Source organism: Miniopterus schreibersii (genome assembly GCF_964146895.1).
Source record: "Miniopterus schreibersii genome assembly, chromosome: 1".
In the NCBI taxonomy this organism is placed as follows: Eukaryota; Metazoa; Chordata; class Mammalia; order Chiroptera; family Miniopteridae; genus Miniopterus; species Miniopterus schreibersii.
In genome coordinates this window covers 169,929,671-170,073,849 of record NC_138101.1, presented here as the reverse complement: position 1 = coordinate 170,073,849, position 144,179 = coordinate 169,929,671, and the positions used below count along the sequence as shown (strand labels likewise).

Here is a 144,179-nt window from a genome sequence, read left to right as displayed (position 1 = left end):
AGGGAAACAGGGGATGTTGCAGAAATGCAGAAAGGAGAACCAGAACATTAGCTACCATTTAGCCGAGGAAGTCCTACAGGATGGAGGTGAAATTCTGTAACCATCCTTTTTTTCATTTAGTCATTCATCACATTGAGTTTCTGACCCTTTCAACCAACCTAGCATATATTCAGCATGTAATAAGGAGTTGTTGCTTTGTTTGCTCTTTTATATCACCCTTCTATTTTTCTCTTTTTCCAGGAATAAAATTTTAGGAGAGAAAGTATTCATACTAAGGGCCTTCTCCACTCTGCAATCTATGGGCCCCTCTACTTCCCTACAGTCACTCAAGTGGATGCTATATCCTGAGCTAGCTGCTGAAGTCCTGGTTTTCTTTACAAAAGCCTTTTGAGATTGCATAGAAAGCCCAAAAAGAATTCCTGATTTCTATAAAGAGGGAAGTACTTAAATTCTGCTGATGTTAGGAACATGGGAACTTCCCCATTATGATAGTAATTTATAGTCAACATAAAAACTGGAAAATGCATATTCAAGTGAAAAATAGAGAAAAAAGCGCTACCCCGAGATGACATCCACTATAATATTTTGAGACATTTTAATTTAGTCCTGATTTTTTAACACTTAACATCATAGCCCTGACCTGTGCGGCCCTGTTGGTTGAGCATTGTCCTATGCACCCACCGAAAGGTCGCTGGTTCGATTCCTGCTCTGGGCACATATCCAGGTTTCGGGTTTGATCCCTGGTTGGGGTGCGTATGGGAGGCAACTGGTCGATGTTTCTCTCTCTCTCTTTCTCTCTCCCTTCCTCTCTCTAAAAAAATCAATGAAAACACAAAAATTTTATGCTATTTAAATATTTCATTAAAATTTTAATAGTTGTGAATGATTTCACTGTATGATTGTATTCCAATCTAATTCAACACATGGCCATGTTTAGGTTGTTGCTGATGTTTTTGCTATAAATATACTATGATGAGAAGTTTTGGCACAAAATTCTTTGGGGACTTTGGATTACACTCTTGAGATAAATTCCTAGAAGTAAGCCTAATAATCCTTTTTTTAAGGCTTTTAATATATACTTCCAATTTGATTTACAAAAAGGTGTACCAAATTTACATTTTTACCAGCAACATTTGAGAGTACCTGTTTTAATTAGGCAACATTAAAACGAAAACTCTGCTAATTAAATAAACAAGAAATTTTTTCAAAATAATTAAAAATGTTAGTGTATTTATATACCCATAACAACTAAATAAACTAAAGGGAGAAACTGACTGCAAGGATATTAAGCCACATCTATACTAACAGACTAATTGGCTGCATCTTCCGTAACTTGGTGATATGGGTACCAGGGTTTTAGTAATCCTTGACATTATTCTAAATTTTTCTTTATGTATTTACTTCTGTTTGAGTCTGCTTTTTCTTAACTTTAGGTCATAGTATTTTATAAATTAATTCTGAAATTTAAAAGAATAGTGTGTACTGCAAACCCAAACACTAACATTAACTTGTGATCTGTATGGTTTTGAATATACAACTTTGAAGTTCATTTAGCAGTGAGTTAATTTTAAATAGAAAAGTTAAAAACTGAATATTAAACTGATAAAAATAATAATGACTTAACTAGAGAAAACACAAGAGGGCAATCTTGCACAATAATAAAATATGTTTGCATAAGATAAAAATAATTCCGTATTTTTAATCAATTATGATTTTGTTCAATAAACATTTCAAGTCTTGTCTTATTATCTTTTTATTAACAATGATAGAAAAGTAACTTTGCAAAAAATATGTAGCATCAACATCCACGCAAAAAATTTTGCATGTATTTGAGTTGTATTTTTCAATCCTGGAAAGAAATGAATCTATTCTCCATTGACCACTACATATTGTTTCATTTTAGTCTATAGAAAAGCAAGGAAGCAGATCTGCTATAAAAGACAACATTGAAAAATACATATATTTTTTGTCTCCTGGATTCACTATATATATTTTTCAAAATGGAAATAGGTGTTTTATTCTGTCATCCACAGTATGCTCTGCACGTAAGTAATACAATATTATTATTATTTCATCATTATTATTTATTCTTGGATTGCTTCCATTGTCCTGATGTCCCATTTATATTGAGGGCTTGATAGGCACCGTATCAGCCTGCAAAAATGTAGAGTAAAGGGAGAGTATGATAGAATAGTGCTGTTAAAAGTAGAGTAGTTTTATCTGGCTCTGTTAAGATTTTGTTCTTTCCTTCTTGACCTCAAGAGGATGCCTGAAATATGACAAGGTCCATGAAGAAGCTGCAGGACTGAAGATGAAGATGGTACATTCAGTACAAGAAAATACTTTTTATTGGAAACATATGCTGAACTCTTCTTCTAACACCTCCTTGGCCTTGTAGAAATATTTTAGTCACCACAAAATATGCTTACTATGCAACATGTTTATTGACACGTTTCTAAAATATTTTTATCTATTTCAAACAATGGCCTTAAATACAGCTGTTCATATATCTTTGAGCACTTGTATAATGATTCCTACAGGATAAATTCCTAGAGGCAGAATTTTTAGGTCAAAGATGTACATTTAAAATTTTGGTAGATGTTTTTCAAATTACTGTCCAAAGAAGTTGTACTACTTTAATCCTCAGTGATCATGTATGAGAATGATACTTTTATCAGATCTATGTCAACACGGTATATCATCAAACTTGAAGCTTATATGTGTATAACAGGTGAAAAATGATAGTTTGTTTTTATTGGTATTGCTTTAATTATGAGTAATGTTATATCTTTCCAATTTTTTTATACCTTATTCTGAGAATTGCCTGTTACTGTCCACTTCTCATTTTTCTATTGTATTTTTAAGAGCTGTTCCTGAAGTGGTTAATATTTAACAGGTGACAATAAAACGTTCTCTAAAACTAGTTTCTTATAAGTTGCTTATCACTGGTATCTTTAAAAACATAGATTCCATTTTACTTAGGTCAATAAACACCTAGGGGAAGCTTTCCAAATGCAGAATTGTATACTCGAGGGGGACAAAATGATTAAATGGATAAAGGGTTATCTCAAGGAGCTCACACTTTAATACAGAAAATATAGGCAAAAAGACATGCTCTTAAAATAATATTATGAGGCTGTAGGAGATCGCAAGAGATTACTTTAGACAGACTAAAGTCAGGGAAGTTTTAATGGAGTAGGTGCCATATGAACTGGGCCTTGGAGGACAAATGTATAAAATTCCCAAGGCGGCTGTAATAAAATGTCACCAAATGGGTGTCTTAAAATAGCAGAATCATCTCACAGTTCAGGAGGCTAAACATCAAAATTAAGGTAATGGCAGGGCCATTCTCTCTGCCATTCCGGGTAGAATCTTTCTTTGCCTCTTCCTAACTTCTGGTGGTGGCGAGCAATCCTCAGCACCCTTGGCTCGTGGTTGCATCAGTCCAGTCTGTGCCTCTGTCATCACATGGCTGTCTTCACCTGTCTTCCCTCTGTACATGACTGTGTCTATGTCCAAGTTTTCCCTTTTTATGACGGCACTAATCATAATGGATTAGGACCCACCCTGATGACCTCATCTTAAATTAATCATCTGCAAAGACCTTATTTCCAAGTAAGGTCACATTCACGGGTACGGGCGTTAAGACTTAACATATTTGGGGGGGGGGGTGAGGAATTCCATTTTAATTCATAACAATGGATACGATTTTAACAGAAGAGAAGGAGGGACAGTGGATGCAGGCTAGGCATCCTAGAAGAGAATGAAATGAGTAAAGACTTGTGAGTAGGAAGCACAGGGCATGTCCAAAAAACATCAAATACTTTGTCCAGCTTTTTGAGAGCATGTTGCAAGTGAGGTAACTGTGGGAGAGGGTCTTATGCCCATTCAGCTCTCCGGGGAATGGACAATCCGGAAGCTTTCAATCAGAGAGTGCCTGGTTCAGTCACTGGTGCCTTAGGGTGAGCATGCTGTAGCTGGGTGGAGCCTGGGTTGGATGAAGAAACTCCTGGAGGCAGGAAGACTACAAACTATTGCAGCTGCCTCAGCGAGATCAGGCAGCAGTGAATGTGTGAAGACAGTGGGTTAGACCCTCTCCAGCTGGGGTCCAAAAGTGCTGCTTGCTTTGATTTGAAAATGTCCATAATCCAGAGGGGTCACCCTGCCCCATGAGAAAAATTGCTTGACGTATACCCACACGTTTCTTCACCTGACTGTGTTCCTTTATGAGTGGCAACACCGCACTTTGACAAAGGTTGCTCACTCGAAAAGAGGCCCCAGGGTTCTTTATGAGTCTTTGGAAGGCTTTTCTTCCTGCTTTTTCCCTTAGCATTTCCAGACTGACTCACCAAAACATCTGGGACCAAAAAATGAAATTTGGAAAGCATCTTCTCCTTTAATTTTTTTTAGAAGCTTTTTCACACCTTTTGCTCAAAAGGGTGTATAAAAGTGGGTTAATGGCCAAATTAAGCAGTGCCAGCCAGGTAGATATTGTCCGCATCTGCGGAGGAAACGCCCACCCGCTGTTTTCCATTGTGCTTGCCTGCGATGTGCTTATAGCTACGTGGGGGATCCAGCAACAAAAGAAACGAAGAGTCACAAGACTCTCAGTATTCAGGAGCAGGGGCACTGCCCATGTCAAGATGTCCTGTTTTCTGCTCCAAGGAGAAGAGAAACTGGGTGCGAATAGAGTTCCAGCCATCCTCTAAGACAAGGTAGTTTTCCTATGTGGGCTGTTTCTATTAAGATCCTCAAATACATTTAGAATCTTCTTGGCTCTCCTTTACAGAGAAAGCTGTCCTTGGCTTCATCTTTCTCAGCAATTGATTTTCAATGTCATGTAGCCAATTGGCTTGATCCCTGGTTACTTCTGCTGCTAGAACATAACACAATGTGCCAACATGCAGGAAGGGAACAAAAAGAGCAAAACGTTCTAAGCCTGACATAGGTTACCCTAAGCATGCAATGTTGCAAGTAGTTGGCTGATATTCAAAGGCCACCATTTTACAAGGAGGAAACCTTAAAAAGGCAACTTAAATTGAGATCCAAATCCCAGAGCTAATTACTTGTTTTAAAGCCATTTGGTGTGCTGGGCCCGACACCATGCATCTTTCTGTATCATTGTAGCCAATGCGTATGTTCAAGGTATGCAGTAGACCAAGAAGCTACTGTCCCTATAGGCGGAATTGAATGCGGTAGGCTGAGTTCTACCTGCTAACATAGCATTTATAATCGCAAGGTGGTCCTGGTGGGAAAGTTGAATTTAAAACATAAAAACTACCTTAAAAATGTTGGTATCAAGATTAGGACTTTTGATTATCAAACGTTTTCTTAACGCGTTACAAATTCTAACTCCAGATGTATTCATTGCCCCCTGGAAGAGTTAGCTATCAGTTTTACCGAGAGTAATTTGACTTAAGATAGAAACGGCCTTTGTAGACACGCATCTACAGTTTATCTATTTATTCATCATTTTTAGCACCTTTCATTGATGGAGCTAAAGTATACCCTAAGCTATTCTATTATCTTTTAAAATAAGCAAATACGTGAAAAACAAATATCAGTGTAGGAAAATATACACAAGCAACGTTTTTTTAACCATAAATAATAACCACATTACATTATCCTTGTATTCAAGAACATTGAGAAATAAAGATGATTTAAAAAAAAAATCTCTTTCCCTTAAAACATAATAACAGGAAAGAAAAGCACTCCCTCCCTCCCTCCCTCCCTCCCTCCCTCCCTCCCTCCCTTCCTTCCTTCCTCCCTTCCTCCCTTCCTTCCTCCCTTCCTTCCAAATATATCTTTATTGATTTCAGAGAGAGGAAAGGAGAGGGAGAGAGAGAGATAGAAACATCAATGATGAGAGAGTCATTGATTGGCTGCCTCCTGCACGCCCCCTGCTGGGGATCGAGCCCGCAACCCGGGCATGTGCCCTGACCGGGAATCGAACCCCGATCTCCTGGGTCCCAGGTTGATGCTCAACCGCTGAGCCACACCGGCAGGGCAGGACCACTTTTTCTTAGCACTGTGTGTACTCAGGACATAAAGACATTTGTTTAAAGGAGTATATGTATATTTTAAAGTAATAGCAGCAGCAAGGGTAAGATCTGTAGAGGATAATCACTTTATGTGTACCCTTTCTCCTTTTTGCCTCCCTGCATCTTATATCTACTCTTTTCTTTCATGTTCTTCCCTGATTTGGGTTCTTTCACCTTTTACTTCCACCTCCCCTTGTTCAATTCTTTCTCCCTTCCTCTCTCTTTTTTCTTGACTTCCCTTCTCTTTCACCATCACTTTATAAATATAACTCCATATGAAATATAATCATCATTTTATTAAGTAACACACATTAAAGAGTCATGAAATATTTCAATGAAATCTCCTCGGAGCCCACGCCTGTAACAAAAAAATAAACTCATCAAGAAATCAAACTATTATTTTCCTGCGTGGTTCTCATTTTACATAATGTTTACAGACAAATGGCTCCGTCTCTCTTGTCCAAATACCAGGGCGTAAAAATAAAAAGAAATAGAAAGTTTCCGTTCAGTCAAAATTAGTTACGACGAGAATTTAACAGAAATCGCATACCTTCAGTGATACTGTGTCTCTTATTTTTATATTACCAAAGATGACACATCCGGCAAAACATTTGCCCGTGTTTTTCACCCCTTGGTTCATAAGAAACAGTGACATTATAGGATAAAAATGCTTGGAGGCAGAAAATACAGCAATCACAAGAAAGTTCCTCAGGAAAAGTGGTGCCCACAGATCAAAGCGGAGCGTGTCACTACCAGCAAAGCATGGGAACTTCAAAGGTGGTTCTCGGCCCCGCTGTGAATCTGCTTTAGGCGTAACGCTTGCAGGAGCTTGAGCATCCTGAAAATATTCCAGATTAACTTCCACTACCTCTCCATTGACAGCAAGCAATGGAGAGGCCTGCAAAGGAGGATAGTTTGAAATCTAAAGCCCAGAAATTAATTTCTGAGATATTCCTTTCTCCAGGAACCTTCTTTTCAGATAAGAGAGTGACTGGACACTCAGCATCTTATTCAGGAGCTGAAGTTTAATAAACTGTGAATACTCCAGCGGAGGAAGAACGGCAGGCATAGATGGATTCTCATTTGTAAATGCATTAAACACCAAAGATGATGCCAGGAATACCTGATGTTCTTTCCCGTGGGTTTTGCTGCACAGATGACTCACCACCTCTTCATCTCTTCCATTACTTTTCTCGAAATGGCATCAAGCTGCTTCATTATCACCATTCCTCTACCTGCTCACTTTCTGAGACTTCTTCAGTGTGATCCAAGGATGACGCTTTTATTATGAGACTGGGGTACACATTAGGTATTGCTCAGAATTGATATTTCAGTACAAACACAATGTACTTTTGTGTTGAAGTGGAAGGTATGTTCACCCCCCTTTGTGCACTCACATCAATTTCCCCCTTCCTTTGCCTCAGTGATGCCATCTTCCCTCCTGCAAACTTCAAGAGTAATTGTCCATGCTGTGCCCAGCATGCACCTACCAAGATTTACAAGGTTCTTTTTCTATGTGGTTCCCTTCCCTGCCAAATGCAATTTTGATTTTACTGTACATTGGTGCTTTCTTCTTCCTTGCTCTCATATTATAATACAACTCATCAATTGTCCAACAATAATTCATCAATGAGGTAACTTGTCCTCATTATATATTTTATGAAGAGTTGAATTTTCAAATTAAGGATAAATTGCTTTTGTTAGCAGGAACACACACACACACACACACACACACGAGAGAGAGAGAGAGAGAGAGAATAAATACATGGAAAAACTCAAAGGAAAGTGCCAGGCAAACCAAAGTGGTTGATTGGGTTAAAGAAGGAACAGTATTTGGTCTCCTGACTTCAAGTCTAGTGTACTTTTTCTTTCCCACCCACCCCCAGTTTTACTGAGATATAATTGACATATGCACTGTCTAAAAGTTCAAGGTGTACAACAAAATTACTTGACTTACATATATTGTGAAATTATTACCACAATAAATATAGTTAACATCCATCATCGCATGCAAATACAAAAAAATTTTTTTTTCCTTGAGAGGAGAACTCTTAGGATTTACTCTTAACTTTTTTTGAAGTTTGACAAAACAAAGAACAAACCCCCAGCAGTTTAAGCCATTGCATTCCGAGTAGTCCCTTGTGATTTGCATCACTGCCCTGTTTGGTCTCTCTGAGTGGCCTTGAAAAGCATAGGATTGTCAACTGCCCAGAATTGTTCTACTCCCTTTGAATGGTTCATTTTCTTTGGGAGGATGCTAAGAATTTTTATAATCTTATTTTCTGTATTTATCACAATGTCTTGGAGTAATAGAATCATAGATCTATTTCATTCTTTCGATGCTGAGTGTAACTATACTCATACTGACTCTGTTTCTATTTTTTTTAAATCTCCATGAGGTTCTACAGCTTTATCATTCAGCATCCTAGCTTTATACGCTTGCTTCTGTCATATACAGGTCTACCAACTTACTCAGTATTACCTTATTTTAAAGCCTATCACACATCCTATTATAAAGTTATGTTCCAAATACAACTCTCGTATATTTTATCTTCTCAGTTGAATAAATATCCAAAAATGTTAACAACGTTGCACTGAACCTAGCTAATGATAAATAATGTCCTTTTAAAGAGTCCTTGAAATATGAATCTTATTTTCCCAAGTCCTTATAATAGATGGAAATGTCTTTGATAATCTTGAATAGAAGCAATAAAAGAAAATTTTTAAAAAAGTATAGGAGGGAAGGGTAATTCTATGTTTAACTTTTTGAGGAACTGCTAACCTGTTTTCCACAGTGACTGCTCCATTTCACATTCATACCAGCAATGTATGGAGGGTTCCAGTTCTTCACATTCTTGTCAATACTTGTAAGGTCTTTTTTATCAGGGCTATCCCAGTGGGTGGGAAATAGTATTTCATTTTGGTTTTGGTTTTCATTCTCCCCATGACTAATGATATCGCACATCTCTTTATGTGGCCATCTGTATATCATCTTTGGAGAAATGTCTCTCCAAATCCTTTGCCCATTTTTTACTTGGGTTATTTGCCTTTTTATTGTTCTGGTTTCTTTTTGTGAGTTTATCAAGAGCCAGACTCACATACTATCGATATTTAAGATGAAAAGAAAACTACCATCATATTTTTAATAGGGAGAAAACAATCCAAATTTTATTTTCTTCCTTCACAGAAAAAGAAATACTAGACTTCCCTTTTAAAGCACAAGGTAAAAGGACTACATTTTTAATACGTTTATACGGGTTAAAAATATTTGGATAGTATAGTTATTTGTAATATGTGAATTAATAATATCTACCTTACAGGATTGTTGTAGGAATTAAGTGAATATGAAGTTTACCACTACTTCCTTAGAGCTTAGTGCAGTGTTTGGTATATAGTAGATACTCAATAAGCATATGCTAAATGAATTCGTAAAGCACCCAGTGGAGTCTCAGGAGCACATCAGTAAGTGTGAGTTCCCTCCCCTCCTCTTCAGGAAACTTGAAGGACGGAGGAGTAATCACACTAGCAGACCCCTCTGAACTACCTGGATTGTGGTACATTATGATGAGTTGTGCCTCTTGCCTCCTAAATACTGTGAGATTTGTGGAGCCCAGTGAGTTAAAGCATGTGAATGCTGAAACTCCGCCTGTTTTCAGGGACAAATGAAAGTCTGAGTAATGTTGGAGAGTGGTCGGGTTAGGAAAGATGAAAAAGGTCCCATAGGCCACAGTATTCCTAACTTTGTGACACTGAGTCTCTTGTCAGTGCATTTTTTTGACTTGATGTTCTGAGTGTCAGTGACTTGCTGAGCCCATCGGCACTACGCCCTAAACAGAGTGGAGAAGCCAGCATGCCGGGCGGTTCAGGACACAGGTGACTTGAAGACGGGGTTGTTGTTTGCCTTTTGGAAATGGTTGCAGGGCTACTGTCATAATGAATATTTTATAATCGATATATTGATTGATAACTGAAATTCCAGGTAACCTCAGTCTCATTACCCATCCATATAACTAATTTTATCATCCAGAAATATTAAAGGAATATTGCATAAATCAGGAAAACTCATTACTCACCCTCTAATATTATTGATGACCATGCATAGTCCAATACAACTTAAAAAAGGTCCTGTTTACATATCTTTATAAACAGTATTCTCTGGACTTGAGAAAGGAAGCTATTTATTGCAAACTGGGAATTTCCTTTTCTGTGATATAAAATTGCTCATTAGGGCCATGACAATACATAATACCTAGAAAGTAGGAATGACCCTCAGAAAGTTTAAAGTGATGCAATATAGGTAGCTGAAGGCACAAATTATAAATCATTAGTTTTATACTTAAAATATAGAAAAAGAGGACATTTAAATTAAAAAAATACTGTAATAATAAACAAACGTTATGTTGCACTTTTTTAAAGGATTGGTGTGTTGTTGTTAATCCTCACCTGAGGATATTTTTTCATTGCCTTTTAGAGAGAGTGGAACGAAGGGTGGGGGAGAGACATTGATGTGAGAGAGACACATCAATTGGTTGCCTCCTGCACGCACCCGGACCTGGGCCAGGGATGAACCTGCAACCCAGGTACATGCCCTCAACCTGGAATCAAACCGCGACCCTCCGGTGGGCAGGCTGGCACTCTAATCACTTAGCAACACTAGCCAAGGGGAAGGACTGATTTTTAAAAAATATGTATTTAACATTGCTGAACACTCAATAATAATCTTTGAAACAAAAAGAAATTTACCCCTTAAAGCTACAGGGAAAGTATTATGAATCCACAAATCTCTTTTAGTTCCAACCTAAACTGTAGTTAATTTCTTTTCTTGGGGATATACCAGGCAGAACTGAAAGACCAAGATATTCTGATAAATCTGATGAACTTCCCAAGGTCAATGATTAGGAATACATCCTTTAGCAATGACCGGAGGCTTAATACCTGTGAATTCTGTGCTATTATAAGACAGTTGTTATCTTACTGGGTCTGAAAAGCAGAATTTCCTTTTAACCTCTACTATTTGTTAGCAGTTGCTGCCTGTGGTATGATTACCTGATGGCGTACTTTCAGCCAGCTGTGTGTCTTCACAGGGTTTTGTCTGTCTTGAACATTCAAAGAAAAGGAGTGCTTAGTTATACATAGATGATCTTGTTAGCTAAGATTTAGAGCAGATTTAGATAAAAGCTGATGGAAATATGACATGCATTGTGGGGGAAGGGGTAGAAGATACAGTAATATGAAAAACCATTAAAAATAATAAAATTGAAAAAATTATTTATGGAAACAGGTAAATGGCTATTTTAGCTAGTGGTCGAATTCTTGGAGAATTGAAGCTATAAAAGATAATTATGTGGTTTTGCAAGCACTCTGTTACTCAGAAACAGCAGAGGGTGTCTGCCTGACGGGCTGCAGGAGCACAGAGGTGGCAGATGATAGCCATGGAAACACCATCCCTGGGACCACTGGGTGCTGCGAGGGCCAGTCCGGTGGCTAGTGCGCAGGCAAGCATTTTAACATGACCAGTCATGTCCATGGCTCGCGGTGTAGCTACTTCTAAATTGAATTTTGCTTCTTGAGTATGTTTTTCACTTGGGAAATTCAAAGCAAGACCAACAAAAGAACTTGTGGAGTTGGCATGTTTTAGATACTATGTGGAATAAATAAAAGAGTCCTGAGGATTCGGGCACTTAAATCAATCCATCTGCTTTATTCCTCAGGGTCTTTATTATTTTTTAAAACCTGCTCTAGATTTTATTTTATGAAGTACTTGTTCCTCTGAAGTTTAATGTGAATGCTACCCTCATAGCCATTAAGGACATGACTTCAAATATATGTGATAAAATTTGTGTCTTGACAGATCGTCCTTTTGTAAATAGTATCTTTTCTCTTTTATGTTAGATACCTAAGAATCTGGAAAGTTTTCCAAAAGCCTGCTCTTCAGTGTCGCAGCTTCCAGCAAGGATGATTATGCTTATTATACTTACAAGAGGCAGAAAGGGAAATTGTTGAAACAATTTGTCCAAATGATCTAACAAATTCACGATGGAGCTATAATTTAATCTGACTTGCTAGGGTTCTATCTTAATGATTTTTGCTGCTGTTTGTTCAAATAAAAGGATATTGATTTTAAGGCGATCACAACTGAGATGTAGTTCATATTTCTAATAATTTTCTCAGTAATACTGTTTCATTTCTCACCTGGAAGTAAAAGCATGTGTAAATGTGTTTAAATTATGTATTTTGGTAGTACAGTCTGTAGGTTTTCATAAATTAAAAAAAAAATTATAAGATGGAGGCTTAGGAGTCAAAACAAGAAATTTAAGATTTTAACATATAAGATCCTTTTTATACTTTTTATTTCTTGGAGAAATAGTAAGGAGAAGAAATCACAGAGTCTCAAATAGATGAAATACAATATTGAGACTGACCTCAAAAGTAAAACAAGTACTTGTGTTTCTATCAAGTAAACCAAAGCAGCATGGATTTATTTATTTATTTATTTATTTATTTTAAATTATTTTTATTTTTTAAAATATATCTTTATTGATTTCAGAGAGAGGAAGGGAAACATCAATGATGAGAGAGTCATTGATCGAGCCCGCAACCCAGGCATGTGCCCTGACCAGGAATCGAACCCCGATCACCTGGATCCTAGGTTGACGCTCAGCCGCTGAGCCATGCCCGGCCAGGCAGCAGCGTGGTTTTTAAACTGAATTTTTAAATTTGAATTTGCTAATGACTGTCTCCATCAACTAGTTCCTTTGCTTCAGCTATAGTACTATTTGTAGGCATAGATTATTTACAGTAACAATGATCACGTATTCATTTTCCTAAGATAAGAGGGGATAAAGTATGCTAGATAACCTCCCTGAAATACTATGAAATTACCGAGATTATGGTCAGAGAGTTTCATTTTTATGGGCAGGTTAAAACAATTTTTTAAAAATTACTAATTGAAATTAATACACATTCTGAGCTAAAACCAAAAACAATTGCATAATTAAGCATATACAAAGAAATAATACCTTTTTCAAAAATTCTAATAGAACAGTTAAATTTATATTGGCCTTAACATTAATGGCAAATATATGTTTAAATATGTGTAGCTTATTATTGTCAAAACCCCCAGTATCACATTATTGACCAATTATAAATAATAGCAAGACAAACATCTTGATAAACACAAAATATCATACAAATACACTTTGCAGCTGTGTGGTTCTTTTTTAACTTTTTATTTACTGATTTTTTTAAATTTTTTTTTTAGTGAGGGAAAGAAAGGGAGAGAGAGGAACATCAATTTGTTTTCCCCCTTGTTTTGCATTCATTTGTCGCTTCTTGTATGTGGCCTGACCGGGGATCGAACCCGAAACCTTGGTGTAGCAGGATGATGCTCTAACCAACTGAGCTACCCAGCCAGGGCTATAGTTCTTTTTCAATCAAAGTGTCTTCACATTTATTATATCATTTTATTCTCAATTTTAAAATAATGACTTATACCTCATATGTACTCACATAATTAAAAATCTCTTTAAAAAAAAATCTCTTTCCACTGAAGAAAAACCAACCAAATATTCACCAGACTCTCCTACCATTTTTTTAAAACCTAAGTTGATTTTCAGATGCTGTTCATGATTAACTCCTGTTTCAGAGTGTCTCCTTTCCCTTGTTTTAATCTCTGGAATACTGCTACTTCAGGAAAATCTTTATTCTTCTGGTCAGAATCCTTTTCTTTGTCTTTCTTCTTCCCATTGAATAGGCCCACTTAACATCTCCCTCGGTAACTACGGCATATTCTAGTTTCTATAATAACACTAATCATAGTGTTTTGTAACAAGATGTATTGTACCACTCAGATCATTTTCCATATTTCCCTAATTTGTACTTTTCATTCCAAACATGAAGCAGAGATAATAAAAATTTAACAAGGAAACCAGTTTAAAATCACTTGTGTCTGTTCTATAATAAAGGCTGTCTCTATTTGCTCTAATTTCCTTTAAGACATCAGAAATAATATATTTCATATTTTCATGTATTTATTACACAGCTTCTTGGTGGAAACAGCTATAAATGTATATGGATATGTATTTAATGACTATTACTGTAAGCAAAAGATATTCTTTTTTTTTCTGAGCAAGTTTTAGTGCACAGAGAGGGGACGGGGCTCAGTCCTTGGCTGCTGCCTTCCTCATGGCTGCAAGGACGTTGCTCAGCTCCTCTGTCTTCCTCTCGGCCCGGATGTGTGTCCCCACCCTTTTCTTGACCAATTTCAGGGCCCTCTTGTCCACAGAGACCTTGAGCAGCTCCACGGTGCACTGCTCATAGCGTCATGTCTCGCAGGAACCTGGAGAGCTTGGTGAAGGCCCTGCAGCAGGCTGTGCCTGGGCGTGCCCGCGTTCTTGCTCACCTTGTGGCCCTCGCGAAGGCCACGGCCATGGGTGAGTGCAGAGCCGTGGCTGCTGCTCCTCAGTGGCTGCCACAGCGGAAGGGAAGCAAGCAAAAATTATTCTTAAGATACCCTCTGCTGAATTGTCATTAAAATGTCTATATGAAACCAGAGACTTACCAAGATGATAACTTGTGCTATTTTTATGCTTCTTTATTTCAATGTTCCTTTGCCAAAACTAACACCTTATTTATTTTAATTTTTAAAGACTTTTTAAAATATGGTGTTTTTTTTCATTGATTTTAGAGAGAGAGGAAGGGAGAGGGAGAGAGAGGGAGAGAAACATCCGTGAGAGAGAAACATCATCATCATTCATCAGCTGCCTCCTGCTGGGGATGGAGCCCCAACCTGGGCATATGCCCTGACGGGGTATTGAACTGGCAACTTCCTGGTGCATGGGTCAGTACTCGACCACTGAGCCACACTTGCCGGGCACATCTTGTTTATTTTTTTAATTTTTATTTTTTTAAATATATCTTTATTGGTTTCAGGGAGAGGAAAGGAGAGGGAGAGAGAGAGATAGAAACATCAATGATGAGAGAGTCACTGATTGAGCCTGCAACCCGGGCATGTGCCCTGACCGGGAATCAAACCCCGATCGCCTGGATCCTAGGTGGACGCTCAACCGCTGAGCCACGCCCAGCCGGGCCATCTTGTTTATTTTTGGGATGTTTTTACAGGGACAGTAATATCAGTTACTTCTCCAAAATTACTGATTTTATAAAATCTTAGAACATGTGTTGAATATTGGCTTATGACTGTACAAATTATATGATCTCATCAGTATTATAATACCTATTGTCTCAGATTTGTGCATTTTTCCATTCTATATGTTCAGTTGTCTAGTCATACTCAGGAACTAGATTACCTACTACTTTATTCCTGAAGTCATCTTGGTTGGGAATTATCCAGTTGTGAATTTTCATAGAAATTATTTGTGACAAATGATTGACTTGTATCTTCCAGATCCTTTTGCTTCTCTCACTGCCATCGGTGTCCATACATGTCTCATGATGACGTCATGGTCCATACTGAGGAGTTGTGTGATTGACCATGAATGAAACAATCACTGTCATTTTCACCTGTTTTGTTTTGTTTTTTTAAATGAGTTACTATACATGTGGATTACTAAATCTACTGTGACATAGTTATGTTGTTGACCCTTTTGCACTATATATTCTTAGCAAGTTGTGGGAATAAGCTATTGGGGTACATTTTAAGAGATAGTAATAATTGCAAAGGTAGTCATCACAGTATTAGAAACCAATGTCTTTATACACCACAGTCACAGACAATATTTGAACTTAATAAAGTGCCATTCTCATCTTGTTCAAAGGAGAAAATGGCTCTCATGGGAATTCTTTTGACTGTTTCCACCTGCCACCGGCTATTAGCAGATTAGAGCAAACACTGGGAGGTGGCCGTGCCATCTAAGTGAATGTTTATTTGCCTTTCTAACGTCGAGAGTATTTGAAGGTTGACTTTTAAAGAGAATGTTCTGTGAACATAAAAATAGACAGATACTTGACAGGAAGAATGATATTCCAACCACATAACTACAAATAAGAAAGAAAACCTAACATGACAGACCCATTCGTTTTGTGTCTGCTTTATCTGTGAGCTGGGGGCCTCCGCCACGCATAGACACTTCCCATTTAGAGAGGCCCTGTCTCAAAGATGCCCAGGATCACAATGGCACTGGGAACAGTGGTCAGCAATCCTATCTTACAGTTGACATGGGAGAAAATCCCAGAAGGGAAGTGATGAAAGAATTTCACATTCCATAAAATATTGAAATGTGCAGATTTCTTGATGCTGTTCCTACATTAATAAATAACAACATGATAGCAGTTAAATCTTTTTATAGGTGGTTTTCCTGGAATTTTTCATGTCCTTGTTACATAATAGGGATCTGCAGAAATCAGGCAACTGGACTTTATTTCCTTTTCTATAAAATGGAAAGAGTTATGGGTGCCCCTTTCTTATATAGCAGATATTCTATAAATGTTTAAGAAATGTTCATTTAAGAAATGAACCCTAGGGGCAGATAGTTCTTAAGATCCATAGATATCTTATTATTCTTGACATCCATAATACTAGATGAAAGAAAATGCCTTTTCATTTACTTCTTATTGAAGAAAACAATGATATTTTTAAAAAGTTGATATATCATGACAACTGGCAGGAGACACTCAAAAGAGTGGTCTGTGAGGGTTAGCATTACCTTCAACAGTAAATGGATAATCGAGAGTTCGGGTTGTCCAAGGGTTATGTGGGAGATGTAAGTGCTAATTTTAGAGGCTGTAGCTAATTCCGTATGCCTCCAGAAAAAGGAAACCGCATTTGGGTTCAGTTATTGAAGAAGGAATGAATTTTAACAGTTGTGTCATCCCTCATTTTATAGTTCATTAAAAAGGGGCTCAAGCTTAAAGTCGGTGAAGCCGGCAGAATAAAATCTCCATGTAAATAAGCATCCGCACTTATGCAGAGACAAGGGCTTTCCGTGGCCAGAGCCCTGTCCTCTTGCTGGGGAGACTTTTCCAGAGGCCCAGGGGAGGAGACGCAGCCAAGGCTGAGCTGGACGCAGGGGTGGCCGCCCTTCCACAGAGAGCAACGGTGTTGGGAGTTAGCTGCCCTTGGTCTGGCGGACCCCACGCTGACTGCCAGGCGTTTGGAGGCTTTTGTCTATTCTTCGTGTACTTGCTCGACTCAGCTTGAGCCAAAAGAATCAGCCGCTAAAGCTGGAGCCTACCTTTCTGTAGAGAGAGGAATGTTTGATGTTTCTGGGCATTTTTGAAACATGTAACCCCTACCCGAGCTCCTGTTGCCTCACCAGCACTTCTCACATGAAAGTACAAGACTCAAAAGACAGTGCCTGCCACACACTATACTCCCATTGAGGAGGCAAGCGGACAGTGTTTTCTGACAGCTGGCTGTCCATCTGTTGTTTGATGCGGGGCAGAAAAGCACGGTAGGGTAATAAGGGAAATGGATGTTTTTCTAGGTGACAACCCCGCGGCCTGAGAGCAGACTCCCCTGGGCTCCCTGCCCTCTGCCTGCAGGCTGCCTCTCCCCGCAGGCTGGCAGACTCGGTTTTACTGTAGTGCAGCTAAGCTCTCTCTGGGTACCTGCCTGGCATTTCATTGATTTGCAATTTCTTGATCACAACAAACATCTGAATCACTTTGTGATGCTGTTGTCAGCATGAATGCATTGGAAAAGGTTTTCTTTTCTTTCTTTCTTTCTTTTTTTTTTTTAACAACTTCCATTCTTTTTCCATTTTTATTTGGGCCTGAAATGCTCCTTGATTTTTATTTATTTGTGAACATTTTCTAGCCTCCCTGTTCCAGAAAACTAGGAGGAATATGTATGCTAGACAAAAAGCAATCACTTGGCAAACTGTTGGATCAAAGATAATTTTTTAAAACTTCGGTACTCTTCAGTTTGCTATGTTTGAAATTTATAAATAGTTCAAGTATCAGCACACGTATTGCTATTTTATACAGATCCAGTTTAAGAGCTGTTCAGACAGATATCTTCTGAAACAACTACATTTTCAAAAATTGTTCTCGGGTCTACAAACATGTCTTGCGCTTTTGACAGAATACTATTGCTTTTCAAGTAAAAAAAAGTGACAAAGTGTGAATTATTCAAATGTCAAAATGGCCTGAACTTCCTTAGTCCCTTAATGACTATTTTTAAAACAACGCGAACACCAAACTTACAAAAAACAATCACGTATACACTTTAAACATAAAAAATATTTAAAATTTTACTTTTAGTCTTAGCATGTGATCTAAAAATAAGCATCATCTAGAATTTATTAAAGAGAAGCACCCAAAGGCTGTGCCTTGAAAAGGAGCAACGCCTCTGAGCTGTGCAGTTATTGGGAAATTTATTCCAGGAGGAAGGAAGGGGCACTGCAAGGAGTAGCCGGCCTTCTCACTGATGTGGAATCACCTTGGGATCCATGAGCGTTTCGCTGCAAAGCTGGTGCCAGCCTTCTTTCTCTGTTTCTTTCTATTCCTCCTCACATTTTCTGCCCATTGGCAGTGAGAGTGAGGCCATCATTATTAGCATGGCCTGGCATCTAGTCTCCAGAATCCTTTAGTTCACGAGATGGGAGGAAAGAGTCCAGAAATGGCCAAACTCAGCCAGGCCCGCTCTGGGCCTTGCTCCCGTCTTCTATGTTGAAAACCCAAGTGTTTTGGTCCTTTCCTAGTAGACGGAAGGAAACAACGGGCTGGACACTCTTGCTGGTTGTGAGGCCAAGCTGGCGGGACGTGCAGGATAGCTAAAGTGGAAATTTTGCTGTGGTTGCTATCAACATGGAAAAATGACTGACAAACTTAACATTTCCAATAACTGAATTGAGGGTACTTGTTGGGTGTTAGGACATTGCTGTCTGTTTCATTTAAAATGGGAAAACAAAAATCTCTTGTTTTAGGAAGCACATATTAAGAGGCCTAATGAGGCATCAAATATGTGCGTGTAAGTAGATTAAAAGGTAAATCAAGGAAAGGCATGCAGTGATTCCTGTTTTCAGTGCTCTGGCCAGAAAGTCTTTGTTGTCTGCATCTGTGGAGCAGCTCACTGGTTTGGCCCACTCTCTCCTTAAACTGCCTTGGTCTTATTTTACTTTTCAGAGTCCTCAGGTAGTTTCTTCTAATCCTTTGTCCAGAATTTTTGTTTATAGTCAGTGGGAGAGATAAAGTTAAACATATAGTGTGATTATAAATATATGTAAAAATATATGTAATTATATATAATACTTTTTTTAAAGAACAGAAGGTCAAAATTATTATCTTGGCTATTTTGGACTAGTGAGATTATGTGTTTTCCCTCTGTTTTCTATCTTCTAAATGTTTTATAACACACCTTTCTCAACCTGTTAGGTTTAATCTTTTTTTCCCCCTTCTGCATCTTTGGTTGCCTGAGTCTTTTCTAAAGGATCATGTAGTTTACAACCGTTAGAAACCATTAAACTCTGTACCAGCTGGATTGCTCTCAGCTGCAAGAAACAGAAATTACCAACTCAGTGGCTTAAACAATAATGAAATATATTTCCTCACATAATGAAAAATCCACGGGAAGGTAGCTGCAGGGTTGGTGGGCTCTGCAGCTCTCTCTTATCACCTGCCATCCTGATGTTTGGCTTTGGCCTCGGGCTGGTTTCCTTCATGGCTGCACAATGGCAGCACCTCTAGACATAACCCCACGAAGGGGCTTACCATGGGCCACGTCTTTCTTTGAATGAGTTAGGATTTGGTTTGATTGTGAATGACGGAAACCCAAAATAACAGTAGCTTAAGTGTGGTATCTTTTTCTTCTTTAATACACGGTCTCCATTCCCAAGGTCATTCATAATCCCAAGGGGCTATGTTCCCTCCAGCTATCACATCCCCATTCCACATAGCAGAATAAAGGAAAGAGCCAGTAAAGGACCCTTGTCAGTTGTCTCATAAGGAAGATTCCCAGGAGTTGCCACACTGCACTTCTGCTTTTCTCCTATTGGTCAGAAGTTATCAGGCCTAAATGGGCTACAAAAGAGGCTGAGACATGTATTCTTTACTCTGGATGTCCGCAGGTACACAGGTAGACTTTCTACTACTATGGACAAAGGGGAGCAGGCATAGCGGGGAACAGCAAGCAGTCCCTGCCACATTCTTGTACCTCGAAACAAGCTTTCTCAGAAGCCTCCAGGAGATTTTCCTTTATATCTTATTGGCCAGAAGGGCATTGCATGCTCATGCCTAAGCCAAAATCCTGGCAAAGGAATGGCGCCGCCATAATCAGTTTACATCAATCTAGGTTCACCCTCTAGGCCTGGAGCTAGGGCCACCCTTCCAGGAAAAAGGCAGATGGCAGATAGATACATGAGCAAAGTCAGAATTCTTAGGAAGGAGGAAGAGGTGTTGGAAGAGGAGGGTCCGGAGTGGAATCGGGAGACAAGATCACCTGCACACTTTCTGTATGGAGCACAACAGTGTCCATGTCCCTGATTTCATTTTAGGTGCCGTCTAAATGTTTATCTGTTATAGCTCCTGTCACTGTCCCATTTCTTCACAGCTGTTTATGTGACAGATGAGAGAAGGGAGTGGAATGAAGCCTAATAAAATTCAGGTGCTGCTAGTGGCTCCCCCGATATGCATTCTCTCCTTCTATCTAAGAGCTCATTTGAGTTAAATTCTAAATGTTGAAGTTATTTTTATTTGGAAGTACAGATTAGATAAGTGTCTCAGAAAAAGGAAAAAAAAAGTGTTCCTAACTTATGGTTGACTAAAACAGAGCAAATCAATTGGCATTTAGAATTTAGGGTGTTCTGATTAGTCACCTCCGCTCCTGTTCTGCCACATGCAAACATTTTTGGGAGGAAGTAACCCAGCCTATGAAACAGGATGAGAAAATTAGATGGAAGAAAATGGTGATGAATGAAAGTAGGCGAAAGAGAAGCAGTAAGAGGGCCTGTATGTGAGAGGGAGGGAAGGAGCTGTGTGATTTTGTCACCATTATGTTGCTATGGTAATGAAGCAAAATTAGGCCGATATTGCTCTGCTGGCTTTGTTTTGAATGAGGGACCAAATGCGTGCAAGCAGAATGGCAAATTAAGTCTTCAGTAAGCCAAAGAGACAGCATAACTGTATTTCATGTAAATATTTAATATGATTCTTGTAAGAACTCCTATATCTAAGAAAGATAAGAAATAATATCTATCTATAAGAGATTCTGAAGACTTATGCAATAATTTTGAAGTGTTTTTGTGCTTTAACTTTGAATTAAAACTTCTCAGTTATAAAATATATATTGACTGTAGGAAAAATTTAAATACGTAAAAGGACAAAGCAGATGATTAAAAAGATAAAAAAGGCACCTGAGCCTGTCAAATTTTTGATGTGTAGCCCTTCCGTCTTTTCATTTATATGTTTTTACCAATTGGGATCGCACTTTATGTAGGTTAAATGTTTAGGTTAATTCCAGTTTTTCATTTTCTTAGACATCTTGAGCCGCCATAACAAATTGCTGTAAACTGGGTGGCTTAAACAAGAAACACTGATTATTTCTTACATTTCAGGAGCAACCGTATTTCTCGTTATCACCATAAGCATCAATGGTCTCTGTTGGATTGGGCATTTTAGAGGAGAGAACTAAAAGGCTTCAGTCTATTTCTTAAAAAACATACAGAATAAAAATTTAAATGCTACAAATGTAACTTGAAAATATTATTTGCTGGGCAAAAAAGTGGAATAACTCATCAAACCCAAGAACTGTAGATTTGTCTAATGTCATGGAGGAGCTGTCATTTTAAAATTGTAGTAATGTTCACTGGCATCTTCTGAATTTCCTAAGGGGAGAGGAGAGGCTTTGGTCCAGGAACTCAACTTTGGGCCACTTTAAAACTACTTGGTTTGGGACTATGCAGAGGTGTTTGAAGGCAAGTCAGCTGAGCATCTGAATGAGGACATGTCAGGGAGTATGTGAATATTCAGGTCTCAGTCCAAGGGATCATTCAGGGTGGCCATGGCCCACCCTGGGGCTGGTCAGTGTCATCTGAGTTTCTCGTCAGACCAAATACAATGACTCTTGTGGTCCAGACTGGATAGGGAAGAAAGTAGGTTTGGCAGGAGGCTGGTACAAGGCAGAAATGAGCAAGAGACTGCAGAATGGAGTCCTGGGTGAAGCTGAAGATCAGGTTAAGTACATGTGTGAGATTGAGAGTGGTGGAGACAAACGGGGGGAAAGAGAAGGCCGTGATGGGAGAATGGAATTTCTCAAGTGGAGGAATTCCAAAAGTATACATTTTCAGGATGTGGTCATGAGAATGAGTTCTTATTCAGAACATAATGGATGGAAGGGTGCTAAGGACATCTGTGGCTTTGCATAACACTGTTACATCCTTTGAGACATAATCCTTCCATGTAAATGGTCCTGGTAGAAACTGCCAATCAATGCAGCCCACCCTCTTGGCCACAGAGTTGGGCATATCATCCAAGCCAATAGGAATTCTTCCACAGGGTTTTTCAATACTTGGTTGGGCAAATGGGTGACGGAGGGAAGAAGGAAGTTCCTCTCTTGAGTACTGAACGGTGAAGATATGATCCTGGAACATTGCTTCAGTTCCCTCCCAAATCTATGTCTGCCTGTAATCTCTCCTTTAGCCTCTAGAAACTCTTTAGACAGCTCCATCTGAATGTCTCATTAACCCACGGCCCCAACAGATTTCTTCATTTTTCCCAACCCAAACTGATCTCCATCCTTCCATGTTGTCCATGGCACCAGCCATCCAAGCTAGATGTCATCCTTAACATCTCCCTCTCCCTCACAAACACAATCAATCATTGAAACCTGTTGATTCTACTTTATAGATATTTACAAATTTCTTCCCCTCTCTCTGTTTCTTTCCACTGTTGTGGCCTTAGTACAGATCTTTATCACAAGCACTTATCTGGTCTTCTTGCCACAAGTCTTAAAAATCTCCGATCTGTTTCTTCCTGTCCCCACCCTGCCCTCAGCCCAGGCAGTATGACCTTTTTCCTTGTGCACTTCAGGGCTCGCTCCTGCTCCCTCTGCAGCCCTTTTTCTGGACACAGCCCTGGCTCCAGCCACATTCACCAGCTTACAGTTGCCTGAACCGTCCCTGTGTTTTTCCCTGCTCTAGGCTTTAGCTCAAAAGCTGCTCACTTTGCCTCAAATGCCCTTTTTTTCTTCATGGCTAACTCCTGTTCATGCTTTAAGATGGGACTTGGGTATTGAGCCTCCAGGGAATCCTTTGGTGACATTTTCACCATTGCCTCCCTGGTTGAGGTCCTCCGGACACGCTCCCACAGCACTATAACATATGCTAGCCAAGGACTCGCTGCCCTGTGCTGTAAACACAGATGTTTGTCTTTCTTCCCCATTAAGCTGCAAGTTCTTTGAGGAAAAAGGGTGACTCCTTCAAGTTTGTATTCTATTTCCTGGCTTGGAGTCTGGCACATAGGAGACCCTTGATACATACCGATCGAAGAGTAAATGAATGAATGAGTGAATCCAGGGAAGATGCATCACTAACTTCAGTTCTCTGGTTCTGGGAACCTATACTTTTTGAGCAATGATGGTTCTATGAAGCACTGCTAAATCATGTCTTGTCTGAACACTATGTCCTCATTAAAATTTATTTTGCCATCAAACTGGAAAAATAGTCAAGTGTCTGCATTGTTACAGATGAAGAAACTAAGGCACAGAGCAGTTCAATGGCACTCAAAGGCACAGAGCTGGGCCAAACTGAGATAGGTTCCTGGACCCAGTGTTTTTTCCCCCCAACGACTAAGCTGCCTCCCTAGAGCAACCGTAATTTCAAATACTTTTGATCTTGTTTCTTTGAGGAATGTGTTTGGTGCTTCTAGCCTCAGGAAATGAACCCTCCCACCTGCAGACGACTCTCAGTAGATACTGAGCTCCTGCCTGAAGGGTTTAACTCCGTATTTCAGGCAGGAGAGTTAAACGGAACACCTTACAGTCTGGCTGCTCCTGGCCTCCACACACGTCAGAAAGTCCGAGGAAAGCAAGTCAGCTTCTCCTCTCCTCTGTCTGGGAGCCTGAACGTGGGCTCCGAGATAGGCTTGACTTGGCTGGGTAATGCGCCTCCCTGCTAGGTTTTTATAAAAACCATTCTCAAGTAAGTCACGAAACAAAAGCATTTGGTGCCGGAGGTGGTAGTGTGGGTGTTCAGAAAGTAAAATGCTAAGCTGAGAGGTGTTTCCATGATCGTTTCTCATGATAATTTAGGGTATGTTTTTTCCAAGCCAAATCTGGTTTCAGTGCTTGCTTCGGCTTCCTTCTTCCAGTCTCTCTCTGTCATTGTCCCCATCTGTTAAAATGATCTCTCCTGATTTTTCTTCAGTTTATCTCTCCGATCACTATACTTATTGCTTGTGGGATTTACACACATTTAACAAGTCAGCTTGACTGAGGTTTTCTTTAGCTACATGACATATCAGTTTAAATATTTTATTTATTGAATTGTTGGATTCGAAACACTGTTGGGCATTTCACATTAATTTTTGAACGAAGATGTTTTATAGATGGTTAGTCTGTCAAATCATTGCCTTTTATAATTTTTCAGTTTTTTCCCCATTTTTTTCTTGTAGGTGATTGTTATGGATGTTTAATTACCCTCCCCCCAAAAGAAAATAGGGGAAAAAATCATGAGTTTGAACACTAAGGGGCAAACTGATGGTGAACTTTCCAATTAGCCAGGTTTTCCCAGGTTCTACTTTGAACCATAGATTGCATTGCTGTGTGTGTGTGTATGTGTGTGTGTGTGCACATATGTATTTGTATACAAATGTGTAAGTATAGCCACCACGCATGCTTGTTGGGGTGTCAGATCAAAGCACCCTCAGAAACGTTCTCAACTAATGACAGGGACAAGTTTGAGCTCTGGGGAAATTCCTAGGAAGCCTAATGAAGAATCATTGCAGAAGCAGATATTGCTTTCTTCCGTTAAGCATTTATCACAGGATTGTATCTTTCTTTAAAAACACTAAATGTTTACTAATAAAACCTTCTGAAACAACGTCTTGCTCACTTATAGTTGAGAAATAATAAAAATTCTAGGTGATAAACACACTTTATGATTACACAATAGAGAAGAAATGATTCCGGATCTTGAATTCCAGGGCGAGTTCCCCTTCCAGGTGGCGGTCTGAGCTTCCTCACAGATTCCTGCCCCCTCCCTGCCCATCCTCCCCTGCAGCCTCAGGCTTCCAGTAGGGGTTGCTGTTGTCTAATACAAGGCCTATTGTTCTCACTAGAATTTGGTTATTGTTTCAGATTATTTCCAACCTTTGGCCTTTCCCAGGATTTAATCTGTTTAAATTGATATTGGTTATTTGCTCTTGAGTTTACTGTGAATTTAATCTTACATTACTGTTTAATACCTTAAAGTGCTATTTTCGTTGCTGCCACTGCACTGATTAGCATTAATTTCCCCCGGAATGTGTTCAGAATATCAGTGAGCTTGTTTTAGAGAATGAATGATAATTGCACTGTTTTAAAAACAGTAAAATATTTGATTACTTTATAAAAATGCATGAAGTGAATTTTGATGAGATCGGTTCTGAAATCAAACTAAGACTTTCAGAAGAAACTAAAACACTGGCCTTGATATGCAAATTTTGCTTTAAAATTTTTATTTTTCTGCTGGTAGAGATGCCTTATATTTGCATTTTTGAGCCTGAATAATTCTAATTCCATTTTTATTGTACAAACCCAAGAGAAACATTTACTTTGTTTTCACTGATTAGTTATACAATCATTCTTTTCAGATACTACACGGACCATGAACCATAATATTATATTCCTTGTTAATACATTTTGGCAAAAGTATTTACATGAAAACACAATACATAGATGTAATGACTTTCTCAAATGAGTACATTGTTGCTATGAAGCAATCACCTTTATTTTAATACAAGTAAAATTCATTAAAATTTTCTCAATTAGCAAAGCGACTTTTCCAAATGAACTATGAAGGAAAAACGTTGCCTGTTTTATCCTAACCCAGCTGATTTGCCGGTATTACCAACGCCTGTTGGGGGAGGAGAAAAAAAGAGAGAGAAGTGTTTAATTTTAATAAACTTGATGCAATGCTGACTCCTGGGGGATTAGGTATGGTTTGGATACACTTAGTTTCTTTTTGGTTGGTTTCAAAGTAAAAGTTAGATTTGAAAGCAAAATCGTTTGAAGCAAATATACTACCTTCAAGACTCTCTCATGTTGAAAGGAGGAACTTGGAGACCCAAATGAACAAATCCTTTGAACTGCAAAACTTACTTTTAACAAAAAATATTTTTTCTTTTTCCCTTTCACTCAAATGTTTAAATCCCATCGTAAGTCTAATAACCAGATTCTGTCATTTGACACAGACAGTCGAGTTGAGCCTTGTATCTATAAGTACAAATGTAGCTTTTTGGGAAAAATACAGTTAACTTTGCATTCACATTTATGTAGTATAGAGTTCAGATTAATTTATTTTAACTGTCCCTCTCTGAAGCAATTTTTTATTTCTAGTGTTGGTTGTTCATTTTATGTGTAGAGTGAAAACATCTTTTCCCCACCTTAATATAGGTTTTAAAAAATGACACTAGAGCCCTAGTCCGTTTGCTCAGTGGTTAGTGTCAGCCCACAGACTGAAGGATCTTGGGTTTGATTCTGGACAAGGGCATGTACTTTGGTTGCAGGCTCTAAGGCTCAATCCCTGGCCCCGGTCAGGAGGCAACCAGTCGGTGTGTCTCATTCACATTGATGTTTCTCTCTCTGTCTCTCTCTCCCTCCTACCTCCCTCCTACCTCCCTCCTTTCCACTCTCTTTGAAAAGCATGAGAAAAAATATCCTGGGGTGAGGGTTTAAAAAAAAAAAGACACTAGCTATGCACACACTGAATGAGTCACTCAGAGTATGGGATTTAAAAGCTGTTATTCTTTTTTTCTTTCTTTCTTTTTTTTAAATATATCTTCATTGATTTCAGAGAGAGGAAAGGAGAGGGAGAGACAGACAGACAGAAACATCAATGATGAGAGAGTCATTGATCGAGCCCGCAACCCGGGCATGTGCCCTGACCGGGAATCAAACCCCGATCTCCTGGATCCCAGGTCGACGCTCAACCGCTGAGCCACGCCCGGCCGGGCTGTTAGTTATTCTTAATAAAAAATGCAAAGACTAAGCAAGAGTGCTAACTATCCTATATATTTATGGGATTCTTGTTCTTAAAATACTTAATATCACTGAATTTCATCTTGGAATACCCATTTAGAATTCTTCAGATGGATTATAAAATGTTAAATAACATTTCTAAGGGTATAAGGTTAAGACTGAAAATTCTAATTTCTGGTATTTTCTAGGATAAGGGACAACCATTATAGTCTCTGTCTAGCAGTAAGGTGTAAAAATAAATTTTACATCAATCCTGAAGTAAGTTATCAATATTTTTCTCTTTCCCTGGTATTCCAAATAGCTTTTAAGTTGGGGGTGGGGGTAGGGGATAGAATCCTTAAAAAAAAACACAACAGTGAATTAGGGGTATGTGGCATTTTCTAATAAAAGGAAGTAGGCTCGGTGGGAAAATGGCTGATTACAAGGCTGAGGCAAAGACTATTTAGGATGAGCCTGTAGCATCCTCAGAGTAAGAAAGTGCTCAAAAAACAAAAACAAACATACAAACAAAAAATTCATCATGTCAAAGAGAAACAGGAGTCAACCTAAAAGAACTACCAGTGGACAAACCTGGAACAATCTGTGCAACGAAATAAATGAGATAGTATTAGATTATAACCCAAAGTATAAAATAAATATCCAGGAATTCACAACTGAACAACTAATAAATAAATAGGGGAGAAGAGCTCAATCTTTTCTAAGGAAGCATGCCAAATAATTTATGTAGCTACTCATCACAGGCCCTGGAAGAGGTGGAACCTCACTCTTCAGTCCTTTAATATGGGCAGCACTAGTGACTTGTTTCTGAGGAGCAGCGTGTGGGGAGGGGAAATCAGTGACTTTATTACAACGGAGAAATGTGGCAGAAGCTCTCTGGGCCGGGTGATTGGGGGAACGTCATTAACGACAAGCTCTATTGACAGCATGTAGCCCTGATATGATCCAAAGAAAATGGTGCTTCGTCTCCGTGGTCTTCGTCCTGAAAACCCACACCCCAGTCTAACCATGATAATGACATCAGACAAACCCAAATTGAGGGGCATTCTACAAAATACCTAATCAGTACCCCTCAAAATGGCCAAAGTCATTGAAAACAAGGATAATCTGGGAAATTGTCACAGACCAGAAGAGGTTAAGGAGACATGATTACTAAACATAATGAGATACCCTGGAATTTGATCCTAGAGCAGGGACAAGTCAGTGAAACAGAATAAACTGTGGGGTTTACTTAATAGGAAAGTACTCACAATGACTCCCTAGTTGTGACAAATGAATTAATGTAATATAAGATGTTAACAGTAGGAGAAACTGAGTGAGGTGTGTAAGGAAACTCTCTATACTATTTTTGAAACTTTTCTGTAAGTCCCTGAGAGTATTCTAAAAGTATTATAAAATACAAAATTTATTTGAAACAACAGGTATTTAAGATTTTATTTCTGTTACATAGGTTTTGATAGATTTGGGGGAAGAAATAGAAAAATGTGACTCAAAAACGAATCCTTCCTTTAACAAGCATACACTATTTGTGAGAAATACTCCCATCCCACCCCCACCCCACCCCCATTTTACCCATCTGGATATTAGTGATCATAATGTAAACTGGGTTTGAAGTAGCTTATATTTTGTATTAAGCTAATGGTTAACATGATGGATACATCTGATCATGCGAAAGATAGGCTAGAACTGTGATTCTGACATAACCTAGACTGGCATCTGATTACTTTTGTCCTGAGGACTCCCTTTGCCTCTCAAATATTTAGGATCCTCAGTTTATTGGACTCCCGAGTTTTTTCTTAATTGGCTTCCTCCCCTCACCCCTTTTTCCTGTGTGAGGGAGGGACTTCCTCCAAAAGTTACATGAAAAGGGATTCATAGGAAGCAAACCTATGGGACCTTAAATCTCTGAAAGTGTCTCATTTAAGTGATATTTTGACCAATCCTAGAATTACAGAATGAAAATTATTTTCCATCAGAGTTTTATAGGCAATGCTCCATTTTCTTCTAGCTTCTTGTTCTGTCCTGAGAAGTCTCAGCTGATGATCAATCTTGATGATTTATATCTAATCTATTTTCTCCCTCTGGAAACATTGTGAATCTTTTCATTGTCCTCTGAGTTCTGAAAGCTCATATTTATAAGCCTAATATAAGTCTATTTTTATTAATTGTACAGGACCTCTTTGATGTGGACACTCCTGGTCTTCGTTTAATATTGGGAAATGTCCATGAGTGTTTTCCTAGGTGCTTTCCCCCTCTTCATTTCCTGTCATCCTATTATCCAGGTGTCAGGGCGCCTATATTTCTCTAATTTACTTAACCACTACTCATAGCTTCTATTCATTTTTTGATCTAATTTCTGGGAGAGTTTCTCAGTTTCTCTTCTAATTTATTTATTGAGTTCCTCATTCCTGTTATTATACTTTTAATTTCCAGGGATTCTTTTTTTTACATCTTTCTGAGCATTCCTTTTTAATAGAACCTCCATCATTTCGTTTCTCTGAACATTTTTTTTTTTTAAATATATCTTTATTGATTTCAGAGAGAGGAAAAGAAACATCAGTGATGAGAGAGTCATTGATCGGCTGCAGCCCACAACCCGGGCATGTGCCCTGACCAGGAATCGAACCCCGATCGCAAAGGATCCTAGGTCGACGCTCAACCGCTGAGCCACACCCAGCCGGGCTCTCTGAACATTTTAATGGTAGCTTTTAAAAGAGCTTCATCTGCTATAGTTTTTGTTTCCTCTAAGTTGCAACTCTTCTCTTTTTTCTTTTTGTTCATTTTGGACTTTGTCTTTTATCTTGGAGATTTTCCTCAGATCTCTAGGGATCCTTACCTGCTTAATAATAAGTGAGTAGATCACTCAAAAGCTCAGGAAAAGCTCTGGGAGGCTTGATGACTATGGGTGTCGCTGTAGAGTGGCTGAGCTGCTCTGTTCATGGGCATTTCCACCTCACATCAGTAATTCTAATTTTTCTTGGTGGGGTCAGATTTCAAAAGAAGAAACTTTACCACTGCTGCGTGGGTGGCATGAACCTCACTGTCTGCTTTCTGGGAGCCAAGTCGGGGAAGAGTGCTGGCAGTGGTTTCAACATTTAGTATGTGTACATACTCTACTATTAACTGTTCCTAGAGCCCTCAGTCCAGAGGCCCTGTTGTGTTTTTGTTTGTTTGTTTATTTGTTTTTTAGCTTTCTAAGGGAATCAGGCCCCAGTTCTCTGCCGTGCAGAAGAAGGAATGGATGCTGTTTATTTCCCCTTTCCTCACCATTGTCGTAGGATTCAACTTTCTCTGATTTATTAGGTAAGATACCTATTGTTCTGCTTTCCAGCTTTCAACATTTTATTGCTATCATTTCCTTTCCCATTGTCTTTGAGACTCTATGCCTCTTTAAAACACACACACACACACAAAACCCCATTTGTTTTTTGTATTTTGTAAGGGTGTCAGAGGAAATGCGTATATTTAATCTGTCATCTTTAGGTGGAAGTTCAGTGTGCCTTTATTGAGCACCTGCCTGGACTAGATTGTGCTGGGAACAGTGGGGAACACACAGATATTCTGTTGGGTAATGTAATTGGATCATCATCAGCTCTCAGTTTTGACCTGAAAATCTAGACTTGACCTTAGGAAGGACTAATTCAAGATGCTGATTTCCCCATGATTGAGACCAAAGGAAATTAATGAAGAAGATGGAAGAAAGAAGGACTTCCCTCCCCTCGCCCCTACTCCCCCTCGCAGCATGTCCAAGATAGTCTTGGAAAAATAAAAATAACTCTTCAAAGGCGTCATCTTGAAGTTCCCCAGGATTCAAATATATTAAAATGAAAACCACACAATTAAATGTCCATAGGAGCCACACTGGTACTATATTCAGTCATGTTACAGAGAAATAATAGTACATAATAATATATGGCAAGAAACCACTGGCCTCAGAGTTGGGACAACTATAGGAAGCAGTAGGAACTATGGAGAAGTGTACAGGGAATGCCCTATTTAAGTGAGTCCTTGCTACAGAACTTCAGCCTATGGTTGCCTTGAGTAATCCAAGTTATCCACAGAAGCCAGAAATCTATATTTTAATATAAAATATGAAAAGGAGATATTATAAAGTGAAATTTTAAAATATTAATATGAAAAAACCCCAAATTGAAGGTTTTAAATATTACCAAATAGTTTTTAAAAATGTTTAAATACTGTACAAAGAAAACATATTTGTAAACCAAATTGAATTGCAGGTCTTTAATTTACAACCTATGCCATAGTCTTCTATTTGCTCTGGGTTCATTTTTCAAGATTATATAGGGTTATTCATAATTTTCATGCAAATGTAACCCTAAAGTTTGATGTTAATCTCTGGGGAATAGTAAGTTTGTAAAGATGTGAAAAAGGGAGATTTAGATTTACTAAAAAAGTGGGTCTAGAAATTCTGTATGCTCTTTGCTGTGGGGTGAAACTATTTTCTCATAGAGTTCACCCAACTCTGCAAAACCAACCTGTGTTTCCAAGGTCCTTCTGATCAAAATGGATCCTGTAATACTATCTAGCTGCTTAAAGGAGTGGAGAAACTCCCTACCCATTGATAGGAGGTTAACAAAATACCTGTTAGGTGAAAAAAGCAAGGTGGAAAACAATATGTTTAATGTAATTCATTTTGTATTAAAATAGAGGAAAGTTGAGATACAGTTTTTTGTTTTTTTAAAATATGTTTTTATTTTTTAAAAAATGTCTTTATTGATTTTAAAGAGAGGAAGAGAGAGAGAGAGAGAAACATCAATGAGAAAGAATCATTGATCGGCTGCCTCCTGCACGCCCCCCACTGGGGATGGAGCCTGAAACCCAGGCATGTGCCCTGACCGGGAATAGAACTGAGATCTGCTGGATCCTAGGTCTATACTCAACTGCTGAGCCACGCTGGCCAGGTGAGATATAGTTTTGTAGTTGCTTGTATATGCATGAAGAAAATCTATAAGGTTACAATAAAAAATTGAAAAATGTTAACCTATGGGGTGGAAACTGGGCAGAGGGGATAACCTGGAGAGGAAACTTTCACTATATACCCTTTATTTGGGTGTACAATCACCATTTTGAAAAATCAAATTTAAAATATATTTTATTTTAATCACAAATCCATATGCAATTAACTTAAGTTTAAAAAGGGTGGTTTGTTGGCTATGCACTAGAAGAGTCCAGTGGCAGGGTAGCTGGAAAGGCATGGCTGCATAAATCAGAACTTACTTTTGCTCTCTGTCTCTAACTCTCAGCTCCTGGGTGTTGGCTGCATTCTCTCTTGCAGCAGATGGCTGCCCCCCAAGGTCAGGAAAAATGGCCATAAGATGCATGAGTCATAGGCTTATATTATTCTGATAGCTTGCCAAAGGGGAACAGAAGCATCTTTCCTTCTTTGGCAGTGAGGTCCCAAGAAGAACTCTGGAATCAACTTGGATCACATATCCTTCTTGATCCCTGAACCTCATTGTGGTCAGGAGGTAGAATATTCTGATTGGCCAGGCCTAGGTCACATAGGGATGGTGAGGTTACCCTCACTTGTACAACATAGAAAGGGAAGGAATATTCTCCCAGGCCACTTGTGATGGACAGTGTCTATTATAACACATATCTATTGTCCACTTGTGATGGACAATATCTATTATAACACATATTTATTATAAAGCCAAATGTGTTTAAAAACAGAAGAAACATACATCCCTCTGGCTCAGACCATTATGTCTAGACTTGCTGAAGAACTCAGTGAACCACAAGATGCTAGAGACATTGAAAATGACCGCTAACTATACAACAGCATGTTCCCCATTTATATGGGTTGTGAAGTTGAAACTGGAATATGACATCTTTCTCTAAGACTCTACATGAGTAAAGTTGTGGTTACAAACTGGGAAACATATCAAGTGCCTCCCCCGACACACACACACTGTTTATTCCTTTCTGGTATTTGTAGTTTTTGAGTCTACACTTAAATGATGAGACAAAGGAAAATGTTGGCCAAAAGAAGGAGTGAGACAAGAAGCTCAGATATCAGAAATGCTGAATTAATCTCCACAAACCCGTCACATTTTTAGAAAATCAAAACCTCAGCTAAGCTTATTAAAAAGTCATCTAACCTGATGACTGAAGGCAAAGGAGTGTCCGGTTAGCGAGTCACCTAACTCCTGCATCTTGCAGCTTTTTCAGAGCCTTGGGAGAAACCACGTGGTTCAAGAGAGAATGCAGATGCACTGAAAAATAGCTACACGCTGTGCATTGCGAGAGGAAGCCGGGTGAGCTAGGCCACGTGGCACCCTTGAAATACCAGTTTCCTTATCTGTAAATGGACATGATAAGTTTGTTGTGCAAAATTACTGGGAGTTGTATTAGCGCCCCTTTGCTGCTCTAACAACTTACCACAAACTTAGTGGCTTAAAACAACACAAATTTATTATCTACAGTTCTGGTGGTCAGAAGTTGAAAATGGGTTGGCAGAGCTGCATTCTTTTTGGACCCTCTAGAGAAAGAATCTATTTTATTGCCTTTTCCAGCTCCTAGAGGCTGCCCACATTCCTTGGCTCATGGCGTCATCACTCTGACTTCTGCTTCCTTTGTCATATCTGCTTTCCTGACTCTGACCCTCCTACCTCCCTCTTATACTGACCCTTGTGATTACATTGGCCCACCCAGATCATCCAGAATAATCAAGACCCTTAACTTAATCAGATCTGCAAGGTCCCTTTTGATTTATAAAGTAACATACAGGTTTCAGGGACTAGGACATGGACATCTTTGGGAGGTTATTATTCTGCCTACAACAGCAGTATAAAATGAAATGATATATGTGAAGTTCTTAGCACTGTGCTTGCCACATAATAGATACTTGACCAATGCCAATTTGCAGTTTGTAAGTTTTAACAATCCTGTATGTGCTGCATCCTGTCCAGCATTAAATTCTTAGATGTTAAATATCCTAATGAGGGTGGAATACATAATGCAAGAATGCCAACCTATTTTTTTACATTTATGAGCTCTGTGTACTGACCTTAGAAGATAATTTCTGTCCAAAATAAAGGACAGTCCTTGAATGGAACAACTTTAAACAGCATAATAGTCAACATACAATTTCTCTTCAGTTGCTCTTTAACGAAGACCAAATGCCACACAGGTTGTGGAGAGTTTTCAGAGAATACACAATGTCCTAAAGAGTGTTACATCTTGTAAAGGATGGGAAAGTGGTTATTTCATCGTTACGTGTAGGAGGTCAAGATTTGGCAACACAGATGTTTGTGCCTCATCAGATCTCATTTGTATTTCCATGGTTCCCAGGGTGACCCAGTATCCCTCTTTTGGGGAGGGCCCTGCTGGTTCCAAACTGTGCTCAGCACAGCCTAGTGGCCCTGGATCAGAATGGTGGATGCTGAATTTCGATGTTTTTCTCTTGGCTCATTATACTCCAAGGACTTCACAATGGCCAAACAAGACTCCCATCACTTTGAAGAAGGTATGTGGTGGCCTCTGAGAGCCTCTCCAAAAGATTCATGAAACTCAGTTCATATATCTCAAGAAAGGTAAAGATTAAGGCTCCATTAATTTTAGTAAAAAAAATTAACACCCATGATACCCAGAGGGGTCCATCTTTGCAGTAATAAAGTTTATGTTTGGTATGATGGGCCATCCCTGGTATGTGTTCTTTCTGGTTAATAATAGTCTTTGTTTAGTAGTCCCTCTCCTAGGAGGGAATGCTAATGTAATACTCACTGAGTTTTCTGCTGTTGGCCGGGTTTTATCCATAGGTCATAAATAAACTGCCACCACATAGGAAAGACAATAAGATTATATATACTCCTACTACCTCCAATTATAGTAAGAGCAACAATTATAAGGTTGTACTCCTAGAGCCACCCTAGGGAGAAAATGAGAGGAAAATGTTCCATTAGCTTAATGAAGAGAGCACAGCAGAGCTACTGCTGCATTTTCTCACTATTAGCACCTATGGTGGGCCCAGCACACGAGGGAACTCGGGAGGCAGGGAAAAATTAAACCTTCTGACAATTAGCCCCTACGATGTACGTTCCCTGAACCTGAAGGAGACGTTTCAAAGAATCACATTTTTATATTTTTTCATCTCTTCCTATAAAGTCTGAGTGAGTCTTTTGCTTGTGGGAACAGAGGGAGTCAGGGCCGAAAGTTTATTTTACAGCTGACTCCGAAGTATTGTTGGCAGGCTTGCCGGAGAGCACACAGCAACTGAATGGCACCGTTTGTAAAAGGGAAGGTTAAGAAAGATGAAAGCAGAGACAGGTTCACGCCAACCTAATTAGGGAAGAGATGGATTGGATTAATGTGAGTCATCTGGCTTCAGTGAACCTATGCTAGGAAGGAGACCACAAAAGGAAAAAACACACGTGTGAGGGCTCCTTCGCTCCATACTGAAGAAACATGAGCTTGGCCTCCTGGAAGGTATTCTGCTAGAGGGAGGTGTCCTGAGACTGGGCGCCCTGTGCTCAGATTGATCTTGCCAAGCCCCAATTCCTCTTCTGCAAACTGGAGGTGCCAAACCTCCGTGGATTATTGGGATGCTCAAGGAGAAAATGGCCAGGGATTAATTGGTGAATGGAAAGTGCTTAACAAAGGTTAGTTATTATCTACGTTCAGAATCAGCCTAGAACATTATGAATTTGTATGGTGTGAGCAAATATGTGATAATTAATACTCTCAAAATTTCCTTCTGGAGACTAGGATTTAAACTTTATTTGGATGGTAGACAGTGAAAAGTTACTTGGTTTCCTCTCCATTTAAATAGTAAAAGATATTTGTGCAATTTGAAGATGTCTCAATTGCTCTACAAATTATTCATAAATATATGTGGACAAATAAAGGGCTCCCACCCCCTATTATTCAAAGCACAAGGGCCATTTGCTCAGTTCAACTTCTCCACCCAATGAAGCAAATTATACTGGTCTTGATCACGCCTCCTGCGCACCAGTCAGCCCAGTACCTCTGGATCAGGACTGGTTCAGTCAGGAACCTTCTCTCTCAAGTTTCCCCAGGAATGGGGAAACTTCTGCTTAAACCCTCAAAACACCCTCAGAGGGGTTTCCTGTATTGCAAATTTCCAGCCTCTTACTTTCAGTACATTACTTACTGACAGAAAGCCGAAAAAGAAAAAGGCAAGTCCAATAGCAGTTGGTATCTTATTGAGAAACAGTGTCCCCTAGGATAGAGTGTTTCAAGTATTATTCATGCTTATTGCCTTGATTTTCCTGGTGTGTCAGAGGTTAGTTTGCAACTGCAATTAGGCTTTAGATGTCTTGTGAAATTACGGCAGTTGTTTTTAAATCATTTAGTTTGTATCAAGGCAAGGAGTTTGAGAAATAGAAGTACTTCTCAGTTACACCTTCACCTGTTCTTGTGACACCTGCTGTCCTTGCTGCAAGAAAGGACCAGGTCACTTCTCTTTCCTGAATGATGTGGATGTTACTTTTCACAGCACTTGTTGCTCTTTTTTTTCTGATTACCAGAAGGTTCACTCTTGCCCCTGCCATCCCCCCTCTACCCTCCTGTCCTGCGACAGTGATGCATTACGGTGTAAAAATTGTACTCATTTCCACCCTCCCAAATCCCTCATCCTTCATTCTTCCCTTTCTTCTTTTTTTTTAAACTCCAAAGAATTTATCCCTGCCTGAAAGACTACATCTTTTCCCATTATGACTTCGTTAAATTAGCATTTGTTAAGTAGAGCCCAGGGTGTTCCATGGTGAGCCCAAGGTTCAATAAAAGACCGGAAGGAAAAGTGAAATAGAGAAGTTTATGACTCAGGGGTCTTGGAGGAGGTGCCTGGAATGCCTGCAGGGGCCACAGGGGGGTGGGGAGGGAGGGTGCAGGTAGGACCAGCAGCAGAGGCTGGAGCTCATCTTCATTAGAGCCCAAAGGTGTAATGTTTTCATTTGAGAAGTGTAAATTTTATTTCAGGCCTCACATCTTGTACTAATTTTGATATTTTATTAATTATTTGTTTTAAACTAAAGAGTAACTCGAGAAAATAGAATGTTCAGTCAGTGGTATGATTTAGTTGTCTAACTTACACCTTTTGCAGATGTTTCAGTTTTATTAAAGTTTACTTACCAGTTACTGTAATGTTGTTATTATGCATAACCATGACAGACCAAAGTGTAGGTATAATTGGTCCCCTTTTCAAAATATTCATGTAATTTAAAAGTATTAGTATATTATTCTTTATTTGCTCTGTAATAAATAATTTTATTTTGCATTTTTACTGGCATGATTATTATGATATATATAGTGTTTAGCATATATATGTATATGTATACATATGATACACTCACATACATATACATTCATAAAAGACAATTTTCACTGTCTGCACTCCTTTTCTGGGTATCATTCTTATTCGTTTCATGATTATTACTGACAATAATTTTGTCATATGGAGGTGATGGGTGTTAAAAAATAATCCCCTCTGGGTATCAAATACTCTAGATATGCTGCTAATGGCTACTACACCGAGATCTTCTCCCGGGATCTGTAGTAACTTCTCCCAGGATCTGTAGCATCATTGCAAACATACTTGCACTTTCGTTATTTTTCTAGTGATTACTAAGCCAGCATTGGGCTGTATAAAAACAATTTGAGTCCCATTTTTAACTCCATCAGCAGATATTGTAATTACTTTGTCTTTACTGGTTAAATTAACATTCAGCTATTGGGGTTGCTGTGCAATATACGATATTATTTTACCTACTGTGTGTTCAAAACGGTCTTGTCACAGTAACAGCATGCTAGCATGAAAAGCCTTATAACAAATAGGTAAATACATGTCTTTTGTGGATTAAAAGGGGGTAATTATGTCAGCCTTACTGCACTTGTGGATGAATGGCTAAAAATAATAGAAGTAAAAATGTCAGGAAATAGTTAACATTAAATACAAATAATCACAAGACTGTCATAAGCATGAGAATGACCTATCAAATGCAATTTTTAGTTTCTCTTCATAGAGTATCCAAATTAAACTATATAAGCACAAGCACAAATAATCTTTTATTTTCCTTTCATTTTAAGCAGTCCCAAGCCTATATACTACAGGTACAATTGCTATAATTTTCTTGTCAAAGTAGATCTTTGCTATAAAGGACCCCCAAATTGTTATTTTCATTAAAAAAAATTATCTTTAAGCTTTATACAAACAGAACTCAAATAAATGCTGATACTGAAAATATTTTGGCTTCCTAGAAACATGCTGTATGAGGTATGTTTATTATTGAGAGTCTTTTGAAAACAAACACACCAGAACTTGCAACTGAGCTTCAAAGTATTCTTTTTGGTTAACCACAGACTTACTTACTCCATGATTCAGTCATTGTGTCAAATCTTTCTGGGAATTCCTTTTTCTTTGTGAATGACCTTCAAACCATGTGGCATATTCTTCCAAATATTTGATTTCTTACAATTGAGCCCCATGATCATAAGATGGTTGGTTAAGCTAGGTAAAGTGGTTTTTACCTAAAAAGAAAAGGCATTCATGAGGTTCATTTTTCTTCTGTAGCTTTTAAATTAGATGGCTTCACAAGAGTCATCTCTTGTGATTTGAAAGACAATATCTATTTGAATACATGACCTGGTAGAATTGCTAATGATGTTAATGTCATTTAAAAAAATAGTCAAGTGGATTCTAATGGCTTTTGATGTAAAGGAATGATTGGTGGCATAACTAAGTTAGCTGTGCTTGAGCAAGAATGAAATGCTTAAAGTTAGAAGTTACCAGGGAACTGTCTGACTTAATCAGTTTCAGCATAATATGAAATTTTCTACAATCTTTGACTCTTAAACTTTGCCTAGAATGTTATCAGTGTGGATTAATAACACTATTTTGTATATACAATTATTCTTAACCTTATTCCAAAAATAATTTGAGGAAACTAACAATAAAATATGTAATAGTGTTACATTAATAAGGATCAATAGGATAGTATAGTACAGTAGGATAAGCATTAAATTGAAGCAATGGGAAAGTAAAAATGGAATACTAAAATGAATACAATACAAAGGTAATAACCAAAAACAGATTAAAAAATGCTTTGGAAAAGGTCAAATAAAGGTCAAAATTTCAGCTCTCAGCTTGTGGTTACCAAAGCAGAGAGGAAAACTGCCCGTTACAGGAATATTTGTGTGTGAGTTCATTTTCTCTGTGTGTGTACGTGTGTGAGAGAAGCTGTGGGGCTGGTTAGTGTAACTAGATAAAAACCTGAATCTAACTTTGTCATTAACACCAACTTTTACTTTCTCTGTGTTGCAGTAAATGTGGGGATTTAATACTTCTCTTTCTCATTTTGCTAACACATTACAAAAGAATGGAGTGTAAATTATTGGGATCTACTTCCAGTTCATAAGTCTTTGAGGAAACAGAAACAGCTGAGGCTGTATTTGAGGGAGAGTCAAAGGGAATGAAGGAGCATCGCCTATGTCCCATTCACTTGTGTGCTGTATCGTTTAATTCATACACCAGTCTTATGAAGTAAGATTCCTATTTTACAAATGAGGGCCCTGGCTCCAAGGTTTACTTAAACAGAAGTAGCATTTGAACTGTATGTGCCTAACCCAAAATCCAGAGTATATTTTCCACCGGTGACACTGCTTATTAACTCTTCCAAGGGCTCTACTGAAAAACTGTCTTAAGTGGCGTGATGAAGTTATCCATTTTCAGATGCTCTAAGCATCAATCTTTAAATTTCAAAAAGCCCAGAATAACTTTTGTGCACTTGAGTGTCAACCTTTTTTTTTAAATCTTCAACCAAGGATGTCTTTTCTATTGCTTTTCAGAGAGAGTGGAAGGGAGAGAGAGAGAAACATCAATGTGAGAGAGACATTGATTGGCTACCCCCCCCCCCCACTGGGGGATTGAGCCTGCAACCGAGGTAGGAGCCTTTGGCAGGAATCAAACCCCAGACCCTTCAGTCCACGGGCTGACGCTCTAATCACTGAGCCCAACCAGCTAGGGCGAGCTTCAGCCTTTCTGTCAGCCATATAGCACCTGAACGACTTAGTATTTTTCTTTATGTGTATTCAGTTTTAAATTTAAGAAACTTGTGTCACTATTAAAAATGTAAATCCAGTGTGTTTGCTACAAATAAAATGAAATATAAAGAGAAATAACTGTTAATAGATGTGAGCCCCTGCAGCCCTTAGGCAGCTCTGAGGCCCCACCAACTGGGCATGTGCGGAACCCGGAGGCTGGGAAGCTCCTCCCCTCCTTGGGCTCAGCCCTAGGGCAAGGGAAGGAATATGCCCACTGCTATTAGAAAAGTGGCAGCTGCAGCGTAACAGCACTTTACTCGATAAAGCTAATTTGGGCAAAAAGGCTGGTAGAATGAAACAAAGCAAAATGTCCCTATTCTGTGAGAACAAATTATTTTCAGATCTTTTTACTAAGATTTAAGTGCCCTCGTTCTAAAATCTCAGATTTCTAGGAAGGTAAATTTAACAACTCAAATAATGTTTCGTTAAATCAATAAATCAAGCAATCTGACATTTAAAAAATATGCTGTCAATGAAATCAATATTTTTCTATTATTTTTAGAAAATAATATTTCAAGAAAATCCAAGAGATAAACAGTTGGGACTTAAAGCACTTCTATTATCTTTCAGATTATAAATTCTGGGAAAGCAAGCACTTAATTTTTGCATTTTTTCCTGGAACCTAACACAATATATCACATAGTATATTACATAACAAATGTGTATGTCAGAATATTTCATATGTTTTCATTTCCTTACCAGACATCATACTCAGGTTTAATCTGGTTTATTTTATGAAGAAATGACTTCCACTGGTAGCGATTAGCTATGAATGGCGCAGACCATATCTTGGGCAATATAAAGAAAAGCCTTCCAGAAGTTAATTGAGCTCTATTAATACTTTATGGGTTATTACTGCATTTATTCTACGTTCCTGTGGATGAATTTCAGTTTTGTTCAATCCCATTTTTGGCAGCATAGGACTACTTTTTTCAAACCTTATTTGAATTTTGAGTAAATGTCTTCCCATGAATAATGATGAATCGTTAAACTTTAGCAAACCTTTATAGAACACCCACACCCACTTAATTCAATGGCTGTTTTAACTCCAAGAGCCCATTCAAGTAACAGAGTAGGCATTTTTGCAATACAATGTACGGCTGAACATTCAAAACCAAGGTCAAATGGACAATTCATATAATTTTGATAATTTGAGGGCATAACTAATTATAGGCAGAATAGTTGCATGAAAAGGCCATCCTTAAACTTCCACATAGAAGGGAATGAATATTGACTACCTATGCACTTAGAGCTTGCTATCATTCCACACTCACTATAACCCCATGAAGCTAGGAGGAAAGTGAAGACCATAGAGGGCAAGTAATTTATCCAGGACCACCCAGCTTATAAATGGCAGAGCTGGCGTTTGAAATCAGGCCTGTATGATTTGAAAGATTGCTTATTTCCTCTATACTATTCTGCCTTTATGGTTAATAAAAATGTTCAAAATCATTGCAATTCTTCGGTACTGGCAATTCCCATGTATTTCATCAGTATATGGGGTGAGAGGAGTCAACACATCAGGTCATATTGTATTGAGCAAAATCAGGATCGACTTGGGTGAACAGTGGGGAGCTCACAAAGCCACTGTAGAGTGAGTTCCAGAAGGGAATCTCTAAGATGGGAGTGCCAAATGCTTTAAGGTTCACTGAAGCCTAACTGCAAAGATGTGACCTATGATGGGCAGCAACTGCAGGCCTTGGCTGCTGCCAGTCGAACAGGTTGAGCCAAAGCTCTGCAGTGTGTCTGAAGAGCAGTGTCATCGTGACACATTCTCTGAATAGAGCCAGAGATGGCAGAAATCACCTGTGCTTCATGTGGACTGAACCACCGTTTGCACAATGGACTTTTTATACACACGTGCAAAACAGCCACTCAAACATCATTGATTTGTTCTAGGTAGGAAAACAACCTACTTTATTACACATTTAACATTTGCTACCTTACTGAATCAAGACTAAGCTTCTTTTGTGTTTCTCGTGGCACTGAGACACAATGATGCAAAGATCAATGTCCTCCTTAAGAAGTCAAAACATTGGCGTGAGAGGTGGAAGATTTGTAAACATACATATATGTATGTATGTATGTGCGTATATATATAACCAGTGCTCGTTTGCATTTTGCTTGTTTTACACACACACACACACACCACACACACACACACACGTATGTGTATGGATACACATTCAACTGCTTCAAGGCTAAGAATATTCTTACTATGTGTGAACTAACCTAAACAAAACTTTAGCTTATCAATTGACTAAGTATAATATATATTAGAATATTAACAGATTACATAACAGCTCACTTACAGTTTCCTCATAATCCTATTTCTATATCATATTTTCTTCACTGCAAGTACAGAGGTAAATCTCATACCAGCACGTGAACACACAGTCAACATTAGCGATGGAGGGAGGCAGAGGGGGACACAGGCTGGGGAGTGTCCATTTAGTATGTAGGCATGCCTTCGTATTTGTGTATAATAGGCTGGAAATTAAATACTTTCCTTAGAAATTTATATTTATTTATATACCCAAATCTCAAACATTTGGAAGAAAAAGTATTCCCTTGCATGCTTATTCTTACAAGGTGCCCAAGTTTCTGGAATTCTGCTTGTCAGACCTACAGAGATCTGATGTTGCCCCTAGGATTCCCTTCTTTCCTTTGCCTGTCTGAACTTCAACCATCACTTATTTGGACAATTTCTGTATTAACAATGTCTAGAAGAGGTCGTCCATATTACAATGCTAATACATTCCAGGAGTTACACCATTCAAAACCAGGTTCTACTTTTTGTCTTTGTCTAGTTCTGGAGTAATATAGAATAGGAGCACAATAAAAGTTTAACATTAATTATGAGTTTTTATTGACCAAATTAGGTTTCCATTTCAAGTAGATTATTCAGCAGTTTTTAATTCCAAGTCATACCTTATGTTTGTGTTTAAGCCTTTAAAATTAAATGGCATGTGCTATTTTACTATGTATAAGGGAAATACATATTATGGGCATGAAGGCACTGATGTTCATATTAGTTAAAAAATCCTCTTGCTACTACTAGTTAAGCTATAAGCATCACTAACCACTTCTGATTACTTCCTTAGCAAAAGACGACTAGTGGCTTGCCATTTGCTTTATTTTAGATTCAAAAATTGTTTTTTTAGATTATGGACAAAGATTGAAGCTCCTTAGGAAAATTTAAAATAAAATACTTAAATAAAAATTGATACATAGTAATTCATAACTTGTAAATAATTTTTATAAATTCTTTCTGGACTTTAATATGATGCTCTGTAAATATATTATAGAAAGGGTAAATAAAGTATCTGGCTAAAAATTTCTCAAGATCCTACAGCATGAACTAATAATCTTTGCTGAGATATGTAAGATTTTTTTAGGCTGAAATATGGAAGACTGACTTTACTGTTGGTGAATCTAATAAAATAGTCCTTCAAAAACTAGTCAGTCCATAAGAGATTACAGAATACCGAACTGTATTCAATAACACCTGCTAAGAGACCAAGTAAAATATGGTACTTTAACCCTGTTAGAGGTCTATACTCCTCTTCTAAAATATAAGTGATTTAAATTGTTCATTTTAGACAGGTGAAAGCTTAAATTCTTTCATAACTTTTAATTAACTTTCCCCCATCTCACTAAAATACTAATTAAAAAAAAAAAATCTTTATTGATTTCAGAGAGAGGAAGGGAGAGGGAGAGATAGAAACATCAATGATGAGTCACTGATTGGCTGCCTCCTGCACGCCCCCGACTGGGGATTGAGCCCGCAACCCGGGCATGTGCCCTGACCGGGAATCGAACCGTGATCTCCTGGATCCTAGATTGATGCTCAACCACTAAGCACTCCCGACAGAGCCTTACTAAATTTTTAAAAGTCAGATTGGCATGACTGTTTTCAATTGTTGTCTTGTCTATTCTCAATTCAGTTTTTATATAATAACTTGAGATAATTGCTCACAAAAGCTCTCAATTATAAAGCTATTTCTCCAATGAACATATTATATATTCAATTACATACCCACTTCAGTAATTTCACAATTGTTTTTATTTTTTGTTTGATTTTCAGCTTATTTCTTATGCATTGTAGTTTCTGGGAGGGCAATTACATAAAGCATTTGGAAATAATTGGATAGCTTCTCGGCCTTTTGGCTAAGATCAGGTAACTGGAAGGTATATTCAAGCAAATGAGTTTTTTAAAATGGGATACATTTCCATCTTTAAAAGAGAAAGTATTAAGTTTAATACTTAAATATTTTGGAAAGTTCATAAACACTTAAATGTCATTTATTTTTCTAAAATGTACAGGACTTATTTTTATTATCACCATGCACTATGAGAGTAGGGAGAACAGCAGGTTGAAGATGTGACAAATATTCTTTGAACACTTCAATAAACACAATGTAAATATTCACTTTAATAATGTTTCCTTTGTTAATACAAAACTGAGTGCATGTTTTCCTTGCCGCTGGCTGAGCCATGACTGGCTGAGTAGCAACAGCAGAGTGCTGAAAGAATTTTTCAACAGCAATTTGCTTGTTCTAATTTACTTTTCAAGGTTGATGACCAGGATCACTATGTTCTTGCAAAATGATCTATTTCTATTAATGTGATCCAATCATTCCTCTTGTTCTCATCATATTTAGTTCCCCTGGCAGCTTTAAGTGAATCAGAAGTGCCACCAGTGCTCAAGTTCTATAGTTTTATATACAAAATGAATTCCTATATCCTTTATAAACAAATCTGTTATACCCACTGAGAAAGATGGGTACAGAAATGAGTAATTCAGATGTGAAACCTTGGCCCTTTGCTCTTCAAACAGAAATACTCTTTCTAGTCAGTAGACCTATGCAATGATAATGCCAGAGCATTATCTGCTCAATCCTAATCTTGTTTAAATAAAATCCTAAGAAGCTTTTTTTACTTTGAACACAATCATTACTCATCAACAATCAAGAAATAGAACTCATGTAATTTAAAAATTTTACATGATGCATATTGAAAAAAATTATTTCAAACATATGAATATTCTAAAAATGTAATGGGAAGGAATCTAGTTATTCTCCATATCATCAATAAGTTTCAAATTTTCCCAACCTTCTTTCTGTGAGGGGCATTGTATTGGCTCCAATGTGTGTGGTTCCAACATTCAAAGAACCCTGGCTAAGAGGTTTGTGAAATTTGGCGGCTATTACACTCTTCACACTAAATACAATCATAAAACAGGCCAGGAGAAGAAACTCTTCCTTCGATCACCAGAAAATGAACACAGGTAACAATACAAGTAAGACAGATCATATTTACTTACGCAGGCTGCACTTCTAAAAGGGAAAAGTCACGGGTTTAAAAACAAACATCTCTTTATAACCTGCAGAGGGCACTCAAGTCCCTTGGAAGAAAAAGTAAAAAATAACAATTTTTTATTTTTCATTTTTGTTATTAAAAGTGTGCTGTCTAAACCAGTTTTTTAAAACAAAACAATAATTTAAAAAGACATTTACAGGAAACATACACTGATTTTAAATGTTTAATAGATTATTAAAATATAAATTTTCACATTTCTTACTGGAAAAACAATTCAGCAGGTGGTTTCCATCCCAGGGCATCCATCAATCTGTAAATGCTGAGCATCACACATTAACACCACACTGCCAACAATTATGCAGATTAGCCAGGGCCTTTGAGAAATCAACCTGGACCTCAGAGTAACCTGCTTACAAAGCAACTGGTCATACAAAAGATAAGGCCTTGCACTGCTCCAGGCTATGTGTGGACAATATTATCATATCCATAAAATGATTGATGAAAATCAAGTAGAAGCCAGTTGAAAAACCTTCAGCTTATCAAGTTTTAATCATTTTGTAAGAGTGATCTCATGAGCTCTTCACACAATTTTTATTTTAATGAATCTCTTCATTACTATTAACTAACATTGTGTTTGGAGGGAAGATATTTGAATATCTGACTTTAAATGTTCTTCCTCTGACACAATACTAAAATATTTCATAAGAAAATCCACCAAGTCACACACACTAACATGTATTATATATATTACATATACATACATGTACATTTGCTTTATATAGATTCTCTGATGGCATATTTCAAAATATATTGCAACATTTTATTAACTAAATATTTACTTCATAGTGAATTATTAAAAATACTAGTTTCTTAGCAACATAGCCAGAGGATCCTGCCTTTCATCTTATATTTTTTCTGATCCTCAATTTCTGTGATTATGTAACTTGCTATCAAAAGATATTTGGAAACAGTTTGGTTACTAAATTGAAACTAGAGAGGCTGGTACCCAGATAAGTTAGACATGTACTTCTTTTGAGTTATTGTTTCAATTTAGACATTGGGTCACAGAGACTTTGAGCCCAAAATATGAATAAGAAAATTATGTAAATACGTAACTTGTATTGCAAACTAGAATAATGGACAATTATAAATCATTTAAAAAATGTTTTGTTTATAACACTAATCACTAATAACTTAGTATTTAAAAACAAATCTTTTTAAAAATCATTTTTTAAGGGTCTTGAACTATATGTGAGGAATAGGTCCCCAAATTTGATATCCTGCAAAATAAAGATTGACACTGATAAGTTTTTAAACATTTTTCTTGAGAAACCCTAGCATGAAACACATCTAAAAATTTTATTCTTAAAATATTGTGCAAAATTCCAAAGAATATTTTCAAGTTTTAATATAAAAGAGGACACAGTTATTTGAAGGCAGAAAAAATAGTAAATAATACAGTGGAAAATGGTTATTTTGATAATTTAAAATAATTACTTAGAAGTATTTTTGTAATGGCATCATTTACCTTTCTTAATGAACAAAAATCTTCATTACGAAAATGAAAGCAATTATTCTTATGATAGGGACATAAGTTGTTTTGCTCAACAAAGGACAAAGCTAATAAATAAAGCTTTGAAATCAGAAGTCTTAATATGAATACTTGTGTATTATGTTTTCCCCAATTGGATTTAGCCCATAGCATGACTTTTCCTAATGGGAGGAGGGAGGGAAGAAACCATGCAATTTAATGAAACAGAAGCATTTTCTCAACCTAAGTTGAAGCCATTGCTTTCATTTTTGGGTTATCTCAGGGCCAGTAAGTATACACTGTAGTACATGAAACAAAACTAGAAGATATACTTAGAATGCAGTCTTTGTTTCTTCTTTCTTCAAAGCCTATGTTTCCTAAAATCATTGTTAGGCAAAGCAAAAAAAAAAAAAGTTTATTCTATTACGTAAGAAATAAAACTTCATTTGGTATTCAATTGACTTTCTAACTTAGCAGAGAGGACTTTACATCTTCAAATACTGAAAATAAATTGCATTCTTGGCCCTTGCTTTAAAAGGCTAGAGAATGAACACACACCCTGGTAGTGTTCTCGTGAGCTCCCTAATCTCAGTTGCACTTTGTCAGAACGAGGTAACTGGTCGTTAAGTGAAATACCCTAGATCAAAGGGGGATTAATCACCAACTGAATCCTTGCTGAATAAACCTGTCATTCAAGAAAATTATTTCCACTGAACTTAGCGGAGGATTGAAGGTATTTGCATAACAGGGACCGACGTACTTCAGCCAGGTTAAAAGGTTCAGAATTCACCCTCTGTTTAGCTTCTTGCCTCCTTTCCCTTTCAGCGGCGCGGTACAATGGTTTCTAATCTGATAACACAGCTAACTATCTAAATGATGTCAGAACAGGAAAGTATTGCAAAGTTTGGATGAGGGATGGATCAATTTCACTTTCAGTAACTCCTAAATCTGATTTGTTGGAATTTAAGATGTAATCCTAAAAAAGTCCCTTAAACCTGAGGACTGTTTATTAACATCCCTTTTCTGACTTTTGTCTTAGAAACAACCGTTCTGCTGCGGCAGCCGGCCCTGCAGAGGCTCTGTATGAAAACTCGACCTGCCTACCTCCCAGGAGTGGTGCAGGGGTCTATGAAGGTTATAAAGTGGTTTGAAATACTATAATAAAAAAAGAAGAAGAATATTAGCTGTTATTATGTATAAAGTTGTGTTTTGAGAGACCTTAAATCACACAATACATGAAATCAGAATAATTTTAGCTTATAAAAATTTAGTTGGTGTAGAACACTGAAATTTTATGAGACTGTTTAATCAAGAAAACATTTTAAAACAAATAATTCTTGTAAGAATTCCTGACAAGGTTATTTACTTCCAACCTGATATTGGAAAAAATTATTTAAAAAAGAAAAAAAATGCCCACCTCTGTAAGGGTACTGCTGCTTTAAAAAGTTTAAAAAAATATTGTTTAGAGAAGGTTTTACCAAAATTATGAACCATCTTTTCTGGAGCACATATTCAGAAATTTAACAGTTTTTGTACCTTTTGGGTCTACTGAAGAATAATTACCCGTCTGATAGACAACAGATCTTATAATCATATTTTGGGGCTAAAAGGGCAGTTAGCAATTTTGCATCTAGAGTAGGTCTGACACCATCCAAATCTTTGGATGCTCATATTCACTGCAAATGCAAAGCATCTTTCAAGTTAAAAAATGCAAAGAATAGTTATCAAAGAAAATGAATAAAATCCATAGTGAGATAATTTTTTAGAAAATGATTGAAGTTTTAACCCAAGAAAGGACTCTTAAGAGTGTCTTATAGCTTAGAATAAGAACATGTCAATCACGATTAAGCTTCTGGAATCGGAATCCCTTTGAAATGCAGCTGTTTCTTCTTTAATTGTGGCAGCGGACTCTGAAGAAAAGAAAGGTCCAGCCTTAAAGATGAGTAAGGAATACAAAATAGCTCAGGATTAGTTGTGGAGTTCAAAGGTCGCTAATTACACTAAGGAGTTCCCAGACACAGGGAAAACATTAAACAGGTCACCTACCAAACGGGAAACAGACTTTGTCTTCAGAAATTATCCCGAAGTGACAGGTTTCTAGACAAAATCAAAAGCATCACAATGTGTCCAGCTGATCTCAAAGGGATGAAAACATGAGTTGGTTTTAGTTCTGTGGCGCTATGTTAGAATGGAACGGCAACAGATGGCCTCGGGTTGCCCATGCCCCGGACACTTTTCCAGTATTCCCTAGATTTTCCTTAGGTTTCTAGAAGTATCATATCAAAGATTCATTGGTTTTTCTGATTGTTTATAAAGTTTTCCCTAGGGCAGGGGTCGGGAAACCTTTTTTCTGCCAAGGGCCATTTGTATGGCCATCATTCAAGGGCCATACAAAATTATCAACTTAAAAATTTGCTGCTACATTTGGTCAAACATTTAATTAACTCACCCCTAATGTGATGGCTGGGACTGCTTCTCTTTGGTGAGGCCTTGGCAGGGCCAGATGTTCCCCACTCCTGTCCTAGAGGATCATCATACTGAATCTCTGCCTAGTCACCAGTTAAATGCCTTTTGCCTAGCTTAGTGTACTTTGCTAAACATTTATACAATCAAGGTGTCCAAATGGCTCCATTAATATTAACATAAGTTAAATGATAAGCTTTCCTTGAGTTTAAGAGAGATCAAATAACTAAAGGGGAGAAATTTTTTTATTCTTTCAAAAGGAAGGTTTTTACTACTGATTATCTATTGATTAAGCTAGACTAACAAGTTAAAGTCCTGGTCAGGCAGTTAGTTATTCTGTTTCCTTTGTTACTTGGAATCATTTTGAACGCAGAACATTATGCCATGATAATGCCTTGCAGAAAATGAGTTTATAATGAGTAGGATTGACCTTAATTAAAAAATCTTATTTCAAATCCTAAATTTATATGCAATATCCTTTCAAACTATCATAACTCCCTCAAGGAGTTAGCAGCCTTTTCTAAGCTTTTCCTTAGGAGACTCATTAAAAAATAGAAACCAAGATATAACTTAATTGAATACTAATCTTTAATGTATATTTTTCATAACGCTTCTAATTCTGTTCTGTGAAAAGAAACTTGACATGGATTAAGTTTTGAGGATCTTGATATTTCATCTTTTCTTGGATGGCCACTTAAAGTCCAACTTGACAATGAACTGCTTTGAAAACAGAACAAGACATATAATTGTCAAGACAGGTAAAGAATAAAGAGCATGACTAGATGGTTCCTGAGGAAACCAAGACAATAATAAGAGTGAGAGTGGCACATTTAAAGAAAATATGCTACATGAGTTTTCACTTGAATGTACTCATTAATGAACTTAATAATAACAAAACATGAAAAAAGCAGTATTATACCTAAATTTATCTTTAAAAATTTGGCTACACATGTTAAGTGAACACAAAACACTCTGCTCACCTTCTGAAGACATACCATCCCTCTTACTATTCTCATTGACACCCTAAAGCAAATTGTCACTGTGGCAGATTAATAAGCTTACCTGTATAGTAACTCTAGAACAGAGATAAACACCTTACATAGAATTAGGCAGGTTCTTTATTAAGTGAAACAGTTCTGATTAAGAACAGTTTACTATTTAAACAATTTTCCTTTGTTTTTCTTGGCTGTTTTTTCAAGAGATTTACAGTTGTTTCTAACGTGGTCTCTGGTATTCTGTAACAACACAATGCACTAGGAGTTTAGTATTCAGGTTCGGAAGAGCACACAGTTTCTTATCTTGTACATCATTCGCAATCCATCAGGAGTGGCTGCCTGCAGCTCTGCACTGAAGAAGAGCCTGGGACTGTGTGCAGGAAGCTCAATGCAGAAAGAGGACACTGCTTGATTAGCCACGTCTGCCACAGGCGCAGGAAGGAACATGTATGGCAGGGTGACCCAGGACTAATATAAAATAAGCCTAAAATGAATCACTACTGGTTTATGCTCTGAATCATATTTGAGTAAAATCAAAGGGTAACAAAGTTGGAGACATTAGTCTTTAAAATGCTTTTTCCCCGCAAATTATTTCAGACTAAAAACAACAAACAAGCATTTTTATAATTAAATCGTTTAATGATTTCTCATAGGTTAGATGCATACACCTTAAAAATAAAAGACTCTGATTTAATTTAGGCTATGTTACTATTATATAAATTCTATTTAAACATGAGATAATTACAGTAATAATGATCCATATGTTACTGGAGCAGGAGCTTTAGAATTCCAGATGTAATAGTCAGAAGAAATTAGTTTCCGGTCTGAAAAATGAAAAAAAATGATAAGACTATATTATATTAACAAAAATTCAGTTAAGAAATTGATATTTTAAAATTGTGGAACACAATTATTTCAAGGAAGGCAATACTTGAAAATATTCTTTTTAATTTGACATTTTCAAGGCATTATTATAACTATTACCACTTTAAAATTATGAATTCATTAATATATTTAAGGAACCCACCATTTATGCCAAATCGACCAATTTTTCCCCCTCACATTTCCCCTAAATCCTGTTTCTTATGGACCATTACTTCAAGCACAAAAACAGTAAAATTTTTTTTATTGGTTTCCCTTTTGTAACCTCTTTACCAAGGTCCTGATTTTGACCTTGCAATTATTCTCTACCCATTCAAAGTTTCAGAGATAGAAATAAATACCCAACTTTCTAGCAATGTTGTTTAAAAGACTGCTTAGGTGGTTTCTTAGAGTTCAGATCAAATCTAAGTTTTTAGCTTTAGTAGCTTTGCAGCTTTGGACAAATGACAGCCCTCTTTGAAGTTTTCTGATATGTAAAAATGAAGACAATGCTCATTTGGAGCTGGATACATGTAAAGTCTTATTTTCACATACATCAATAAATATCTAATTCTGCCTTTTCTACCTTTCCTTTTCATGCCCTTCTTCATAGTAAAAGGATATACGGATATATTACCTTAACTTTTTATTTATTTTTTTCAAATTTGGGAACTTAGTAACATTGAGAGGTAACATTGCCCTTCACAAGTAATTGCTTAGAACACTGTAGTTCTGAGTTCTATAATTCTTTTGAAACTATCAGTAAGAAGTCCTGTCCTATCTTTCCTATTTTAAGGACCCTAATCCTTAGCTTAAAAAAATACTTATCTAGCTCAGCCAGGCATGGCTCAGCAGTTGAGCATCGACCTAGGATCCAGAGATCGCGGTTCGATTCCCGGTCAGGGCACATGCCTGGGTTGCGGACTCGATCCCCAGCTGGGGGTGTGCAGGAGGCAGCTGATCAATGACAACTGTCTCATCATTGATATTTCTACCTCTCTTTCTCCCTTTCCCTTCCTCTCTCTGAAATCAATAAATGATATATTTTAAAAAATATATTTACCTAAATATAACAGCTTTATTCTCCTTAATATATGAAGCAAAAGGTATCTGCTTATGTTTAGAGAACTCTACCTCATTCTAGCTATTTTTCTGTTCTATGCCACATATGTGTATTTGATCTGAATTAAATAATTTTGGATTCACTTATAAATTGCTTTTTGTCTCCCTATATTTTCATATATACTATATACATATTTCTTTTTACAGCTAACTAACTCACCAAAGGCAGGAAACCTTCTTCCTATTGCCCTCCAATTCATAAAACAGAGAGTGTATTAAATAATGTTCATTGACTACAATGTTTGCTAGAAATATTTAAAATTTTAAATAATCATATCTAACATTTATAGAATCCATGCTACATGCTAAGCATCATGCTAAGTGCTTGGTCAATATAATTTTATTTAAACCTCAAAACAATCCTGAGGTATATAACACTATTATTTCCATTTTACAGATGAGGAAACAAGTTCACTAACTTGCCTAAAATTACATAGATAACAAACTGTCTGAGCTAGACTTAAACCCTTGTCTGTCCAACACCAAAGCCCCTGTGAACAACCCCCAAATATGTGTACATTATAAACAGAGCAAAATAAATCCAACTTTATACTAAAGCCCATCTCTGCCAGTCCTAGCTCATCCAGACAATTTCACAAACAGAAGGCAGAGGGCAGTGTAAAGTATATAAACTGTTATACAGAATAGGATCAGGCCAGAATTTTTATAAATTGGGATTATTCTCCGATCCCTTTCTGTTACATTTTAATTTTACCTTAGGTAATAACTGCATAACATCATTTTAATTCCCTCAAGTTAGTATGAATCTATGACAACTTACATGTACTTATTTTTGGCTTTCCTGATGCAAAAACTTGAACTGAATGCTGATCCGCGTAACATCCAGTAAGTGTGTAATCTAAGATCTTAAAATGAAGCTAGAAAAAGAAGAGAAATGTATCAAACTGAGGTGATTCTTTGGTAAAAATGATTGTCACATTTTCCCCCTTGATGCAATTTTAGGAATTTACTTCACAAAATTTAAGTCACAAATATTAAACCTGAATATTGTGTGTGTGCATATGTACACATATACACACACTGTTTCCCCTTTGCATTAGGGCGATTTCTTTGGAAGGCTGGCATCATGAAGTCCTTCACATCTACCAGGTGCTTCACTAATATGAACTCTAATCCATACTGCAAGGTATCCCTATTGTATGAATGAGGGAACTGAAGTTCAGAGATGGAAGCAATTAGCATCCCAGCATGTAAATAGCAGAGCTGGCATTAAACTCAGACCTGACTGATTATAAAAGCTGGTGCTCCTTCCCCTATGGTGTCTGCTGTCCTGGATATTCTCGTCTATCCCTAAGACTATGTGGTTGTGATAATTCAGGTCATAATTCTTCAACAGGCAGAAACATATACAGCTCCTACCAAAACACAAGAATGCAATTACTAAAAGAGAAACACCTACCAGTTTATTCTGGTGTTTAGAAGAAATGAGATGCTCTACTTAATTTTCCAAAAAACTAAAATTTAACTTTTACATAACTAAGCTTAGAAATCACCCTTCTCTCGCCTATGAAACCTTTCTAAAATGTAATCCATAGTTCCGAGATTTAATTGATAATGTGGTGTCATCAGTATAGCCATTATTATGTTGGACTATATATAATAGAAAGGGCCATTAGTACCTTCTCTGAAAGCATAGCCTTGGGTGCCTGAGTCACAATGATATTCACATTAACTATGAAAGTTCTATATCTTACAGAGCTCCAGTCTCCTTTGGCTGTGGTTCACTTCATCTTGCTGCTAAGAGCTCCTGATTTTACAATATCCTGATATCTACCTTTTCTATACTTTTTTTCTTCCATCTCCCTTCCTTCCCTGCAAATTTCTCCCATTTCCTAACTTTCTCCCTTTGATTACCAAACTAACTGATCACTTGCATAGAATGTAATTTTCAGATCTTTGCAACTTTTTTCCTGTTGCAACTCAAATTATCTCAATAGTAAAGGGTTTTTGTTTGCTTGTTAAGTATAATTCTGGATGCTGAAAGTTATGACAAGGTTGATTTCCAAAAAACTACATATTATAAAAATAAGTCTATTCACTGAACACAAATATGTAGTACATGCTTTCGATTAAACTGTAACTGGTTAGGTGATAGAAATGAAAGGTCAAATCCCTACCTTTGAAAGACATACAGTGTAGTAATATGCCACATTTTTTCTGAAACATATCTGAAAGCAGGAATTTTTATCATAATCCTTGAAACAAAGCTTGTGTACACAGTTGAAACCAAGAGAGAAGAAATGAACATCGTGAGTGTACTTCTAACGTCACAACCATCTCCCCTAGTGCATTTATGTATAGACTTCAGTCTCTCTTCCTCGACACCATACTATTTAGGTTTTCCTGTTACGTTTTTTATCACCTCTTCGATTTCCTTCATTGGTTTTTCCGAATCTTCCTTATTTTCTCTTATCTTTTTCTGATCTTATTTCCATTGCCTCAACTATTTCTTCTCCATGGATAACTCCTAAACCCTACACAGAGCTGAGCTCTCTCTTGAGAATCAAGCTCCAAGTTTTTAGCTACTTAGCGGACACTTATACTGGGATATGCTGCTATTACAAGCAACGTACATGATATGAAGCCTACTCCCTCTCAGCTTTCTCCACATGGGTATTTTCTTCTGAGTACTATATTGATCCATTCATAAAAATTTATGTGGTAGGCACTGGACTAGATGTTGGTAGTAAAACAATGAATGAATGAGACTCACATGGTCTCCGCTCTGTTGGAGTTTCAAGTCTGGTTTAAGTTACATACTTTTTTAATAACACCATCTGTGACTTTTCCTGTCTCTATATTTAATTAGTGACCAATGCTTTACCTTTGTTAGAACTCCTATACAGTCTCCTCCTTTTATTCTCTTCCTTCCTCTTTTTGTGACACTACAGAAGCTCAGCATCATTAACTTATTACCTTACATCTGGGATACTAATAGAGCTGAAGAATATTTTATTTGCCTATAGTTATTATGACAATTTCTAACAAAGGAATAAAAGTTAGATTCAAACCCTCTACAATCCAGACCTAAACCATTTATCCAGCCTTATGTGTTACTATTGTTCCTGGTACTGGTTCTGAAGCATGCTTTGTTATCCTTCATTCCTCTGAGTATGTTATCTCTTTAACCTAAACAAATGTTAGTCAATCTTCATGGCGTCATATTCAAGCTTATCTGAGCCTCAGAGTTTTGCTTAAATTCCATCTCTATTCCAGTACTTTCCTTGAGCACTTTGATCAGAAGTGATCAATCTTTCCTCGAAACACCAAAAGCAGTTAGCATGGATCAACTGCTGACATGGATCACTGAAAAAAAATCGCTAGGGGAACAGGACTACACCTTACATTTTTGGTATACAAATCTCAAATGTGATAACTATAGCCGGGCAGAACTAGACTGAGTTGAAGTGTTTAGGTCATACTTACCTGTTCCACCTTAAATATTTTAAAGTACTAAGTGAAATAAAAAGTAACTAACACTAAACAAAAAGAATCTCACAAAAATCAAAACAGAACAGCATAGACAAAAACCCAAGAGTTTTAAAAAATGGCTAGAAAACATTAAAAATCAATTAGATATATGCAATTTAGAAACAAAGGAAAGGTTTCTAATGTGGTGAGCCATACAAATATATTTACCTTTAAATATGCTGTACCCCCAATGCAAATGTGATCAAATGGCTGCTTCTCATGGCTTTTTCCTCCAAAAGTTACAGTTCCAGAAAGACTAATTTCCATTGATTTTGGGAACTTCTGTCCTAAAAACAAAAATATACCAATCAAATATCCTAAATTAAACAGATTCTATAGCAAATGAATGAAAAATAATGAATAAACAAAAGCTGGCTCACCAATAGTCCAGATCAATAAGCTTTTCTCTCGAAATACTTCGAGCTGGCCAAAACTAATTTTGTATTCCACATGTGTGATTGGACCTCTTTAAAAAAGGACACAATACAAAAAAAAATGATTACAGATATAACATCTTTACAGAATCTAAGTCAAATCTTGCTACTGTTACTTGATACAAGGAAAGCATAGAAACACTTCTATATTCAAGTTTGCAGAGTAGAATAGAACAAATAATACATCTCAAAAAAACTCCAGAAACACAATGAACACATTTGGTGATGATATGCATTTCATTGTTAATTCTAAAGACAACTATAAAATCATATAAAACATATATTAATAGTCACATGGATTGAAAAACATTAAAACTATAATTTTACTATACATTTAGATACCCTTTGAAAAGAACTATGTTGTAGAGACGAGTTCAAAAGTAGAAGTGATGAGGAAGTACAATTGACCCGTGAATAACACAGGTCCCTACAGTTTGCACCCATGCTGTCCAAGGGTCAACCTTTTCAGTCCATGGTTGGGAAGCCACAGGTGTGGAGGGCTGATTATAGTTAAGTTTTTGAGGAGTCAAAAGCTGTATGTGGATTTTCTACTGTGCAGGGGTAAGTGTCCTAATCCTTGCTTGTTCCACTGTAACGATTGACTTAATTCACCATATAGTTGCTAGTTGGGCTTGACTTGTATGTAGAGTACAGAGAAACTGCTAGAAATAAAGCCAGGAGTAAGATAATTCCTGAGAAAGCTACACTGGCTTAAGTTTATATTAGCAAGTTTAACAAGAAAAATAAAGATACATTTAAAAGATAAAGAGATTATTTTATGATTATGTTTTAGTTCAGAATCAGCACTCATTTGAATAACATTAAAAAAATCTTAAAAAGAAGGGAAAAAACAAAGACAGGTAATTTATTGTAGGGCAGTGGAAACGTACTAAGGCAGGCAACAATCATGTTATTTTATTCCTACCTATTGTAAAACGGTATATGAGCTTCACAGAATTCAAAATTATTTTTTACACTTTCATGAAGTTTTAAATTAACTGTTATTTTTAGGTGTACTTCCTCCTCTTTCACTTGATAAAAGCCCAAAATTGGTGGGACAGGAACCTGGAAACAAACACAAACAAACTTTGATAAAATTTCAGGTTAATGGGTCTAAAATATTAATGGTGATTGAGAAAAAGTCTTGCAGTAAGATACTCATTATGTATAGATGTGTCTTTAATGACTAATGGATTACTCCAGTTGTCTGGATAACAGATGATGCAACTACATTCGTTTTAAGGGCAAAGATTCTTCCATCTCTTTCTATATTCAGAGATGAGAAAGGTGGCTTACAAAGGTGTGCAACACATTCTTACATTCATTTTCCTACTCTTGCTCGTCCAGGTTCCCCCCTTCCAGGTTCTCTATAACCTGCGATATAGGACAGGCACCGACACCTTGCTCATAGTTCCTGTTGTCCCATTTGTATATTGTGACTCCCTTGGCGCCCCCCCCCCCCCCAAGCTTAGCAGTAGTTTACTAAATCGGTTTTCGATAATTGATTGAAAGGGAGACAATCTGTAGGCTAGGGTGAGCTAATTACTATTTCTGGTACATATGAAGTAAGAAATAGGAAGGACCTACTTTTACAGTATACATCCTGGGGCTGGAGGACACATACAAGCAGAGAAAGGCAGTTGGAAGAAGAGACTGAGAACCAGAGATGAGTCAGAGTACAGAGTGATTTTTAATTTTTATTTCCTGATTCTAGTTCAGTACGGCCTGAGTCAATTTCCTATCCTTGAATGACAATGAAATTGCCTCTTGCATTCTCGAAGCAAATTCCCTTTACTTAGGCTAGCTTGAGTAGGTTTTTCTAAATGCCTGTTTCACAATTACAACAAGAAACAAATGGTACAGTAAAAAAGATGTTGGGTTTTGGAGCCTGGAAAATTTGGGTTCAAATCTAGGCTCTGCTACTTATCAGTTATATGACATTGTACAAGTCATTGAGCTTCTTCTCTGAGACTCTCCTCATCTGTAAAATAGGACTAATAATACCTATCTTAAGGGTTTTAAAAGTACTAGAGAAAACACATGTGAAGTGCCTAGAACAATGTTATACACAGCAGCTATTCAATAAGCAATAAATGGCCATTAATAATATTACATTATTTGTAACCACAGTTGCCTAGGATTAGAGGTATTTTCACATGATTATGGTTCAAACCTTGACTAAATCATACCAGGAGCTTCCTTATGAACATAAGCTCCTTATTAGGGAACATTAAAAAAACAACAACCCATGACTTTAAAATCATTCAGTGCTGTTATAGACACCAGAGAGAAGAGGCATCCTATTCAAAGAACTGAATCTTCATCTTCATTGATCAATTACTGTCTGGTAAATAACTCATGAAAAGTTTTCCAAAGTCTCAACTTTTCCAAGGTTGTTTACCTGGGAAGTGTAGTAACATAAGTTGAATGATTCTAAAGGTGGAGTGAATGGAAATTTGTAAGGTCCGCTAAATGCAGAATCATCCATTGTATCAATGCTACTAGAAGTCAGAATGGCAGAGTCAAGAGAAGTCACACAAGGATGAACTAGAATATCCTGAAGTGGAGATCCATTGGTGGGGAGACTCAAGCTGATGGTAACATTTGGCATGATTCCTTCTAAATCACACTGCAATACAAAAGGGAACATATTACAAAGATCTTGGAAGCGTATGTCTGGGTGAGGCTTTTCTGAATTTATCTGAGTCATTTTCCACAATTTAACTCACTTTTCTCTCAAGACATTTTGTTCTTTTTGCTTTCTGCATTCTTAATAGTTCTATCATGCTCTCAGACACCCAAGCCAGAGACCAGGAGAGTCTTCCTGGAGCCTTCTGCTTATATTTATAACCCTCTAAATGCTATTTTAAATCCACTGACTTCTCTCCATTCCTGTTGCAAACACATTGGTACAGAACCTTACAATTTTTGTCATAGTCCTCTAAATGTATTTAGATTTGTTTTCCTCTAATCAATCTACCCTCCATCAGCGCCAAGTTATTTTAATGGAACATAATTCTAATCATATTGTATTCATGCTCAAAACCTTTCAGCAGTTTCCTCTCAGTTTTGTATTACTTTTAAAGCCTTTCATTGTTTTGCTCCCATCTACCACTTTAATCATTTTCTGCCCTGCAACTAATACTGCAGACCCACTGGATTCTTGAATTTTCCTGAATAAACTATAATGTCTTATACCTCCATGCTTTTTATGTGCTACTCCCTCCAGCTACAATCTTCTTTTCTCTTTGTAACCTCAGCTCAGGTGATGCTTTGTGTGAGAACTTATATCCTGTATTGTCACCTCAACAGTCAACCTCTGCAATGTAGAGAAGTCTAGGATCTTTTCCTATGTGGTCTGGGTTAGTTTGCCAATGAGAGGTAATGAGAAGCTTGGAAGGTAGAAAGGAAAGGAAGTCAGTATTCTAGGAAGGTCATGGGTCAGATATGACAGCTTCACAGACCTCTATTTTTCTTCATATCTCTAGTGTCTAGCACATTGCTATGCTCAAGAGACATTCAAAAAAATATCTGCTGAATGGATATCATTTTCTAATTATGCAGCCTACCTTTGTTTTCCATTCTAATATGAAATGTTTCACCTTTTTATGTTTTATCTACTTCTTTACATACATGTAAATTCAAGAATATATGTGCTATGAAATGTAAGCACTTAGAGAGCATGCAGGCATATAAACAGTACCATGTGTAATGTCTTATAAAGCTCTTTTGGTGACAGTTACAATAATATCAATCACATTTGAAAATAAAAATGCCAAATAATCTTACTAAAAAACTTAAAAATATTTTAGTGTTTCAACTTCTAGGCCATCTCCCACTTGACTCTCTATACGCGAACAAGGAAGAACAAAAAAAGTTTTGTTTTTTGACAGATATTTATAAAGATAATAAAATAAGCAAATATTAACAGCAGATACTATTACAATTTTAAAATATTCAGTTTATACTTATTAAATTAGATTCTAACATTCTTACGGGGATGAGAAAACTAATACAATTACTAAGGAATGCAAAATAACTTTACCAAATTTGACATGAATCTAACATCTAACTACTGCTGTTTAAGATAAAAATCAACAATGTCATATAACTATGTAAACTAAAGTTAGTCAATTTTACTTTTCTCCATAGATGTTAAATAGTATGATAAAACAAGTACCAGAGAAAAATCTCACCTTGCAAGTGACAGCTCCAACTACTTGCCATGTATCTGCTATATCCTGTTTATCATATTGCATAGATTTTACCTTTTCTGTGATAGAAATAGAAACTTGTGGTTTTCCTTTGTATGTTACAACTTTCCAGGCTGGCTGCTTTTGTGGATGAGTCACAGAAGCAAAATTAATACTGTCCAATGAATTCTGTAAGTTAGCATCTAACAAAGTTCCAAATGGGCAAGCCTGAAGAAGCAAGTCAGGCAATTGGCTCAATTTTGTATTTAGCTCAGAGTCATTTTTTTGACTTGAGTAAAGAAAATTCTGTATCCCAAAAAGAAGTTCAAAACCTTGTGAAATTGCACTAATGCTAATTAATGGTGGACGAGAGGATAAAGTTTGTTCAACTAGTGGAACACAAGCGTATACTATGCCATTCTTCAGAAAAGCAACAACTGGCCAGAGTTCTTCACCTCCTACTTTAAGTCCGTAGACGGACGTTTTGTTGATGTGAGAACAGCTATCACGGCCTTCCACGAAGTCCTTATCTTCATCCAATAATCTAAGTTCGAAGAGTAGTGATTTAAGAAAGGGACCATCTTCGGGAATAGGCACATAACTTGCTCCATTGAAGACTTTGGCTCGTTTTTCAACAGTTGGATATCGTCTTCAGTATGGAAACAAAAACAATACGAATGATTCTTCCAGGTGAAATAAAAATGGAAGCATTAAAAAACAAAAAACAAACTGAAAACTGAAGGCAAATAGTAGTAACAAAATACTCAATAATAAACAAATACATACACACCCACAAAAACCACAACCAAAAAAATATTATATGTTAAGCTCTGGCTGTAGTAACTAACTGTTGCATCCTTGGTATATTATCTCAAATGATAAAGTATCATTATCTTTTATTAAAAATAATTCAATTTAGCTAATTTTTTTAAACAAGTATAGCACATGGATCTAATATGAAACCTCAGTCTCTTCACCAGATTCCCACTTGGCAGGCAAGGAGTGTATACCTGGAAACATTTTAGGCATCTATAGGAACTTTTTTTCTGATTCCATCTTAGTAGAGTAGGATCAAAAGAAGTGGTTCAATTCAACCCTCTACAATTTTGCATTCACTAGTTGAGATGATACAGTTATAAAAGGAATGTTCTATTCGACTTAACTTACAGTGAATAACAGGTATCCGAGTTTCTTTCCAACCCTACAAAAAATCTATGAGCATTTTAGTAATAATGGTTTATCTCTCTGGCCCTGGAAGATAGTATGGGGTAAGAAAAAGAATAGAATCTGAATAATCTTTTATGATTTACATATTCTAGGCTGGATGGTAAATTACTAATTCACCCCTTTTTTGGGAGAATCAAAAAAGAGGTGCTTTTGTTCATTTACAGAAATGTTACATATTATTTTCTTAGTTCAAAAAATATATGCTTTCCCTATTCCTTCCCGCTTCACTCCACAGTCCAAAACAAAGTCAAACTGGCTATTAGTGTCTGTGTAAATCACCTAACTTTCGCAAGCCTTTTTTCTTATTTGTAAAATAAAGGGGTGGCTAAAGGACATACTAGTAATTCTCGTCAAGGATCAAGAACACACCTGGCCAAAATAACTTTTTTTCACTAATTCTACTAATAAAATACTGATGTTTACTAATATTGTGTAAAAAGAAATATAAGAGCCCAGTCGGCTTGGCTCAGTGGTTGAGCATCTGCTATGACCTAGGTTGCAGGCTTGATCCCCAGCAGGGGGCGTGGAGGCAGCTGATCAAAGACTCTCTCATCACTGATGTTTCTCTCTCTCTCCCTCTCCCTTCTGCTGAAATCAATAAAAATATATTTAAAAAAAGAAAAATAAGAATGTATTCAAAGTAATCAGTGCATTAGCGAACCTCATTCACTTACACTCTGACGCATTTTCTTGGTAGAGAAGGGGAAAAAATTAGTACTCCAGTAATGGAGTAGTGGATAACTGCCATTTCTTTCTCTGAGTCTCTGGATAAGAATAGTTTTGAACTTTAGACTAAACTCTAGTACAATGTCTTATCCTCTTGTTACCTAAAGGATAATTAAAGTTCTTCTTAAGTACAAGAATCTAATGACTGAATGTAAACATAAGTTAATCTGGGATCTTTTACTATGCTTCAATGTGTGCTCAATAAATATTTTTGTTGGATGACTCAACCTGTCATTTCAGATTTATTCTAGGCTTTATCTAAAATAGGACTTACACCTTAAATGGCCCTACAACTATGAGGTACAATACCAACCTCAGCCAGACTTAACGTGATACTATTACCAATGTCTATTCAGGCAGCAAACTTCTAAAATAAAACCTAAACCAAGGTTTTTTTTTGTGTGTGTTTTTGTGAGGGGAAAAAGTAGTGAGATACAGGAGAGATCATTTGCCTTTTTAAATCTTAAATGATGGCCATTATCTCTCGGCACATATGTGGGTAATATGTCAGTGCATATCTGTTTAGCCCTACCACCAACCCCAAGAAGTCAGAAAGCTGAAAATAATAAAACTTAACAAGTCCATTCAACAATACAGATTAATAAGTGACAAATAAATTATCTGAACCCAAAATGATACAGATTAATAAATGACAAATGAATTATTTGAACCCAGCTTGCCGCTTCCATAGAGATGTTGAAGTGCTCACCCAAACATATCAAAATTTTTCTTCTGAAATATTCTGAGCACAGTGGGAAAAAATTCTGAAAACAAGAATGACTTCTTCAAGGAGCTTATTTTTCTAAGCAGGAAAATAAATCTTACCTCTATGAGATATTCAGATAAGCTACAAAGCCACAGATGTGAATACAGTATAGCATTGGTACAATAACAGAAAAATAAAATAATAGAACTGAGACAAATGGTTATATGGGAAACATAATTAACTATCAATAGCCCCACAAATCAATGAAGAAAACTGTATTGCTTGGAAGATGATGTTGGAAAACTAGCCAGCAGTACAGTGAAAAACAAAATGGGATTCCTATATCAACACCATATCCAAAGATGGGCTATGGATAGATTAAAGATCTACCTTATAACAAATAAAATGATAAAGTTAAGAGAAGATAATGTAGGAAGGTATCCTTGGGAAACAAGGGCAGGGAAAGACTTCAGCAAATCTCCCAAAGCACTAACTACTTTGTTTGCAATAAACTTAGTGATTTCTGTTTAATCAAGGGCAACATCAAGTTAATTGGCAATGATAAATCAAGAGAAAATATCTGTAACAGCTAAAAAATGACACAGGACTAATATCAAGAATATACAACAAACTCCTGCACATTAACAGAGAAAAACCCCCCAGCAAGTCTCAAAGAAAAAAATGAACAAAGGATATATATAGGCAAGTCACAGAAGAGGAAAGCCAAAGGGCTAACAATCATTGCTATAGGGAGAAAGTAAAATGAAAATACAATACTATCCTGGCAAAAACTGGAGTGTTAAGAAAGACATAGGAACCCTCACTCACTGTTGGTGAGAGTGTAGACTGGAGAAAGTATTAGGAAGAGCCAATCATTTGGCAATATTTAGTCAAAATGAGCATAGATATGCCCCAGGCACCTTTTGAGGCTTTCTACTGCAGCACTGTTCTGCTGGCAGAGTTGGAGGGAACCGGGATACATTATTGGGGAAGAGGCTAGGTAAAGGGTGGAGGGTATAAACCATGAGTACTACAGAGCAAGGAGAAGTAATGACCTAGATCTGCATTGTCCAATATAGTAGCCACTAGCCATATGTGACTCTTTAAACTTTTAAACAAAATTTAATCTCTCAGTTACAGTGGTCATATTTCAAAAGCTGCATGGGGTTAGTGGGTACAATATTAGCACAGATTTAGAACATTTTCCATGTCCATCATTGCAGAAAATTCTATTGAACCAGTGCTGCCCTAGATGAATTCACAATAACATGGAAGTTTCTTTAAAATAATGTTGAGAAATCTGACAAATGTAAGAAACAGGAATGAAGACTACAGAACAATTATGTAACTTGAAAATGCATATACAAACATGTGAATACATGGACAGCAACAAAGATATAGGTTACCTGTGAGGCAGGGAGAATGGCAGAAATAAAGATACCCAAAGGAATATATAAGTAAAACGAGGAGTACTTTGGATAAGACCAGTGAGGCTGATAAACCACACTAAAGAATATTATTAACCTCCATACTTGAGGTACAACAAGAAATGTAAGTCAGGTATCCTGGGAGAAAATGCTAAACATCAATTCTGATGCCCTAGTAACAAAAACTGTTTAGGTGGCAAAGCGGAAATTTTTCATGCTCACATTGCCAAGCACTCTTCATTTAAAATTATGCTCATCTTTATTCTGCTTCAATCTCAACTCATAGCTACTACTTCACTACAGAGCTTTCCTCAGTGAAGAATGAATCTGTTGGCAATACATGTCAACAGCCACTGAGAATAAAAGGTGAAATAAATGACTCAATCCCTACCCACATTTTATATAGCACTCTTCACAGAGCTATTTTGATAAAATGTGGCAAATTCTAAAAATGAAACCAGGTAAGCTTACACCAGCTAAGAAAAAGCAATTTATTTTTCGTACTTTTTCAATTTTCTTCAACAATCAGGAACGTTAAAGTAAACCACCTGAAAATTTCAAGGAATGAAACATAAGGTGAAAATAACAGTCTGATATTGCTCAGCAAGGATTTTTCAAAAGAATAAGTTAAAATGTCATTGACTGATTATTAATGAAAGAAGTTTTTAAAAATGTGTAGTGCTCAAGTTTCCTTCCTTTCATCATCTCCGTATCAATACTAAGCAGGTGGAGGTAACTTTTAAGATACAGTACTAAACAACACTGTATTAGAAAACACGTATTTAATCTGTGCCAGGCACCAGCTCAAACTATGCTGCATGATCCATTCCTCCGAGTGATCATCCCTGAGGAGTCAGACTTGCATTTACCTGGAGAATCTGACGGTGCCACAAAGTGGAGTTCCCGGTTGGTGGCCTATGAGCCACACTGCTCGCTGAGCCATGATGCGCCGCTAGACTAGAGCATCAGTTCACCTCTAAGGCCTCCACCGAGGAAGAGCGCAGACCGGCTTTCTCATCTGACTTATCAAAAGCCCCGAAGCCCACTCATCAGCGGCACCTTCTGCCCCCACCAACAAACTGGTCGGGCTCAGCATAGAAGCTAGCTCCTTCAGACGAAGTAACTAAAACCTTTGAGTCCGTGCGGGCCAGCACAGGCCACACAAAGTTGTGTGAATCCGCACCCAGAATCTCGAGCACTTACTACTCCACAGCATCCCTAGTACTTGCTTCCTCTAAACTCCACTTCCGGGATGGTGGCCCGCAAGGATCAAGGTTCTTCACCAGCCGAGAGACGAGCCTCTGCGCGGTTAGCCGATTGTAGGCTTCGCTAGTCGGCCCCGCCCGGCTGCTGAGCCCGCGCGCGCAGCTCCACTTCCGGCGTCGAGGCGGTGACAATGGGAGCGGCGCGGGCGGCGCCGGGAGGCAGCTGACAGGCGTCTGCGGCTTCGCTTCATGGCCGCTCTCCCGCTCCGCCTGGGCTCGGTGGGGGAGTCGGGGAGCCCGCGGGGTCCGAGAGCCGGAGCTGGCGAGCGGAGCGGGGACCTGTGAGCGGCGCCGCTAAGGCGCAGCATGTGAAGAGGAGACGGCGTCCAGCGCGAGGCGAGCCTCTCAGCCGGCCGGGATGGCTACGACGGCCGAGCTCTTCGAGGTGGGTCCCATCGACTCCTCAGGGAGTGGCAGGCCCGGGGTGCGGGCAGCTCGGTGGGCGGGCTGAGGAGCGGGTGTTCGCCAGCGGCCCGGGCCAGCCCTCGGAAGGAAGGTGCGAAAGCGGAGGGGTGGGGTGGCCGCTCGGGAGTGGGCGCGGGCGGAGCGTGAAATGGGGGAGGGGTGGCTAGAGGGCCGGGGTGGGGAGGTCGGCGGGCGAGGGAGCCCGGAGTCCTGGGGCTGGAAGGAGGGCGCCTAGGAGGCTGGGGTGTTGGGGGATGTATTCGGGATGAGTGGTGGGAAGGGCCGGCTCGGGCGCGGAAAGGGGGGGTCCGGAGCCCCAGGTTGGACGAGCCCCGTCGTGTCGCTTGGACCCTCGTGGAATTTTCTCAGGGGGCCACCTGAGATCGGTTCCATGGGGGGGCTCCTGGTTGGTTGTGATCATTCCTTTAGTAAGTAGAAGTGGCACTCACCTGCTAGCCAGGTCACCCTTACGTTGGAAAGGCCGAAGTATTTTTTTTTTAGAACAATAAAGGCCTATTTAGCCCTTTAGACTGAATAGAGGCAGAATTAAAATGAACATTTGTATGCGAGTCTCAGGAAATCGGTGTGTATTATAAAACCACCTAACTGCTAGCTAGAGAATCCTTAACGCCAGAGACAGTGAGCATTCAGATGTGTTTCCTTGAGAAAGTTTTCGGTCTCTAAAACTTGAAATTTAATTTAGTGAAATCCAATGTGAGAAGCTGTGATGTTTGAGATAATAGAATAGGAAAATTCTAATGGGACCACAACACAATGAAACATAAAGGATCTCTTTTTGTAAAAGGAATGAAAACGAGTGAAGAAAAAGGAAGCAAAGACCCTTTTTGTGTGTGCTTGTGTTTCGTATTGAGTAACAAAGTAAGCAGTAATTGAGAAGACAGCAGTTGACAATAGAGAATTTCTCTGTGAGTGAAAATTGGGTACTTTTTCTGCTTAAGATTCAGCAGTTTTTTGGCTTAAAGTGTAAATGCCACAGTTTTTATAACAACTGGGAACTTTTCGCATTTGTTACTGTGACTATATTTCAGGTTTCTACCAGTATTTGGATAGATAATGCTTTTAGTGAGAGACATAACGTGCCATTGTTATAATAAATTGTAATAAAGTAGTAAATTGTGAGTGAAGGATTTATAGTTACAAGAAAGAATTTGAAAATACTGATTACATTTCCCCTGATTTAAGTATTGAGAGATATAATACCTTAACTTCTCTAATTCCATCTGTTTATTGATTGACACAGGAGCAGGGAGACGTTCTTTCTGCTAAAAGCTTTTACTGTGTGTTGCTGGGGAAGATACGAAAGTAGTTCTGTAGTTCCTTGTTTTATTTTTTTACATCTTGTAAAGGTAGGAAACTATGAAGTTGACATCTATAATTTACGTAATGAAATACTTGACCAGCTAGCTTTTAATAGAAAACTGATTTTGTCATACAGTTCATAAGGCATTAGTCTTTGAGTTGAATACTGCTTGACATTCCCAATTGTGTTGCAGACCATATTATGTCCACTTTTCTTTAATTGTTTGACTACATGATTCCACATAACTTATTTGAAAGTGTATTTGATTTCTACTTCGGTTGAGAGGAAGGGGAGGAGGTAGAGAAATATATATTTCGCTTTCTAGGGTCTCACCATTTAGTAAAGTAGTTAAGTCAAATTAGGGTTTAACTCAGTGACTCCAGTTATGTGATAGCTAGTAATATTCATTTACTGATAGAGCAGCAATTTTTAACTGATATGCTGCAAGAATTTTTAAAACGTGCAACACCTGACTATTTAGTCAGGGACACTGACCTCTTTTCCCTTGGATTGTCAGATAAAAAAATGACAACAACCAACACAGCAGTAGCTGTCCACTGTGAATGCATCAGAATTATACCTATTTTTTTGTAAGATCAGTAAAAAATATAGCATTTTTTGGTGTGCCACAGAATTTTAGTAAATAGTTTATGTGTGTTATGAGATGAAATAGGTTGAAAATCACTGCTGATACAGTGATGACAGAGACAGACTAGTTCTGTGGCTAGAGGGTTCATAGTGCATTCTTAAACATGCTTATGGATCTTAACTCATGTAACTTACTTTTTCCTGACCATATGTAGCTTCTTGTTTCATCAATATGGAAAGCATTATTACATTAATAGTTACAATTAAATTTTAATAGTACGATTAAGAAATATATTTCTCTTTTTAGCCCTCTAATGGGCTCTACTGTTGAATAAGTTTTCATTCCTAAGTGAAAAGTTGGTCTCTTAGAGGGAGGAGGGGGATTTTAAAAAAACCAAACCTTAGTCATTGCTGCTGTTTCCTGTTGCTACTTCCATAGGATCTAGGTTGTAGCACAAGTCAGGGAGTGTCTTTTTTTCTTGCTTCCTTTTCTTAGTCACAGCTGGGGAATTGTGGGAAGCAGAGGTCAGGCAGGACACAGTCAAGGATATTTAGTTTTTATGCGTCCTGGTTTAATGCACTATTAAGGTAAATTGTGCTTTCATTTTTCCACTTTGAAAGAGAGCAAATCAATACAAAATTATGCTTTGAATACATGAAATTTCATGTGTTAATTCTACTTCTTTTAAAATACTATTATTGGTCTCATGAAACTGCCTCCCCCCCCCTTTATTTTTTTAAATTTATCTTTATTGTTGAAAGTATTATAGATGTCCCCTTTTCCCCCCCATTGATCCCCTCCACCCCGCATCCACCCCATTCCCAGGCCTTCCCCATAACAATGTCTGTGTCCATGGGTTGTGCTTATAAACACGTAAGTTCTTTGATTAATCTCTCCCCACCCACTCCCTCATCCCCACCTTCCCTCTGAGATCCTTCAGTCTGTTCCATGCTTCTATGTCTCTGGATCTGTTTTGTTCATCGGTTTGTTTTGTTTATTACATTCCACATATGAGTGAGATCATGTGGTACTTGTCTGCCTCTGACTGGCTTATTTTGCTAAGAATAATACTCTCTATTTCCCTCTATGCTGTCCCAAAGGATAAGTGATCCCTCTTTTTTATAGCTGCATAGTATTCCATGCTGTAAATGTACTACAGCTTTTTTATCCACTCATCTACTGATGTGCACTTGAGAAGAATGTATATTTTGCAGCGTTGGGGTGGAATGTCCTGTAAATGTCAATTAAATCCATCTGATCTAGTTTATCATTTAGGGTCACTGTTTCCTTGTTGATTTTTTGCCTGGAAGACCTATCCAGTGAAATCAATGGGGTGTTATAGTCCCCTAGTATGACTGTCTTGTTGTCAGTCTCTTCCTTAAAGTCCCCTAGAAGTTTTTTTAATAAATTTAGGTGCTTCCATATTGGGTGCATATATATTTATTAGGGTTATATCCTCATGTTGGATCGATCCCTTTAGTATTATGTAGTGACCTTTCTTGTCTCTCATTATAGTCTTCATTTTGAAGTCTGTTTTGTCCAATATGAGTATTGCTACCTCAGTTGTTGTTTTTTAATTTTCATTTGCATGGAAAATTTTTTTCCATCTCTTCACTCTCATCCTGTGTAAGTCTTTTATTTTGAGGTGGGTCTCTTGTAGACAGCATATATTTGGGTCATGTTTTCTTATCTATTCATCCACCCTATGTCTTTTTATTGGAGCATTTAATTCGTTTAGAGTTGTTATTGATAGACATTTATCTATTGCCATTTAAATTTAAAAAAATATATATATATTAATTTCAGAGAGAGGAAAGGAGAAGGAGAGAGAGAGATAGAAACATCAATGATGAGAGAGTCATTGATCGAGCCCGCAACCCGGGCATGTGCCCTGACTGGGAATCGAACCCTGATCACCTGGATCCTAGGTCGATGCTCAACCGCTGAGCCATGCCCGACCGGCACCATTTTATTTTTTTATGCCTATGTTTCTCTATTTCTCCTTCTAATTACAGCAGCTCCTTTAACATTTCCTGCAATGCTGGCTTGATGGTGATAAGCTCCTTTAGCCTTTTTTTTTGTCTGGGAAGCTCATTATTTCACCATCTATCTTGAATGATAGTATTGCTGATAGAGTAGTCTTGGTTTCAGATCCTTGTTTTGCATTACCTTGAATACTTCATGCCATTCCCTTCTGGCATGTAGAGTTTCTGATGAGAAGTCAGCTGACAGCCTTATGGGAGCTCCTTTGTAGGTAACAGATTTCTTTTCTCTAGCTGCCCTTAATATTCTCTCCTTCTCTTGAATTTTTGGCATTTTAATTATGATGATTTATCTGGGCGGGGACCTCTTTGGATTCTTCTTGCTTGGGACTCTCTGTGCCTCCTGAACTTGTGTGACTTTTTCCTTCACCAGGTTAGGGAAGTTTTCTGCCATTATTTCTTCAATCAGGTTCTCTAACCCTTGCTTGCTTTCGACCTCTCTGGCACTCCTATAATGTGAATATTGTTACCTTTCATGTTGTCGCACAGCTCCCTTAAACTGTCCTCCTGTTTTTTAATTGTTTTATCTTTTTGGTTTTCTGATTGAGTGATTTTTTTCTACCTTGTCTTCTAATTTACTGATCGATCTTCCTCAGCTTCCTCTAATCTGCTGTTCATTCCTTCCAATGTATTCTTTATTTCTGCTATGTCATTCTTAATTTCATTCTTAGTTTCCAAACCTTTTTTCATGCTGTTGGGCATCCTTACAATCAGTATTCTGAACTCTATATCTGATAGATTGCTTATCTCCGTTTCATTTAGCTCTTTTTCTGGAGACTTCTCTTGTTCTTCTTTCATTTGGGGCTTGTTTTTTTTTTTTTTTTTTGTCTTCCCATTTTGGCTGCCTGTTTGGTTTGTTTCTGTGTATTTAGGCAGATCTGCTAGGGCTCTCAGTCTTTTTGGAGGGTCTCTGGTGCAGGCCAGTGTCAGATGCAGTTTGTAACTGGCCCTGAGTACCCTGTTTGGAGCTATTGACAACCCTAGGCTTGATGTCTCCTTTGCTGGGGCTGGGTGGGGTAGGACAGGACCAAGATGCACACCAAAGTCTGCTTTTCCAAGACCGGGGTCCAGAAGCAGATCAGGCAAAGACTCAAAGCACTCTGAGGACTGCCTGTGTTTGCAGGTTGATTAATCTTATTCTCTTAATGAGCCTCTAGCTGTAGAAACTCCTCTGGGTTCGGTGGGAGGTTTTCCAGAAGGGTGGGGCAGTTGTCCCCTTCCCTCAGGCAAAAACAGCAAATAGTCTGCCTGAGAAAAATGTCCTCTGCATTATGGGGGAATGACTCTGCACAGGAACCAAGAGGGGTGCCCTCTGATCTCAGTCTCTAGAGCCCACAACCCCAGATTCTCCTCACACAGCTCCAGTCCACTCTGCCCCCCCTCTGCTGGAGCCCAAGGTGAGTGCACACAAAACTTTGTGTGTTGGCTTTTTAAGAGGGTGCCTGCATTTCTAGCCGCCTCTCCCTGGCAGACAGAAACCCTGCTGCTTTTCACAGCCAGATGTTATGTGGGCATCTTTCTCAGTTCTGGTGCTCTTGGCTGGGAAGCCCAGCCTGGGATTTAGGCCCCAGAGTCCTCTGTGTGAACCCCCCACAGCTGAGATATCCCTCTGGGACCTTCAGCTGCTGCCTGTGGGAGCCCAGCCGGCCCTCTTGTGCCTCCGCACTTCCTACCAGTCTTTATGCCATCTCCAGTTTTCCTCCTTGGTTATGAGTGTGCTCCCTAGCTCGTCTTCAGTTGCAGTTGATTATTCAGGATGATTTTTCTATATTTCAGTTGTAATTCCAGTTTGGTCTCTGGAGAGTGTTAGTGTAGCTTCCACTTAGTTCCTCCACCATCTCTAATCTCTGAGACTGTCTTTTTAACTTAAACACCTTCATACAATAAAATCAACTATAGGGTATTTCCTCAGTTGACAGAAATGATTAGTAATAGATTATTCAGTTATTTTAACAGTGAGTATCCTGGAAATTGAGCAGAATATCTTCTTAGTTTCAGCCCCCCCCCCCTTTTTTGGAAGGGATCTGTGTGCAGTGTCTGTAAATGATCAACTCAGGATGGACATTTCTGAACAGAAATAGGGTAGTAAATTCTTTTTCTGTTGTTGCAAATATTCTTCTTTCTCTTATTGCACTACTGAGGACATTGTACTCCCTTCTCACTTGCTATTTTTTTTCTCGTTATTCTGGAGTCTTCTCTTTTTGGGCAAGTTACCTTAATGGGAGAGTTCTTTGTTAACTAGGGCCAATTACCCATTTATTCAACCAGTATTTGCTGAGTACCTATTAAGTTCAAGATAAGGTGTCAGGATTAATGATGCTGCATGCCATAGACATATTAATTATATACAGTGGGCTCTAAAAACCCCCAAATGGTTCAGAGGCCAAATAGGTTTTGGAAAGGGATATACTTTGTTTCATTAGAGATTTACAGTATACCTTAGAATGTTAAAAATTCTGAGTTCATTTTTCAAACTTTTTTGACCTTGAGACTTTTATTTTGTAGTGCTTATTAATTTTGTGAATTCCATGGAACATACTTTGAAAATGTTGAATTATATGTAGAACCTGCCATTATTGTTAAATAGAGGGAGGGAAAAATAGATATGCAACGACATACTCTTGAAATCAAGTTATAAATGGTGTCAAAGAGGTCTAGATAAAGTGATAGAGTAGTTGAGAAGATGGGAAGATTACTTCTAGAAGTGTAAAAGGATTAGGAGGTGACATATGAATGATATACAAAGGATAAGTTAGATTTGAGTTTGTGGAACTGGGTGGAGGGATTTTTTAACAAAGCAGATAGTAAAATCCAAGACATAAAGGGAAGTAAGTGTAGACCCTGGGGACAGGGGTTGAGTTCATTTTGGCTGGAGTGTAGCATGCATGAAGAAGAATGGCATATACGGTAAATTGGAGGTTAATTGTAGAGGTCCCGAATGCCAGAATTAGTTGTGCTGTGTGTTTTTTTTTACTATAAATGTAGGTGCCTTGATAATAGTATTTGAGGTCATGTAATTTTACTGTGGTGACAATGGCTTTTTGACTTCCTGACTAGAATTAAAAAAAATAATAATAATAATAAATATATATATATATATTTTGATTGATTTCAGAGAGAGGAAGGGAGAAGGGGAGAGAGAGAAAAAGAAACATCAGTGATGAGAGAGTCATTGATCGTTTGCCTCCTGCACATCCCCGACTGGGGATTGAGCCCATAACCCGGGCCATGTGCCCTGACTGGGAATCAGACCGCGACTTCCTGGATCCTAGGTCAACGCTCAACCACTGAGCCATGCCTGGCCAGGCCAGATTAAAATTTGAGCAGCCAAGAGCACATTTTCACACACAAATTTATGTCCCTTAGGTTTTCAAATTAAGTTACAAAAGCTACATAGACTTATCGAAAGATCTGTTAACTAGCTAAATATATACTAATGAATATGATATATACAAGTAAGAACCACTCCTTTACCATTAATGTGCTGAAATGCTACTTGTTTCAGCCATGTTAGCTGTTAAATAAATGTTTGTGGAACCTACCAATTACAATATCATGTATGTGAGAAAATGTATTTATTCCGCAAATATTTTATTGTGTATCTTACCTACCCTAGGCCAGAAGTCATTCCAAGTTACTGGAGTTAAAAGATATTTCGAGTTAAAAATGTAGTTGAGGGGATGAAAGGAAAATAACTCTTTCTTCTCTCAACACTCTACCACTAGTCTCAGTACTTCACCTCCGACACTAGATGTGTGGGGATTTTTCCCACATTTGGTTTTCCAGTGGACACTGATTGGGTGTCCTACAAATTCATTTTAATTCTGACACTCTCTACCTGGAGTTAGCCTCAGATCCCACAAGTTAAGGGCTCAAGTCTTACAAGCCACTACCACTTCAGATACCAGTTGCAGTCCAGGTTGTTACTCGTGTTTCTGACTGACCGGCTATTTTGGGGGGTTCTCATGACCCCCTCTTCAGATTCATTAATTTGCTGCAACGGCTCACAGAACTCAGGAAAACAGTACTAGATTACTAGTTTATAATAATAGGATACAACTCAGGGACAACCAGATGGAAGAGATGCATAGGGCAAGATATGGGGGAGTGCAGTGTTTCCATGCCTTCTCTGAGTGTGCCACCCTGCCAGCATCTTGATGTGTTCTGCAACTTGGAAGCTCTTTGAGCCTTGTATTTTAGGGATTTTTATGGAGGCTTCATCACATAGGAATAATTGATTATTAACTCAATTTCTAGCCCTTCTCCCCTCCATGGAGTTGAGAGGGTGGGACTGAAAGTTCCAGCCCTCTAATTATGCTTGATCTTTCTCGTGATGAGCCCCCATCTAGGAGCCCACCAAGAGTTGCTTCAGTAGAACAAAAGATGCTCCTATTACCCAGAAAATTCCAAGGGGTTTAGAATCTCTGTGTCAGGAACTATATTAGAACAAAAGATGCTCCTAGCACCTTTATCACTTGGAAAATTACAAAAGTTTTAGGAGCTGTGGCCAGGAGTGGAGTACAAAGAGCAAATTATGTATTTCTTCTATCACAACTTCACAGGGAGACATTTGTTAACAGATAAAACAATGCACTGGGAGTATAGAATCGCTTCTTATGATAATTAGGAAAGGCTTCATATAGTAATGACATGTAAATTGCATGTTGATAGCCCTAACCAGTTTCCTCAGTGGTCAGTGTCCACCTGCTGACTGAAGGGTCCTGGGTTCAATTCTGGCCAAGGGCACGGACCTTGGTTGCAGGGGAGTGCAGGAGACAACCAATCAGTGTGTCTGTCACATCGATGTTTTTTTTTTCCTCTCTCTCCCTTCTATTCTCTCTGAAAAGCAATGGAAAAGTATCCTTGGGTGAAGATTAATAAAAAAATTGCATGTTTATAGAAACTTTTTGGAAAAGGGCATTCCAAGGCAGAGATAGAAGATAACTACAATTTGTAAGGTGAGGTGTGTTTTCAGGAAATACTGAGGAGAGAGAGGATCTGTATATGCATGTTGGCTTGTATCAGGTCATTGAGACCATAGGGGCAGTTGGGGGAAGCTTTGAGAAGGCTTTATAAAGTCCATGTTTACAGGAGCTGACATGACTTTGGGGGGGCATGGGAGGGGAGTGGAGAGACAGATATGGTGGTTGTAACACATTGTATTGGATCTGTTTTGGGAAAGATGCTCTAAGAAAATATAAAAGTTTAGTTGGATATCTCAAAGAAACTGTTAAATTAGGCATTTATGTTCCTGTCCAAGGGCTTGATGTCTTAATTTTTAATAGAAATGACCATAAACCCCAATTTTTTTTTTACAATTGGTAGCGTATGTAAGGAATATGAAATGAAATCAGTTTAATAGAGCAGCACAGTAACCAATTATGTAAAGTTGAATTTAATACAATAGTATCTTAGTCTATAGTGTATACTTCAATTTTTTTTTTTTTTTAGTTTTGGCAATTTTTGCTTTTAATTACTATAGTAAAATAGAAGGTGAAGATATACTTTCATCAGGTTCATGAAATTCTAAAAGAATTTTTGAGGGGACTTGTTTACAAGTATCTTTGAGAATCCTCTTGGGAGGGCTTGGTCGTGTGGTGGTCTTAGAATTTGTTAATTTGGCTTTTTCTCATTGTTAATGCCTTTTTTGCAAGATTGAGTAGTATAAAACAATTTATTGAGATTTATTTGGTTTTATAAGCAGAAAGATTTTTGTTTTTATTTTTTGCTTTTTTTGAACTTTGAGTACTTTGAGATCAGTACCTGATTTATCTTAAACTTTTGTGGTAATTTGATTGCCTCTGAAGATAAAACCTGCACTTTGTTTCCAGGACACTGTTCTCTCCCTAATTTTTCCTCCTTCACTTATCCCTCCTGCTTTGATTTTGTTCATTGTTGCTGGATCTTTTTCTTCCCTCTTCCTCCAAATGTTGGCATGCTCTTCTTCCTTCTAGATGATCTCATTTAATTTAGAAGTTTTAAATATCTTTTAAAATTATATCTAGCTTCAGTTTCTTCCCTGTAATACAAACTTATTTTTCTGACTGTGTGCTTTCACTTGCATATCTATTAGACATCTACAACATATCAAATGCAGAACAAAATTCTTGTTCCCTCTTCCATCTCTTTCCCCAGTCTTAGTAAATGGCACCCCCCCCCCCCCCCCAATTCACACAGTTGTTCAGGCTGCAAACCTCTATGAGTAATTGTGATTCCTTTTTTAAATTTCTCCCCACATCAATCCATAAGCAGTTTGTATGAGTACATCCTTTAAATTGTCATGAACCTGACCATTTTTCAGCACCCCGTCTACTGCCACTTATATCTGAGCCATTATCATCTCTGATGGGACTACTGCAGTGTTGCAAGTTGAGTTCTCTTGAGAAGACTGAGACAGAGTTTAGTGTGCAGAATATTTATTAGGAAGCACCCTTTGAATGAAAATCTGTGAAGCAGCAGCATAAGGAAGCAAGATTGGGCCTGTGGAAAAGTAGAGGTACAATGCTGGCTGAGTGACAGTGTTGGTGGCCCCTATGGGGAGTTCTGGAACTAAAATGTCCAGCTTTGGACCAAAGTGGTCAGGCCTTTATAATCCCCATCTTAGTCAGTCATTGGACATAGGCCACATTGGGAAAGTTATAAGTAGCATTGAGTGAAGTGGCTTTCTGCAGCTTAGGGGATCCCTGAAAATACTGTCAGATGAAGGCTCTCTGGGGACAGCACTACTAGGAGCTAGGGCAAGTCCTTTCTTGGATGACACATCATTGTATCTACCACAGACCAACCTGGTGCCACTAGACTCCCATTTCTTCATATACATTCTGGGAGCAGCTCCTCCAACTTTCCAGTTAGGGTTCTTTTCTTGGAGGAAAATTAGAAGTTTAGTGGGATGAACAGCAGGTCTTGGGTTGCAACTGATACTCACTGTTTCCCTCCTCTACTCTTTATTCTAACCACTCCTCTTCGTCCCTCACCTTCAGCTAGTACCTCTGCTATTCTTAGTGGCTTAACTGGTTACATACCCCTTCTTAGGCCAGGGTTGCTACTTGTCCATGTACTTTAGAATTGGTCAGGGGGGTATCAAGAGATTCCCTTGAGGAGATCTATGTGTGAAATATATTATTTCCTCTACCCATTGTGTAATAGCAGCCTTGCTTCCTCATAATGATGAGTCAATTGCCCCTGACAAAGATGGTCACTCCTCACCTTTTATTCCCTGAATATAAGCAGCCAAAGTGCCCAGGCAGCACCTGTAGTTATAGTTTAATGGGACTCTTACTATGTTCCCAGGTAAAGTGTTTCCCCTTTGGAGAGTAATACCTGTAATTCTATAGACCCTAGAATTGCAGCAATAGCAAGCACAAATTAGGGATCATTATAAGCAAGGCCACTTCTGCATTAACTCCTTGTTCTTAGACTCATGTATTTTTCCTTCTGGGGACACAGCATCATATAAAAGTTTTTAGTTCAGAATGTATACTACATCTTGGAGGATAGTGCTCCATCTTTATAGAGTATTGTCTCTGAACCAGTGCTTCAGCTATGCGTTCAGTGGGCTGTTCCAATGCTCTATCAGGCTGGCGGCTACTGGGTGGTGTGGTTTGTAATATGACCAGTGGATCCCATGGTCACCTCCTTTGCTGTAAAATGGGCCCCTTGGTCTGATGTGATATATGGGATCTTGTGCCAGGGGAACAAACTCTCTCTCTGAGGAGAGACAAACCCAACTCAGAATGTTTTTAATATTTGTCAGAATGAATTACTTTTCCAGACTGGAAAGGGCTCAAAGTAGTCAACTTGCCATCATGTGGCTGATTAGTCTGCTTGAAGGATGGGACTGTTTTAGGGCTCAGAGTTGGTCTCTGCCACTGATAGGTTATACATTTGGCTTTGACAGTAGTTGAATCAGCCTTGGTAAGTAGGATCTCATGCTTTTGGAGCCATGTTGTGTCTATACCATTTGCTCTGTTCACCATGCTAATGCTGGGCAGAGGCTGACTGATGTCAACTGGCAGAGGCCTTTTGTCGTCCTTGTTGTTTAATTCTTCTTCTATGGTGGATGTCTGTCTTCTGGGGGTGTTAAACGTGTTATATGTACAAAGATCTTCATACTTCATGCCCATTCTCATATATCCATCTACATGACTCTACCCCAGATTTCCCTGTCTTCATCTTCTAATCTTTGTCCTCTGATAGCCAGGCCCTTTGCCATGATCTGTAAGTTCATGTATATTACAACCTCAGGTCAGCTCTCTGTCTACCCAAGAGGATGATCAAATATGTTTCCCTAACCTTTGCCTATTGGGAAGATATTTTTCTTGCCACTGAATTTCATGACCACCCCTGAGTGAAGTTATAATTGCAGCTGTTGTCCATTTTTGGTAGGCACTCACATGCCTAACCAACTCTCCATGAACCAAGCTCAGTGACTTAATAAATATCCTATTTCCATCTCTCAATTACCTACTGAGTTAAAACAGCTCACTCAGCAGTTTTAATATTGAAGTTTGTGCATGCATTTTGAATTTTACTTATCACATTGTATTCATTATATATTTTCCTATTAGATTATGAGTTTCTCAGGGGTACAGTTTGTGGTTTATACATCTTTTTATTCCAAAGTCTAACAGAGCGCTTGATACTAGAAATTGTGTTGTTCAGTGAATGTTTATCAATGAAAATGCTTTTAAAGTATGATTAACAAATAGAAAATTTTATAGATATAAGAATTTAAACTGGGATCACCAGCAAGTGCTGTCAGTTTAAGTTACATGCTAAGTGAAGGGCAATATATGATATTCATTTGCAAGAGGGTAGTATAGGAAATACATAAATTACTGTGTATTTTAAAAATGCATTATCAGCTGATGGTGAAGATTTGAATATTTTTTTGATCCTTCTAGTCTAATATTTTTTGTTTTCTAATTAATGCTTTTTTCCTGAGAAAATTTAGACAATTTTATATCCTGCTTTTTTCATCAGATGTTGTAAGCATTTTTTCTCATTTTATTTAAATTATTTTATAACATGATTTTAATGGCATAGTTTTTCATCTTATAAGTTTACGGTAATTTTTCAATAGTGATTTTGTTAAGTATTTATGTAGACCATTTTACATTGTATATAGTACTCAGTGAACATTCTACAAAAAGTTTTTGTGTTCATATCTGCTTTTCCCTTAAAATTTTAAAAGTAGAATTACTGAGTAAAATAGTAAGAACATTTATAATACTGTTGATGTTACCAAAGTATTACCTATCGCCTTAAAAAATATTGTATACCTGTTAACATTTCTAACAGTAGTGAAAGTGTGAATTTCAGTTTACCCTCTCCTGAATTACATGTTATAATTTTAAAAAACTTTGTCACTTTGTGAGATAAAAAAGTGGTAATTTGATTATTAGTGAAATTGCATGTATTTTATGTTTCTTGACTATTTGTATTCTATAAATTGTGTCCTTGGCTCACTTTTCTATTGTGTTGTTTTAACTGGCATTAGTAATTTAATTTCATTTGAAGTCCTCACATTAGTAGACTCTGTTTCATTTTTATTAAGTTATATTAAGTTATCTTCTATGAAAATTTTTGAAAGAATATTTATTTTGTAAACTAGGAGCCTTTTGTGGCAGATGAGTATATTGAACGTCTTGTATGGAGAACCCCAGGAGGAGGCTCTAGAGGGGGATCTGAAGCTTTTGATCCTAAAAGGTGAAGTAAAATTTTTTTTCGTAGACCCAGTCTAGTACAAATTTGTGTTTGAAATAGATGTGACTGTTGGAATTTCTTTTAATGTTCATGTAAAGGGATTTTAGTTTAACAGTTGGTCATTAAAAGATACAAGCATTAGAAATTTGGGATTGATTTTTTTTTTTGTCTTTACATTCCTTTTATTTTAGAGAATGAGGGAAGGGATAAGAATTTAATATTTTCTCCAATTAGTAATAAATTAGAAAGAGTTGGTAATAAAAAACATGTTGAATTTGTTTTTAAGTATAGTTTTAAATTGGGGAACAGAGAAAGTCACTGTACCCTGGAATGCACAATATTATTTTTATGTAGTACATTTGCCTTTTGATTGTTTCTTTGAAATTGGTTTCCATTTGGAGGGTTAATGGAGATTCTAGGTGAAGTTTTCTTTCATATCAGAGATAGTCCCTAACAAGGTGCTATAGAGAAGATTAACATGATCATCCTTAGTTCAAGAAATGCTTATTAATACCTTATTTACAATGATAAATGAACTGTTTTGTTCCTAAAATTAATCATAGATGGATTGATACATACTCTCATTTTTCTCTGTTAGGTTATTAGAAGAATTTGTAAATCATATTCAAGAACTCCAAATAATGGATGAAAGGATTCAGAGGAAAGTAGAGAAACTAGAGCAACAGTGTCAGAAAGAAGCCAAGGAATTTGCCAAGAAGGTACAAGAACTCCAGAAAAGCAATCAGGTAAATACTTAACTAAGCAATGAATAGTTTATATAGGCTATAATATCTTTATTTCCTTCCAGCTTTTAGTTCTTAATAAAAATCTAGTCAAATGAGATTAACTGTTGAGGTTTTTCTTTACTATTCCCATGCCATGGGATAAAATGTTAGTGAATTGTTATCAGATACTCTTAGCAGTGGCTTACTATTGAATGTTGGTTTGGGATCACAGTACTCCCTTCTTTGGATGGGGTGCTATCCAGTATAGTGTGGTCCTTCTCCTCTAACAATGCAACCTTTCAGGAATGATGCTTCAGCAGACCTGTATCTTTAGGGGTTCATTGTTAGCTTGGTTATTTAGGTAGTAACTTGCATTCTCATTTAATCATAAAATAATACCATACTATTGCCTGGATCAGGTTTTTCCCTAGAGGGAAGTTTTACAAAAGTTATGAGGTATGTGCCCTAATAAGAATTGTAGTGTAACTGTGGGAAAAGTGGGTATAAAATTCTTCCTCATTCCATTTTTGAGTAAAAAGAAATTACTAAACTGGCCCTGGGGCTAAGTAGGCCAAGCTTCCTAGCCATTCTTAGGTCCTAGACTTAATCTAATCCCCTGCACGGCCTGGGCCTGATCTAGAACTTGGTTGCCCTTTATAAGTGTTATAAGTTTGAGGAACAATGCTTAGCTCTGCTGCCTCCTGGGGACTGTTTGTTTTTTAGCATTAGGGATTAGCAAACTGATCTCTGCTTAGATTTCATTTATTTAGATTCCTTTAAGCATGTATGGCTGTGAGAAAATATTTAATAAAGAAGTCAGTAATTTACATGAGATAGAAAATGTGTTTTTAAGTAGTTAAGGTGATAGATTCCAAATGCTTCTAATGCAATTTTCCCTTGGTAATAATAATAGTATTGATAGTTAATCTAACAAGTTCTGGAGCCAGTGTTCTCTACCAAATATTAGCTATGTAAATTCAAGCAACTCATCCTTTCTGTGCCTTAGTTTTTTCACCTATATATAAAATAGGTTGTTGTAAGGATTAAATAAGTAAATGCATTGATATGCTTAGAACAGTGTGTAGCACAGAGGATGGCCTTAGTAAATGTTTGCAGCTTTTCCCCCTCAATTTAAGGTTAGAACAAAATTACCATTCTGAATTATCAGCAATTTTGTTATTGGCAAGTCTAAAGCATTCATGGTACATAATTTTTATCTACCACAGCACAATCAGTGTACCCTGGGAAAAGGAATATTCTAGGAAGTAATGTACCTTTGCCTCAGTAGAATAATTGTAATCTTTTTCAAAACTGAACAAAAAAATATTTTACCTTATTTATAATACTAGCATTTCTCTTTAAATATTTATTTATTTATTTAATTTATTTTTAAAAATATATCTTTATTGATTTCGGACAGAGGAAAGGAGAGGGAGAGAGAGAGAGACAGAAACATCAATGATGAGATATCCATTGATCGAGCCCACAACCCAGGCATGTGCCCTGACCGGGAATCGAACCCCGATCGCCTGGATCCTAGGGCGATGCTCAACCCCTGAGCCACGCCCGGCCGGGCTCTCTTTAAATATTTAAAATAAATGTTTGTTAAATATTCTTTTTAATCAGTGTCTTTTACTTCTAACATGTTTTTGACTCATTTGTAGTAGCAAGTGAGTTCAGATGACTGGTCCCTTTGATACTTAGTTCATTGTTATCAGAATCATTATTTATGAGTAAGTGGTACTGGGAACTTGGTTAAACAGGATGGATAGTAAGTAGCCTTGCTGTTTTGTTGATTAGCAAATGTATTCATGATACAATATGATGATTTAAATAGTTAAAAGTATAAAACTGCAACTTTGTTAAAAAGTTTTCAGATTATGTGGTGATCTAATGGGCATGAATTGTTTTTGTAGATTATCTCATATATAACTTCTATGTTATCTTTAGTTAGCTAAATTTAGAGTAGTGATAAGTTAATAGTTTTGATACAAATTATAAGTTAATCTGGGCTCTGTCATTGTATGATAAGTAAAACTGGATTCTGTCATTGTATTTATGCTTATGCACATTTTTTCTAGGTTGCCTTCCAACATTTCCAAGAACTAGATGAGCACATTAGCTATGTAGCAACCAAGGTCTGTCACCTTGGAGACCAGTTGGAAGGGGTAAACACACCCAGACAACGGGCTGTAGAGGCTCAGAAATTGATGAAATACTTTAATGAGTTTCTAGACGGCGAATTGAAATCTGATGTTTTTACAAATTCTGAAAAGGTGAGCACTGTTAGAAGGATAAAAGCAAATTACAGCATTAATAACAATGTCCTATTTATAAACTATAATTATGACTTTCCAGAGAAGAACTTTAAATCACTGAGTGGCTGACTTAAAAGTTTTTATTGTTCTGAAATGTAAATTAATACACTAGCCTACAGATTGCGGATGAAGTGTTTATATTCTAATTTTTAAATGGTTTGCCTGGCATTTTTCTTTATGAAGTTATGTGTGGTTTAGAAATGTTGAGGTGACTGTTAATGAGTATTTCTGTAATTGACTTTTAATATTAACAGAATATCTGTAGTTTTTGAATAGTTACATTTCATTTGATGAGGGTGGTCTGACCTAAATCATTATAAGTTGAAATGGCATTTTTGTTGTTTTATTCAGTTAGTTTAAAGTAGGATATATGCAGCAGTATGATCTGAATTATTTTCATATATCTTGTTTATCCTTTCTGGGTTCATAAACTCAGAAGAAACTTACACTTCTGCTTTCATTAAGCAGTGAGTTGAATTTTTTCAGAGTGAATGAACTGCAGGTTTCATTGGGAAGGTGATTGTGGCATTATGAAATGGTAAGATTTCAGTCCCAGATAGACAAATGTGTATGTTTTATTGACTCAGTAGTGATACTCCAAATGTATTCCTGTTGCTCAAAAAGTTTTATTTGTTGTTTTAAAAGAAAATTGTTTGGGTGAGGGTCTGTGGGCATACATAAGGGAATATTACTATTTTCAAATATAAACTTTTTTTTTGACATATATAATGGTTTTAAAAGGATTATTGCTTTTATTTTTTAATAGATAAAGGAGGCAGCAGACATCATTCAGAAGTTGCACCTAATCGCCCAAGAGTTACCTTTTGATAGGCAAGTTTATTTCTTAAGAGCTAATTTGGATATAAGGTGTAATTTATAGAATAAACTTGTTTTTTTTCCTGTATGATTTTGCTCATTCAACAAGAATTTATTTAGTACCTTCTTTGTACAAGGTACATACAGTATATAATAGTTGAATGAAAAAAATATGGTCTCAGTTTCTAAATTTAATAATATACCTTGAAATAATTTCAGCCCTTTGTTTTCCTTCTGGGGAAAAAATGATGAGAATTTTGAAATTTACCGAAGTGAGATTTTGGGTTTTTATTTTTTGGACTTTGATAACCAAGGTGGGAAGGGACTGAGAGAGTTTAAACATGGAATCATTCAGTTGCTTTTTCCTATCTCTAGATGAAAGATAGATGAGAGATAGTTTTTAAGTGTGTTTTGTTGTTGTTAATCCTCACCTAAGGTTATTTTTTCCATTGACTTTTAGAGAAAATGGAAGGCAGGGAGAAAGAATGATGAGAGAGAGAGAGAGAGAAAGAGAGAGAGAGAGAGAGAGAGAGAGAGAGAGACATTGATTGGTTTGCCTCCTCCATGTGCCCCAGAGGGTTCAGGGATTGGATCTGCAACCTAGGTATGTGCCCTTGACTGGGAATCGAACCTGTGACCTGTTGGTGCTCAGGCGAACTCTCCACTGAGCTACACTGGCCAGGGCGAGAGTTCTTAAGTTTTTTAAGATCTAAGTCACCTTTGAAAAGCTGATGAAAGCTATAAAGTTTCTTCAAAAAATTCAGATACATACAGATTGTTGTATATAATTTCATGGAGTTTTCTACTCATTAGCTTATCCATAGGCTCCTCCCTAAGGACTTCAGATTAAGAACCCTTGCTTTAGTTGCAAGGCCCTAGGGTCACATAAGTCAGGTGTTAATTGTTTCATCCTAAAAGAAACTTCACTGAGATGGAATTTTTTGCATGATTTTCCTTTAGTCAATTGGAATGTCAGACACACAATATTGGTGGTAGTAGTTCCCCTATGTGAATATCTGAGAGAAATATGTCTTCCCATATAACAGACAATATATCTGTTATTTTTTTGGGTAATACTTGAAGATACCCTGGTACAGGTAGAATATAAATGTGTTGCTATACTTAATGCTTGACCATTATGTCCCAAACAGAGTGAGTGAGTTCCCTACCCCCAAAATACATCTTATTTTACTCTCAACTGTGTCATCATAAAGGATTAGCAGTAATGGCCATCTGTCACTTAGCTATTACTAATAATCTCATTACTTGCCCAGCATGAGAGCAATGATTTTTAAAGTGACCCATTCCCGGCCTGGCATGGCTCAGAGGTTGAGCGTCGACCTAGGATCCAGGTGATCGGGGTTTGATTCCCCGTCAGGGCACATGCCCGTGTTGCGGGCTCGATCAATGACACTCTCATTATTGATGTTTCTATCTCTCTCTCTCCCCTCCTGTCCTCTCTCTGAAATCAATAAAGATATATTTTTAAAAAATTAAAAATAAATAAAGTGACCCACAAAAACCTCATTTTTAACTTTATCTCACTTCATAATTGGGCTATTTACTTAACACGGGTAAAATGTGTGACTCACCTCCCCCACCTCTCTCAGTCCTCTTCTGCCTCTATAAAACACATTCGTATACTCATCGTCTTCTGCTTTTCACTTACACAATTGCGTACTTCTCTTACAGTTTTGTTTTAGCCTCTCTGCCAGGCCTTGGAATTGAGTACATATCCTAACCAGATTTAATTCTTTTCACAAAGATTAATGTGGTTTTATGTTTACTCTGTTATCTGCCACGACTTTGATACAGTCATGCCCCACATAATGTCATTTTGGCCTTACATGTAAGTGCATAGTATGATGTTCATACCACACTGAAACATCTGTCTTTGGCATTTCTTTTGCCAGCCACTTTCCTCTCTCTTCAAACTTACTATATAGGATCTCTCAGCATTCATTTTCCATCATGTGCATTCCCCCTTGATATTTAAGATATGAAAAAATTCTAGTGTATGGTATGCATATTTTAGTTTATGAATTTACAGAGATTTAATGGTTACTTTTCTGAGCATATTGCTCGGTCCTTTTTATGGCTTCTGTACTAGTTTTTTTTTTTTTTAAATATATCTTTATTGAATTCAGAGAGAGGAAGGGAGAGGGAGAGAGAGAGATAGAAACATCAATGATGAGAGAGTCATTGATCGGCTGCAGCCCACAACCTGGGCATGTGCCCTGACCAGGAATCGAACCCTGATTGCCTGGATCCTAGGTCGAAGCTCAACGCTGAGCCATGCCGGGCTGGGCTCTACTAGTTTCAAAGTAACTTATTTGTATATACTTTTTCTTTTAAATAACAATAATTGAACTTTATATGAAAGATCCCAACAGAGGGAGGGAAATTGGCAAATATCAAGTGAATTTAAAATGCCAGTGAATATGACTAGGGACAATAACTCAATGTTGGGGCAGGGTGGATTGTTAAATGCCTCATGCAGTTCTTCCCTGTTTAACAAGAGAATTGGTTATTCAATGTGAATTTCCTAAATGAGAACCAGCCACCTTTTCTGAATATCCCAAATTTAGTTTTGTCACCTGGCATGCTTCCTGTCAGTACTCTCTCCCTTCTGACTTTGTCTTTGTCTTCCTTTTTTTATGATGATCCTTAGTACAGAGGATTTTCATATACCAAACTTGGTTTCCCCTTTTTATTAATATTTTACATTGCTATGGTACCCTTGTTACAACTAATGAACTTGACCGTCTGTTTTTATCTTTCAGATTTTCAGACGTAAAATCCAAAATTGCAAGTAAGTGGGGTTCTGTTTATTTAACTGTTTTGAACAAGTAATAAGTTACGTGTGTAAAGGGACAAAAAAAGAGGAGAGATAGTGGAAACAATGTCATCCTCCCACCCTGTCCCTGACTTTGATTGCTCTTCCTTGAAACAACCATTACCAGTTTCTTGGGTATTTTTCCAGAGTATTCTATGGATATACAAGCATAGGACATCAATCATGTATATATGTGTAAAACTTAGTTCTACCATCCCCATTTATTTTGAAATAATTAGTAGCATATAAATAGCTTTTACCTTCTGTTTTTAATTTAACAATGTATCTGGGAGATTGTTTTGTATTCATACAGATATTTCTAAAGTAGGTGTTTTTGTTTCTGTTTTTTAATCCTCACCCGAGAATATTTTTTCCATTGCTTTTTAGAGAGAGTAGAAGGGGGTGGTTGGGGGGAGAGAGAGAACCATCGATGCGAGAGACACATTGATTGATTGGTTGCCTCCCACACAGCCCCAACTGGAGCCAGGGATCGAGCCTGCAACCCAGGCATGTGCCTTTGACCGGGAATGGAACCTGAGACTCTTTGGTACTGGGGGGCCAACACTTGAACCACTAAGCCACACTGGCCATAGCTAGTACCTATTTAATTCCTTACATGACTAGTTTGAGTTTTGCCAATCTTTGGATTGTATTTTAGGCAGGTCATTATAGGTTTCTGGAAAAGCCACTGTATTTGCAGACTCCTGTGGTAGCCTGAGTCACTGTTTGGGAGGCCATTTTGCAAAGAAGGTTCAAAGAACTACCTATTTTCCCAAAAGTGTTAGGGTAAGGATGACACAGATAGTTGGACTTCCTGCAGTGTTTTTGAACACTATAGATTATTCCAAAGTTCAGTTATTCATTCAGAACCATAATAGACTCACAAATGTAGTGAATCAAATATCACATAGTATTTTAAGGTGAAATTTGGTGTCGAATTCACCATTGTTCAAGGTAAAGGCATCTGAACCCAAGTAAAAATTTCTGTAGTCCCCCTCACCCTTTCTGTTCATTCGAGTTTAAGATTTTTCCTGTCTCCTCTCAGAGATGCTATCGAGGAGATTTTCCCCTGCCAGCTGCTTTTTAAAGTAATAGTGGTAAATATCAGTCAGACTATGGAAACACAGCTGTTTGGTTAGTTTGGGAAGATTTTCTTGTCCTGGAAATAGAGATTTATATACACAGTATATTGTAGAGTCTAGATTCACTGCCTGTAATACCATATTGTTTTTGTAATTTTTCAAAAGAGGGCTAGATCTGTAGTCATTATATTTATAAATAATTCATATACTAGCAAATAACTTGGATACCTTGTCTCTCTCATTGTAGCTAAGTGACTTTCTTTTTATTTGTAGGTAAATACCATGATTTAGAATGCCAATTGATTCAGGAGTTTACTAGTGCTCAAAGAAGAGGTGAAATCTCCAGAATGAGAGAAGTAGCAGCAGTTTTACTTCATTTTAAGGTAAATAGTAAAAATTATAAATGAAAATTAGTCTTCAAGACTGTGGAGATTATATAAATTCTATATATTATAGTCTCTGATTTTCCCCTATTAGTTGTATGACTATCACAATGATAATTTTTATTTTGAATAATTGAGTGTACATTTCATATCTCTCCATAAGTGATGTTAAATTTTAGGTATTTAATATTATTTAAATAGGGATTTTATGTTGTAGAACAATATTTTATCAAATATCAATATATATGTTTGATACATATCAAGCTATATATGAATTTTTATATAGTTTGACATAGAAAATCATATTGTTTGCCTTCTTGGTTTGTAATGTATTATTTTTTCAGTCAAGCATGTTATGAAATAGGTCAAAAGCAAGAAGACTTGACCTTAAGTATTTGGTGGAGTGTAGAAACTGTGGAATAGATGGAATGTGACTAGTAAAAGACTTAAATTAAATCCAGAGGATCTCAGGTGGTCATACAAAGGGAATATTCTATCATGGAACTCTCTTCCTGGAATTTGAATTAGGAAGAGAACCCCTGTATGGGAATGCATTTCTGTAAACTAAGTGCTTAAAGAAATAGTGCTTCCTTTAGTCTATTTCTTTATATCAGATTAGGGAAATATAGGCCATTTGTTGGACTTTTCATTTAAGTACCATATCTAAGTATTAATAATGGCTCTTGAGCCCGACTGGTGTGGCTCAGCAGTTGAGCATCTACCTGTGATCCAGGAGATCATGGTTCGGTTCCCAGTCAGTACACGCCCCCAGTGGGCTCGATCCCCAGTAAGGGGTGTGCAGGAGGCAGCTGATCAATGTTTCTCTCATCATCGATGTTTCTATCTCTCTCCCTTTCCCTTCCTCTCTCTGAAATCAATAAAGATATATTTAAAAGAAAGAATGGCTCTTGAGACAAATTATACTTTATATTGTTTACCTTACTTGTTTTTATGTGCAATTTGCTAACAAGCAAAAATCTCATTATAGTGAGCTTAAACCTTGCTGACTGGCTAATTTGAGCCAGAACTTGCCTGTGCAGCTGCCTACTTTGGTCAGCAAGGTGTTTGAGAAATTACTTAAATTAACGTAAGTGGAGGCATAAGTTATCTCACATCACCAGTCAGCAACATTTGTCCACAGAAACACCTGTATGTATGCTCATGACTGGTCAGCAAGGTATGATAAATTATTTTATTTAAATAAATTCTATTTAAATGGACTCAATTTTTAAAGTAAATTTCCAGAATGTCAGTTAAATATAGCTTGGGCCATATTCTTGAAAGGGAATGCAAATGCTTTGAATCCCAAAGAAGAAAGAAGGAAATATATATACCTAAAACCTTTCCTCAAGACTTTGAATCTGTGTGTGTGCGCACACGCCCATGTTTTGGAGTTGAAGGAGATGAGTAGTCGATGATTGTGTAAAATGAATATAAAGAACTCAGTTATCCCTTAGTTTTCTTCTTTGAAGTCCAACAATTATTGGCCATTAATTGGAACATAGACATAGCTTTATTACATAGGTATAATACCTCTTTTATTGAGATGATGATTATAATTTAACCAGAACAGTGATTTTTTTCTTCTTCTTCATAGGGTTATTCCCATTGTGTTGATGTATATATAAAGCAGTGCCAGGAGGTAACATAACAGTATACTTTATTGGATTTCATTTTATTTTATGCTACTTTGTGTTTTAAAAACGATTTAAAAATAATGTATTCACTATGCAAAATGCCTCTGCTGTTTAGGGTGCTTACTTGAGAAATGATATATTTGAAGATGCAGCAATACTCTGTCAACGGGTGAACAAACAAGTTGGAGATATCTTTAGTAATCCAGAAACAGTACTGGCTAAACTTATTCAAAACGTATTTGAAATCAAGCTACAGGTAATTTAAAATAATGACTAAGTAGTTCTTAAAGCAATATGTGATTTTCCCCCCCCTATATTTTAAAAGTTTTTTAAAAATTAGTTTACTATGTCATGTCCATAGGAATAGTAATCTACTTATCCAGTGAATGAAGAAAGGACTGATAGTGTCATACATTATAAAAAATGTTTTGTTGGAAAAAATATGATAAGTGTCATCAGAGCACATGTTTAAATTTTGTTTACCAGTAGTAGTAGTAGTATCATAGTAGTAGTAACAGGTTATAGTAGGGTAGCCTCATATTTTTATTTTTATTGAGTCCTCACCTTGACCAATAGATGGCATTTGTGAAATTGAATAAGAATTATAAATGCAGTCTGTAGAATTTTTTATAATGTGCTAACATGGAAAGAAAAAAAACAGGACTTTAATTTACAATATTTACTCTCATAGCACTATACTTTAAGGCAGCATTTCCTAAACTATGTTTACCAGTGGATTAAGAAACATTAAATGTGTTTGTTTTTAAAACACGATTCAGGGCTTTTAAATAGACTTTAAAGGTACTAATATGTATATAGTTCTCTAGAAGTGGGCGTGTAATGTGTAGCATTTCCCAATTTTAGAGTAGTGGCTGTTAATGTCTCAAGAGACACTAATGTTATCAAAACCACAGTTTGGTAAATGCTGCTTTAAGGAAATGAGTGTATTGGTATAACCTCAAGTTTTGTTGTTGTTGTTGTTTTTAAAATGTGCATCATGAGTCAGGATAGGCCATTTAAAAAAAAAACTTCTGAAATTCTTAATACTTATTTCCAAGACTGATGTAGATGGACTAGTAAATATAGCGGTAAAATTTTAAACCTATTTTTTTAAATTGGTCTGTTTTCTATGCATTACCTTTGTGAGTCAGAACAGTTTAAAAATGTAGAGTTAATTTCAGAAAAATACATCTTGAGTATGTAATTTAATATTTACTGACTTGACAAAATGTTGACTTTGTTTTTAGAGTTTTGTGAAAGACCAGTTAGAAGAATGTAGGAAGTCCGACGCAGAGCAATATCTCAAAAATCTCTATGATTTATATACAAGGTATATTTTTAATTATTAAAAATAATAACAGATCTTAGATACTGTTTTTTCAAAAGTGGGGGAGTATTCAAGAATTCTTTAATAATAGTTTGGCAGATAGCAATATGCCTTTTAGCATTAAGTGCTTGGCTATATAGACTAGTATTGCATAAGAGTAGCATTCTTAGCACATTAAGGGATTGGATATTATGCTTTATATTAATGTACTTTAATGAAACAAAGCTTTGTTTATATTGTTTAAGACTTGAGAATTTTGTTTCAGATTTTAATTGTAAGCTACTTCACTGTTCTTCAATATTTTTCTCCAAGAACTAGTATAATTACATTCATTGCAGTTGAAACTTTAGAAATTGAAGAAGTGACAAATTCTTAAAACATGACAATTTCAGCCTTACGTCTAATGTGAGAATTTGTCTTCCTTTTTTTTTTTTTTTGTAAAAGGCAGTGTTAATCTTAGAAATATTACATCAGAAGCTTCATATGGAGTTTTTACCCAGCCCTATTGCTATTCTTCAGAGTCATCATTTTGGGAGGAAAGTTTTCAAAAGTAACCATAATAAAAAAGTTCTTATGAAGAACAACATTATGATGAGCCTATCTTCGACGATGGGAAAAGAAAATTAGAGAAAAGTCCACATGGGCAAAGACCAAAGAGAATGAAGAGAGTAGACCTCTCAGTATTTTGACTTGTGTCCCATGTCATGAATAGCATTAGAGCATACTTGAAGACATTCTGCCACTTGTTGCCATTTCTAGGCTGGTTGGTTGCCTGTTTCCTAAGTAATCCCTAGGAGTTATGGCAGCTTCAGAACCATAATGTTTGTAATATTCACTCTGCTTTATATATAACCTTATACAGCTGCTCTCTGTGTCCTAATAAGTACCTTCCAAAACTTTAAGAAATGGTGGTTTAATGTCAGTTGTTAAAATCACATTGTAAATATGTCTATTCTTTAGTATTGTTACTATACCTAAAATATATATTAATCTTTTTTCCCCCTCTTCCATGAAAAGAACCACAAATCTTTCCAGCAAGTTGATGGAGTTTAACTTAGGTACTGATAAACAGACTTTCTTGTCTAAGCTTATCAAATCCATTTTCATTTCCTATTTGGAGAACTATATTGAGGTGGAGACTGGATATTTGAAAAGCAGAAGTGCTATGATCCTACAGCGCTATTATGATTCAAAAAACCATCAAAAGAGATCCATTGGCACAGGAGGGTGAGTGTTTCAGTTAAATTTTATATAATAAGACTAAAGATATTAAGAACTTGCCCTAGCAGGTTTGCCTCAGTGGTTAGAGCATTGGCCCACGAACTGAAGGGTCTTGGGTTCGATTCCGGTCAAGGGCACATACCTTGGTTGCAGACTTGATCCCTACCCCCGTGCTAGATGCAACCAATTGATGTTCTCTCCCACATCGATGTTTCTTTCTGTCTCCCTTCCACTCCCTCTGAAAAGGAAAAAATACCCTCTGGTGAGAATAAAAAAAAAAAGTAAAAATAATAATAAAGATACTAAGAACTTTATTATATTTGGACAAACTTGTCAACTGTTGAGTCATTGGAATTTTCTATAAAGAAATCTTTTAACCCAGTTTGTTTATACCATTGATCAAATTGTGTCCCTTGAACCACGTGTTGAAAATGACCTAATTTAACATGTTTAAAATGTAAAACAGAATACCAGTACTATAAAGAGTTCTATAGATTCTTTTTTGGTTTCAAACTCAGTAAAGTATTTCAGGTTATTAACTAGGAAGCGCATTTTTTGTTGTTGATTATTGCAGGTGTGAAAAGAAACAGCAAATAGTTCACAATTTGGGTAACCTGAGCTTTTTAATGATTTGTGTATAAAACTATTTAATTAATACCTTAAAACTTGTGTTTATTCACAGACTAGAAGAAAGTGGTTTGCTGAGAGAATTTGTGGCACCTCAGTAATCCAGATCTCAACTATCTAGAACCCAGTTGATTCTAGGATGAAGCACAATGACTTTTGTAGAACCATATAATCAGGGTCCAGAGTCCACATACATATATACCCAAATCAGTTTCTTATTTCCCAGTTTGTCATATATTAAATAATGATCAGGAAGAGGTTATAATTAGGCATAAAAATTGACATCTGAAAGGCAGTAGCAAGTAAAGGAAAAGAAAAACTACGAACAATCAGAAAAATTTTAAGATAGTTCACAGTAGTGTGGAGCTACATATTGTAGGAACAAAAAAAAATTTAACCTAATGATACCACCATATAATAAATGTTGAAAGTGACCCTTTAATCATTAAGAAAAGCTAAATTATGTTGATCAGATCTTGTTCAATAATGAAGAAATGTGCAGTGTATTTATTGAGATTATTATAACCGTTATGTTTAAATTGTTAAATATATTTTAAAAACATTAAAATTTAAAGTTTATTTTAGGCAGGACCATTTAGTTATTTGGAATATTAACTTACTTGGAATAGCCCACTTCCTACGAAACCAAACAAGGAGTTTTTGGCTATTGAGTCAGAATTGTAGAGCTGAAAGAGACTTCAGAGATAACTCTAAATCTCCTAATTTTTCAGATGAAAGTCTTCTATTGAGAGCTTTAAGGCTTACTTCTCTTTATTGAACTAATTATTGGAATTAGAACTTTTAGGTCTCCTGGCTATTAATTCATTTTGTTGTTGTTGTTGTATACTAAGTTTAAGTGTACTTGAAATTAAAATCTATGTGTAGTAAAGTGCTTTTTTAAAATTGGTTGATATGATGCTCTAGTATTCAAGATTTGAAAGAGAGAATTAGACAACGTACCAACTTACCATTGGGGCCGAGTATTGATACTCATGGGGAAACCTTTCTATCACAAGAAGTGGTGGTTAATCTTTTACAAGAAACCAAACAAGCCTTCGAAAGATGTCATAGGGTAAGAGTAATTGTAAATTTGTTTTATTTATACATAGCTGTGTCTTTTAAGTTTTGCCTTGTTTATACTAAAATAAATCTGTCTGGTTAGGAACAACTGTATTTTTGTAATAAAAATATACAGGATTTTTGTTAGAGAACAAAATTACTTCAAAATGATTTAGAAGTACATTGTAAAAATGTTATGGTATGACGCATCTGGTTGGTGTGGTATATTTGGTACAGTAATATATTTAATTTTCTGAATGCTGGAAATACGTTAAAATATTCCTAATGCCTCAGATCATCCAACATGTAGCTGTCAGCATTATACAGGGTGGGGCAAAAGTAGGTTTACAAAGTTGTGAGCACGCAAAACAGTTTATTCCTGTATTATTATTTATTAATTATTGTATTATTTTCCATTCGAACAACTGTAAACCTACTTTTTCCCCACCCTGTATTTATTGTTTAAATCATAACAACTCTAAATCATCACCTTCTGTCTGGAAAGTCACAATATTAAAATTCAGTTCAATTCAGTGCAACCTGATCCAACAAATGTTATTGCGTGTTTACTTTGTACCAGCTGCCATGTTAGACATTGAGGATATAAATATTAGATATATACACTACTTTTAAATAGTGTGGAGCAAAAAGGTAGACATATAAAGAATTAGTGCAGCATAAGTCTGTATTGCTGCTACCAGAGGAAGCAACCAGTTCTGCCTGGTTAAGAAATTAAGGAAAAGTATCAGGAAAGTTATCAAAAAGAGACATTTGAGGCCTGGATCTTCAAAGCTAAATATGGTATCTTTAGGAGGATGTTTCTGGCAGGCTGTTTCAGGCAGAGAGAGTAGTACATGTACAAAGACATATACAAAGATCAATCATGCAGCATGAAGTGCTTGAAATAAAAATGTATATGGGGAGAGTAATAAAAGAGGACATTGAAAAGGTAGAGAAAAAATGTATACCATGCTTAGAAATTTGGACTTAACTTTGTAGATGGTGATGGCAGCTTTAAAGGATACTAAAAACGACGGTGTAATGAGCAAGCAGATTGGTTTTTATTTCCTTTTTTAAAAATAACTTTTGGATGCTGACATTTAATAAACTGCATATGTTAAAAAAATTGGTAAATTATGTGTACACTTTTGAAGCTATAACTGTAGTCAAGATAATGAAAAGATTCATTACACCAAAAAGTTCACTGTTGCTCTTTGATAATCTCCTTTTTCCCCTCTTCCACTTCTATCCTCAGGCAACCCCTGATCTGTTACATGCCACTGTAGAGTAGTTTTTTAAAAGAAGGGGACATTTGAGGACTAAGTCTTGAAAGCTAAAAAGGACATCTTCAAGAAGTTGATTAATTTTCTAGAATTTTTTATAAATGGGATTATAGTATAGTATAGTATGTACATGTGTTTCTGGCTTCTTTCACTCAGTATAATTATATTGAGATTCATCCATGTTGTGTGAATTAATTAGTATGTTCCTTTTCATTGCTGAGTAGTATTTTATTGCATGAATATACCACAATTTGCTTATTTATTTACGTATTGATGGAAGTTTAGATTGATTCCAGTGTTTGACTATTATGAATGAAGTTGCTATCGACATTCATGTATATGTCTTTATGCAGACAGTGCTTTCATTGCTCTTGGGTATATGCTTAGTAACAATACGGCAGTAGTCCTTAAAATACTTCCTGGTTTCCAAAGTTGTTTTATTTGATATTCCTACCAGCAGTGTGTGTGTTCCATTTGTTCCATGTTATCTCTAGCATTTGGTATGATGAGTCTTTTTAACTTTAAACAATCTAATAGGGTGCGTAGTCATACCTCATTACAGTTTTATTTTGAATTTCCTAAGAACTAATGATGTTGAGCATCTTTTCATGTGTTCATTTGCAATCCATGTTGGGTGGGGCAAAAGTAGGTTTATAGTTGTTCATATGGAAAAGAATACAATAATTAATAATACAAGAATAAACTCTGTGTTTCGTGTACTCCACTGTAAACCTCCTTTTGCCAAGCCTTATATATGTTCTTTGATGTATTTTTATGCATTTTAAAAATTGGGTTGTTTGAAGTTGAGAGGTAATTTTCTAACTTTTTAAGTTAGATTTTATTTTCTCAGCATAACTTCTAATAATTCTTTTACTGAATAGTTAGCAGCAGCATCAACATCAAAATGAACATTTATTGTGGGCTTACTATGTACTAAAGTACTTTACATGAATTTTCATATTTTATTCTCACCTCAGGCTAAGATATAAGTACAATTCATATTATTCTCTCCTTACAAATGAAGAAATTGAGGCTTTGTAGGGCTAAGTAGCATCTCAAGGGCTCAGTCAACCAGGAAGTGATGAGGCTGGGATTTGAGCCTTTCATATTTTATAGTGCATCAGTTTATCGATTTCCCCATCCCCCCCCCCCCAGTAAAATAAAGGGGACTTTTTGTTCTGAGTATTGCTAGAATAGCCTTTGTTCATTTTTTGCTGCCTCTCAAACTTCTTTGACCATGCCCCACAATAAGAAATGCACTTTACATGGCAGTTCAAAAGGGGTGTGTGTGTGTGTGTGTGTTTCATGAAACTATATTTGGTTTTACTGTGTACATTAAGGAGGGATTTTATTATACTTTATTTTTTATTGGTTTTCTCTCCTTTCTCTTTTTCGTTCTTATCACAATCACTAATGGATTGCAATCCAGGTCAGAAATACATTGATGTAGTCTAAGCCAGGAGAGTTGCAGGCAAAGATGGAGCATTGTATGTATGTGAGAGAGGCACTGGAAGTGGGGAGGAAGAGGTGTAAGTTACTATTTTGATACCTGAATACTGACTACATTTTATACAAAGTTAATTGCTGGGGGGAAAAAGTTGCATTTTTTTAGTGGTAGACTTGAGGAGTGATGTATTTGGTTTTTGTTTTTAAAGCTCTCTGATCCTTCTGATCTACCAAGGAATGCCTTTAGAATTTTTACCATTCTTGTGGAATTTTTATGTATTGAGCATATTGATTATGCTTTGGAAACAGGACTCGCTGGTAAGTATATTTGTATTCTAATTTGTATTAAATTTCTTTGATCCTGTTTGGTTAACTATATGCATAGTGTTTTATAAAGCAACTCTATATGTTGAATTCAGTTCAGTGTAATGAATAATACTTTTTGAGCTTTTGTAATGCAAGGATTTGTCAAGATGATGAAAGCTATACAAAGACAGTTCTCTTACATTGCTTACATCAAGCAGGTCAGGGTAAGCTACATAAGTCACTACAGTATATAGTAGAATGTATTACAGTGCTATAAGTTATAAAATGTCGTAGAAACAGAAATGAAGGTGATAGTAATTCTGGTTGAGACAATTGAGTAATGAAGGGAAAATATTCTAAAATAAGTATGGAAAGGAATATATTCATAGTAAAATTTTTGCTTTTGTTCTTTCAGGTTTACTGTATTAATAGGATATTAATTATTTCTTCCCCATATTCTAGTCCTATTGATCCAGTTGCCTCCTTGACCACTTCGCCTGCTTAGTGTGCACCTCAGACTCAACATATCCCTAATGAAACTCTTTATCTTCCACCTAAACCTGTTCCTCTTCCGTTCTTCCCCATGTCTTTAAAAAGCACCTCTGTTTACCAGTTGTTCAAGCCACAAACTGAGGAGTTCCCATGGTTCTTCCTTTTCATCAGCCCTGATTATACTTCCAACATAATTCAAATTAATTTACTTTTCTCCATCTCCACTGATACCACTCTAATTTAAACACCATCTCTGTCTGCTTCTAACTTGTCTCCCTGTATCCGTTCTTGCCTCTCCAAATTACCGACTCTGTTTAACAGTTTATTTTTCTCTTGTTTAAGACCCTTCAGTGGCTTCCTATTGTGCTTAGGGGGAGAACAACAACAAACTTCATAGAAGCATGGCTTTCTGACCTTCGTTCCTCATATGTATTCATCCTCATCGCATGTGCATTTTCCCTCACTACCCTAGACATTCTGGCCTTCATTCTTTTTCTTCACTTAGGCTCTTGGCACTTTGTTGTTTCCCCACCCTCGGAAGTCTTTTCCTTGAGCTCTTCTCATGCCTGGCTTTTCAACATTTTTGTCTCAATTAAGACATCAGCTTCTCAGAGAGGCCTTTGCCGATCACCCTAGGTAAACTAGCCCTGCTCTCCCAGCCTGGTTACTCATCATTTCATCATGGGATTAACTTTTTTCATAGCACTTATCACAATGAAACTTTCATGTTAATGTATGCCTCCACCAGAATTCATTTGTTCAGCACATACTTATTAAGTGCCTACTTCTGCACTCATGCAACTCACATTCTTGTGGAAAAGGTAGTAGACACAAATGACTAGAAAATAAAATAAAATTGAGTAAGGAATAGACAGGGAATAGAATGAGGAGGTGGGATGGGGAATTCAGGGGCAGAGGGCTTTTTTAGAAAGGAGGGTGAGAGAAGGCCTCTCTGAGGAGACACACACCAGACAGCTAAATGAAGTGAAGGAAGAAACTGAGTATTTGGAAAAGGAGTTTTTTAAGTAGAACAGCATATAAACTCTCACGGGTAGGAATCTTAATGTGTCTTATTCACCATTATAGTCTAGCATCTAGAAAGCACATAGCAGACACTCAAAATATAACATCATTCCATAAAGTTTCTAACATTGAAGCAAAATTGCCCATAATTTAGTAACCTTGTGGTTTATTGTTGCCCATTTTTTTATACACTTGCTCTGATAATGTAGATAAGCATTTGTGTCCTGCTTTTTTAAATTTTTTGGTTTCTTAATTACAGCTGAGTCTTGACATCAAGTATTTAACATTTGCCATTTGCAGATGACTTAAAAACGTGGTAATTTGTATTGGGGTAATAATACCTCAAAGATATAAAGATTTAAAAAGATAATGAAGTAAAGAATCCATATAGTATGAAGGATTTATTATTTAGCTAGTATGGAAACCTAGCATCTTTATTCTAATAGCATTCACAATTTGGAAGGGTGTAGAAAATTTCCTGGTAGGATAAGAATGTCCCTTATGTTTGTAAATATTTTCCATGCATCTTTTTAGTTGGTACTCACTGCTATTATTTGTAGTGATTGTATAAAATTCTATCATATGTATGTATTATCAAAGTTAACCATCTCTATTATTTGTCGTATGGCATCTTTTCAGCAATTTAGTAATAGACATAATGCTATAGTGAACATTGTAGAACTTAGTGTGTTTTCCTTATTTTGAATTATTTTCTTTGGATAATATCCCAGAAGTGAAATGACCAGATCAAAGTATGTTACAAATTTTTAAAATTTCTATACATATAAACTGTTTTCCTAAAGGGTTTTTTCTCCACTAATTTACTCTGCTACTGCATGTATGACTGTGCCAGTTTTTCTGCACATAATTTAATATTCTTTTGTTAGAAACTTTAATAATTTAGTGGTTAAAAATATATATACATATTGCTTTAATTTTCATGTCTTTCATTAATAGCAAGGATTAGTATTTCCTATGTGTATTGACTTTACTTTTTTCTCTTATAAGTTTGTGTTGGAGCCTTTAATTTTTTTACCAAAGCGTGATTTTGTCTTTTGTGGGAAAATAAAACACCTTTGATTTTCATTTTTAAAACTGAAAAAAATCATCATCCTGTAAAGAACTCTAGGTATTAAATTTTTATTTTCCCATTTTCTGTGAATATTTTTCCTAGCCTCTCTGCCTTTTATTTATTTTTCCATGAGATAATTTTTTTCCAAAGCTTTATTTGCTCTTAGATAATACAGTATGTTTTGGGTTTTACTTTTTTTAAAAATTGAATTTATTGGGGTGACATTGGTTAATAAAACTATATAGGTATTCAGAATTGTTTCTGTAATACATCATTTGTATATTATATTGTGTGTTTACCACCCCAAGTCAGGTCTCCTTCCATTACCATTTATCCCCTCTTTTACCCTCTTCTGCCTCCCCCTACCCTCAACCCCCTTTCCCTCTGGTCATCACCATACTGTTGTGTCTTTGAGTTTCTTTTTTTTTTTTCTGTTTGCTTAATCCTTTCACCTTTTTCACCCAGCCCATGATCCCCTTTCCCTCTGGCAGTTGTCAGTCTGTTCTCTAGAAACATAAGGATCTAGGGTTTGAGGGACCTTAGAGTTTATCACTCTTTTATAAAAAAGAGGGAATTGAAATTTGGAATGGTCACCTGTTTTTTGGGAGGTCAGAATGTGGAGTAGCTTGAATAACATGCTGAAAATTAAGAATTTATTCTGTAGACTGTGAGAGGAATGACTATTTTTGAGTCAGTAGTGGAGAACATGTGTGAAATGAGTAAGTTTAAGTATGTTACTATTGCATAAAAGATAAGAGATTTGAACCACGAAGCTAATAAGAAAATTATTTTAACTGTTATCAGAGATAAAGAGGCCTGGCTATAAGAAAAATGGTAGAAGTGTGTTCATTGCTCAAGTGAATCATTGGGCACAAGAGACTGGGAAAAGGGAGGAAAAGGTATAGTTTGTGATGCATTTATTGATTTAGTTTTTGGTTTATCTCAGCAAATAATGAATTTGCTCAGTAGATGGTGAAAATTTGGGGTATAAAAACTTTGCATTAATTTTGTTACGTTATTAGCAAGTTTAATTTTACTTTCTGTCCACAAAAATCATTGTTGATTTATTAAAACGTCATGTTGTATATGTAAAACCACATTCATTTTTCTGTTGCTAAGATGAACTTCTTAAAGTATGATTCTAACATATACATGCTTTCCAACTTTAGGAATTCCTTCTTCAGATTCTCGGAATGCAAATCTCTATTTTTTGGATGTTGTGCAGCAGGCCAATACTATTTTTCATCTTTTTGATAAGCAGTTTAATGACCACCTTATGCCACTAATAAGGTTAGTCAAATTTTCATTAGTATTTCAATAAATATTACAATATTCTACATATCTTTTGTTAAATATTGAAAGTAATACATGTTCAGATTAACATCAAACAGGACAGGAAGGTATGAAATAAAAAGTAAAGGTCCTTTTCCTTCTTCCTTGCCTCCTGTTTTCCTTTTGTGGTAGTTTATTTGAAAAGACTGAATCTGTCATCACCCTATATCTGATGGGAAGGAGGACTTCTAGCTTGTACCCACTTGTAATATAAAGACATACAACAACAACAACAAAAAGACACACAACACAAATTTTATGAGATTAATAGGTTATAGATTTTGATGCATTAAGTAAGGTTACATTTATATCTTCCTATCAGTTTATTGTTAAAGCACATGAGGATTAAATTAAGTAGTGTATATATTAACTTGCTTTATAAAACTGTATGTGTACTACTATTATTAAAGAAGTAAACTGTTCATATAAAAGATAAAATTCCAGACATTTTGCTATAAACATTGATAAGCCAAAAAATTATTCCAGAAACAATCTCAAAGATAAAAATCACTTGTGGTCTCTGAATCACACTTTGAAAGGAAATTTACTGTTTAAAGAGCTATAATGCCACGTAGCAAAGAGTTCACATAACTATTATTATTTTGGGTGTTTTTGATATTTAGGTAGCATTCAGAAGGCAAATATGACTGTCAGGTTTTTTTGTTTTTAATGTAAGAAAGTTAAACACAACTGTTAATCTCCAAATTTTAATTAGTATAATTTGCTATGTTCTTAAGACTCTGGTGATAGTCTGTGACTTTTCTTACCAGTATAATAGATATTTAATTAACAAGGAAACCAAATAATTCTAAAATTTCAAAATCATATTTTTATATTCTAAGGGATGTAAAGATGAAAGCAACAATCTAAATCTTCCTTTTCTCTATTAACTGGTTACATTTTCCTAGTGTGGGTATTATAATGAATACTAAAGACAGTTGACCCTTGAACAATGTGAGGGTTAGGGACGCCAGCCGCCCCAACCCCATCCCTGTAGTCAAAAATCTGTGTATAACTTTTGACTCCCCCAAAACTTAACTATACTTATAGCCTACTGTTGACCAAAAGCCTTACTGATAAGATAAACATATTATACATATTTTGTATATGTATTATATACTGTATTCTTACAGTAAGCTAGAGAAAAGAAAGTGTTATTAAGAAAATCATAAAGAGAAAATACATATACAGTATTTATTGAAAAAAATCCATGTATTAGTGGACCCATGCAGTTCAAACCCATGTTCAAAGTCAGCTATAATTATCTTACTACTTAATGTGCTTTTTGAATTTGTGAGCATATTAAAATATTGCATATATGTGTATAAATGTATATAACAATACAGTAAGTCTACTAATGTGATTTTTCTTTTCTTTAAACATTTAATAGTTCTTCTCCTAAGTTATCTGAATGTCTTCAGAAGAAAAAAGAAATAATTGAACAAATGGAGATGAAATTGGATACGGGCATCGATAGGCAAGTTGTTAGTTTTACTTTTTCTCTTACATTTCTAAAAATTATAAAAAATGCCATTATAGCCGCATAAAAATGGTTTTCAGAAATGAAAAAAGTCTGTCTTAATTTCACCATCCTGATATACCATTTGACTTTATTTTTACATGTTGCTTTTATCCTTCTTAGAATGTTACTTTTATTGGATCCTTAAGCTTATTATTTCTGGAAGTCAGTATGTTTAGATTTACTTTTAATCCAGATTCAGTTAAAAAACTTTTAACCCCCTGCTTCTTGTCTCTCTCTCCAAACTCCTTTTCATTTAGAATTTTCAGGCTTATATCTGAAATGCTTTAAATATACTAATTTTTCTAAAGGTAACTTCCATTAAGTGAATGCAAACTCTACATTCAAAATATTTTTGTAATGTTTTTGTAGTTAGTTACCTATTCATAGTGTAGAACAGTGGGTCTCCTTTTTTTCTTTTGAGATGATGGTGGGCATATATTTATTGATGATTATAATAGCTACCATGTATGTGCCAGGCACAGTGAGAGGATCTTTGCCTATATTCTTTCATTTATTAGATAGGAAATACCTTTCCATTTTATAGATGAGGAAGTCAATGCTTAAAAAAATTAAGTAATTTGCTCAAGATCACTCAGTTAATGGTGGTAAAGCTGGGACTCAAATTCTAAAGCCCATTATACTAGGTTTGGGCATATCTTTTTCATTTACTGTAATTCTACTCCTTTCTCTTCTATTCAAGAAAGCATATTTGAATGCAACTTAGTTACTGTGCTGTTATAAAGAAAACTTGGAATCCACTGTATTTTATTAAAAAGTAAATTATTTGTACTTTATTAGTAGTAACAAAGTTGTAGCTCACCTCCTAGTTATCTTTTCACATAGAGCATGTGATAATAAGGGAAAGAAAAATAAAATTGAAGACTAAAACTGGAAAAATAAGGATGTTACAAAATTAATTACTGATACTAGTTTACTGAAGAATTAAATGCTTAGGAGAATCCTAGAAACTGGTCTTTTCCTTTGTTTTTAGTCACAACCACATGAGATTATACATATACAAAACTACTTTAAATTATAATGTATATGTATACATTATATACACTGTAATCATTACTTCAAGAAAGTATGTATTTTTCTAATCTAAATCCCTCATACTAAGTTGGTTCTTCTTGGCTTTGCCTCAGAATACCCGAAAATCATATTTGGGAATATGATTGAGGGACCGGAATTTGAATATGTTAAGCCTTCAAGAGTATAGGAAATACAAATTTCCTAGTTGCCTTCTTAGTATATATTAGGTCATTTCGTTTCTTTTCATCTTCCCATGTAAGCCTGAATCTCAAAGTGTTTGCATTAATTGTCTAATTGAAGGCACATTGGTCTGTAGTGGTCTCTTGAATGTGAACTTCCAGTTCTCCTTTACCATGTACGGTGAGGCCAAGAGGCGAGCTCAGCATTCACCTGCATCCCTGCTATTTTCAGACCAATAGCCAGATTCACGTTGTCTCTGAAGCTTGCATCATCTTCCCTAAGTCTTGGGTTATTTCCTCTTCCATGTGTGTGACACAGTCATTTTCTTGATCATCTCCACTTTAATTTTTTTAATCCTCACCCAAGGATATTTTTTCCATTGCTTTTCAGAGAGAGTGGAAGGGGGAGGGTGGGAGAGAGGGAAGGGGAGAGAGCGAGAGAGAGAGAAACGATGTGAGAGAGACACATCAACTGGTTCCCGCAAGCGGGGGCCAGGGATCAAGCCTGCAACCAAGGTACGTGTCCTTGACTGAAATAGAACCCAAGATGCTTCAGTCCGTGGGCTGATGCTCTAAACACTGAGCAAACTGGCTAGGGCGATCGCCTCCACTTTAGCTGCTTACTTTAGTATCCTGTTCCACCTTGTTATCATTGGTAACAAAAACATTGAACCTAAATCATCCCACTTAATGCTCATAACCTCCTATTCTTCCACCTACATGTACTTGCTTTCTGACCTCAGCAGGAACTCTAGCCCTTAATATCTTCATCTTTTGCTAATCTGTTATTCTTTTCCTAGCTTTACTTGATTCATTATTGTGCTTAGATTGCTTGGTCCATCCTTGACTTACTCTCATAATTATCCTAAAATCCATTTTCTTTAACCATAACTGTCTTAAAGATCCTAAGCTCTGAATCAGTGTAGTCTTTTTTATTCCATAACTGGGCGACTGATTCCTATTGGAGAATATCACATAACAAACATTATTGATGTTATAAACCCATGCTCTCATTTCTCAGCTCAGTGTTCAGTATCACTTGTCACCAGCCTCCTGCTTGTCTTTAGACTGGAAACTCATACTCTTCTCACCTGTTCTTCCAAATTTAGCCATTTTTCTTAAGCCCCCTATTTTTCCCCTTTCCTAAACATTCTTTATATATAGTTGTTAAAGAAATAAATTAATGACAGGCTTCTAAGATTTTAAAGACTTAAATGAAGTATTAAGCAAATGAATCTTTACCCAGTTTTGAGCAGGAAGCTAATAAAACCAAGAGTTCTTTTGACATCAAGACCTAGATTTTTTTTTTCTAAAATCTAAAGTCTACCAATAGTAAAATAGTTTTATGGTGATATTAAATAACTTTAATTTAATTTAGTATAAGTAATATAAATAAGTTAAATGGATCAAATGTATGCTATTGTCAATTCTCTAGGACATTAAATTGTATGATTGGACAAATGAAACATATTTTGGCTGCAGAACAAAAGAAAACAGATTTTAAGCCAGAAGATGAAAACAATGTTTTGATTCAGTATACTAATGTGAGTAAAATGATTTGATATGCTAGTAAGAATATCTGCTTTCTTAATACTTTTGTTAACATTTTCATTGGTGTACCTTACTATATATTCTAAGTGTTTTTCTTTTTATACTTAGAAATTAATGAGAAACTATATGTATTTTCTCCTTAGCTAACATGGTACACATTTCTATGTAATAAGTGTAGAAAAAATTTTACAGGCCTGTGTTAAAGTCTGTGCTTATGTAAGAAAACAAATGGAGAAGATTAAAAATTCCATGGATGGGAAGAATGTGGATACAGTCTTGATGGAATTTGGAGTACGTTTTCATCGACTGATTTATGAGCATCTTCAACAATATTCCTACAGTTGTATGGGTGGCATGTTAGCAATTTGTGATGTAGCTGAATATAGGAAGTGTGCCAAAGACTTTAAGGTATGTATTCACAAATAGCAAATTTGTAAATTGGCTCAAGAACATAAGTTAGACCATTAAAAATCTGTACTGACTTATTTGTGAAAAGTTCATAACTTTTGTTGATACTGTAATGAGATATAACATTTCCTAACTGGAAAAAAGATTGTTCTAATCATATTTCCAGTATTAACACATTTTTGCTTCATGCTTTATTTTAGACAAAGCCATATTTCTATTTCACAGTCCAAATGACCTTGTTGACTTCCACCACTAATGCTGTATATGTCACAATCAGCAAAATGTTATTCATGTACATCTCTCTGAAATCATTTTTCTTAAGGTTTAAATTATTTAAGAAAAATGGTAAATAATGTAACTAGTTCTAGTTCACAAAAGTATAAATTATTATTACTATTGAAGAAAATTGACAAAATATGTATCTTTTCAGAAAGATTATAGCCAAGTTTATGTTGACTGAAATCTTTGAGTTTTAACACTTCAGAAGCCTTTAAAAATTCTAACATACTGAACTCTTCCATATTAGTAAGTTCAGACTAACATATATACGTGAGAAGAATTTACAAACTAATTGTAAAACTAGAAGTTATTTTAGTTTTTAATTAAGTGTTTTTTCTTATCTCAATTTAGATTCCACTGGTATTACAGCTTTTTGATACTCTGCATGCACTCTGCAATCTTCTGGTAGTTGCCCCAGATAATTTAAAGCAGGTCTGCTCAGGAGAACAACTTGCTAATCTGGACAAGAACATTCTTCACTCCTTCGTACAACTTCGTGTTGACTATAGATCTGCTCGCCTTGCTCGACATTTCAGCTGAGGTTGAATTTATAAGGGAAATGTGTTGTACTTCAGCAGGCCTTGGTTAATAGAAAGCACAGGAGATTTCTTATGACATAGCCAACACTTTATGGAAAAACGACTGTTTGGGAAAACAGCAGCCATACTTACCCTTGAGATTTTTTTGAAATTTGGACACTACTAGTCATATTTTGTGTTTTCCCCTTAAGTTGATTTTTAATACCATTCTTGAACATATAAGTTTCAAATTCTGAGAAACTACACAGTTTTCATCCTAGAAAATCTTAGTGTCAGAAGGCAGATGAGATGTTACCAGTGTCCCAGTTCATGTTCTTTAACATATTCCATTGGGAAATTCACCATCTTATTATATCAATTTTAATGACCTTTTCAGCACTGGTGATTGTTAATCAAGTTATTTTAGGTATTCCTAGAGAACGTTTTGCCTCTTTCAAAAGGTTAACAATTGAGCGTAATTTCTGTAGTTGGTTGATTGGATTTTTTCTGAGGTACAACCATAATACTACTTCAAGAAAAATGTTATACACTAAACTAAAATGATGAAATGTTTTATGTAGATATTAGAAATGGATCAGAACATTTCTGCTTTCTGGGTATAAAAAACCAACAACTTAAAGTTTACTATTTCTTATTTGGTAAACAGATTTTAAGTCATTGCTAGCAAGAAATTAATAAAACTACCTTATTTTATATTTCACTTAAGATAAGGTGGAGAACTTTAACATAAGGACCATATTTATTCATTATTTTAATATAACGGAAGTAAAAAAAGTGAGGTATAGTCTAAACGGTGCATCTGAGAAATATTGACAGTGTTTAGCAACAGTGCAATCCTTTAATTTATCTATTTTAATGCTAAACTGGAATAAGATGGGATAGCTAAGTATGCACATAGTCTTCTATTTTAAGAGGAATTTGGAATTGATAGATAACATATATCCTAAATCTGGAGATGAGCTTTGCAAAGTTAGTTGCTTTTCAGATTGATAGTTTCTGTTATTATCTTTTTCAAGGCATTTCTGAAACAATTCCTACTGAATAGTTAATTGAATTGGCTTAATATAGTGACATAATAAATCACTTATAAAATTTTAAACATCAAGTGAAAATTTTAAAAGGCCATTACTCTATAAACTTGCTCTGTGAGAATGCATTCTTAACTATATGTAGTGTTTCAGCTTCCATTGTGTTGTTCATAGTCTTATAGGAACAGATAAACGTTAATGTTCAGCTCATTCTTGGCATTTTTTCTCTTAATGTAGGCTTTTTGGCCTAATTTTGGAAAACTACTTTTCTTTTAAGAATGTTTCTGAATAGTCATTCACTTGACCTAAACTTACAGGTCTAGAGCTAGCTACTATTTAAGTTACTGTTGACTGAATTTTCTTCATTTTCTGTTTAGCCCAGTGTTATCAAGGTAAGCAAGAGAAATGGAGTATGCCAACTTTTATTAAAGCATTTAAGGAAATTGTGGAAGCTTTAGAAGGCTATCTAGTTTTCTGTTCCTTAGCCAAGGGAGAGCCAGATCAGGTTTTGGATACTAGAGAAAGTTAAATGCTTGTACTATTGCCATTTTAGAAAGCTCTGATGTGAATTCAAATTATACCTCTGTTACTTAAAGCCAACAATTTTAAAACAGTAGTTTTACTGGCTATTTGAACTCTTTGTATACAGTGTCATTTGTAAAAAATGGGGTGGGGGGACCTCAAATAAAACATGAGAGAACATTTTAAGACTTCCAAATCAGAGAAGCGCTTCAAATTATTTTGTTTGGATTAATTTTTTAAATGTACAGCATATACTTGTTGCATAGATATTTTGTTAATTATTTCCATGCTTGAGTACTGTGCAATATTTTCCATTATGTCCATTGAGAGGGCAGTGACAAAGAAGACGCATACGTGAATACTTAATTTAGAAGTGTTAACATTAATGCTCAATAAACAAATTCCCTGCAATTGGTTTTTTTTTTTTATTTCACTTCATTTTTTACTTTTAAGGACATCCAATTGGAATTTTATAAACTATTTTTTATTTAAATTTTTAAGATGTTCCTTTTTTTTCATAGCATAGGTCTTCTCACTTCCTTTTTTAACAGAAAAATACTTGACTGTATAACCAAGATTAGAAATTTCACCTAAATAGATTCTCTAAGGAAAAAATTTTTTTTGTTGTATAAAGCAACATGCATTCTTCATATTCATGTTGCAAATTTTAAAATATTTTTATATTCACAGCCACTACAAAATTTTGCCCAAAATTTATGGCTCAAAAGAGATGATTAATAATTAAAACGTTTTTCATATGTATATGGTAAAATTTTAGGTAGCAATAACGTAACTTTGTATATTAGTAACTTTAGGCAACATTTGAATAAGGATAATCTTTGCAATTTTCTGCAGTTCCATATGAGCTAACAGGCAGTATTTAGGTAATGTTTTGAAGTTGAAAATATGCTCTAAAACATTGCAAATTAATTATTTTTCAAAATACTTGAGTATATTATGTTTGCATAAAATGGTAGAGAAAGTGAAATACAGAACACAAGTTTAAGAAGGAAGTCTAGATTGTATAAGTTATGATACTGAAAAAAGATAGCTAGAATAAATAGTCCTTACGAAGAATTATTAAATAACAGCTGGAGAAATCTTTAGACAGTTGGCTGTCTGCCTATTCCAAGACAGTTATTAGCCTCATTTTATGAGTATCACTATGGTTGCAAGTCCCTAGTACCTTCCTTGTTTTAAAGAATGCTGCTGAGCCCTGGCTGGTGTGGCTCAGTTGGTTGATCGTCTTCCCATGCACCGAGAGGTCAAGAGGCGGCTGGTTCGATTCCTTTCTGGTCAGGGCACACATCGGGTTGCAAGTTCTATCCCTAGTTGGGGGCCTGCAGGAGGCAACTGATTAATATTTCTCTCTCCCTTCCTCTCTCTCTCTAAAAAAAAAAAAAAATCAATAAAAACATATTTTAAAAAGAAAAAAACAGGTTTTAACAAAAAGATTGCTGCTAAGTAATTTATGGTATATTTTAGACTAGTTTCTTTCATTTTAAATATTTCACTGTCTGAATATCAGCCTTCTGGCTCTTAGTGAAATAATTGAACTATCAGCCAGTAGATTGATTCAAAGTAGAGAATGTACTGCTTCCTTAAAAAGCCTTTTTCTCATCTGTGATGTTGAATAGTTACAAGTATCCAGATAAAGAGATTTTGGTTCCTTAAATGCCACAAAACCCCTTAAGGTGGTCATGTTTTATAAGGCAGTGCCTGAGGCATGCTTGAACTGTGTGTGAGAGTAATTAAGGTCTTTCAGTGCATAATTTGTTAGTGACTTAAAAAGCTCACACCTGAGAGTTTTACTTTTTTGTAATGCAAAAATATTCTGCACATTGCCCATATATTGCCCATTGACTTAGAAATGTGAGATGTTTTCCAGCAGCATATACTGAGTGCTGATTTCTAATGGAGAATTTGATACAAAACATTCTGTGCTTTCATCCACTTAGTTTAATTATATTTGGTTCCTGTAGTACTTTTTCTGCTTGAGAAAGTCTGTCCTGAACTACATGTGTACTTTGGAGAAAAAGACCAATCCATATTGTTAGAGTAAATAATTCTACATAAAGTAAAAACAATTTTTAAATTTTGATGCATAATAAAGATAATTATAGCTACATTTATTGACTTAAGTCCCATGCACTGTGCTAAGCCCTTTGCATATATTATCTCCTTTTATTTCAAAGCAGCCATAGGGGTTGGGTACTATTATATCCATTCGACAGATGAAACACCTAAGGCACAAAAAGGTTAAGTAGACTTGTTCAAGATCTATAGCTAGTAAAAGGCTTAGATTGAAACCTAACTCTTCCTTACTCTATGTTCTATATCTAGTTCTTATGTAACATTAAATAGGTCCTTTTTGATAGGCTCATTAGTTTTGCTTAATCCGATTTTCTTTTCATCAAATGTTTCTCACTGTAGTGTTTAGATTATAAAGTTGAAATACAGTGTGAGTATCTCATTTGCTATTGGATTTTTTTTCAACACGTCCAATGTGTGATCATACTTTTTAAATTTGGTTTTTAAAATTTTATAAGTGGTCTAGAAATTTTAATTGAATATTAAGTTTGCACCTAATAGAAATATTTCCATCAAAAAGTTCTTAGTATTATTTTACATAATGATAATACTGTTTCTGCTTAATAATTTTTACACTAGAAAGAGTCCAGGTATTTTGTATCGTACCTTGTAACATGGGAGTAAATGACAGCTCTTTGGAGGATATGAGGAAACCATTATCTCTGCCTTCAAAAACAGACTATTTTAGTGTCATAAGTTTGCCAATTCTGTTAATTATTTAGTGCATTGGTAGTTTTTAAATAGCTAATACTGGAAGGAAAATGTACTCAGTTTATTAAGAACAGGTAGTCATTTTTATGTGTCAAAAATTTCATGTTTAATCTTTTTAAAAATTGCTTTAACTTCTGCCACTGATCAACCCTTTCTCTTTCCAAATTTAGGGGAGGGACAACTCCTCAAGTGTATATGAGAGAGAAATCATATATTAGAGAGTAAGAATTTTGATTGGTGACTTGGAGAAGCTAGGCTGATAACCATGATATTTTTAAACTAGGTCCTATATACTTTAACACTGTTATTTGGGAGGTAATAGTAAACTTCAATTCTTGTAATTAATATCACTTATGGGGAGAGAGACAAGTAATTAACCACACTTGCTCATTTTCTAAGTAGTTTAGAAGGTTGCAGTCTGCCTCACCATACAAAGCCAATTTAAATGTGAATATATTACATCATACTCCAATAGCAAACAACCTCAGAGGAAAGTCATTTATTCAGAAGGCATAGATTTGCACTAGGCAGCAGTGATGCATTACAAATATATAATTATTTGCACTAATATTTGAGCAGGTGGAATGGATTAGAACATGGTCAACATTATGTTGCTGATAACATGTATTTTTCTATATTAATATGTACTGTGCAACATGTATTAAGATGGTCAACAATTCATTTTAGCCCAGATACTAATATTTATACTACTGTGTTGAAGAGACAGTAGTCAACTGAGCCACTTTTAATTTAAAAGTCTGAAACTGGAATTAAGTTTACTTTCATAAACCATTTAAATTACTTTATAATCACTGGAAGGTCAGTAAAACAGAATTATCAGTGACTAGTGACTTAATAGGAAGAAGTATAGAGGGTTAAGAATAAAAGAACTCTAGAATAAGTTTCATTTATAGCTCAGATGAGTGACTACTTCTTGTTTTCACCATTGGCAATTTTAAGTGAAAGAAAATGTTTTATCCCTTCCAGAGTATCTTCATATTAATAAACTAAGCCTGAAGATTGGATGGAACCAACTCCCAAGGAATTAATACCCAGTGGTGGACTTTCAAATTTTTTAGATTAATCTTGGAGAGGTAGGAAGCCTTCTTGATGCCCCTGTTATCTTAAATAGGCAGGTACTTTTGAATGAGGCCATCCCTTTTTGCCTGCCTATCATTTTAATCTTTATACTGTGGGTAAATTTGGTTCCTTTGAACTCTGGTGTTTTGTTATGGCAGTTCTATTAAACCTGCAGCTTTTTGCTATAGAGAATATTATCCAAATAGAATTTGGAAAATGCTGACCTAAAGAAAACTGTGAAACTACCTCTAAGTATATTGTTTGCAAATGCTGTGTGCTATTTAGAGGATTCACATGAAATTATGTGAAAATACTTTATAAGGAATAATACTAAGTGCCTCTATATTAGGCTTTTTGGGATGTATTTTTAATTTTTGCCACATGGGGGAGATGTTATTTTTATAGTAATACCTACATTTTTGTTTGATTTTAAAAATAGAACTCACATAGCTTCTCTCTACTGAACACCTATGAACATGTCACTATCCTAACAGGAAATGTGTGTGTGTGTGTGTATGTGTGCATGTGCTCATGTGTGAGCGTGTTTAAATGAGATTTTGAAAGTTATTTGTGAGAAAAGTTTTGGGGTGAATTAATGACACAAAATTAAAAGTTTTTTGAAGAACTTGTGTGCACAGTGGACACAGGAGTTGGACGAAGTCCATCCATCATAATTAAAGTTATTTTTTTTGGAGTTAAATATCATGAATTCCTTTTTCAAGAATAAGAATCTATGGATTGGTTCTCTGCATTCAGCTTTCTAAAGAAAAATTTTTGAAACAGTCTCAAACTTACAGAAAGGTGGTAAATACTGTACAAATAATAATTTCCACTTTGAGACTAAGTTGCTGTCATGATGCCATATCACCTTTCAGTACTTTTGTATATCCAGAAAGAAGGAATTCTTCTACAATACAACCATCAAAGTCAGGAAGTTAACGTTGATTTTATTACTCCCAGCTAATCCCTACACACCATTCAGGTTTCACTAATTGTCCCAATAATGTATGTTTTCTAATGATTCAGTTCAAAATCATGTGTTAACTCAGATTGTAAGTTCTCTTGTTTCTTTCACTCTGGAACAGTTCCCCAGTCCTTCCTTGACTTTAGTTACTCTCAGCACTTCTGTGGACTATAGGCCAGTTATTTTGTAAAATGTCTGTCCCTAAGTTTGGATTTACACGTTTACTCATGATTAGATTCCAGCTGTGCTTTTTTGGCAGGGATATTACAGAAGCAAATTTGTGTTCTCATTGCATCCTATCAGGTAGTGTGCAATTTCAACTTGCCTCATTTCTCATGATGTTCATTTTGATTAGTTGGTTAAGGTACTACCTATCAAGCTCCTTCACTGTAAATTTACTGCTTTTCCCTCTTGAGTATTTTGTGGGGAGATAGTTTTAAGCTATGTATGTATCTTGCTCTTAATCAAAATTTAATTTATTAATATTAGTAGAGATTTGTGGTTTTCTAGTCAGTGGATTATCTGTTAATTTCTTTTTACTTTCAATTGTCCCACATTTGGCCAGTGGGAGCTCCTTTCACGTTGGCTCCTGTGTCCTTTTGACATGTTATCATCATTTTTTTCTTTTGGGTGCAGAATTTGCCAAACTCATCTTGTACCTGCCTTGTCTCAGCTTGGGAATCAGCCATTTTTACACCTTTTAGAGAAAATTGGTATTTAGAAGCCACGATTTGTGTGAGATGTGCTTATTATGATTGGGGTGCCACTGCCCTCACTCCTCAGTGGACAGTGCTAGGGGGCTTCATGTGTGTGTACAGCGCACATACATATTTGAATGTAAACACACACACACTCCTTTGTGTGACACCTCCTCACCCACCTTGAACTCTAACATTCCCTATTGGGTTTTTCTCCTCTTCACTCAGGAGGAGGGCTTCCTCACCCCATTCCTCCACCAAAGCTTTGGGTTTAGGGCAAAGTTGGAGGAATTAAAACAGTTATTAGAGAAAACATGTAAAAATTTTTAAATTCTAAATAAAAGTTACTCATAATTTCATTGTTCAGAAGCTGTTTTTTGGTGTGTTTTTCTTTTACTGTAGTGAGCAAATCAGGAAAGCTGAATTGAGAATGGTAAAATGTTTGTGCCCCAAACACGGAACTTATATTTTGAAGGAATTAAATTTCAAATGCATGCCGTATGTTTTTCTATAATATACCTCCTGTAATGTAAGAGTAAGTTGCTAATTAATGACAGAGAACATCAGAGAAAAATACATTTAAGATCGACTATGCGAGAAAGGAGTCTATATTTGGATTGTATTTGATGCATATTAAAGTAAACTTTATGTGAACTAGAAGTCTATATACAAGAGCAAATTACTCAACTTTCAGTTTCCTTGTTAGGTCTCTGTGATCACTGCTAGGGCTAAAATTCTATAATCCTAAATGCAAGAAAATGCAGGCTTTCTATTAAGAGGTTATAGTGATGTCAGAAATAAGTTAGCTGAAGAAGTCATATCTGAGACCAACTGAGAATATCTGAAAGTCAAATCCTCCCTCAATGCTACCAGCATGCAGTGACCATCTACCATTGTGATTTAGATCTAAGGCTCTTGAATCAAACAAATGGCAGATGTGCATCTTGGCTTTGTTACTTACTAATTATATGACTTTGTGCAACTATTGTCAAGTGAGAAGAAAAGAAATTTGTGGTCATTTTTCATCCTTACTACTTCTATTAGCTTTTTGAAGGAGTTTCCATTCCTATGTGGGATCACTTCATTCAGTCACTCTTCATCTGACAAACATTGAAATTCTATTTTTTGTCGGGCACTGCATTAAAAGTTAGGGATAACAAGATAAATACTACAAAGATTCTGTCATCATGAGTCTAGCCTAGTGAGGGAGTTAATATTTGCAACAAATTATAGTACTCTCTAATAAGTGCCATAATAGTAGCATGGAACCAGGTGCTGTAAGAGCCCAGAGGAAACAGTTATTGAATTTATGGGCTAGTAGGGGGTAGGGTAAGTAATTAAAGCTGTTCTTTTGTTTTTTTATTAAACACCTAAGTGTCAGGCATCTTGCTAAGAACATATTGTACTTCTCACACTGGGACTTGGGTACTATTATTATTCTCATTTTGGAAGTGAGGGAACTGAGGCACAGAGAAGTTAGATAACTTGGCCAAGGTTATATATCTAAAAAGTGTCAGAATTTAAACTGTACCCGAAGGCTTCCAGAGCCAGTGTGTTAACCATTTTGTTCTATTACCTCTGAGAAGATTTCACAAAAGGAGGTTATGTTTCAGCTGGACTTTACAAAGGCAAGGAGCATTTCAGGAAATGGGGCAGAGAAAGGGCATTCCAGGTAGAAGAGACTCACAAAGGTGTGGTGCTCGAGTCACTGGTACATTCACTGAATGGAAGGACTCCTACACTCCTATGGTCTATCCAAAAAGGCATTTGAAGCTGGAATGGGGTTAGCTTATTAAGAGTCTTAAGTGTTGTCATGAACAGAACCAACTATTGATGATTTAGGTGAATGACATGAACAGCTTTAAAAAGATGACTGATAGAAATGTATGCATTGGATGAGTGGAGAAGAAAGCAGAAGGTGAGCCATTGCATTCATCTGGATGTTGAAGGCCTGAACTAGAGGAGTTGGTGGATTCTGGGAACACTTGGAAGATTAAACCGATAGGACTTGCTAATTGTTACTTATTGGCTGTGGAGGGCAAGGGAGAGAAGGAATCAGAGATTTATAAGATTCTTAGCTTACATATCTTGGTGAATACCAATTATTGACTTACATTATATACATTAGCAGACAGATTTACGGGGAATGTCAGTGAGTGATTGAAGAACATCTATTCTCTTACCAGGAGAACTTAGTTAAGGTTATGTAAAAAATTTTAAACTTTTTAATCTGCATTGTTTTCCTTGGTAATACTAGAAATGTGGCAGAAGAAAACCCATTTTCCTTTATGTCTTTGGAACAGGGGAGTGGTTTTAAAATTTGAATAATACATTATTTGACAAATATATAATTGTTTAGTTTTCTTAAAGCAAAAAAACCCCAAAACTTTCTAACATTTTAGTGTATGGACATAATGGATAGACTCAAGTGGAATGACACCTGTTTCCCCCTGAAGTCAGTCCTTTTAGAAAGCTTAAATTGGGAAATATGTAGATGACTTCTTATAGTTGGACTGTTTACAAACTAGGAGTGCTTTACACCTTGATTCCCGCTTCAGAGACAGAATTTTTCATTTTAATTCTGAGGTTGTTGGGTAACTTCTGGGAAGACACTGCAGATCTATAACATAGTTCTTAGCCAGTATATTTAACTGCATTCCCAAAGAAAACATCCCAGCAAGGTTAACAAAAATGACTCCTTGGCAATGGTATGTGGAAAATGTAATTGCAGATTATGGGTATACCATAAACTAATTTTCTTATATTTGATGGATTTCAGATAGATATTTTGAGAACATATTTTTGGTTCTTTTAGAAGTTTGACATAACTTGGTAGTTTAAGGCAGGCTACTAGTTAACCAAAGGATTAGCAAAATCCTCCAGAGTAATTTATTTCTAAATCTGATAGGATAAAACCCCATGTACTGTCATTCTTATATTTCAGATGCTTTCTATTCTGCTTTAGCAATTTTATTAACAATTAAATCAAGTTATTTTCATTGTGATTACTAACGTCTTTGATCAAAAGAACATTTACAGAATATTGAATGTTTTTAACTAAGAAATTTGTGAATACAAATTTCATTAAAATTCTGAAATATTTAGTAAATATTTTAATTTTAATGCATATTTAACTTTCATCAGTAAAGAGATGTGTCTTTAAAATATATTTTGATAATTTGATTTTTCTATAAAGGAGATTATAAAGTAAGTGGTAGTCACATATAACCGCAGGATACACGTTTACTTAAAGTGCACATAGAAATTTACAAAATTGATTATGTACTAAACTCTAATGTCCTAACAAGTTTTCAAATTTTTGAAATTACTCATAGTATGTTCTGTGACTACAGTGGAATTAAGCTAGAAATAAAAGTTTACTAAAATTTTTTTCTTACACTTGGAAACTAATTCCTAACTCAGAAGTCAAAAAATTACAATAAAAGAAAATATTTGAACTGAATGGTAAAAATACAACATCAGAACTTGTGGGATGCAGCTAAAGTAATCCATACAGAAAAATTTAAAGCCTTAAGTGAATATATTGGAAAAGAAACAAAAGTGAAAACAATTTAAATATCCATTTAAAAAGGTTAAAGCATCAAAATAAATAGGAAAAAAGGAAAATAAAATATAAAACATACAGGAGAGGGGGTCAGTAAAAAATGTTTTATATCCCACATATGACTGAAGTCTTTATGATTCTTGACTTTTTCTCTTTTCTTATGGCTGAGTAGTATATAAAACAAAAGTAACAAATGACAAGACAAAACTCAGACAGACAATAGTATGGTGGTTACCAGTGGGAAGGGGGTGGAGGGGTAGTAGAGGATTAAAGGGGTCAAATATAAGGTGACAGAAGATTTGACTTGGGGTGGTGAGCACAATGTAGTATACCGGTGATGTACCATACCTAGAGTTGTACACATCAAATGTCACCCCAATAAATTTAATAGTAAAAAAATTGGTTTTCTGAAAAGACTAATGAAACTGATAGGCCTCTGCAAGAACTGATTAGGAAAAATAGAAAGCAGAACCAACCAATATCAGAAAAGAAGAGGGAGCCTGGCCAGCGTGGCTCAGCAGCTGAGCATCGACTTAGGATCCAGGAGATCGCGGTTCAATTCCCGGTCAGGGCACATGCCCGGGTTGCGGGTTTGATCCCCAGCAGGGCGTGCAGGAGGCAGCTGGTCAATGACTCTCTCATCATTGATGTTTCTCTCCCTCTCCCTCTCTCTGTGAAATCAAAGATTCATTAAAAAAAAGAGGGAAACTTCTGTACATGTTCTATGGACAAAAGGAAAACAAATGGTTAATACGACCATTTTGCCAGTAGACTAAAAATTAGATTAAATGGTTACACTTCAAAAAAATTTAAAAACTGAATAACAATGATATAAAATAGAAAACATTAACAATTTAATATCTATTTAAAATAGAATATATAATTGAAGACTTTGCTGTGAAGAAGACTTAAGCTCAGATGACTTCTATGTTTAATTCCTCTAAACATTAAAGGAAGAAACAATACCAATTTTTCACAAACAATAGAAAAGGAGGAAGAAATTTTCAGCACATGATACCAGCATAACCTTGATGCCAAAAACAAAGACATTGTAAGAAAGGGAAAATTAAAAACAATCTAATGAGCCTAGATGCTAAAATCCTAAACAAAACATTAAAAATCCAAACTCAGTGATATAGAAAAAGGAAGATATATCACAACCATCACAACCATATTGCTTTATTTTAAGTATACAAAGTTGATCAAATATTTGAAAATCAATGAAGTTTACCATATTAACAGAATTAAGGGGAAAATTACCTCAAGAAGCAGAAAAAACATTAAATTCAATACCTATTGATGATAATACCACTTTGCAAATTAGGAATTAAAAGGAATTTCCTTAGACTGACAGTATCCACAAAAAAGTTACATGGGTGGGCAAAAGTAGAATTACAGTTGTAATATAATACAATAATGAAATAACACAAGAATAAACTCGTGTACTCACAACTATAAACCTACTTTTGCCCACTCTTGTATGTAGCAAACAATGGTAAAAATACTGAAAGCAATATTCCCAACATCAGTAATGAGGCAAAGATGCTGTTTAATATTGTAATGGAGATTCTAATCAAGGCAATAATGCAACAAAAAGAGTTGTTAAGGCAGACAGGAAGAAATAAAACTCATTTGCAGATGATGTGTTTGTATACATAGTCCAAAGAGTCTACAGATAAGGTATCATAAGTAACTTTAGCAAGGTGGTTGGATTCACAATCAATATACTACAAATTAACTATGCAAATTATTTATACCAATAAACAATTTGAAAATTTTAAATACTTACTACAAAAACATCAAATACCTAAGAATAAAGCTAGTGAAAGACATGTAAGACATCTATGAATAAGACTGTAAAACAGAAAGGCATTAAAATGTGTACTTACGGATCAGAAGATTCAATATTACCAGTTTTCCACAAAGTAATCTACAGATTTCATAAAATCCTAACTAAAATTTCAGCTAGCTTGTGGAAATTGACAGGCTGATTCTAAAATTTATATGGAAATGCTGAGGTTCAATAATAGCCAAGATATTCTTAGAGAAGAAAAAGTTCGGAGAACTTTCATCACTAGATGCTAACACTTACTACAAAGTTACGATAATTAAGACTGTAATATTGACCAGAGAATAGAAAAATAGACCACTTGAGCAGAATAGATGGTCCAGAAATAGACTAACACATACATGGATACTTGATTTATTATAAAATTCGTGCTGAGGAGTATATGTATATGTGAATCTTGATCTCCCTACTTAACCATTCACAAAAATAAAATCCAAGTGGATTATGCACCTAAATGTGAAAAATAGAGCTTCTAGAAGGTAACAGGCAATTATCTACATGATTGTATAGGCAAAAATATCTTTGCAAATAAAAAGAATTAACTCTAGGTTGGATTACATTTAAATTAGAAACTTCCAAACATGCTAAGGCATGAAAATGAATGGATTTTGCAATTAGGAGTGAGGAGGTTAGGACAGAAAGCCTCTGAATCTGGGGCCTAGAGGTTTGGGAACTAGATTTAAAGGGATGAAGATTCTTGAAGAAATTTGTTGGGAGTTAAATTGAAAAGGCAAAAAGGTAGGAAAACTATTTGCACTATGCATAATTGAAAAAAGATTCATATTCAAAATATATGAGAAGTTTCTACAAATTATTAAGAAAAAGATATTCCAATAGGAAAAATGGGCAAGAGATTTGAAATAATTTACAAAAGAGGTTATCCAGTGCTCAATAGGCATATGAAAAGGTGCTCAACCTTACTAGTTACCAGGGAATTGCAAATTAAAACCAAAAAGGGTGGGTGGGGGGGGGCATCTTTAATAGTTCCAACAATAAAGATTAAACCTTTTAAAAGAACACGTGCACAATAAGATACCATTACATATTCCCCAGAATGGCAAAAATTAAACTTGACAAGTCCATGAGTTGGCAAATGGGAAGCAGGAGGAATTCATATACGTTTTTAGTGGGGACAGATATATTGCTCTTTGGATAATTATTTGCTATTTTCTGCTGCATGTGCATACCCAGCAATTCTACTCTTCTCCTTTGAGGAGATGGAAAGGAGGGTAGTGTCTCAAGAGCATAGCTTCTGGGGTGTGATATTCTTACTTGGGCACAGTTACACAAGACTGTTCACTTTAATAATTTATAGAGAAGTACTTTTATAATTTGTGCACTTTCTGAATTTAAGTTATATTTTAATAAAAAGGGTACTTGAAAGAAAGTGATTGAATGTAACAGAACTACTTCAGTTTTGTATTCATAGCCTTTACTGGTGCTGTTAAAAATACTGTGGGATTTGGAGGCACATTTTCTAGAGCTTTCTGGATCGGGCTGTTTGTCGAATAATTAAGATCATCTGACCTCAAAGGATAGGACCCTACTATAATAATTTTTGAGGAGGTGGACTAAAACACATGTATATATAATATTTTTTCTCTTTTCTCATTTCAAAAGTAATGTATACATGCTATAAATACTGCAAACATTACAGAACTATATAACTAGAAACATATAGTGTTGTGTACTCCAGCTTTACTGGCTTGGTAACAAAAAGTCAATTAAAAAATATTAAAATGTTACAATTTCAGTCTAATACTTTGAATTCCCCCCAATTAAGGTCCCAGTGGTTAATAAAGCTTTCCTGCATGCTTGGGGGCTAACCAAAGAACAGCTCCAAAAGTGATTTAGTCTGCCATTGGCAGTGATTTTTCTTAGATTCAAGAGCCTGAAATTCAGTATCAGGGACCCTGTGGAGTTGCTCAGGCTCCCAATTTAACGCCCATCAACAAAACTCTCCAAGAACTTCCATGCTCCAAATCCAGACTCAAAAAAGAGGTTCTTTCTGCCCCACCCCCACACTCCCCACATTCCAAGGCCCATTTAGTTTTCTGCTTTAAAATGATTGAGAGAGGGACCTGAAGGCCAGTCACTGTACAGTGGATTTCTCAAAGCCCAAATTAGTTTATTTGAATAACACCACATAGGAACACTGAGAGTTCTATCTAAATCTGCATTTAGGAAAAGCATTTCTCTAGCGCTTCAAGAGCTCAGCACAGCCAACACCATATCTAGCTACTAAACAGAAATACTAATGTTGATAGCTAACACTCATAGAGCACTTACTTTGTGCCAGATGTAATTTTTTTTTCTTCTGACAGATCCTGACTCAGGTTTATTTGTACAAATAGCACAGGAGGACACCAGCTCCATGCAGACAGTAACCCGGGCGTGGGGGGGGGGGGGGGGCGGGTCGCATCAGTCCTTCTGTCCTCACATCTGCAGACACAGGCCTCTCTCTACTGTGGAGCCTTCGTGGGGGCCTGGGCACCTTTGGGAGCCGGAGCCTGGGCACCTTTGGGAGTCGGGCCTGGGCACCTTTGGGAGCCGGAGCCTGGGCACCTTTGGGAGCTGGGGCCTGGGCACCTTTGGGAGCTGGAGCCTGAGCTGAAGCTGGGGCTGCACCTGCACCTGCAGCCTGGACTGGGGCTGGTTTGGAGCCTTGGCCTTGGCCTTTGGCTGGCACAGCCTGAGACCCTTGGCGATGCGGGCATGAGCGCGTTTCCCAAGCTTGGGGTGAGCGATGCAGGCAAGTCGACTGAGCTTGTGGCTGCCGCCCTTTGGGATCCTGGGCTTGACCTCCTGGGCTTTACGAGGCCTTCTAGCCTCGGCGCGTGCGCTCATGGCCTTGGCGTTGTTGGCCTGCATCTTCAGGCCCTTGTTGTGCTTCATGGCAGAGCGCATGTTCCTTAGGAACTTGGGGTCTACCCCCTTAAGAGATTCGTATCTTTGTGATCGGGGTTTCATGATGCCATTTCTGTGCCATTTTCGGGACTGGTTGTGCATAGTGTGGTTCTTGGACTCGGCCATCTCTGCGCCCAAGCCCGCGGCTCCTGAAGTGCCTGGGACCAGAACCAGATGTAATTTTAATGGTACATTCAATCTATTCAAAACCTCTGTGAGATAGATAGTAATATTGTCATCACCTTTTATGGATGAAAGAGTCGAGGCATGGAGAAGCCCAATGTAAGTCCACCCAGGTAGGGGTGAACAGAGACAGGATTGAACATGGGCAGTCAGACATTCATACCTGTACTCTTAACCACCATGTTATATTTCTTGCAAAACCAGCTGCTCAGATTATAACATCTGAATTTGGATTTACAATGATTACACATGTTTCTCCAAGATCAACTGATGAACTCCTAATTTCATGTAACAAGAGCCTATTCTAGATAATTTTCCCCAAAGGGTATATCTCATAATATAATGGATTTATCTACTACCAGGAATCCAAACTACCCAGCAACCCCAAAAGCCAGATCATTTCATAAAACCAGAACACTTAAAAAGTGAAAAATCCCAATACTGCTTAGAGCCTAACTCTGTTAATAGTCATACCATGGATTTTGATTGGTGTAGCTTCTCAAACTTGCTCTTACACTTAAAGAAATACTTTTCATACTTAAGTATGCAGCAAGTTTTGAATATTGATGTGGCTCTTCATAGCATGAGCAGAGGTTGGAAATACCTGAGCCAACATAAAACATTGAGGGAGTCTTTCCTTTGCTATTTAGAGCCAGTGGGTAAGAATTAATAGGCCAACTGGTAATAACGTTGCCTAAACGTGGGGCAAGGCCAGACCCTAAGCTTAGTCCAGGTTCAACGATGGGCAATAAAGACAACTTGGGCCCATTTTAAGGTTATTTTTGCCCAGTTAACAAACCTGCAAATGAGCAGCAACACAGGCATGTGAGTGGAGAGGCCCAGTGTCTCCTTTGCTCTTCATGGAAGGATGCCCGAAGTTTAGAAGTCAATGCGGCACATTTCCAGTGAGGGATCACCACAAAACTCTACCTCAGCTATTTTCAACTTTTTTCATCTCATGGCACACACTACCAAAATGCTGCTGACACCAAAAATATATATTTTGTTGATCTAACAAAAAAAAATAGGTATAATTTTGATTCATTCACAACCGGACAGCTATTGTGTTGGTAGTTGTCTTTTTTTTTTTTTTTTTTTTTGACAATATAAGGGAAAAGAGGGAAATAGGTATTGCATGTTTTAAGAATTCTTGCAGCACACAGGTTGAAAATTGTTGCTCTACTTCATAGAGTTTTATTGGTCTAGGATAGAGGCCCTATCAGCACTCGAGGGTTCATTTTATCATTCATTCAATTTATCATTCAATTTGATAAATATTTACTGAACACCTACAATGTTTTAGACACTGTTATAGGCACATAGGATACATCAGTGAACAAAATCCCAGATGTTGCGCTTATTTTCTAGCAGCAGAAGCCAATCAATATAATTAATAAGTAAATTCTATGATATATTAGAAGATAAGTGCTTTGGGGAAAAATAGGTTGGGTGTACAGAAAAAAGAGATATGGCAGGGAATAGTTTCCATTTTAAATATGGAGGTGGGGACGACAGGGTCAGTTTTATATGTGTGCAATCTGTGTAGCTCATGCCCAGAAGGGACTGTACTTGGTTTAACACTCTGCTGATATCACCTTGAAATTCTTAATGATTTCACCTTTGAACTTATGTTTAAGTGAAGTTTCATGGGACAGTGGAGTATGTGGATAAGCAGAGAAGAGAGGCACAATTTGTCTGCCATGTCTGTGGAGATTCTAATCGAAACAAATGCATTGGTGTATTAATTTGGAATTTTTAGAATAAGTTCTTTCCATTCAAGAAGATGATATGCTTTTTTATCTGGTTTTATGTGTTTCAGTGATGTTATATACAGGGTGGGGCAATAAATGGTAGGTTTGTAGTTTGTATGGAAAATAATACAATAATTAATAAATAACAATACAAGAATAAACTGTTCCGTGCACTCACAGCAGTAAACTTACTTTTGCCCCCCCCCCGCCCCCGTAGATATTTTCTATTTAGGGTCAGCACATTTCTTTCTTATTTTTTTGAATTTAAATTCTATTTGAATTTGTTCTTAGGACTTTTCTGGAGAGAGAGCATCTTCAATGCAAGGCATGTTTTTTTCATATTACTTTTTGTCCTTTGTCTTACAATCATGGAAAAATTGAGAAAGTTTTGGAGAAACATACAACTACAAACAAAATAGTTTATTGTTTCCTGGCATATTGTATTTCTAGCTGTCTTTTGCTTGCAAGTTTATTCTTCTCTCTCAAACCCATTGGAATAGGATAAATAATCCCTTTCAGGGGAAAACAGAGAGATCAGTAAGTCTCAGAGTCAGCAGAGTAGTGGACAAGGCCCACGCTGGCCATGAGAACAGACTGCTCTGTGTGGTTACTTGTTGGGATAGCCATGGTTGTCAACAAGACCAAAGAGAGGTAGTCAGAGAGGTCAATGACCCTGTGGCCTCTTGGGTGGGGTCTACACATTTACCTTTGTCACTGATGGTCAATGAGGACTGAATGCAAAGCTCAGCACAAGCAGGGACCACAGGAGCTGATGTGATGTGTGGCCCAGGCCTGATTTGTGCAGACCAGGGAAAAGGGGCTCATCCCACATCAGTACGGCTGTAAGTCTTATTGTAAACCACAACACACACAGTCAGTCAGCAGAGATAAGTGCACCAGCAGTGAAGAGTGTTCGGATGCACAGAGAGGGAGCAGCGAGGTAAAGATTATGAGCAAAATCTGAAAAACAGCAACAGCATCATGGCAGAAATAGGAGGACATTCTAGACTAAAATTGAGGGGACACAGAGGTATGTGGTACAGCCCAGCAGCATATTCCTGGAGACACTGTGACTCACAGAAGGCAATCAGCCCAGCAAGGACAGGCATGGCTCCAAAGAGACAAGCAGAGACAAGACTAGGTCTGAGACTGCTTCTGTCCTCTTTGGACTAGGAAAATACCTGGCCTTAGAGAAAATATGTGGAATATAGTGAATTAGTTATGCGCAAACGAACCAGTTTAGTGGACCCCCATGCCATTTACTCATAGAGATGTAATTTCTTATGAACTCATTCCTTTGTTTACAGTGGCCGAGGAGCTCTTCATTTAGGTATTAGAACACAATAGCAACAAATGAATCTTCTGCACCCAGCTGAATCTCAAGCCACAATATTGGTTTCTACCAGAACATTTCATTGTCAGGCTCCAGTTCCATACACCCCCGCAAGTGTGAGGTTATGGGGAGGTGGAATGAGAGGCTGTTGTTTGGATCCAGAATGTCAACACTACTATTCTCAAGCATTCATTTTTCAGCTGAGCACAATTGTGTGAACCACAGGCAGGGAAAGAGTTAAGTATGTCAAGCTGCATAGATGAAATAGGAAAGAGAGAGAAAGAAATGTTACTAGCATATAGCATATTTTGAAACAAAAGACATGAAAATGGAAGCTCTTCTGAGTAGGAAAAAATTTTCCTTTTCATACATACTGACAGCCAGAGGGGTTTATTATTGAGAATATGAGTATGGTTACTGCCAGCTTCTGCTGGTACTCGTGTTTAAAAAGAAACTATGGAAACCAGGAGAAGGAATATTAATTAAGTTCAAATTTGGAATGCCTTTGCCAGGAGTGGATGAATGAATTCAATGAAGCAACCTGTTGGGTTGTTAATTCAGTGTTTTGTTAGCAATTTAATAGAACGCTGAACTTTTCATAAATGAACACTTTGTTTTAATAATCTTATTAAGAGGTTATTTCTCGATAAGATTAGTGCTGGAATGCAATTTTGTTTTAAATTTAAAGAACTAGTATATATTTTATTTTTTACAATTTTAAATAACCGCACAACTGGTCATTACTAAAAAATATTTAATACATTTACATGTTAAAGGTAAAAAGCACAAAATAATACTATAGACAAATAAATGTCTTTCCCATTTCAGACTCTCAGTCTCCCCTCACCCTCAATGAAGAAACCTATTATTGGTTTCTTGTGTATACTTTAGAGATTATTATTCGGAAATTTCTTTCATACAAATTCACAAAATCGGTTGTGTGTTAGAACTACTATATAACTCTTTTTAAAAGTTCCTATCTATACCGCATACCTTTGCAAAGAATATTTTCTAATAAAGTAATATGGATGTCGAGAGAGGGTAAGGCTAATGAGAAAACACCAAAAGGGAAAATTATTCACCTGACTAAACCTGGAGAGTTTACAAGTAAAGCTTCACCGGAGACTGCAGGGTTTAGAGGAAGTTTCCACTTTGCAACGTGCGCGTGTTGCGGTCGTCCTCGCTCTTAGGCTGATTCGCTGCTTTCTGGCGGGAGGAAAGCAACGCTGAGAAAGCCCTGGCTGCGGGAAAAGCAGCTGCGGGGCGTGTGAAGCTGCTCCCGCACAAGCACAGCCCGCGGGGCCCGGCGGCTCAGCCTCGCTCCAGGCCACGGCGGGCGGACCATGCACTTCCCACGGCCGGCAGGAGGGAGGCGGCCTTGCTTCAAGCAATGCTCCTGGCGGATCATCCAAAATGCACAGTCGTCGCAAATTAAAAGGAAGCTCTTGCTTTTAGGTTTTTAAAACATATCCCTTAATCCTGGGTGATGATTGACAATCATGATCGAGAGTACGAGGGGCCTCTCTTTAATCGGGCAAGTTGGATGTTATTTGCGTATCTAGTAGGGCTTTTATTCAACTAAAGCTAAGTGGAAGCCTGTGCAATTGATGCCGCATTTCAGCAATGATTCCCGGCCTGGGACTATTTACAGATTAGTAAGTGCACGGATCCCACCTCCTCCTCTTTTTGAAATTTAACGCTCTTAAAGGCACATTTACAATTAAAATGTTTCTTGCTCTGTTAGACTATGACCAGGAGATGGCAGGGTTCTTTCCTATAATTTAATTTCTTGAGAAAAGAAGGAGTCTGTAATATTATAATAATCCTGATTCGATTTTTAAAATATAATGTTGGCTATTGGTATTTACAATGATTAAATGTTGTAAATACCGGCTTGTTGTCATTACTGGCTTCATGTGGGTTGTTGTTATTTCTTGGGAGAAATTTTAGTAAATCACCTCCAAGCCTCCTCCTGCTGTTGCAAGTTTTCTAATGAACCTTTGGGAAGGAACAGATAAAAAACCATTGTATTCCTGTTGTTTTATCAGCTGTGGCAATACGTTGATTTAAAAGCACACATTAAAATATAATAAAATAAGTCATAAGACTCCAAAACAAGATATAACTAAGAAAAGGAAATGCACAGGAATGAAAGTTACCACTTGAATTTTACAACAGTCAACAGTCATGTTACTCACAGAGGTGCTTAAGCACAAGTGTTAATGTCTCCATCACAGTTGCATTAAACACAGCAAAGTGGGATTATGAGAAGTGAGAAAGAGCCACATGTGAAGACCAAGTAACATAGTGTTCGACCTATGTTCTCATTAGTATGTATCTAATTATGTGACTTTGGGAAACATTTTAAGAAGTAAAACATTCATTTAAAAATTTGGGAAAATACAGAAATCCCAATTTTCATAGACAATCATAGTTGTGTACAGTCATCAGTTTTCTGCCCTTATAGTGCTGCAAAGGTCCAGATTTAAGGGCTAAAGTGTACTTGCCAGGAGACATCTCGCTGCTGGGAGCATGCAGAGGTGCTCAGAGTTCCTTGCAGGCTCTGGAGTGGGAGTGGGGGTGAGTGGCACATAGCGCTACAGGTTTGGCCTGTGTTTTGTAGCTGAATCAGCAGAGCTTTCTTCTCACAGAAACCCTGGTGATGGAATCCTTTGTGTTTAGAACATATTCTAACGTAATAAGTGAATGTTGATAATACCTCTTTCTGTTAACATTTCAAAAGCTCATTTTTGCTGCAGAATCATGCGTTTGATATTTAAAGGCTAATAAAATAAATCCAAGTGATAGAAAAATAGTATGAAAATCATAATGGAATATCCATTGCAAAGTTATTAAACCTGAATTTCCTTTTTTGCCTTTGGACTTGCAGTTTCTTGCCAGTGAATGATTAAGTGATTGTGGAAATGGAAACACTGCTTACCTACAGCTTCACTGAATTTATTTATAAGAATTGCATAGGTAACTCATTAACTCTTAATGAGGATTTTCTGAGAAGTATAGTAGGTAAACCTAAGTCTATAGGCTCTACCCATCAGAGGCCAATGAAAATCTCTACCCATCAGAAGGCCAAATCCAGGGAAAAGGCAAGGGCCTTGCTTTCCAGTCAGTGATGGGCATCCTCCCAGAAACCTATCCAGTCACATGGTTTTCCCTCTGCCAGGCATGCCCTTGCCCTCCCTCCCTCCCACCCGCATGTCACGGGCTGCACTCTTCCTTCGAGTTGCTGCTTGAATGTCTCCTGTGCCGTGAAACCTTTGCCTCCTGCCTCCACCAAGGTCCCTGGCCCCTCCCTCTGCACTGCCAGGGCGCTTCACACACACCCCTCCACCGCAGCTCCCATCACTAGTTATTCACTGTCTCCCTTACTGTGAGCTCCCACAGCCTAGCACAGTGTTAAAAAAGGGATGTGTTGACTGATTGAATTACTAAATAGATGAAGAAACAAACGGATGGGTGAATTGGCGCGTGAGATAAAGGTGTCCGGCACTCAGTCCATCAGCAGTTAATGAATGAATGAGTATCTTCCAATATGGAACGAGTTTTGGTAAGAAATAAAACGTTACAATAAGACTTAGAGCCAGAAATATAGTTAAGTGCTCAATAAATGGCAGCACCATTGGCTTTGTTGTTTACCATACAGAATACATGGAAACAACCAACCCAAATAGCATCAGTGAAATCTGACATGAAATGAGGGCAGGATTAACATAGCTGAGCCCTGCGGATGTTGAAAATACTTGGTCAACATTTGTTTAGTGAGGAGGGATCAACACTGGCAAAAAATGTTTTTCTTTTCTCCCTTTCAATTTCTCCTGAAAGTCAGTTACTTCAGTAAAAATGGGACGATATTACCTTTTGCCCTTATGTTAGGAGGGGTGCTAGAGACCTGAGTTCACTGGCAATCCGTTCTGTGGTATTTTATCACATTCTGTGGTATTGATACCACAGGCATTTGTCTGGTTGGTTCACCCCATAACCTGGTTCTGTATAAAGAATGAAGCTATTATGACAAGTGCCAAAAGATGTCACAAATTCCAGGTGATCCACATGGCTCAGAAATTCTCAACCTTAGTTTGGAATCAGCTCATTTGGGGAGTTTTAAAGATCTTCAGATTCCCAGCAACCAATCTCAGAGTTTCTGATTAAGGAGACCTGGGGAGGGTGGTGGTTGGCATATGTGTTTTTAGGAAGCTCAGCCCTATGGTTTGGGATGTACAGCTTACGTTGAAAACTGATGAGGCATGTATGTAAATACCTCCTCATGTCTGGCATATAAATATAAATAATATAAAGATAAATATGAACTTTCCTTACCCTGAACCCTCCTAAACAGGATGGCAGACAGAAAAAGGGAGCAGGGGTTTATTTCTAGCCTTACCTGAGGAAGAAGGGAATCCGACTGTGGATATGCTAGCTGGTTACACAGATATAGTTCAGTAGCTCACACATTTGGCTTTTCTTTGGAATCACCCCAGGGGAATAAAAAAAAAAGAACCTGAGTTCATTGGCAACACATTTCTGTAGTATTATTAGAAGCCCTAATAGAGTGATGCCATGGGCTCCCATCCCCAGGGACACTGATCTGATTGCTCTAGGGTGTGGCCCTGGTATCAGGATTTTTAAAGGTCCCACGTGATTCTAATGTGCAGATGATTTGAAAACCACCGGTCTGATTGGAGAGACTACAACAGGTGTCAGGTAACTGACTCTGGCAATAGCCCTTCAATAAGGGTATCCTCTTGGACTGTCTTCTGCCACTACCAAAGTCTAAACCCTTAGAAAGCCGGTCTTTGTTTCAAAGGCAAGGAAAAAAAGAGGCAATGAGTATGGCTAAAATGTAGGTAACCCTAGTTTTCTAGAATTCCTAGGTAGGATCTCAGGAAGCATTTTGTGGAGGCTCTTCTTTGTTTTATACTTTTGCTCAACCTTTATTCTCACTAAGAAAGCGCTTGCTCTGCCCGGCCGGGCATGGCTCAGCAGTTGAGTGTCGACCTAGGATCCAGGCTATCAGGGTTTGATTCCAGGTCAGGGCACAAGCCCGGGTTGCGGGCTGATCCCCAGTCGGGGGCCTGCAGGAGGCAGCCGATCAATGGCTCTCTCATCATTGATGTTTCTCTCTCCCTTTCTCCCTCTCCTTTCCTCTCTCTGAAATCAATAAAGACATATTTAAAAGAAGAAGAAGAAGAAAAAGAAAGTGCTTGTCCTGAATTTAATTTCTTAGCTGAGCTGGAGGCTGGCCAACAGGAGCACTCCATTTGGCAAAGAGATCTATAAAAATGGGTACGTCGGGTTGTGACTTGTGTGGTAGATTAGTATGTGAGCCACCTCACAAGGGCCTGATTACTCTCAAATGCAAAGATCACACTGTGGTTTAGAGCCTACAAAACAGAACCAGACCCCGCTTTCTCGGTGATCCTATCAAACTGCCACCCCATGAGACTTGTCCAGAAAGAGACAGCCAACTCTAATCCATCTCTTTATAGGAAGACCCAGGGACCGTCATCACAGCACTTACCATGTTAAATAACTCAGGGCAGGTATTTGAATCAGGCCTAAGTAGAAAATAACTCTGTAGCTTGGAGAAAAAGAGAGCTAACTGAAGGATCCAAGTGTAGGACCATCAGCACCAGTCAAAGGTGCTGTGTCTAAGGGGTGAAAATTTTGATGACATCCTTTCTGGAGGGCAGATTTTGATGGGAAAGAAAGAAGACTGAGTCCTTGGGTGAAGGGAGGTAGGAGGCTGGGGTTTTTATAGGAAGAGAGGCAGAGGGAAGATTAGGGCTGAGGGGGCAGTGCTGAAAATAAACTTCTATTTGTCAGTTTTGCCTAGGGCTGGCTCTGACCCAGGACATAAGAGAGATAAGTGAGGAGGAGACTGAGCTTATGAGAAAGTGCATCTTCATGAATACATTTAAAAACTGTCTCAACAAGCATTCCCAACATCACTGGGGTTCGGAAATTGACCACCTCTTACAGAGCAGCTTTAGTTCCTGTAGTACTGATTCTTCCTGGAAAATCCTAAAATAAAAACTAGTGCAAAACTGAGTATTAAAATACGTCCTATGGGAGTAGTGGTGAGTGAGGTGTCTGCTTAGGGATCCTCGGGATAGTTTATGAAAGAACCTTGAAGTGTGCCCTCAGGGAAATGTCTTATTTTATTATTGTGGAATCGCTGTGTAAATGTCTTTAAAAACCCCACACAATTCCAAATTTTATCTTGTTTTTGTTTGCTTATCCGTCATTTGCTGGCCAAACAGCTTGCCCTTTGTCCTGCTCACTTGTCACTCAGCTTGGCATGAAGAATTGTGATTAGTTTTTGTTGGTTGTCCTACTCATTTTGTTTAGAGCATTTTCCAGGGCTGCTGCTGTATGTCTGTTCCGTGGCCTCTGAGAGGCAGTGTGGTATCAGGCATTGAGCTTGAGTGGCCTGGGTTTGAATCTCAAATCTTTGACCTTGGGCAAACCTTACTGATTTCCACTTCTTCATCTGTAAAATGGGAATGATGCTAATACTTTTGTAGAATGATAAGAACCAAATGAAAATACATGTGAAAATTAATTTGTAAACTATAACATGATGTGCAAAGGATTCCCCCCACCCCAACCCCCCTACGCCCCTTCTCAGGCCCATTCCACAGGAAGGCCTGTTAAATCTCTTCAGCATAGCATGAAAGGGCTGAATTATTTGGGAATATCTTTAAGCCATCTGCTCTTGGTCTATGGATTATTTAATAACAAATGTGCTGAGATCATCCTCTGGCCTGCCTGAAGCCTTGGCTCAGGGGTCATCGTCACTGCCTCTGGGATATCACTCATTGGGTGCTCTGCCCCAGACTGTGGCATCAGAGATGTGTATGGACTGCTAATTTGTGGATCTGACCTGGGGTAGGGCTCTAGATTGAGCCACTTTAGTTTGTGATTATCAGAGCGAACCTGTGGCCTTGAGGATATCGGGCTAGGGTTTCCTATCAAGTTCACCATCTTATCTTTAGACCCACCAGGAGTCTCTCAGCCCTTAAAGGCCCCTTTCTTGGTTGTAATGCCCTGTGGATCTGAGAGTCTCCTAAAACATCAGTCCAAGGCAGTCTCTGGGTGGAACTTGTGGTTGTTCATCAGTACTGTGTGATGGAATCTGCTGTGCGCATACAATTCAGTGGGAAACACAGGGCCTTATTTACCCTTTTCAAAGGCTGTCCTTGTCTTGATCTAGGACAGTGATTCTCCAAGTGTGATCCTCAGACCAGCAGCTGCAGCATCACCGAGGGAACTTGTTAAACATGCAAACAAATCCTCAGCTTCACCCCAGACCTTCTGAATTAGAAACTTGGGGGTGGGCCCAGCAATCTGTGTTTTTATAAGCCCTCTGGGTGATTCTGATGCTCACTAAAGTTTAAGAACCACTGATCTGGATGTTAGCTACCTAGGAAGCTATGGCCGCTTGAGTTCTCTCCTGGGTTAATTACAAGTAGGAGCGGCGATCTTCAGGGGCTCCTCTTAGGTACCTTCATTGTAGTCACCCAGTGAAGGAGCCATTATCAGTGGCCCTGGGCTCTGAAAGCAGCCTCACTGGCTGCCATTGGGTTCCCCATCCAGCTGGCTGCACTCTCAGACCTTTGCTTCATCAACTTCTGGGTTCAGGGGCTTTTACTTTCAGGCCTAACAATTTTGGGAAGAGAAGCCTATAATTTCTCTTCCTGGATAAATGTGCATTTTGTTATCTGACCTCAAGAAATAGCATGAAATTAACTTATTTCCCCTACCCTTGGTTAAAAGAAATGTAATTTTGTTCTGTGGCTCTTCACACGTTTGGTAATATCTGACCATAAATAGTTTTAGGACTAGAGAGGGTCAAGCAAATAAAACAGCCTTGCCCACAGGCTGGGGGGGAAATTTTGCCCAACAAATTTAAATTGCCTTTCCTTTGATCATAATGCATATTGGTGGCCTGAAGGAGGATAGTGCCGGTGTGCTGAAGGCTAAAATTTCCATTTCTATCACTTTTCCTTTATCCACTGGAGTGGCTATCTGAAGGACTGCTGGTCATACTCACACTCTAAGTAGGGTTCTGTGTCAGTTTCTGCTTTCGAAATGTGCTAGAGATGTGTAAAAATGGCACTTTTTAACCAATAGGCAGTAATGTGTATTTTCTTATTTTGCATATTAATATCTGAATAGTCACATTAGGAGGACATGGGGAAAATATTTTCTTACCTTATTATTGGTCTCGAGCCCTGCAAGATTGATCTAACTGATAAGGCAAAGAGACATTCAGACCCTACAAATTCAAAGGCAGTTTTTGAATGTTATTTGACTCTAAGATTCCATGAGAATGGTTCTACACTAAACAAGATCTTCTCTTCATTTGGTCACAACTCAAGATTCTACTGTGTTGCAATGAGCCCTTCACCAAAGCTTTGCCTGTAAAGCCAATGGGCTAGATTTTCATTCTCCACCACCAAATACTTTAGCTGAGCACCAGTGATATTTGGCTTTTCACCCCATTTCAAGCCAATTTTTGTCAGCATTACTCCTCTCATGTGACAAGTGGGGGCTGAAAAAATACATTGGCTGAAAGGTGAGTGACAGAATCATAAGGAAATGGTCAGAGCCATCCTGTTCAACTAGCTGCTGGTACTGACTGCGTAAAAATGAACCACCCAGAGCTATCCCTTTCCCAACTTTGAATGGACCTATAGGGACTTTTCACCCTGACTTATATATCAATGTGGGTAATTCTTGATCTTCTGGCTGTCTGGTACTGACAAGACAATGGTAGTAATTCCAAAAACCTCCCAGATAATTACCTCTGCTTGCATTGGCCCAATGGTGAGATATTGGGCTGGGAGCATATGGGATCCAGCGGCCCTACCCTGCTTCCCATTATTTCCCCCTGAAGCCTTGTCCCCTCCCCACAGAAGGTTAGAACCAGCACCACTTGAGAATGAGGGCTGAGGGAAGACAGGAGTCCATTGCCAATCTTGGTACATCTAAACTCATTGGGGTTTTCTGTATTAACATGGTCAGCACACTCGAGGTAAGAAAATGTTCAATAACTTGAATTGAAAACACATACCCCTGGGAGAAAGTGCTAATTTTTATTAAAACTTTAACTTTTGAAGAACTAGTCTTTATCTTTTACTTCATTTTATTCCTGCAGTTTGGCATTGTGGTAGGTTAGGACCTCTTTCATGATCTACATTTTTCAGGTGAGGCACAGAGTAGGCCTAAGATCACACAGGCAGACAGAGGTAGAGACGAGACCCAACTCCTTGCTTGTGATTTCAGCCCCAATCCTTTCTCCCTCTCCCTTGAAGTATTGAGTGTTAGATAGTGTGTTAGTTACATACCTGAGATGCTGGGAACTGTATTCTCCTTCCCCTCAGCGACACGAGTAATCCAGACAATAGTCTAGCATCAGTAACACCGAAACAGCTTTTTAAATTAACAAAATGAGACTTGGACTCAAAAGAGATTAGAGTTTGATGCATGTGCCTGAGGTTTTTGGAGATGATTTTATTTATAGTCAAGAGCCCAGTACATGCTTTTATTAACCTACTAAACTCTGCTTCCTCAGCACTAGTGCAGTGTGGGCTTGAGGGGTCCCCCTTCAATCTCCCGTAAGTTCACAGGTAAAAAGAGGCATGCTTCATTTAGTTCATTGTGCATGTTTTGGAATTATTTTGTATCTAGAGATTTTAGGGCAGAAACTGCTAACTTACAGACCTCTCATTATTACACAGAATGGTATTTATTTTTATTTTTATTATTATTATTTTAAAATTTATCTTTATTGTTGAAAATATTACAGGTGTCCCATTTTTCCCTCCAATTGGCCCACTCCACCTCACTCCCACCTCCTCCCCAGGCCTTCATCCTGTTATTGACCGCGTCCATGGGTTATGCATATATGCATATAACTTCTTTGGTTAATCTCTTCCCACCCTCCACCTCCTTCCCTCTTTCCTCTGAAATATGATTGTCTGTTGCATGTGTCAATGTCCCTGGATCTATTTAGTTCGTCAGATTCTTTTGTTTATTAGCTTCTTCTTAAAGAAGACCCTTCAACATTTCCTGTAGTGCTGGTCTGGTGGTGGTGAACTCCTTTAGCTTTTTCTTATCTGTGAAGCTCTTTATCTGACCTTCAGTTCTAAATGATAGCTTTGCTGGGTAGAGCAATCTTGGTTGTAGTTCCATGTTTTTCATCACTTTGAATATTTCTTGCCACTCCCTTCTGGCCTGCAAGGTTTCTGTTGAGAAATCAGCTGACAGTCCTATGGGTGCTCCCTTGTAGGTAACTAATTGCTTCTCTCTGGCTGCTTTTAAGATTCTCTTTTTGTCTTTAACCTTTGGCATTTTAATTATGATGTGTCTTGCTGTGGGCCTCTTTGTGTTCCTCTTGTTTGGGACCCTCTGTGCTTTCTGGACTTGTAAGTCTATTTCTTTCCCCAGGTAGGGGAAGTTTTCTTTAATTATTTTTTCAAATAGGTTTTCAATTCCTTGGTCTCTTTCTTCCCCTTCTGGCACCCCAATAATATGAATTTCAGGCCTCTTGAAGTTGTCCCAGAGGCTCCTTATACTATTTTCATATTTCTGGATTCTTTTTTCTTTTTGCTCTTCTGGTTGGGTGTTTTTTGTTTCCTCATGTTCCAAGTTGCTGATTTGACTCTCAGTGTCCTCTACTCTACTGTTGATTCCATGTAAATTATTCTTCATTTCAGTTCCTGTAGCCTTCATTTCAAATTGGTACTTTATTATGTTATAGATTTTCTCAGTTATTTCCCTAACAGTCTGCTTAAACATCCTTATAACCATTATTCTGAACTCTCTATCTGTTAGCTTGCTTGGATCTATTTCATTTAGTTCCTCTTCTAGAGATTTCTTCGGGTTTTTCCTTTGTGACATGTTTCTTTGCCTCCGCATTTTGGCTGCTTCCAGGTGTTTGTTTCTATGTATTAGGTAGAGCTGCTATGTCTTCTGGAATTTGTAGAGTGGCTTTGTGTAGTAGGTGTCCTGTAGGATCCAGTGGCTCAGTCTCCCCAGTCACCTGAGCTGGGCCTTCTAGGTGCTCCCCTGTGTGGGCTGTGTGCACTGTCCTGTTGTAGTTGAGCCTTGGTTGCTGTTGGTGTCACTGGAAAGAATTGACCTCCAGGCCAATCGGCTGTGAAGACCAGCTGCAACTACAGCCAAAGAGCTGCTGTGCTGGAGACACCCCTATGGAGCAGGATTTACTTCAGTGGAGCTTTGGTGTTCACCAAGTGTGCCCCTTGAGTGTGTCACTCGTGGATATGGTAGGGTTGTAATCCAGTGTGGTCCAGTCTGACCACCAGGTGCATTGTCTCTGAGGCCTCCTGGGAGGTGCAAAGTCAGCCTGTGCCAGTGCCTTGCCCAGGGCCACCCAGCATGAGCTTCACAGCAAACCGTAGTTGGCTGCTGCTTGTGCTGGGCTTGGAGGTGCCCGGGAGAGGCCAAGCTATGAGCCAGTGCAGGCTGCCGCTAGTGCCAGGCCTGGGGCCACTTATCAAGCCGTGTGGGGCCCGCTGCTGCTTGTTTGAGAGATTTTAGGAAAGTCCTAAGCATGAGGCTTGAGAGGCCACTTGCACAGAAAAGCCCCTGGAAATGGCCTGGATGAGCTGCAGGTGGGGAGGGGCGGGGCCTCCGGGAATCACGGGGCGGGGCCAAAGGTGAGAGTCAGGTGCTGGCGACTCAAACATGGCGCCTGCCTGCCGGCTGTGTGTGGGGAGGACTCGCCAAAGGAGCCATGGCCTCCGCCAGCCCTTCTGCCTGGGAGGAAGCCGCCCCTCCGCCTCTCGCCCGGATTCCAGGCAGGTTAGTTCCTCCCCGAGTGTCCCAGGTCCTTTCAGGCTGCTGCCCGGCGCTGGGCTCAGAGGGAGCGTCCGAGTGAGTCCGTGCGCCGGCCCTTAAGGAGGAGCTGCTGGGGCTCCCGCAGCCTCCGAGGCCCTCAGCCACAGTCCCCGCTGGTTTCACAGCCCGAGTTGTGGGGACATCTCTTCCTAGCCCTGGAACCCTGGGCTGGGGGCCTGCTGTGGGGCTGGCACCCCTCGCTTCTCTGGGAAACCGCCGCTGCCAAGATTCCCTCCTGGGTTTAACCCGCAGCACCGGGTGTGGGCCCGCGGCCGCGTCTCCGCGATTCAGCCCCGATCCGCCCGCGTCTCCGCCCCTCCTACGGGTCTCGATGCTCCTTCAGTTCCTTGGTTGTGGGGCTTCTGTGCAGCCAGATCTCAGGAGGCTCTGAGTGACGGTGGTTCTGTATTTTAGTTGTAATTTTGATGTGGTTGCGGAGGCGGCGGGTGCAGCTGTTACCTACACCACCATCTTGTTTCCTCTTGAAAACTTGAATTCTGTTGCTCTCCAGAATGGTATTTAAATGAGTAATTATTTAACTTAGTTGAAAGCAGTGTTGTTTTTCCTAAGGAAAAATAAATATTTATCATTATTCCTTTCCCCAGCTCTCTTCTCTTCACCTCCAAGGAAATGGAGATTTTTATTTATTTTTTATTAAATATATCTTAGTTGATTTGAGAGAGAGGAAGGGAGAGGGAGAGGGAGATAGAAACATCAGTGATGAGAGAGTCATTGATTGGCTGCCTCCTACATGCCCCCCACTGGGGATCAAGCCTGCAAGGGAGCCCGCAACCCCGGCATGTGCCCTGACGGGGAATTGAACCCTGATCTCCTGGGTCCTAGGTCAATGCTCAACCGCTGAGCTCTGCCCACTGGGATGAAATGGAGATTTTTATATTAACCCTGTGAGCTGCTTTTATTTTCAGTTATTCTTCATTATATAAATCAACCAGGCAAACATGTAGTCTTGCTAGTCTGAGACTATGAGAATAAAGGGTGAGGATTGTATTTTATAACAAGTACCCCCTGGGGAAAGTAACTGGCAAAATGTCTTGGTATTTTAGTTCAAGTTTAGTTCAAGGTTGAGTTTTCAATAATTGACTGTGAGGTGTATGAATTTAAAATCACCTAGCTATTTGGAACAGTCTGTCCTGAATTCTGGACCTCAGAGGTGGTATAGCCTTCAAATTGACCTACCAAGAGGCTTCTTTTTGGTGGTAAAAATCTACACTGTAAGCTAATATGTCCATATTATTCATCTAGGACAGGGGGGGTTGGCAAAGTTTTTCTGTAATGGGCCAGGAAAAGTTTTGATCTTTGACCTCAGTTCCTGTACAGAGCTCCTAAAACCCTTGGGATTAGGAGTGCTAGGAGCATCTTTTGTTCTAATACTTGATTGTTGACTCAGGTTCCTGTCATAAGATCTTCTAAGGCCCTAGGATTCTCTGGAATGGTAACAGTGTCTTTTTGTATATAGGTGGCCGGGGACACCTACATAGCTTTAGATGGGGGTTGGCATCAGAAAGATCAAGCCTTGATTAGAACCTTAGAACTTTCAGCCCCACCTCCTATCCTCTGGCGCTGGAGATTGAATTGATAATCCTACTTACATAAAAACCTCCATAAAAATCTAAACCTCAGGGTTCAGAGAGCTTCTGTGTTGGTGAACTCATCCATGTGGTGGGACGGTGGTGCTTCCCAACTCCACAAGGACAGAAGCTCCTGCACTCAGGACCCTTCTGGACCTCTCCCAGTGTGCCTCTTCACCTGGCTGTTCATTGGTATCCTTTACTACATTCTTTATAATAAACAAATTCATCTAAGCATTTCCCCGAGTTCTGTGAGCTGTTACAGCAAATTATCAAACCTGAGGAGGGGGTTGTAGGAACTCCAATTTATAACCGCTTGGTCAGAAGTACAGGTGAAAACCTGAGACTTGTGATTGGTGTCTGAAGAGGGGCAGTCTTGTGGGACTGGGCCTTTAACCTGGGGCTCTGCGCTACCCCTCAAAATTAGTGTTAGAATTGAATTGTAGGATATCCAATGGGGGCCAGAGAGTTGGAGGATTAGTTGGTGTGGGGGGAAAAAACCACACATTTGGTGTCAGAAGTTATGAGTAGAGAAAGGAAATAGTTTTTCCTTTAAGGGGCCATACAATCTCTGTTGCAGCTACACACTCAGCCTGGTCATTGCAGTGTGGAAGTAGCTGTAGACAAATGAGCATGGCTCTGATCCAATGGCACTTCATTTACAGAAACAGGCAGTAGGCTAGATTTGGGCCCATGGGCTTTGGTTTGCTGAACTCTGATCTAGGAGCTTCTTGGAATAGATTTGTTATTTTGAACTGTAGAACGTTATGTCACATAAAAAATAAAAAGGTCGTTTAGTTATAGACAAGTGAGCTATCAGTGTATGGTTCTGACTCCTATGATTCATCTCCAGAACTATACCTTTAAAAGAGGGACTTCCTGTTCTCCCATCGGGACTTAGGATGAGCTATTAAGTGAAATTTATTTAAGTGCTTCATTTTAAATACAACTTTTAAATGCAGTATGTTCCTCTTGAAAATATATATTATTTATGTGCATGTTTGCATGCCTGTGTTCATATATATTGTATTTGTGTATCTAATACATCTATACTTATATCTAGTATGCTGTGAAACCCTACAATTTTTCAAACCTTATTTTTAGTAACTACTTTCACAAATAGTAAGACTGGGTCCCTTTCTCTGTCTCTAGACTCCAGGTGAAACAAGCATCTCAAATGCACCATATGTCTGTGATTACAGGGGCAGCCTGTCCAGGTGAGAGCTGTCTCTGGAGGCAGTGTGTGGGTATGTGTGACTCTAGCCCCTGCCAAAGTGATTGTTTGCCAGGTGGTTAGATCGTGGTAAAGGGATAGTGATCAGAGCCCAGGTCATGAAGACAACAGCTGGAGCCTGGGAAGGGACATCAAATGGGCGGGTTAGGTAGGTAGGTAGGTGGACAGGAGAGGTTTAGCTCACTGAAAGAGGTGGAACAAGGTATAGAACAGGCAAGAGGGCAGCTTGGGGGTAGATTCTGTGAACCCTGGGCATCTGCTGGGACAGCCTTTCTCAAGGGCAGCCCGGAACCCTTTGCTGGCTGGAGGCACTTTTATGACAAATGAATCCTGTGGATTACCTAATGACCCATTCTAGGCATGTGTAGAGTCCTGAAGGGTCAATTCACCGTGGATCTCACAGCGTAAAGTTGACTGGCCAGAAGAAAGGACAGTAAAACTGTCATCAAACCAATATTAAGCACAGACTCTCTAATTATTTGATAAAGTGGCATTTCAATGTGTGTTAGGGCGCTGGATATCCTTGGAGGCAGTTAAAAGAAAAGCGCACTGAATTTCATCTGCCAGGGTTCAAACGTCAGCTCCAGGCTTATTAGCTGTGCAATGGCTCTGTGTAAAATAACCTAATCTCTCTAAAATTGTTGACTCTGTAAGATAATCTCTGCTTCTTTCTAAAATGGTGTGTCTCCTGCCTGCCCACACCGCTGTCCCACCCCTGCCCCCGTATTTTTCGCTGGCTGCCACAAATTGCTGGATGGAATCATATGAATTCTAAATTGCTTTTTAAAATTGACATTACTTTGCTGCAAGCCAACTACTTCATAAGCTGTGTCAGCTAAAGGTCTCCCCACCAGTTAGTCTGAAGAAGTTTTTGCTGTCATATCTGTCCTGTTAATTTAAGCAGAAACTGTAATTAGATGTAAGTGGTCCTGTTCCCACAGAAATGAATGGCAGCATCTGTAGAGAGACAACCGTTCCAAACCCTTTTGGCGACCAGCGCTCTACAAGTTAGCAGTATGGAGTGAGGCCCAGATCCAGACTTCTGTCGGCCTAATTTTATATCTGTGGACGCACAACACTAAATCCAATATTCCTAATGCCTTGCTGTGATGGGTGCAAAGCCAAGCACATTCCAGACTTTTATGCTGGTGGCTCCTCCTGAGAAGGACACGCTACTAGTGTGTATGTGTGTGTGCGTGTGTGTGTGTGCTATTTTCCCCAATCTCTTAGCATAGATAGGAAAAATAAATAGAGGTTTGATGAGTAGCTAGGTAGAAAACCAGAAAAATCAGAAAAAAAAGTAGAAAGTTGTGTTTATTACTGAGCAGTGGAATCACAAAGATATTTTGAATAAAGATGTTTTGTTCTATTGTTCACTACTCTGATAAAGGCCTGAACAGATTGCATCCTGAGAGTGTGGTCAATGATAGAGTCAAGTGTGAGAGCCCTCTGTGTACATGGGAATGTCCATGGGGGAGGAGTACCTAAGGTAGACAGGTCTGTATCCAGGAAGTTACAGAAACCTATATTATGATAATTCATACTCTCCTAAAGCTTCAACAATGCAATAAAACGGAAGTTGTTGACTATCTCCCCTCCTCCGTACCACACTAGACACTGGGGTATAAAAGAGCGATCAGGAACGTGATTCCTCTGCCCAGTGAGCTTGCAGTTTGGCTGGGGGTTGAAATATACAGACTCAAAAATAACACTGTATAAAACGGACTGGAGTCATAAGTAAAGTTCTCTTCATGATAAAAGAGGCATGGTCCCAAAAATTCACTTGCTTAAAACCTGGCATCATATTGCAAGATTAATGAAATGACCAGAGTGAGGTTGCCTAACTAGCCATCTGGGACTTCCAGGGGTCTGTGCCATCTAAATCCGCCCTGGTTCTGGCCACAGTTTGGTGCCACCTGGTGGCAGTTGTCTACTCTGGCTTAAAAATACAGGGAATGATTCTGGGCCCTGTGGTTAATGGGACTTCCAGGAAAGAGACTCCAGGAATCTCCCAGATAGTTGGCACCCGTTTCATTAGCTGGATCCAGGAAAATGGGGGACATGCAGGCCACCCTGGGCATCCCTGCTTCCTGCTGGGGTTACCTGCATAGGCTCCCTTTTCCTGTCCAAGCAGCCAGTCTTCCCCACAACCATCTCTCAGAACAGTGCTGGGCAGGCAATGGTGGCCAATCTTTACTTTTGTCGTATTTAAATTTGCCTTTTAGTGTTTTTAAATTAAAAAAATTTTTTTTTTACTTTATAAATCTGGAGAGGAGCGATTGCAGGGTAGTTTGCAGCAGCAAAAGCTTCTTGAAGCAAGTTAGGCTTGGGCCTTAATGGGAATGTGAAATGTGGTTATTCCAAGGGGTAGCGAAGGCATTTCAGAGAGACAGACTTTACATAAATCAAGTGAAGAATATTCTCCTAGCTGATGATGCAGTTTTCCAGAAAACATACACCTGGTTTAGCATGTATTTGACCAAATAAGATACATCTGGGGAACTTTGGAATCTTTTTGGGTAGTAGTAAGGGACAAGAGTCTGGATTGGCACCTGACAGTGCTTTCTACTTTCAAAATATTTTCTGGCCCCTGAGCACATTTGGCAGTACTGGAGAGAAAAAGCTTCTCACGGGTAGATACTTAGCTGCACCAATGCATGACTTCAAACACCATCGACTGTGACATGTTTGAATGTGAAGATCAACAAATGAGAGCGAGAGAAAGAGACAGAAAGACAGGGACAACAGGGAAAGAGAGAGAAAATATGCCCCAATGCTCGGCTAAGAATTAAGTTACCTTGGATTTTTCTAATTTAAAAAACAGCTTGCCCTTTATAGAAACACTGTGGCTTTACCAGGAAATTTAAGTCTCAGTCAGGTAAACTACAGATACTCCAGGGATCAAGACAGGAAATTTAAGTTCATTTCTATCATGTAGCTCATTTTTAGGAAAGGCTTACCTTCTGGCTGATTCACTCGTTATTACCTCTTCCCTTGGTGATTTTCCTATTCCTCCCTATGGGTAATGCTTTGCTTTTTTAATGTAGTGCATTTTAATCTTTAAAGTACCATGCAGGCAAGAATTAACCTCCACTGGAATTTTCCCATTTTGTCAATGGAAGAGATAGAGAAGATTGTAGATAGTCTGGGACCCCAAAGTGGAATATTTTCAGAGCTATGGCTGGTGAGCAGCCCAAGCTCTAGAAATCCTGAGGCAACACTAAACATCTGTTTGCTCCTGGATTGTAGATCCTGTTGAGCCACATTTGTGAGGATATGTGTTTGTGTGTTGATAGGGATAGGGGATAAAGGGTGACCAATGGACAGAGTTAAATGATACATTATCATTTGTTCTGAATATAAAAAAATCTACGCCCAAACAAGAAATCTATGGCCTCGGATAGAATAGAAGGAGCTCGAGGCAATTACTTTGTCCCATTGGGGTGCTGTGCCCTGCTCTAGAAAACAGAAACAAAGGCAAAAATGTTTACTATGTATTACCATATTTCTGAAACTGAGTTGGGTATATTCGTAATGGTCACTGGATTTTCCCAAGTCCAGTGTCTTAGAAAAAGGAGACTCAGGGTGATGCCTTAAATCATTCACGATTTGTCATAGTTTATTGAACTATGAACAGAAGAGTCTAGTCCTTGGGCCTAGATCCAGTGTTCTTTCTGTCACATCATAGCTGCCTCAAGTGAGAGGGCAAGACTAGCTAGGCTTGCAGGTCCTGGCTGGATGGAACGTGGTCCCATGATAACTCAGAGGATACAATTCAATGATAAGAAATGATTAAAGGGCAGATTGTCATCTTGCTGGTTCACTGAGTCTACAGCAGTGGTTTTCAACCTTGACTTCATATCAGCATCACCTCATGAACTTACAAAAAACCCCCCTGCTCTCCCCAGACGCACTGAATGATGGGAGAGGGGTGCAGACATCAGTCTTTTCAAATCTCCCTGAGTGATTCCAATATGCAGCCTAGGTGGCATCCAACTATTTTAGATTTAGGAATTTATACCAATGGACTTTCCTTTTTGAGGTTGCTTGATGCACTCCTCGCACCCTGTCCTGCACCTCATCTCCCTTTGCTCTTGCAAGCCAGGGGGAAGGACAGCAACCTTCAGCTTCCTTGTTCTCATGATTTACAACAGAGCATGCTTGCTGTAGGGGAGGGAGGGGGGAAACAAAATTAATAACAACAGGCATGAACAACAAA

The 144,179-nt window shown here is 37.4% G+C and overlaps 2 protein-coding genes and 1 pseudogene across 3 annotated transcripts; 1 reads left to right on the top strand and 2 right to left on the bottom strand.

Moving 5' to 3' along the window:
* Nucleotides 1-50,134: 50,134 nt before the first annotated feature.
* AP5M1 (adaptor related protein complex 5 subunit mu 1) lies at nucleotides 50,135-66,133 on the bottom strand. Its single transcript, XM_081143555.1, has 8 exons — nucleotides 65,620-66,133; nucleotides 60,668-61,313; nucleotides 58,873-59,100; nucleotides 57,397-57,536; nucleotides 56,418-56,503; nucleotides 56,206-56,324; nucleotides 53,327-53,423; nucleotides 50,135-51,386 (listed from the first exon to the last, which is right to left on the bottom strand). Exons 1-8 carry the CDS (start codon nucleotides 65,691-65,693, stop codon nucleotides 51,304-51,306), a joined length of 1,473 nt encoding a protein of 490 aa, XP_080999681.1. The 5' UTR covers nucleotides 65,694-66,133; the 3' UTR covers nucleotides 50,135-51,303.
* Nucleotides 66,134-66,326: 193 nt separating this feature from the next.
* EXOC5 (exocyst complex component 5) lies at nucleotides 66,327-108,533 on the top strand. The gene is made up of 18 exons (XM_081143545.1): nucleotides 66,327-66,400; nucleotides 79,986-80,080; nucleotides 80,676-80,823; nucleotides 82,884-83,078; nucleotides 83,887-83,951; nucleotides 86,720-86,748; nucleotides 88,128-88,237; nucleotides 89,835-89,879; nucleotides 89,990-90,130; nucleotides 91,122-91,204; nucleotides 92,219-92,428; nucleotides 93,974-94,121; nucleotides 97,047-97,155; nucleotides 100,900-101,020; nucleotides 102,453-102,539; nucleotides 105,231-105,339; nucleotides 105,539-105,754; nucleotides 106,385-108,533. Exons 1-18 carry the CDS (start codon nucleotides 66,374-66,376, stop codon nucleotides 106,571-106,573), a joined length of 2,127 nt encoding a protein of 708 aa, XP_080999671.1. The 5' UTR covers nucleotides 66,327-66,373; the 3' UTR covers nucleotides 106,574-108,533.
* A 12,885-nt stretch (nucleotides 108,534-121,418) lies between these two features.
* Nucleotides 121,419-122,146, bottom strand: LOC308552151 (large ribosomal subunit protein eL29 pseudogene; annotated as a pseudogene). Its single transcript has one exon. The product of its transcript is annotated as a large ribosomal subunit protein eL29 pseudogene (transcript).
* Between the last annotated feature and the right edge of the window lie 22,033 nt (nucleotides 122,147-144,179).

Excerpts from the sequence above, each read along its gene's own strand:
- AP5M1 (XM_081143555.1), bottom strand. The coding sequence starts at position 65,693 with ATGGCTCAGCGAGCAGTGTGGCTCATAGGCCACCAACCGGGAACTCCA. Across the intron at positions 57,537-58,872 it reads TATGTTACTACACTTCCCAG|GTTCCTGTCCCACCAATTTT; the intron begins GTAAACAACCTT and ends GTTTGTTTCCAG. Across the intron at positions 51,387-53,326 it reads AAAGCCAAAAATAAGTACAT|ACCGGAAACTAATTTCTTCT; the intron begins GTAAGTTGTCAT and ends TTCATTTTTCAG.
- EXOC5 (XM_081143545.1), top strand. The coding sequence starts at position 66,374 with ATGGCTACGACGGCCGAGCTCTTCGAG. Across the intron at positions 90,131-91,121 it reads TATTTGAAATCAAGCTACAG|AGTTTTGTGAAAGACCAGTT; the intron begins GTAATTTAAAAT and ends CTTTGTTTTTAG. Across the intron at positions 101,021-102,452 it reads CACCTTATGCCACTAATAAG|TTCTTCTCCTAAGTTATCTG; the intron begins GTTAGTCAAATT and ends AACATTTAATAG.